A 144,179-nucleotide genomic window follows, 5' to 3' on the forward strand; every position below is an offset into this window, starting at 1 on the left:
TGGCATCATCTATCCGCCCTCAACCAGGAAAGTAACAAAAAAATACATTAAAATGTCTTTATAATATACAAAGGATCCCAGTGTTATTGATTTGAGACTGTAAATAGGTAAAAATACATTTTTGGTGCACAACTGAAAACAAATCAGTGCTCTCAGTCTGAGGTGGGTGATTGTAGTGTGGTGCTTTGACGTGCTGCTGCTCTAGAAAACAAGTTCACAGTTGATGTTTTTCAAATCTTTTTATTTTCAAATACCTTGCACATTCCCTGCTACCACCAGTGTGCGCTATTATGTGTTGAATAAAAGATGACCTGGTAGTCCACTCCACATGCACAGTTCATGTGTTACAAAAAGACACTGTAAAATGTGTTTGTGATTACAAAGTAGCAGACTGTTCTGTTAGGACAGTTGTTGTGAGGTGAGGCCATAGAGGCATGCAAAGTCCCTCCAGTTCAATAATACTTTATATATGCTAATACAAGTGTTTACATTCACATAGAAAATACAGCTAGGTTTGGTCCCATTCAACCAGGTATTCATAAAGGGTCAGGCACTATTTAGTACCAAAAATAATGATATAAAAACATTTCCTGCAGTAAAATAGAAATATTGGCCAACTGTAATACATGTAGAAGACACATTTTTACTAATGACTATTGTAACTTTACGTCCAAGTCTCAAAAGTTTTGTTACATCATAAAATATTAAATCAACACGCATTCCCAAACACAAGATTCTTTTTCTATACAAACACAAAGCCTTCTTTCAAAGTATGGTACATATATATATATATATATATTTATAACAATTGTTAGAAAACAAAATGTCATAAATGATGTAATTGCACATAATTAATGGTAAAGGTTTGAGCACAGAAACAATAAAATGGCTTTCATTAGTAAAATAAAAACAATAAAATTATACATATACATATACAATAAAAAAATAAGGAAATACATTTAAAATGGCCATAGTATAAACATTAAAATGGGTACAAAACATCTTAAAAAAGGTTCTTGCTTTTCTTTAAGTTCTTTTGTTTCCAGTTGGGCAGGGCGTTGAACTCCACTCGACTCATTCCCAAAAGCGTCTGAAACGTGTCAGTGAATCACAGTGACTAACACAGCCTTTAGACAGTTGTTTCTGAAGGGTTGAACGGGGAAAGTGTTTCTCACCTTAAAGTCCTCATCAGACAGGTAGTCCTCCAGGCGCATTGGGTCCACTCCCTCGGGTAAAGGCTTCTTGGTCAGCTCCTCTATGGAGTACTGCTCTTTACTCAACTTAGCCAGCGCCTCTTTCACAAGGATCACTTTGTTCTTACGGCTCTGATTCTGACAAACACAACATCAGCTCAATGTGTTAAAAGTCTAACACACACATGCAGAGGTTGTAAGAAAAAGAGACACAATAATTTATTCAAATGAAAGTAATTCATACCTTTGAGGCAATTTTCTCATCCTTCTCCCAATATGGGAAAATATTTGTGAATGTAAGGGGCTCACATCCTGCAAGGACTAGGTAGGCCAGAGGGGGGCGCCGGGGATTCTTTTCTGAAAATCGACACCAATCTCAAGTTATGAACTGGCGCATTTGATTTCAGTTTAATGATGAAGCATATGTGGCCCATGTCTGACCTTTGCAGTACTGCAGCACTGTCTCCATAGCGCACTTCCTCTCGTGGTCCCAACGGATTTTAGCAGAGCCTGTGCTCTCGGTGTCCTCCGGCTTCCAGCCTTGCCACAGATACACCTCCATACGATTGTCCAGCAGGAACAGGGCTATGGAGGTACAGATGAAGTACAGACAGGTCAACATATAGCAAACATACAAGCTTTATAAGCACACACTACCATGGCTGGCTGCAAAGGTGGGCTAGATTTCCTAACATGTGATGGGTAAGAAATCTACAGGAATCCATAAAGATAGTCAGATAGAGACAGATATTCCAAATATGGGTAATGGTGGCCACAAATCCATGATGGGAGGTTGTGTTCACTAGGAACAAGTATCAGCACAGGACGTGAAAACCCCAAACATATAGCACAACCTTATGAGGACCGAAGGGTCCCTGACTGCCTGCCTTTTTGTCACTGGACCTCAAGACAGCTGGTAGCACATGAATGAATCTAATCTAATTGTACCATAATTAAGAACAAGCCAGAGAACTGCTATCTGGCCATATTGTCTATGCTGTGGGCTAGGATCAAGGCTGTCAGCGACAGAGCCTATGCTCTTCCCTCCACTGTCTGTTTCTTAAAGGCAAACAGACACCCAGGCTGTCACTTTGTGGGACAGCTAAGAAGATTACACCAGAGACTGCAGAGAGAAGGCTCTGTGCTTCTCCCCCCATATGCCCTCTGAGCAAACACAGAGAAATGCTCAGAGCTACATGTAAGACATGTTCTGCCTGTTCAGCATGTGGTACAGAGAGCACATGAGGCAGGAGCGTACAGCTGAGAGGTCTGGGAGAGACTCCAGAGAACTGACCACTGCAGACATATCCAACCAGCTGGAGCAATTCTTTGGAGGATTATTCAACCATCACATTGCTAATGTTATAATTATTACGTTTTGTTCTTCCATGCTATATTTAGTCAGTGTTGTGCTTTCACTTTGCATTCAGTATTTTTGTATTTAATTTTGGATTTTGAAAACGCTGTTGTAGTTGTGATGATTTGCATTAATCAACCAAATAGTGGGAATGACAATTACATCTTTTACACACATGACAAAATGAAATTACACTAACACCAACTGGAGCTGGAGGTAGCCTTGGTGCTGCAGTGTAATTAAAAAGTTCCCTACATAGCACACAAATCTGAGCTATACCCCTATATATTGTTATGAAAAACTCAAAAATGTGAACATTTGACAGGTGGTATATTGTACCTCAGACCATAATTTCTAAGCAACAAATACTTTTTTTAACTATAGGTTTTAACATCTGTGCAAGATCAGTAATATGATTTGGTACCTGGCTGTTGTGCAGAATAGAGGTTCTCCTGGAGGAAAGGCATGGCCATGACACCTTCTGGCACCCGGGCCGGGTACAGCACCTCTTTGCCCTCGAATGCCCCAGAGCTGGCACTGAGCCGGAACAGACGTGGGGTGTAGTTATACTTCCCTGGGTCTGAAAAAAAGAACTCAATATAAATTCTATTATATTCAGGAGACAAGCACCTAATTAATTATTTACAATTATTATAAAATTGACTTAAATATACCTTGAAGCATGCAGTCATAGGCCTTCTTGTCTTGTGATCCAAGAGCTTTCCAAAAATCTGCTGGTTCACTACCTTCATCCACTTCTTCCACATTTAGACTGCTCACTCCTAATTCTGTTGGTTTTCTAGATTTAAAAATAAATAAATGGACATATGAAATCCACCTGGCTGGGCAGTGCAGTACAAGCATCGGTGCATGGCCCTTAGAGTTAGGAGAGCACTGTAAGATATTAAAAAAAAAAATCTTAAATTTAGTTAAAAGTTAGTTTTTGCTATTAATTAAATTCAGAATAAGTAATAATAAGTTCATAATTAATTAAATAAATAGTAGATGTTATTATTCGTGATCAATAAATATTTATTTATGCCAACTGAGGTACCAGAAAGTACCAATTTGCATAAAAATATGAATACTTTTCTCAAAAAAGGCAGCATTAAAATAAATAAAAAAAAAATGCATTGTTTATATTAAATTTGTGAATTTGCAAATGTTATTAATATTCATCATGCATACATTTTCTTTGCAATACTGGAAAGTTGTGATTCTTTTGTAGCAATATGATAAGATTTGAGCCATAGAAAGTTGAATTAACAACTTCTATGAGACACTACAGAAGCAAACTAAGTACTTACAGTTTCATTCTGCTCTTTATTTATTGCAGCTCAGGGTTATGCAACGATGATAAAGATTTTTAATAGTTTTTGTAAAAAATATGCTCTTGGGTTATTGGGCCAGTTGCATAAATCAGATTCATTATTATTGTTTATCATCTATATTTAATTCAGCAATACATCACACTTAAACATTTGTTATTGTGACAAACCAAGTTGTTATTATATATTTTTTTCTATGTATGCTTACCCCTGCACCAGCTTGTCTACTGCTCTCTTGGCCACGAGTCGGGCACAGCTATGAGCCTTACAGCCATGCCACAGATAGAGCTGCTTCTTCTGTCCACTGAGCAGGACCAGGCTGGCTCTGGACCTCAGACTGGACGGATGACAGGTGACCTCCAGCAAAGACGCCTCCGCCTCTGCCTCCCCGCGCACACAGAATAACTTCCACCCCTCTGGAGACAGGTGCAGATCAGATTAAGTATTAACATGTAAATCACTGTGAATAATTTAGTGTTAAATTATTAGATTATATTTCACCTGTACTTGCTGTGTCTCTGCTTCCTTTGTGGATGATCAAGCCTCCCTGAAACAGCTGAAGGAAGCAAGGTGGCTCTTTCCCCTGACTCACCAGCATCTACACAGAAAATACGGTTAGTTAATTAAATACGGGGCGGCAGTAGCTCAGTTGGTAGAGCATTTGCTCACTGATCTAAAGGTTGGCGGTTCAAATCCTGCTCTCAACATAAACATCACAGGTTGAGCAGTCAGATCCACTGACCCACAGGTTGGCTGGTGTGATTCCAGCTCCCACAGATGAATACTGTCGTTGTGTCCTTGGGCAAGACACTTAGCCCACCTTGCCCACAGTGTCTGCGTACACTGGTGTGTGAATGTGTGTGTGAATGGGTGAGTGGTTCCTTGTTGTAAAGCGCTTTGAGTGCCTTGAAGGTGGAAAAGCGCTATAGAAAAATGTGACCATTTACAAGCATCATTGAAAATATCAGGTAACCATAAAGATATATTAAATGTAAAGGTGAAATTGTAGGATGTCTGCATTTTCAGCCTAATACAGCTATAATTTATTTTTTATTTAACCTTTATTTAAATAGGAAAACACCCAAGGTCAAAATCAAGGTGTGACCCGGCCAAGAAGCATAACCTAGAGCAAACCTGGATTAACAAATATCCCGTTTATTTCTGAATTGATTAAAGTCCAATTGTGATTTGGATCTCCTTAATTTGTCTACTTAACTAACCCAACAACAACTTTGTGAACAAGTCTACTTTTTTAATTACATAAAAAAGAAAGAAAGGAAAAAAGATTAGTATTTTATTTCCCCAAATCTCTAAATGAAACTCACTTGAGCCCCCCTGTGGCTGCCGAGCTCCACTGTCATTAGCGCTGAGGTCCCTTTCTCGTTTGCGCTTGAGTGTCGTCCCTGCCAGAAGAAGCAGGCTGTCCTCTCTCTGCCGGGCATCCCAGCGGCGCTTAACTCCCCAGGCTTCTGCCGCTTCCCCACTGCCACAAAACAACCACAACAACAAACTCTTTTTCCAATATCCTGAGACAACTCTTCTCACAGTCGGATTTTAACACTCCAGCTGGGTAGAGTTTAAGGATGCACAATATATTGCAATCGAAACCGCAAAAGGCTGAAATTAGGTAAAAAATCCTCTGGAGAGACAAAACTATCCTCTATTTTTTAAATGGAAAAATATTGTGCCTCTAGTTTAGACCTTTAAAAGCAAATTGAGAAATGCATGGAATTTTTGTTTTAGTTTATAACTTCACACTTTAGTGTTCTCTCAAATGTTAATGCTCCTGGAATTGTTTACATTGTTTAAAAATGTTGCAAATCGAAATGTAACATCTGAGAGACAAAAATCAACTGAAAATAAAAATTGTGCAGTTCTTGCGGACATGAGACCCACCGAGTGTAGTGATTGAGTACTTCCAGCGGATGATATATGCATCCTCTTCATGTAACTGTCCCAAACTGTTTTCAGGCACCTCCTCCTCGCTGTGTTCTTTGATGTGCCAAGCCTCCACAGCCACAGTGGCCAGCTCCGCCTGTCTCCCGTCCTCCGTCCTCACGATGCCATGTCCCCTGTGGACGTCCACCGCCTCTAGGACAGTCTTCACTGGGTCGGGCTCGTTGTCCAGTAGGGCTTTGGCATCACACGGCTGCAGCTCAGTGTCAAACGTGGGACGAGCGCCGGAGTGGACTGGGCTCTAGAAGACAAATGCAGAATTAGCCTGGTTATCGTCAAGCTAGGCCCTTTGCGATGTTAATAAAGACTACAAGTTTTCAATGAATAACAAATCCCAAGATACAGTGGCAAATAAAAACAAATTTCATTAAGATTACTAAGAAACTACTTTTGACAGTCACTTAATTAGGAGCTAAATAATAGTAACTATAACTTTATTCACAACAGAGTACTCCAGCACTCTATGCATTATGAAACATCAGTAGGAGCAGCGGATTTAAGCAAGTGAATATTTTATTTTCAAAGATGAAACAAAAAAGCCAGAAAATGAGAAAGATTTTAGTTGGAGAGTATAATTGTGTTGGCCAAAAAATGCATGAGACCATCTTCAAAACAAGTTGTTTTTGGGGTAACTGGTCAGCCCTGGTTTATAGTTATCACACAGTAAGCCAGCGGCAGAAGGCACAAGGGGGGTTGATTAAAGAACATTTAAGGATTGAAAGTTAAAAATGCAGTTTCTGATGGAAATGAAAAACTCAATATATTGCAGCTGTGCTTGATGGTTTACCAATACCAGAAAATGTCTAACTGTAAAAAACTGTTGTACTGATCTTTACTTAAAACACTTTACCTTGATTTCCTCTGGTGGTGCAGTCTCTTCCTTTTTCTTTTCTGCCCAATCCAGGAACTTCTCTCTAAAAAGGGCTGTCTCATTGTGCTCCGAGAGGCGGCCAAACAGCGCCCAGCTAGGACGGCTATCCCCTTTCCTAATTATAACAGAGAGTAACAGAAAGCTAGAATCAATGCTGCTTGTTTAAGTGAGAGTTAAAAAAACCAAACAAAATGCACAATTTATAATAAACCTCTGAGTTATATTTATCTATAAAAAGTATGAATTCCATGTTGAATACTAAAACAGATTTTCTATTATATTCAATTTCCTGCTATAATACATAGTAATTGCAAGACATAACCACTAGGGGCTGCAATAACACTAGTCATTGGTCATACACAAGATGAGAGTGCATTTTCACTCACTGTGGTACATCCTTATTAGTACATGAAGCGTCCAGAGGGTTTACTCTGCAGTTGGAGTAATCGTAGCTGCCACTGTAAAGCTGTTTACCCAACTTCACGGCCACTTTCCTGTCTCCCAAGGACACGTCTTTCCCATGCCAGATGTACACTTCGCTCCCAAAATCAAACACCAAAACCTGTTTCGAGGAAAACATAAAAGAGTTACAGATGGGAGACTGATTTCCATGAATCATATAAGAATATGACTTTTGGCTTGATACAGAAGAGTGAATAGAATAAGCAAGATCCAAAAAGTGCTGTATGTAAAATGTACTTTTATGAGATTTTCACCAGGTTTGCACAGTACTCTTTCTTTGTGTTACCTCTTTAGAGTCGAGCAGTGAGACACTTGGGATGGAGGCCCAGGCATCTTCATGTGGCACCAGTTTGTCTCCCTGCAGTCTGTACACACCATTAGAGTCCACCACTCCACTCTCATACAGCTCGTCTTCCTCTGGCTCTCCTGCTCCTGAGATACACATATATACGATAGACAGTAAGCATCTTTTATACCAGGGAATACTGTTAAAATATGTCTATTAAATAAATAAAATAATTTACCTCTGTATTGCTCTTTCCCTCCCAGTAAAGTCCAGAACTCTTTGGCTGACCTGCCCTCCGTGTTGATGCCCTCCTCCAGCAGCGTCACCTGAGGGGCTTTACACCCTAGGTCCCTTTTGGCCTGAACGAAGGACGCCATCTCTGAGGCCTGGACAAACAACAGGATCATTAAGCCAATTTAATTAAATATGTTTAATTCTGGGTGCCCTATTTACTCTTTTCATTTACAATAATACTAAAAAAAAATATGAGTTAAAGTAAATGTTTGACAAGTAAGCTGTAAATAGGCTTAACACTGACAGAAGCACTGATTACTCTGAGAATAATAGTATTAGTGTAAAATTTCAAACTCAATTTGATGCTAACAAAAGGGCTTGATACTCTATACAAATTTTAATACCACAATGCTGTTTTTTCAAATACAAAAAGCAAGACTAAGTATTGTTCAAATTAGTATTTAGTTTTAATACCAGTTCAATATCAATTAGTATCTGATTCTAGATTATACTGACAACCCTAGAAGATAATTTGTTGTAAATGTCCCAGTCTCAGATAAATAAAATATACATAATAATGGTCACAAATAGAAACTAGAAGACAATAGAAACATTTTTATCATACCTTTGCTTTTTCAATGACATTTGCGAATTCTCCGCTCCACATGAAGCAGTGTTTTGGTGTGATCAGGAGGAAGCAGTCTCCACTGTTTAGAGAGCGGGCAGTAGGCTCCACCAAGCGCACCTGGACATGTCTCCGACCTGATCACATGTTCACACAGATAAACCAAGAATTACTTAACTTTTCAGTATGTTTTTGTTTAAGAGCATGGCTCTTCTGTCCTCACCTTTGATCCGAATGAGCATGAGTTTGTTAAAAGGCAATGCACTGTTGTTAGTCACCACTTCTGTAGATTTCACACTGCGCAGGCTCACTTTACGGAAGTTCTCTTTACTGGCAAGACCGGCCAAGGCAACATCGGACAGTTTGGAGTGTTTTGCCACTGAAATTAAAGTTACATCTTTATGAGCTCCTAATATAATAATTAAGGAACCAATAAAAACATATTTTCCCACACACATTACATCACAATATTGATGGTGTACTCAGTTCCTTTGGTTGAGAAGGTCAAAAGGTCATGTTGGAAAACAAATAAAGGAACTAAACCGACAGGCACATATCAATAAAATATAATATTATGAATATTTATATAATTTTAAATAATATTATGTACATATTTGAGTATGATAATTGTAAAAATATATTATTTTATCCTTGAAAATATGCTCACAAAATGTCCAAAAATCTTTTGAATCTAAACTGCCGTTAACATTTCCATGTACAAATGTGCAATCAATCACAATCACTTCAAAACACAGCAGTTTTTGTCTATACATACATTTGCAGTGTTAATTAAAAATACACCAGTTTTATCAAAAATATTGTATAAAGACCTACTCCTCTCAACTTGAATCCTTTTAGTCTCCACTGATGCCACGTTCAGCCTCTGCTCAGTGTAGCCCTGTCGGATGTCATTACGAGCAGCCAATGTCTTCAGAGGGTTCCTAGAGCCCTTTTTCCTTCTGTTGGGTCTTACAGCGCGCTTATGTTCAGCCACAGATGAAGTCAGCCTGAAATTTAAAATATATGAAAATGCTTTCCAATTATGTAACAAAATAACACTTGATTTTTCATCTTTTATTCTCACGTGGGTGTGTCGGCTGTGATCTCGCTGAATGCCTCCTCTGTCACTGTGATTGTGGATTCTTGCAGAGATGTGGGAGACATGGGTTTGTAGAAGCTTCCAAAAGTCTCGTCATCATCCAGAGTCATAATTTCTTTCTCGGTCTCAGCTGTAACTTCAATGGTGGAGGTCTTGCTTTTGCTCACACCTGCTCCACACAGACAAAAAGGATTTGAACTAAGCAAAGTGCATTATGAAGCTTTTCAGTAGGGGGGTCTGTTATCTTCTTGTCTCCATGGAGAAGTTATTGCTTTGACTGGAATGATCCACAGTATGGCATTAAGCTTATCTATTTTGCATTTACTCGATTACTTATGTTTTTATTGCTCAAAAATATCTGACCTGTGTTGCCTCTCAGCTGACTAGCAACTTTGCCTGGTGGGGTCAGCTGCTTGTTACCATGGAGATAGAGATTTAACACTATACTGTGGAACATTATAGGTAAAACAGTAACATCTCAACAGAGATAACAGGTGGCAAAGTTACATAGTATCTTTAAAACTGCACCTATAGATCAGTAACATGGCTAAACCTGTAGACTATACCTTTGTTATGGAGTTTATCAAGGAAGGATTCTAGTTTGTCAAGTCGCTTGTCTCCTTCGACCTTAATGTCACTTCTGGTTGAGATTTCTAAACAAGAAGTATGACCATAGTAATAGTTGTTCATTTTAAAATATTATTATTATGTAACTGAGTAGACGATGTCCAACCTTCAAGTGGTTTCACAGGTGTGGCATTGGACTTTTTCAGAGAAATTAGAGGTGATTCTTCTTTACCTGTATCTGTCACCAAACCTGGAATAAACAATGATAATATTAAGTTATTATAAGTTTGATTTAGGCATGGAATGCTTGACATAAAATGCAGTAAAAAGTAGTAGTACCTTTCTTGGCCATGCGCCCCGCCACAGTGAACTGTACAGAGTCATTGGCTGCTCCTTTCCCTTTATTTTTCCACTGCTCCTCTTTTTCTTTCAGGATCTTCATTCTTTCTGCCAGGGACATCTTTGGCTCCATATCTGTGTTTGACTTCTGTTATAACAATGAAATCACATTAAAACTATTAATTAACAGCTATTCACCAATATATCGTTTAAATGAGCCCTTTGCAAATAAACTGAAGTGTACGTATATACTGATGGATGCAGTTTTCCAAGATCCAGTACTCATTCATGATCTGAGCTGTATGTCTCACAAATGCAGATGAAACCCCAGCTAAAAGCCAAGATGACTTTATTGAAAAAGTAAAAACAAAAAGTTGAAAATGTGGGAAAAAACAGCAAGCATTGTGTGTGAGAGCGGACTTTGCAGACTCACTCTAAAAACAAACAAATGACTAGGTCTGTACAATCAGTCACATTGATGGAGGGACTTTTCTAACTTTTCTAATCAGGAGCATGACTCAAACACTCACAGATGTTGGCAGCTTTGAAGACAAAAAGGATTTCGAGTTGAAGTGTGAACTGTCAGCAAGGATTTACGGTAGACACACTTAAATCTTTTGAAAACTTTGCAGCTTTTTAGCAGCTGGTTACTTCAAAACTAAAATCTTGAGTCTTTGTGACTAGAGTGTCCAAGTTTATTGACAAAATGAAAACAGAAGATTAGGTTTGATTCCTTGATTGAGTTTATAAACTCTACTGGAATTTCTGAAACACAAATAGGGCAAATTTGAGTTATTACTTCCAATAAGGAGGTGATGTTTTTGCCAACATTGGTTCAAAGTTGATTACATTTCTGAAAATGGTCAGTAATTGGGCCAACAGGGAATAAAGGCCAGACATTTATGCAGACCAAATGGTTTATTTAAATAATTTTGTAAGACACTGATACAAGGTTCATCCATGTAACATGCATATGTAATATTTGTAATTTTAGGATTTCAGTCAAACTTGATTTATAGGGGCCCTTTACAGAGCTCAGTGTGACCAAAATACTTTTCAATAAAATCCCAACACAAAATTAAAAAAAATCCAAAATATGAAACAATGAAACAAAACTAATAGTGTCAAGTGTCTATGCATTACTGAGTGTTGAAAGCCAGTCTGAATAGATACATGTAGTCTGGATTTAAGCAGGCCAAAGTCTGTGACAGTATGCATATCAGGGGATATGAAAAAAAGCCTGATCACCTCAGTGTTTGTGTTTGTCATGACTCAATGAACAGCACTGAGAATTTACCCCAGAACGGCAAGGTAAGTGCCAAGGTCAACTCCATTCACGGGTTTCAGACTGTAGCACTGTTACCATAGCAATTAACAACAAAATGAATTGTGATGATGATCTTTTGAATGGTAATGAGTGCCTAAAATGGCGCCTATAAACCGGAATCAAAATTAGCGGTAAGATTTTTTGGTGATTTAAATTCATGAAAAATTCTCAATTGTCCATTTATACTCTCAACTTACCACTCGCTCCCCACAGAAAATATGAGCTAACCCAACCTTGTTTTTCTGAAACCAAATTTGCCTGCCATGCACAAATATTAGGGCTGCACGAGACAAAAGCGCCGCATTGAATCACACTGACATATACAAACAGTTCAGTAAGCCTGGGCCTTTGAAGAGAGCTCTTGCTGGTTTCATAACACCATATTGCCATTCATTTTTCTTGACACACCAAGATGCTTAACTCCAGATATATGAGGTGGGTTTTGGGCATTTCTGCGTGAGGGGAAATACTTAAATACTCTGACCTGACAACACCCTAGGGAGAGTGGATCGGGGATAGGGGCTTCCAACACCCCCCATAGGAAGACATTTTTCTCAGCCCTGCCCTTCTCGCTGCAAAACCACTGACAGAGTTATCTACCAAATGTGGGCCAGGAGCTAACCGCACCGTACAGCTGGAGCAGGACTGTCGACAGCAACGATTTCTCAGCCAGCGGTAATACTCAGAGAGGACAGAGAAACTATCCAGGGTTTACAGAGAGGATAGAGGCAAATGCATTAAGAGGAAAAAACTTACCTGAAGGAATAGAGGAGGTAAGGAAGCAGGTAAAGAAATAAGGGAAGTCCGCAGGATAAGGACAAAGGAAACTAGGAAAGAGGAAAGGAAGGAAAGGAATCATTAAATGCAGGAAGAAACACAGAGGGTGAAAGTGGAAAGAAAGGTCAGCAGCTGGTCTAGGTTTAGATATGAGGGGGTAGGAAGTAGGAGACAGACAAGGTTCATTAAAAGTTTGGTATAGACAGAGGGAAATTATTGTTTACAAAGAGCACGATGAAAAGATTAGTATTTATTAGAGAGGTTTGTTAATTATAAAAAGAATGATTATTTTGGTATATTTTGAATTTAAAGGTGGACTACTTTGTTTGTGGGTCAGTCACTTGCTCTGTTGCTCTGCCTGGAATGATCCACAGTATGACAATAAACTGTTCGACTTTATATTTATTCAATTACAGTTTTATAGCTTGAAAATTCCAAGAAACACCATCATTCTGACTGTGAGTGGGGTTGCCTCTCCACACATCTGTCCTGTAACATTGTCTAATTTGGTCTTCACGAAAATAGAAAGAAAGGTTTAATACCATATTGTGAAACATCCCAGATAAAGCAATAACAGCTCCACAAGGAAAAGCATTTGACGTACCCTCTACTAGAAAAGTTTCGCAATGCACCTTTAACAGCTGCAATCAATAAGGTACAGCTATGAAGAAATGCAATGTCAAATGAAATGCAAGACAATGTCAGTGTATTTTCTCAGTTGTACAAGTAGGGTCCATGGCAAGAGAAAATTTAATTCTGTCAACAATACAAAAGGTTTTTTTTGCCACTCATCAGTAACTCATTCAGTCTTAGATCACTGCCTTAAATATCTATTTGAACTGAGGAGCAAACTATAAACAGTTGACAGCATAATTTTTTCCTGCTATCCTCGCTATCAGCATAGTGTTCAGAAATGTGGACAGTCAACCAGATGTTTATCTAAAACATGTGCTTTCTATCTTTTATTTTTATTGTTATTCAGTCTTTAAATGCCTTAGAATATTTTGAATTATACACAAAATGACAATGTTCGACACATGTACTCAACACATTTACAAGTAAAAATAATTTGTCCAAATGGAGTAGCAGTTATCTTGACACAGAGTAAACAACAATAATTTAGGATGTGACTTGCGAGTAGAGCTCCCCTGTCTTTTTTACAGGCCACTGGAGGTGTGGAGAAGAGCTTAGAGACTTTAGCAGGAAACATCTGGATGGGTTTGCAGCTGACCGTGATGTGGACCAAGTATGCTAACAGTCCCGTGGCCTCTGTGGCCTGGGTCTGGACTGCACCACGAGATAAAACAACAAACCCGTGGCTTCCATTTCCAAAAGGACGAGGAAGTGTAACAGGAAAAGTGATACCCATACAAAGCTAAATTTAACACAGACACTGGCTTTGGTTCATTTTCTTAACCATCTAATAAACAGACAACCACAGGTGATTTGACTGTCAATGTACTATCATTTGTGGGCTAAAATCTGCATTATACTAATAATAGGTAGAAACCAGAAAGACTCTAAAATTAAGTCTAAACCCACTTAAAACCACAAAAGTTATGATCATTATAATCAGGTCTACTAAAAAAAAAATTTAAAAAAATCATACAACCAGATAGAGGAGTATATATCAAATTATTGATACTATTGTGAATGCTGATTTGAAGATTTGCAAAATCTGAATACAGAGTATCCTTCACCATTTACTATTCTGCATAAAGAGCAAATTTAACATAAAAGCAAACTGTGATAATTGATCTGTCTTTGTAATTTATGCTGTTGAGATTTTTTCAGAAATTCTGTAATTTTACAGTCCTTTCATTTAACACATATGTTTTAAACCTTACATTTTACCCCATTTCTGTTAGGTTGTCAAAACTCCTATTGATTATTGTTATTGGTATACTCAATCAAATATTTGTGTGTGTATATATATATATATATATATATATATATATATATATATATATATATATAGTTGTTAATATTGCCCACCCGTATGACCAGCTGTACCCATACCAGACTTTGAGAATCCCGAGTCCGTTGTATGAGGTCATTTTCACTCTGCATTACAGAAGCAACCACAGTCACAATTACTTTTGGACAACTTTCAAACCTTGAGTTGAAGATGTTGAAGATGCACTTTTCCTGCTGGATGTAGCTAATCTTTATGGACTCTGTGTTGACTTATATTTACTTCAAAAGGCCACACAAATTTAAAATGATATCAATCAAAGACACTGCTCATTGCTTCTATTATGATTTTTCCAGACCAAGTTGGGTGAATCATAAGCTGCAAACCAGAAATTCCCAAACAGGCTCAGTGGGCAAATGATGGTCATAAACAAACATGTCATCAGTCTACATCCTGTCTTTCCATTCAACTTTTTAGGACTTTCAACCTTCAGACTGGGGCTGTGCAAATAATTTAAATTTAATAGTCAGTACAGTTCAATTAATTACAATAATGTGTTTTGAAAGACAAGGGCGCTCATTCTGTCCCATGAAAGCTCAGTTGACAGTCTACAGTGGCTTTTAAAAGTGCAAGTGTTTTTTTTGCTTTTTTCCCATATTGAAATATAACTTAACTATATAACTTTTTGGATGGGATTCGTTACCTGCTTGTTTCTATGGATATGTCATTGCTCTGCCTAGAATGTTCCACAGTATGACATTAAACAGCTCTACTTTATATTTATTCAATTGAAGGTGGTTTTATAGCTCAAAAATACCTAGCAAAACAGACATTCCAACTGTGAGCAGGGTTGCCTCTCCACAGATCTGACCTGTATCTTGCTCTGGTTTGGTTTCCATGAAGATAGAAAGGTTTAATACTATACTGAGAAACATTCCAGACAAAGCAATAACATTTCCACGGAGAAAAACTTTTGATGGACCATCCACCAGAAAAGTTATACAATGCACCTTTAACAGAACGAAAACAAAAAATAGACAAACAAAAACATCCCATCCCTCTCTCTACACTAAAACCATATACAAAACTACACAAAAAACACTGGGCAATCGAATATCAACTATCATTCAAGTCCAAACCTGTCAAAATGTTCAAAAAAGGTGAAGAATCTTTTCCAGAGTGCAGTAAGATAATAGTTAATAGTCTATCTATCTATCTACCTAATAAAGAATCAAGTCAGTAACAACACAAGTTATCATCAAGGTATCATAAATCTGTAATTGAGTAAATGCAAGTTTGCAAATTTAAATCCACACAGCCACACCGCCACACCTTCAACACTCCTATTCTTTCCCTTTTTCACGGTACATTAATATTTTGTTCGAATAATAGATCTGAATTATGACTCAGATATTCAGGACAGCTCTGTTAGTAAAAGTCAAGAGCGTGTGTAAAATTTCGCCATGTGAGGAAGCTGACGCAAGCACCGACCTTAATGTTTAGGTACAACTGATCGGTGGACAAGAACAATGAACCATTTTTAAGCAAGTCAAATCTAACAAAGCATGGCTGCATTAGGTCAGAATCCAGGATATGTTTGGTCATGGTGAGAGTTTGTTTTTCCAGAACAAAAAAAGCGTGACTATCCCTCTCTTTAAGCTCCGGATCACTTGCTTTGGCATTGCTGCCCAAATGAACTGTACCTTAAATCCAGCCTAACCTCTCCCCTCCTGGCAGCAGCTACGGGAAATAATCTGACTCCACACAGGAAGAATGTGTCCAAAGCCAAAATCTCTTTTCCCCCTCACTAAACCTTTACAGAGAAGCCTCAAAACCTGGGGCCATACTCTCATTATGGACATTTAAACCAAGAAATCCACTTTACCCATTTAAAACGCTCTTACCTTTTTCTTCCAGGCATTTTCAGCATCTTGAAGTTGGTTGAAGCGATCAGTCAGTGACGTCTGGATGACCTCAGATGGTCTATTCCTTCTAATTCTGGTCTTAGTTTCGTTCTCTCCCTTAAAGTCTGACAGCCTACAAGAGTAATAAGATAAGGTTCAGATAAGGATTTCAGTGGCTTTCAAACAACTGTGATGGTTAGGAAGAACAAGATAATCAATTTAACCACCACTGTTGCATTCTAAGATAAGGGCGCTTTTCATGTAAAGTAACACAGGCTTTTATGATTTAATATAAATGTCACTATGCCATGAAACCACTCACAAAAAGCCACGCTCTTAAAATACGCCTTTATGCACACCAAAAGATGTCCTACATGTCTTGGAATAAGCAACTAAAATACAAATATAAACACTTAACACACTATTTCAAGCTGTTATAAAGTAATAAGCCTGTGAAATAATGGACAAATGTAAAGATGCACTGTGTAACTTTTCTGGAGGTTTGCAACACATCTCCATGGAGATTATTGCAATGCCTGGAATGTTCCATAGTATGCCATTAAACTTTAGCTTGATTCATCAGCCGGTTTTACTTCGTTTCACTTCGTACAAACCGTCTGACCTCGCAGCCTTAGATTTTGTTCGCTCGATGGTAGGTGGGTGCTTTTTATCATTTAACCAATCGCTGCTATTTGGTCGTGACTCGTGACGTATGTAATGCGCCGCTAACGGGGCTAACTGGTATATTAAGCTTTTCCCAAATCCTGTAGGAAGAAGGGCAATAACGTATTTCCCCTTGATGAAATTCACCAAACATTCTCATTATTCTTGCTTTAAATCCTCGATCTCAGGAATTGTTGACAACACTGAATGTATGGCTCTTCACTGATTGGCTGGTGCCCAAACTTGCACTTCCGGGATTTTTATGAACCGTATTACCTTATTATTACCTCCGCCAAGGAGGTTATGTTTTTGCCGGCGTTTGTCTGTTTGTTTGTCTGTTAGCAACATAACTCAAAAAGTTATGGACCGATTTTTATGATCAGGATTTGTTGAAAATGTGAAAAGGAAGAACTGATTTCATTTTGGGGGTGATCTGGAAGAAATCCTGGATTCTGGATCACTTTGAAATTCTCAATATCTCGGTTAATTATTGACCAAACCCCATGAAATTTGACTCAGGGATGGACAATGGGATCCTCTTTCATATTCCAAAGGCTGATCCGGATCTGATCCAAAAGACTGATTTTATCGCAATTTATATAAAAAATGGGGGTAGTCCTTGGCGGAGGTCTGCGCTCTCTGAGTGCTTTTCTAGTTATAACCTGTATTTTGATTCCTGATCTAGTTGCTGGAGAGAAATTAAATTGAGCAGAGGCACTAGGTGGCACCAGTTTGGCTAATTAAACTTTTTTATCCTGCATGCAATTAGAGGTGTTAATTGCTAAAATTACCTAGAAATGCATGCATTCTTACTGTGAGCGGGCTAGCCTCTCCACAGATCTGACCTTTAACTTGACCTGATGGCATAACCTGCTTTTTTCATGAATATAGATTAATGATAAACTGCGGAACTTTCCAGGCAAAACAGTACCATTTCTTTCTCCACCAGAAAAGATATATATTGAAAGAAAGTATATGAATTGTATTTAGATGACTATATTTAAGTCGATACTCTTGATATTGTGCTCATGTGTTTGTAAGTCTATTGACCTCTGTTTGATTGTGGATCCCATGCTTCCGTCCATGCTGCTCTCCAGTTCGTCCACGTCCTCTGAGATGGACGAACTCTTCTCCAGGCTCTCGGGGGACGGGCTGCGCATCTCCTCAAAACTCCAGCCACTACTGCTGCTCCCTCGCTCCTGTCTGCTCATGCCTCCTCCATCCGTGGCATCATCAATAAGCGACTCCTCTTCGCCGTCCTCTTCGCCGTCCTCTTCGCTGTCCTCTTCGCCGTCCTCTTCGCCGTCCTCTTCGCCGTCCTCTTCGCCGTCCTCTTCGCCGTCCTCTTCTTCCTCGTTTGCGTCTTCCTCATACTCTTCTTCATCTTCCAACTCCTCTTCATCCACGTCTTCCTCACTTACAGTTTGGCTGAGGGCAATGCTGCTTTGCCGGGCCAGGGCTGGGTCTGTGGCAGAGGACTCGCTGTGATCTGATTCGACACTGGTGGAGCGGCTCTTCTTCAGGATGCCCTTAATGCTGCGCGTCTCTGAGTCCTGGCGTTGCAGAGAGGTGGGCTGAGGCGGCGGAGACGGGGAGGCAGGGGGAGAGATGGCTTGTGGGCTTTCGGTGGGTTCTAAAGAATGCTGTAAAAGGAAGCGAAAAATACAAATTAGTAGCACTACACAAGTTGAAAGAATCTTATTTGTGCATAAAAATAGGATTGTTTTCGGTGCTCATTTGAAACCCGTCAAGGACAAAATACTGAAATCTGAACTGTTAAACTTACAGGAATCCCATACATTTTAGAAGCAGAGGTCTAAAAACTACAGAGATAGCAGTTACTTTCAATAACAGGGTATTTTTTTGTAGTTTTTGCTATTTGATTGTTACAGAAATTCAAATTGCTATTACAATATTAATTTCATAAACTGTGCAAGCTTACTAAAGAGGTCATTTTGGAAACATACATTTTTTTTTTCTTGAACAATTTCAACACTCTGGGTTGTTAAAAATCAAAATGGCCTTTTTGAAGCTAATTGTTGTAGATTTTGCTTTAGGCTCAAAATTAATGTGATTTTCTTGGCACTATTTCACCAAACAGAATACTAGGTGAATTGGCCTCTTAATAGCCAACAGTAAAGACATGTGAAAGTGAATGGTAGTCTGTCAGAATGAGTGTTTATTGTTGGCCCTAGGACTAACTGGCCAAGTTGTATCCTGCCCTAAGACTATATCCTCATGATTGGTCTTGTAGTCGCTAAAACACTTGTTTACGCACACTTTAAAGTTTCCACATTAACATTAACTGCACTACACAACTTTAGTGCTAATCCCGAAGCTTACCTCAAACCCACTGTAACATCAATTATTATTTTTATTCCAAAACAATGGCATTCCCTAAAACTTGACAAAAATTATGCTTTTTTGAAGATATTTAGTATTAAACTACAACATATGTAGATCATTGTTTTATATTTAGTTCAAAAACTGCAATATTGATCTAAAATAGTTTTTTTTTTTTTTAAGAAATTGGTTCATTGACTAAAAACTACAAAAACTCAAACTACATCTTCAGTCTTCTGTAGCAAGCAGCTAATTTTCATTTAATTTTTTCTTGTTGCAACAGTTTTTAACCCTACATTTTAGACGCGGAGCCAGACTTTTTTCTGGATAAATTCAAGTAGTAGGTGAGAAGGTGTAGAAAGTGAGTAAGCCTCAAGCCTCAAACGCAGAACAATATATTATTACTCACGCCCCTGAATCAAAATACAACTTTGAGTAAACAAAGGATGAATGAACACTGCTGAGCATGCTTAATAGCTTATAAAAGTTACATAATTTGTCTCCTTTAAGACAAAGGTGCATTACGTCATATATTATTCTACACACACAAGGCAGACAGCCCATAATGACCAGTGTAACCAGAGCTGGCCGTCTGTGTTCAATATGTTCTTTCTTGTATGACACAGCTGCGCCTGGAACTCCGCCAAGCGCCTTACTGTCCGGTCAAAGGTCACGAGGGAGTGTCGATTTGAAAGGGAGATAAAGAGAAAGGTTCGAAAAGTGCAATGCTAACCAGCTGGTCAGACATAATGAAACCCAGCACTGTGGAAATCTTCTGTCAAAACTAAAACCATATAGTTCATGGAATAACATATTTTCTTGTTTTAAGTACAGATTTAGATGGTCGTACCTATGTGAAATGGAGTGTTTCCAGTACCCACAAGTGACATGAATTACCCTTTATAAAACAAAACGGAGTCACATCTGGGAAATGAGCCAAGGTTTTATTAGCTTTGGGATGATCCTTCATATATGGTCATAGCAGTAATCAATATTTATGTTAGTGTAATGCTGAATTATATAAAACACATGTAAGCACTTTGTACAGTAAGGGCCACTGACCTCTTCCTCCTCAGCTGTGGCCTCCTCATGCTGACTGTTCTCAGAGGGGTCTTCTTTGGTCTCACTTTCTTCCTCCATGGCTTTGCTTGAGTCCATCGCAAAGTCCCTATGATGTCATAATGAATACATTTATAACAGTGCTCAAGAGTAAATTCTATAGTTAAAATCACCTTCCATATTCTACTTACTAGGACAAAAGGACAAATAATATGGGATATGTATGCACTGATTAGGAATGCACTGATCCATTTTCTTCAGTTCCGATATCGATTCCAATATTAAGATAAGATAAGATAATCCTTTATTGTCTCCCATGGGAGAAATTTGTCTTGGGACAGGGGGCAACATGCTTTATCAAAAAACAGGACAATTATGGCTTTAAGTATCTGTGGATACATGATATCAACTGATACCAGGAACTAAAAATAGACTTTATTTTCCAAAAACCAAAAAGTATATAATTATATAATATATAATAATATAATATAATTATATAACCAAATGTTAGTTGCTGTAAATAGTCTTATTTAAAGCCCAACCAAGATATCGGCAGAACCAATATTTTGGAGAATTTTCTTGGACTGGCACCAATATTCGATACCAGTATCTGTGCATCCCTAGACTAATACAAAAATTTCAAATCAGTGCTTCTCAAACTGTCCTGTGCACTTTTTTTTGCTATCCATGTTATAGTTTAATTACAATTTACAATTGCTTAAGCCTTTTCTTGGCCTGTTATATTGTTGTTAGAGACCATGTAGATCTTGTGGTACATTGCAAGCCAAATATTCAATTAGTAGTAGAAACACTGATTTGATTAGCTTCAACTCACAATAAATTAAAAATAAACAGAACTGATAACTGAATTACTACTAATTCATGACTATATTATTTTTATATCAAACAAATGTGCAAGTGAATATTCAGTCCCCTTACACCAGTCTTAACAACAGTGTTTGGAGTTCATTTTATTGAGGAACTGAAAGGAAACCTCACCCATCCATCACCATTAACTAATTAGCCAGCATCAATCATTACTCTGACCTTTGGGCTAGTCGTCACCTCTTTTGTCTTTTCACATATTGTGTCTTTTAGTGTATTTATTTTTTGTACAACTGTATGATCTCCCTATCCGTTTCCTCTCAAATCCCAAATATATCCTCTGTATATATGTTATGTATACAACTTAACTCAGTCCTGATTGCCTTCTTTAGCATATTGCATTCACCATAGCTTAGATCTGTTTCATATTTCCATATATTTATGAACGGCTGGTGTGTCCAAACATGTGCACCACCGTGTGTGTGGCAAGCTCTGCAGGTTCATCTGGTTTATTTCTGGGGCTGTTTACATCATTAGGCAGACACTCATTTGAGCCGTAATTATGTCTACGCTGCTTTTTACTTCAAGAAAAAGCTAAGCTCTTAGTAAGGTTGTGTAAAAGGGAATGCCAAGTCTAAATGTGCTAATAAAACTACCATGCGAACTATAATAACATGGTGAGTTGCGTTTGAATTAGCTTAGAGGCAGTTTCAAAAAGTTAGCAGCTTTTTTTGGTCGATGTGTAGTATTTCCCACCTCGTAGAGTCCTCTTCTGTGCTGTCTCTGATGCGGTGGCGGTTCAGTTTGTCGCTGGTAACATCTTCAGTCTTGTCCTGGTCCTACAGTGAGAGGAAAACCAAAAGAAAACACAGTAAGCTCTCCCCGCTGTAAAAGTCATTGATGCATAAACAGAATCAAAGTAATAAACTCCTCCTCCCTTCTACCTGAGCAAAGCAGTTAACTCTTTCATAGACAACAATCAACATTAAGTATGATATATTGTATTGCATTACATCATGCACATGCACAGGCGTGTTCCTTGGAAATTGACGTGTTCCTTGGAAATGGACTTTTCCTGGAAAACTGAGTTTGTTTTTTCGTGTGTTTTTTGCAGGATCTGAAAGGTAAAAGTTGCACCTAGCATCCACTAATTCTGTAATGCAACTTTTAGTCAGTTTTAATCATTATGATTGCTTTTTATTTTATTCAGTCATTAAAAATAGGACAGACAAAAACTATGAAAAAATATCTGAGTCTACAAAATTAACACTGGCATTCTCATTGTGATATACATTTTCAAATTATGATTCAGATCTAGATTTTAAAATTAAAGGTGCATTGTAACTTATCTGGTGGAGGGTCCGTCAAATGCTTTTCTCCATGGAGATGTTATTGTTTTTTCTGGAATGTTTCGCAGTATGCTATTAAAAATTTCTATCTTCATAGGGACCAAAACAGATGCTGGCTGTGGAGAGGCGACCCTGCCCACAGTCAGAATGTCTGTTTTTCTAGGTATTTTTGAGTTATAAAATCACATGTAATTGAATAATGTAAAAGACAGCTGTTTAATGTCATACTGTGGAACATCCCAGGCAGTGCAATGATATCTAGAAACCAGCAGGTGACAGACCCCCACCCAAAAAGTTACATAGAGCACCTTTAAGATTCAGTTTACATTTCCAAAATTGTTTGTATGCCTATTTTGAACAACAGTGAAATAGCAATTTGGACTTAGGTGATAATTCTAACAACATATTGGCATTCTTATTTTTTTTTTCTTTGGTAAATTTCATTAGCTGTTTTCATGATATAATCCTCTCCTTTCTGAAGGCTTGGCACTGGCATAATATTACACTATAGCTGACATCTCCGAGAATCAAATGAATGACAGGTAGCTGGGGCTCACAGTTGAAGCTAATATACCATATCAAAACAGAATTCCTCATGAGTGCCAAATTCAAACATAAACTTTCCAGTCGTTCCAGTTTCAAACCAGCAGAACATTATATAAACATGGAGACCACTTTTTGTAAATATCTTTTCTCAAAGCCATACTAGAGAGACCTTCAGCGGTCAAACACAAATTGCACATTGCCACAAATTACACCATTACTTTCCACCTTAGTAATTGTAAAAGTGGTTAAAAGAGAGATGAATTTCCCATTTATAGCGATTATATACCTCAAGTGTACTATTTGTCTGTACATCTGGAAGTTAACTCATTCCAATGCAAATGCAAATTTATTGCTTTTTGGGGAGCAGACATGCTGTCATAAACTCACTCTAGCCTGACCCTCGGCAGGAGACAGTGGCTTTTATCAGACTCTGAGGAGGAGGAACAGCTGATAAGTGAATGCAACCACAGCAGATTGCAATACACTGCTTGGTACTTTTAAGTGGAACGCCTTCTAGACAAGAGTAGAGAGAAATACCAGGCTGGGCCCCAACAGCTCAAAAATGTGTAACTAATGTAACTGTATGATAGCATCTTTGTGGGAGCGCAATTTCCAGGAGGTCACTGTGACTTTCTGCCTTCTGGGTTCACTTGGTCAGGCTTCTAGTCAAAATTGGTTTGATTTCATTAATGAGCATAATTGTATCCAGAATTGTACCTGTTGTTATATTGTTTTACCTGTTATTAATGATAATGAAAAGCCAGGAAAAGGCCAAGGACAAGATTACATTTTCTGAACCAGGACAGCATTTGAAGACATTACAGACTACGGACTGATGTTTTTTGTAAATTCTTAAAAGGTCCCGCACCTCATTTTTCCCATGTGTTTGAGCCAAAATTCGTCCTTCTTCAATACTATAGTATTTTATTGTTCGGTAATTGGGAAGTGCGGCTTGGTAGTTCAAAGTTGAAAACGCTTACAAACTCATAATTAGGATGCTTGGAATGCATAACTTGAGTGAGGAATAACTCTGGAGTAATGCAAACCATTTAAAATGAACTAGTTCTGTTTTTCACATTTTGAACACTGTAAAAAACAAGTACAGCACCTGCAGATTTGTTACTATGGTGAGATACTTTAGTGGATCAATGGAAAAATAGACTTGTCATTGCATTTATAAAACAGCAGAAAAACATTGCCCACTTTATCCAAGCTTGGGACTGGCCCAGTTAAGTTCATATTAACTAATTTTACTCCTCTTATAAACTTTAACCTGATTTAGCCAACTGGACAATACTGTAGTTCACTCAGATATTCTCAAGACTATGCATTCCTGCTGCAACCTGAGCAGCCTGGGAAAGCTTTGTTTTAAGTGTGTATCTCCCAAAGGAACAGTGGGCGACAATATTATTTTCAATTCCCAAGAAGTGCTTCCTTGAGATGTCTCCTTTTCTCCATGGCCTTAAGACCTCAGAGTCTATGAAGTCATGGCTTTGGCTAAGTGTACAGCCAGGTGTGGATCAGCACAGCTCAATTTGTTATTAATAGGCCAATCTTACAAACAGAGATGAGACAAGAGCACCAGGTGCACACCAGTGGGAGAAAATTATTGGCCAAAATTCAGCAAAATATGTGGAATTCCATTTAGCGTCTATTGGGATGATGAGATTTGGCCGTAAATGTGAGACACTACAAACAGAAGACTGAATGCTTGACAAACTGGAACGCATCACTGCTCACTCCATAAGGTAAACAGCTAAAGCAGGCGATGTACCATACCTTAAAAAGAGAAGTCTTGGATATAACAGTCCTCTTGGCCACATCAGCTCCTATCTCATCTATTAAGAAGAACACACACACAAATAATACATTTAAACAAACAGGCAGGTAACTGTAAATACACTGTAAAGCATTGCATACTCAGTCCCTAGCCTGGCCAGTCAAGACTGCACACTTTCCCTATAGTATACTTTAGAAAGACGTATAGTCTTCTACACGGCCGTGATTCACTGGTGTATGAACCAATTAGGGAATCATGTCAAAACAATGATGGCAGGTTATGAGTAAGTAAAGATAAGTAACACACAGGACAAAGAGCTTAAGGACTCTGCAGAGTCATGGGTGAACCACTAAATGCAATTAATATGAGGTAATGTAAGATATATGCATTTCTGAATGGCACATGGATATTCAAAATCAAAATAAGGAAATGTCTTCAGCATTTGAGAAACGTTCACTATAAATAAACAGCTGTGTCAAAACATTGTATTGTATATTGTGTTCCTGGGCCCAGACCCTCAAAGGTTTGAACAGAGAGTACGTGGGGCTGGCTCGCCAGGCAATAAAGCTCCATGGAACTGTTCCATATAAAAACCTCCCAAGGCTAAACTGAAGTGGACAAACTCTTGACCAGTCAAGTGGATGTTTCCGTTTGGAATACAAAAGTGAATAGCAAAAAAGAAATTAAACCAAGCTGCTTTTTCAATAGTTATCCATTACTAGTGATTAATAATAGACATGGGTACAGATAAGAAAACATAGGAACATAATGTGCTAGAGGTTCATGAAAATCACATACAGCACTAAATATGAATATAGTTATAGTAAGCCAACATGTAGTGCACACATTAATATTGTCAGTGTCTTAGTTTTGCAGTTTCTTATTACCTCTGAAAGACAAGAGATTTTTTTTATTATTTTAATATATCACTCTCTTCTAACAATAATTACAATACTGTGATGACTTTTCTTGTTAAAAATTTAACTATCCCTTCATACTTCATACACAACCATAACCACTTAGATCAATCAACAGTCTAATTTAAATAATGAGCCTTTATTTAACATGTACTTTATAGACTAGAAATCTGTCATTTTGTGAGTGTGCTGTCTAAACAAAACCAGATTTAGAAACCTAATCATTTTATCAGAACAAAAAAGCAAACCATTAAATTTAACAGCACCTCCAAAGCGCCCTAAGTACTTAACTCATTCCTATTGTCTAAATCAGCCTTTATTGCCCCGATGATAAGATGACGAGTGAAGCCAAAACAGCCCCCCTTTAAGAAAACTAAAGAAAATTTAACTTTTAGTGACATGTCCCTGCTGTTCCCATGGTGATTTATGATTCAGCGCTCCCCTGCTGTAGCTCAAATGATGAAGTCCAGAGTACAAAGCCAAGTGATTCCACTCCACGGGACTTTTACACATTTGACTCTAGGCCAATTTTTTTTTTTTTTTTTTTAGATAATTACCAGTCTGGTGCCAAAATAGAAGACCAGTGACAGAAAATGAGAACAAAATAAGCACTGTTTAACTTTTCTGGTGGAGGGTCATGCTATTTCTTTGTAGAGAATGTTCCACAGTATGGCATTAAACTTTTCAATCTTCATGTTGACAAGCACATTTAAAAATGCCAGAAATGCAAGAATCAAGAAAATTTACACAGTAGACCTTTAAGTTACCTATTTTTTAGAAGATATCTCTATACTAAATAAAAGGAATACATAGAAAGCAAAAATCAATAACAATTCTAAGGATTTAAGAAGAATTTTTATCCCAGTGAAGATTTAAGTGATAATAGTTTTGGCATTTACCCCAGGACTATAAAATCACCAGTTTTACAAATGGGGGACAGGGCAGCATTTTATTTGTTCCGTATAATTCGACATTCCCACCAAGGAACAGGCAATATTCCTTAATGGTTTTGATTGCGACACTTGGAAACCTGGCAAGAATATGGCCATGCTAAGTGTCCTGAAGTTGGAAAATAAATAGCACGATAGCAGGACTGCCACTGCCAAGTCTGTAAACGGTCTTTCTTACAATCTTAATGAGGCATAAGCATAAAGTACATGAGTAATGGGAGTGATGTCATCTAACCCACAGTGCCTGGACATGCCATTTGACAAAAGCTTCTTCTTTAAACTCAACAAAGTACCTCTACTTGTGAGGCTAGATACAAAACTCCTGCAGGCAAATGAGAGTGTTCACTATAGTACATCAGTGTTTATGCTTGTAAGATAATGGAGGAACTATACAACCAGAGAGGCCTAAAGCAGCTACCACTTATCTAGCACAGGCAGGAAGGACCATGTGAATCCACGGTATTATAAATGATGCCCAATGTGAATAATGTTTTGGTTCATATCTAAATGAAGATTAAGCTGTGCAGTGCGGTCCCTCAAGCTTTATTTGGCATTGATACTTTAATGTTATCTTTATAGCACAGAGCCCCTAGCTGCATGTGATAGCAATGGAATATAGAGTATGTTACAATTATGGGCTTGACAGTGCAACCAACAGACTGCTGGGGAAAAAATGGCTGTACATTGGAACACCTACTACATATTTCCCAATAATAAATGACTCAAACAGATAGAGCAGAGATAAATAGTGTCTCCATGCCTACAAAGGTAATTCACTCCTTCAGTAATTTCTAATGGTTGAATTTTGTATTATAACAGTGTCATTAAGTATAACTATTGATTTAAAAGCACTTGTTTTCATGGTTTGGGTGGTCCTGCGACTTATACTCCGGTGTGACTTATATATTAAAATTTTCAGACTGACAGCTGCAAGAGTGCGCTCTAAGCTCGTATGTCATTATCTAGTACTACTATTACTCCTGTACCACTGTCACTTCTCACTCTACTGCGCATGTCTCCTGTAAAAATGGCCGGTGTCTTGCTGCAAATAGTAAAATATTTAGCTGAAAACATTAATTAAGCAGCAGAAAGAAAGTTTGGAGTGAGCGAGAAACTTGTGAGAGACTAGAGGAAAGCGGGAATAGAGAACACAGCTTCACGGCAACCAGACGAGTGCGCCATGAAAGTTTCCTAGAAGTCACTGGATGAATTGACAAAGCCTGAACTTCACTGACAATCGAAACCATCCTGTTGGGATTCAGAAAGGCCGAATAATTCTAACTGGAACTGATGCTTAGTCTGACGACAACTATGCAGAAGAGGAAGCGGCGCTCTGTTTACCTCTATGGTTTATCTCCGGAGGTCACGCAGAAGTGACACCGAGAATGAAGAATTCAATGGATTTAGTGATTTAGAGTGAGATCGTGAGTTTGGTAAACTTATGTTATGTTGTTTATGCTTCAATTATCTGAATAACTGTAACCTATTCAGCCTGTTGTTCTCTATTATGTTGTTATTACTATAACCTGCCATTCAAGATGAAATGTCAGTTCCTGGTCTCTGATTTTACAAAATACATTTCCCCAGAAAGTGCGACTTATAGTCCAGTGCAATTTATATATGTTTTTTTCTTCTTCATTGCGCATTTTTTGGCTTGTGCAACTTATACTCTGGAGCGACTTATACCAGAAAAAATGATAATCAAACAAAAAGCTACTTAAGCTAACATCATATCAAATTTTGTGAGGCATTCAGTTCAAAAGCGCATTAGTGTAACCTCAAATTCCCCATATTTTAAGTGTATGATTCTCAAATGTGTATGAGCTCATTAAAAATGTTAGAGTGAGGTACAATATTGAGTTCAGTTTGTGACTAACACAGCATTATGATGATATGAGCTGCGTTATAAACTCAGGCTAATGATCTTGAGACAGGAAGGCAGCGCTACACCAGACTGTGATACAGACTGTGACACAGACTGGGCTCAGGTGGCACAGGAAGACATCCACATTAATTGGGTTATTATTTTCTCTTACCAGCGCGAGGTTCAATGATCACATACAAATTTGGCCTTATAAACACAAACTGAACTACAATAAATATCATATTAGTCTTATTTTGAAGGAAGCTTAGTGGTAATATCTAGCAAAACAAACAAGTAAATGGCTAATAAACTTTCTTTTCTTTATGCCAAGGGTCACTCACAAATCATTGCATCTAGCTACACTGACCTGTGAAGTTATAGCTTTTAATTTGAATTAGAAATCGGATTAAAACCGAACTTCCAATATGCAGCCTCACTTGCCACAGCGAGCAAAACAACACAACAAAATACAAACATACAAGTCAAGACCATGAGTAATAGAAAATCCCTTGTCTATAAAACTGATAGGTGTTCTGACCTCACCAATGAGCTCAGCGGATTTTAACACTGAGTAACCCAACAGAGCAGTGGGGATCAAACAGAAAGTGTAGACAGAGAAGAGAAAGTGTTGATTTTAAACGTACCCTTTGGCTGTTCGTCTGAGTCCTCCTCTTCTCGTAGCCTGCAACAGAGACACATGAGGTCATCTTTCAAAATACTCTTGGCATCAAATCATAATGCACTTAAGGCTTGCAAATAATACATTATCGGATAAGCCCTACCACATTTCAGCACGTCTCTCCTCCTCTGCCATGCTGCTAACTATGAAATAACAAACCAAAGTGCAGCCTGCTCATGTCAATGTAATGGTCGCTCAATATGGATGGGGAGAGCAGCTGCCCGTGGGGTAGAGCGGGTGATGTAATGGGAAGAGGAGGAGAGAGAGAGGGAGAGACGCTGATTTTCATACAATGGAGCATCACGGTGGACAGCTGGGAGGGGTCAAAGGTCAGGGGAGAAGGGGACGCGGTTTCAAGCTTGACAAAAATTTGAAATAATAATGAATAAACAGAATATATTTGTGTTCTTTGCTTGCCCCTTAATAAAGATTGTTCATCTGCTTTGAATTCAAACAAAAACTGTAGGTGTTATCACTGGGAAGGCAGATCGCAATGTCACAACTCAATGTATGATATTTATCTCTTTATGATGATATACCTTAAAGACATGCACTCTGAAACTTTTTGGGTTGAGGGTCTGCCACCTGCTTGTCTCCATGATATTGCTTTGCCAGTAATATTTCATATTCAAATTTGGGTATTTTTTAGGTTCAAAAACATGTATTTTTACTGTGAGTGGGCTCCCCTCTCTGCAAATCTGACTTGACCTGCTTGCCTCCATGGAGATTTTATGCAAGATTTTATGGTGGAACATTCCGTTTCACTTCGTGGAAACCGTCTGACCTCACAGCATTAGGATTCATTTGCATGACGGTAGGTGGGTATTTTTTTTTATTTTAATCGCTGCTATTTGGTCGTGACATATGTAACGGGGCTAACTGGTATATTAAGCTTTTTCCCAAATCCTGTAGGAAAAAGGGCAAAAACACCTTTCCCCTTGACAAAATTCACCAAACATTCTCTTTGTTCCGGCTTTAAATCCTTGATCTCACGAATCGCTGCCAACTTGCGCTTCCGGGGTTCTTGCAAACTGTCTAGTGTATTTCGATTCCTGACCTAGTTGCTGGAGAGAAATGAAGCCGAGGTACTAGATGGCGCCAGCCTGGCTCGAACAATCAAGGCAAAGTGATAAAATCTCCATGGAGACAACCAGGTGGTAGAGACACACCACAAAGTTACATAGTGCACCAATTTAACTTACCTTAAATGGGAAGAATAACAGTCTTATTTGTTTCTAGGCTGGACTTTGTGCTTAGAAACAGCAATTTTCAAGCAATATCTTTTCTTTCTTGGGTTTGGTCACTGTGAACTGTTTAGTCTGTTTTGGTCATATCGACTCTCTAACCTTTCTAACACAGTGGTGGTAAATGCCACAAGTCATAAAATCTTAGACAAAATATTTATTGAGTGTGAATAGCCTTTATCCTGAGAACAGTGTGTGGTTTGTTTTGATGGAAAATCCCAATTTAACTGAAGGAGCAATATAAGAATGACAGTTATGTAACACACAGGACTTGAACCACATGTGCTGGGCTAGCCATTGTTCTGCCTGGCATCAAAATCAAAGAATGTTTTTTGGCACTCTCATCCAACAGTGCCACCTAGTTTTCATTTCGAAACACCACAATGGCCTGTTTAGGAAACCACATGGCTCAGGGACACTTCATCAAACTCCACCCACCTCATGACAAAGGCAGAGCTATAGGGCTGTGTGCTGCTATAAAACACATAGCAGAGGAGTTCACCAAGAGAGCAAAGGCTAATAAATGAAAAGAGCATGCTGTACTGTACTCCAGAAACGCCAATTACATGAGAGAATAAACTTCCTTTTTCATACGGAAATTATGTATTGTGCAAATGAGCTTAGGAAATACAGTGAACACAGGCAGAGCAGACAGGATGTAGTCATGTCTTATGTGTGGTTACAAGATTAAAAACGTGCTACCTCTAATTTGAGATCTTAACACAGGGCTTTGTATGGCAGCAGTATGAATTTGTGACTCTGAGCCATGTAAACAGTAATTACTAAACCCTACCTTTTGAACCCGAATCCAAGTCATTTCTTGACACCAAAGGTACAAATAACAAATGTCAAGAAGATGAGTAGGATCATAATTCTACTGTGTAATTGTAAGTGTCAGAGGGTAGAATCTTTTTAACTTTTTTTTTTTACATTCTATAGGCCAATGATGTTTAATACAGCTAAATTAATACAGTTAAAATGCTGACTTTTGTTGTAATACAGTGAGTTCTGGGGTTTAGTCACTAATAAAAATGATGAAGTTCAACATTTGTGAATTTACCTTTTGAATATTTCATAACATAGTACAATACTATTAATAGGAAAAACTGACTCTTGCGCCCCATCAATACATTCTATAACCTGAAAATCAGCAATACCGTGGGAAAACCTAAATATTCTGTCAACATTAATATAACCATAACCATATAAACTTATACACTAATTCCTTCTAGCTTGGCTCATATCAATATCCAAGCTCTAATCAATACTAAAACTAATAATGATATCAACATTTTAACTACTGATGAAACAACAAAGAAAGTAACTTCAGAATAGTTTTAGGATCACATAGTAAAATACAAAAAAAATGTACTGCTTTCTGAGTTAGACATTCTATTTCTAGTTTCTTTATTCCCATTGAGTTTGAAATGTTAGTATCGTGACAACACTAGCTTACAATGGATCATCCTTGATGTGTGTTGTGGGTTCATGTAGACTACGTATAAGCACAGTGTTAGGAATGTCGCTATTCAACAGTCACTGAGAATAAAGAGGAAAACTCCCGCCTGCTGCTTCATACAGCTTAACCTCTTGATTGACAGTTTTCATTATCACAGACACCACTGTGTTTCCTTATTCTATTTTGGTTACAAGAACACCCACAGAGATGACATGAAGAAAGCCACTCAATATATTTTGTAAATTGTTTGAAAATGTGCTTAGCTCTCATAAAATCATTTTGGATTCTTGGTTTACTTTTGTGATGGCATGGCAGGACAGTGACGCAAAGCAATCATCTGGCACTACTGACAAGATTAGAGGCTATCATAACAAGCATTCCAGACAGTGCATCAACTTGACAGCCTGCTTTCTGCATGCACAGGTGACTTTCCTACAATGGCTCCTTTAATTAAGATAAAGATTAAGTAAAATACATTTTAGAAGAAGACTGGCTTGGATCTGTAACAACAAAAATAACAACTTATAAGTCAATAGAATAGCTGTCTGTATAAGTTAGTGATATCTACAAAGCCATCTATTGCCCTTAATTTCACTGAACACCTGGTATGAAGTTCTGGCAGATTTCAAATATCTTGCAATGTTTTTAACACTATGTTATCCTCATTGCTACACCATTCTTTCCCTTAGGCTTGTTTGTCAAGAACAGGCATGTCTGGCAATGTCCAAAAAAAGAGAGCGCAAAAAAGGATGGTTATGAAACAAATCAATGTAACATACAATGTAAAGAAGTAGAAAATTATTTTATATTATTATATTAATTATTATTTTAAAAAAAGCAAGTCACCCTCTTAGAGTTAAGTATTGACTCTGGCTGAACGAAAACAGCTTGCATGTTATCACAACACAGCATATCTTCAGGGCAAAATAAATGGGACTTGCACACATGGCCAATTTAGGGAATGTCAGAGGTAGTGTTTACAGCAAACTGTGAAAAAAGTCAGTAAATGTCGCCTAAATGAGCAGGCAGGCAGCCAGCAATTCGAGCTAGCTGTCATTATAAAGTGCGCACCAGCAGAGGCATCTGCTACTTTTTGAAGTGAAAATGGGCAGTTATGAAAACTTCAAAATGTGCTAAAACATACATTTATGACACATCATCTGCTTGTGTTTTGTACATTATGTAACAAGTCCAGGATGTATTCTGGCAAAGACCCCTAGTTACAACAGGTCTCCCAGTATTCCCATTCCTCACATCCATTTCATTCTTTAATGTTCCACGCAGTAGCATTTAACATATCCATGTTTCATAAATTCAATTAAAGTGTTTTTATATAAAGTTTGCCAATGGCAGCACAGCCTAGAGACTAATGTCACTGTGGTTTCATGTTACCTCCACCCATCCAAATTCCTGTTAGATGTTTACCTGAGTATCTTAAGTGCTTCAAGTCTGGGCAGGTTTACTCTGCTTCTCAGAATGACTCATTGTTCATGTTACACAATGAACATGAGTGGTCTTTTGTGTTAAATGCACAGCACAGTGGAAGAACTCACCTTGAAGACACCTTTATAGATGAGGAACATACAACTTCTGTGTTCTTGTCCACATGATCAGTTGGCTCCTCATCATCTTTTGCCATGGACTCCGCAGCTCTATTTGCTCTTCTGCTGTAGGTTTGCTCTGTTACATCATCATTGTGACTTTCCTTTTTAGCTGTTTCTGTTGAATCACCTATCTTCTTGTCCCTCCGCACATATTTAGATGTGAACTCTTCTGTGTTGCCATAGCGTTTGGCCAGTTCCCTCCTCCTCTCCTCCTTGTAGCGGGCAATTCGTTCAGCCTTGGTCTCCAGGGCAGAGCTCGATAAGGTGTCTATTCCATCCATTTATGCAGCACAAAGTTCAGCGTCTTAAAACAAACTCGTAGATCTTCCCTGACAGCGGTGTCTCACTCCATCCAAGTCATTCCAGCTCTGCAAATCAAAGCAAAGATATGGTTAGTCAGTCACATTTGGAGAGTTCAAGTTTCAAAATGACAGCCTGCCAGAAATGCTTTGGATCTTCTGGGTCTCGTACTTTTACTCTACTTTTCCACAGTGAAATCACCATTTTTCCAAACGATTACTGTCAAAATGAACCTTTAGGGAAAGTATAGACCTAAAATATTTTATTAGTATTTTTTATGATTGGTTCGGGAAAAAAACTTGAGAAAATCAGAAAAATTCCAGATTTTGAGGGGCAGAATGAGCACAATGAATAGAAGGTAACTACTGTAACTGTATTTTTGCAGTTTGATAGAGTAATTAAAAATACAATTACAAATCTCATTAATTGCACAGCTCCATATAAACTTCAACAACAAAATGTTTCAGTAGTTATAGGGACATCTCTTCTAAGAAAGAAGCTATCAATTGTGTCCAGATGAGGGATTTCACAGACTTTAGTCCAATCTCCGACTCCAATTTATGTTGATGTTCTATGTTATGCAAAATTGATTCCTGTGAGGCATGTTATAATGCTGTTACCTCATCAAAGTGGATGAGGTAACGATGGAATGAAGCAGTATTTTAAGCAGTAACATTTTACTTTTAGTTCCAGAGCTGGAATTATCCTCCATCCAAATAAATTTAGTGAAGATGTATGGTGTTTAAAAACACAATGGAGCAGCACAACATGACAACAAAAGGCAGAACAGAGTGTTTTCTGTTTGAGAGAAGAACGCAGACTAAATATGCAGGATTTGTTTGGTAAACATGTGTGAATGAAACAAAACACGACTCCAGTTTCTGATGAGGAAACAACATTATAACAGATCAGAAAATAACGTAACATGGGTCCTTGAAAGAAATTCTTCAATATTTGACAGTTGAATTATTACTTCAGTACATTCTACCACTTCTCTCCAACTCGTATGCTCACAGCACCATCCAAAGCCAAGCCCCTGTCCTGCCCCAGTGACACCTCCCTCCACTCCCCACCCCCTAGTGAGTATGACATCATCAGACCACCGCGCGGAGACTCTCAAATAACCTCCAGTCCATCACTCAGGGCCAGCTGGGAACTAGGAGGACAATGAGTGAGAATGTGAGAAAGGCAAATGAAAACATGGCCTAATCCAACTTTATTCGTCTCCTAACAGGCTTTGTGAGCGAGATTATAACCCCTAAAACATCTCCTGTCGACAAAATGACTCATGATCTGCTAGACAATGCAGGGAAAACTCACAATTGTACATCAAATCAAGGTGAAATGTTGTGGTTTAGTCAGCCATGCATGCTATGAGTAAAACACCTGTTAAAATAAGCTCACACAATGGGTAGTGAATGACTGACTATAACAGCAATGAGTGGTTAATTGTAGAAGACAACTGGGTGTTTTGTTGCGATAGAAAGAAACCGCACAAGTTGCTCTGGTTTACTTCAGTTGTTCTTCTCACTCTTTGACAAAGCCTGTGGGGCATATGTAGTACCAGCATCGTGATTTGAAAACCACTGGTATAAATTAGCTGACATCTGCAATAAAAGCTTTGGATAAGAATGGAAAAACTCCCTGTGCTTGCTTAGCCAAAGACTTTTCTCATAGTAGAAAAATCCCTATGGGCAAAAAGCTGAGGAGGAATTCTTGCAGTCTGAAAGTGAATATCAAATGACTTGAATTAAGATTTTATAATAGTTTAGTAGTCTTTTCTAAAGGTACCGAATGTAATTCTCTGGAGGTTTCATGTCACATGCATGATGCATGGAAACCGCGCTTGAGAATATTCTCAATGGAGCTATACAGTGGAAGATGATAGAAAAAAGAACATTTCCAAGGAAGCAAGCAGGCCCTCCTTATATAGGCCAAATAAGAGTCAGGTTTGTGGAGATGCAAGCCTGCTCAGCACATGTTTTAGTGCAATCACAAAAACCAAAAAGAAAACAAACAAAAAAATAATCAAAGAAAATAATGCCTTATTGCTTTTATTTTAGTGTACTCTATTTTCTGGCAAAATGTTACACAGAGCTTTAATTTGTATACAAAAAGTCCTGAACAGTCAACAGCAACAATATCGTCCCCAAAGTTCTATCAAAATACAACAAAAATATTTAGTAATAAAAAATATTAAATAAGTATCTTTACACAGTTAACCTTTAGTGTGTGTACATATTTATGACAGGGAAAGTGTGTCTGGAGAATAGATGAAAGAGGGGGTCAAGGCAAAGTTTAGACACACTGGTCAATAGGTGTAAAAATAAGCTGACTTTCTTTGTAATGACGACAAGCTTGAACAAATCTCCAACGATCCCCTGACCCCTGACCACCTGCCAGGCTGGAAAATCCGGCGCCATATTGACAACACTCCTGGCCTGTGTAAAAAGCACATTTGAAATATAACGCAGGAAATCGGTGCAAAGTCTGTCTTCACCTTGACCGCTTCCACCTAAATCAACAGAGCAGGGAGTAACTCAAAGGGAGCCAAGACAATCCCCTGAGGAACTTTTAACGGAAAAGGTGTAAACTCCACTGGACAGTTGCATATAATCTGTGGTGTCCCAGTTCCCCGTCTGTTTTCAAAGATAACAAATCAGCACAGATCATTTCATGCTCAAAAAGGTTTCATACACTCTTTAATCATCTCCAGGAAGTCATAGTTTATAATATTACGATATGTTCAAACTAAAGCAACCAGGAAGTTGGATAATATCCACTTGAATGTTATGAGTTCAAATTTCAGGGTGTTTCATCTAAATTAACTGAATTATAGCTAATGTCCAACCATAACTAACAACATTAACTAACAGTGCTTTGAATGCCTCTATTATGTTACAAAACAGAACATTGTCAAATTTAACCTAATTTATGTGCTGACTAAGATGTGAGTCTGATCACTGTTGAATCTCACAGTTTTCAAATGGGCGTGAGTGACACATGGATTAGCCAATAAGGGACCGCCTGTAAAATATCACAGGGAACTGAAAAATAACACTGATTTATGCAGAATGAGTGAGCGAAGAACAACATTAATCTAAGATTAGATCAATTAGATTTTATTTTGTAAATGATATGGGAGCAATGAGCTCCTTCGCTTCACATGCGTCACTGAAAAAAACAAATCTGATCACACAATCATGTTTAGCTGGGGCTCAAACTCGGCAGAGGGTCTGGAGACCAGACTGATAATGATCTGTATAAAAAAATACAAAGATATCATTCTGAATTTCCAGGCAAGTGAGAGTCCCTTTGTCTCTGAAAAGTGAGTTACCAATAACACCTTAAGTAGGCCTGGTTATAAATGTTTTAAGGATAATGTCTCCACTCTATCCAATATAGGCACTTCAGCAAATTAAAGTCAGTGATTCAACTAAATGTGGTTATTTATAAAAATGCATTTAAAGCTAACCATGAAAACCCAGGGATCAAAATAATTATTTGAACTACTTCACTACATCACTGTCACAATTTTCAATGTTATGGCCATTAGGATATGCTTCAAGGTTAATATTTATCATTTCCAGTCACAGTTATTTTGTCTCTGAGCCAGATTGATATGATGTACAAGTACAGACTCTCTTACTTTCATAACAAGAACAAACATGATTTTGTCCCTTTGAAATATTTCCTTATTGAGGCAAAAGACCCCAGAAGTTAAAACATGTTGACTTCAGGACTTGCATAATTCACCTACCTATAAAAGGAGAGCTCCAATGAACACTGAAACTGGCCCATGCTGCACCAGAACATTCAAGCTGTTTTGTTTGGAAACTGTATTATGTTATTTTAAGCAACCAAAAAAAGGGGGTGATGTGAGTCATAGGTTAGACATCATCACTGCTATCAGCAAAGTGAACTCATACATGAATATTGTTTACTGACCAGTGTGGATTTACCTATTTAAGGCCATTTCTGCACCAAAGAATCGAAGGAAATGTAAAACTCCAACACAGCCATTTCAATGAGATGATTGTTTTCTAGATAAAACTTCAGAATTCCCAACCAACAATTAAACTCTTTTGTCAGTACGAAGCTCTGTTGACAGAAGAGTAGGTGGTAGTGTTATCACAAAAACAAAACTTCAAACTCGAGAATACACATTCCGATAATACAAAAAAAAACAAAAAAAACTTATATGTGTGTCAGTCATCTCAGGTATGTCGTCCAGGTATGTTCAGCAGTGGTTCATGGGCGTATTGTGGTCTGCTTGTTCCAGATATACTTGTTCATTCTAAAGTCATTCAGGAAAGCTTAATCATTTCTATGCTGTGAATGTCTAGTATCAATACCAGCTTAAATGAGTATCTAGTTTCGATACTAGTTTTAATATCTAATAGTATCTAATGTTCGATGTGGAGGTGACAAAGGGAAAGCGACATTCAGCTAATTGTTGTTCTTGTGAAGTCAAAAAACTACTTTTTATGCAAGTCACTTCTGGACCTGGCATAAAAATCAGCAACTTCGTGCTGTACACTGTAAACAATAATACAGTGGATGGCTATTAAAAGCCTACTGTTGCTTATAATAGCTGAATATTAGGGCCAACATTTTCCACAGTTGCAGTTGCATGACTATGGGGATACCCTGAAAATCCTGTATTTAGTCCCGCTCTATTATGCCACATTTCCAGTCCCGCTGGCTTTATTCCTTACACGATATCTGCTCCTTCAGGGCTTGTAAACACACCGCGTCCTCCATTTCCAGTTGCCAGAGTCACTTCCCTGACCTCTGAGTGTCCGTGGGGAGATGTCGTTGGCCGTGAGAGGAAAATCTGTCTCAACAAAAGCCAACTGTGTGGCTTCCGCACTGTGACCCATATCCTCTGCCCATAGAGTTTTATCAGGAAATCTTAACTATCTATGTGTAGCTAATGCCCAAACTTCCTTCAGATAAAAGCAGGGAACATTTACATAGGTTTAATGAGCGTACATCCTCATAATTCCAACTTGTTAGTGCATTCAAGAAGAGGGGAATTACACTACTATCTAAAATATGCCACCGCATACATATTACCATGCAGGTATGTTCGAGACTAAACCAAAAGAATCCAGGTAAGTCTAGTGCACACAAACATTATGTAAAGATAAGTGCTAGACAGAAGTCTCCATGAACTTTGTCAAGTCAGTGAGTAAAATGGTTTTACATGTTCACACAAGGAGTACAGACGAAGAATGCAGACTACACCCTGCTAGTAAAACCCAATGGACTTAAATGGGATATCAGACCTCTTAACTCCCTGTAGCTACACCAGATGATCAAAAGTTTAAAAGGTTAAAGAATAAGCCATGCTGGAAATGAGAAAGCAAACATTGGATTTATAGAGAGTTAAATTTAGTAATAAAGCCATAATTCATTATATGACATTAAATCCACACTAATATATCATATTTACAATTACTCACTCTTGCAGGATAATTACAGAATGGAGAATTATTATGTGTACATCAATTAGCCATGACAACTGCTTTGCAATGTACAAATCATAGGAAAATAGAGGGGAGGCACCAATCTGATACTGGTGTCAGATGCCAGCACCGATTCTGAAAAATTAGCTGAATCATATATCAGCTTCCAAATATCTTTTTTATAGAGCTGTACAGTAGCTACTTAAAAGATAAAGAACAGCCCCAGAACTCATTTGGACCAATTCTGTCTTTAGTTGAAAGGAAATAAATACTGTTATCAGTCTCTGCTTTGGTATCGGTTAATATCAGGTATCAGGTGATATTTAAAGCCACAGTATTGGAATTGGTAATGCAAATGAAGAAGCTGGATAACTGCATCCATAGAAAATATTCAGCATTACTGTGAGAGTGATAGAAAACTGGCAAAAACCAAAATGAATTTGGTATTCATTTTAATGTGCCCTGATTTTAATAACCGAAGGCGACACCATTGTTTTGAAGTCTCCCAGACTAAAACACATTGTCTGTTTACAGGAAGAGGTGCATTTGAAAGATCCTGGGACATCTTGTTTTCACTAGGCACACCAAATTAGAACCACACTCCTAATAGAACCTAAACTGGCTCCCGATGTGGCAAAGGTTTGGTACTAAATTCCTGACTAATCCAACAATCCTTGAACTAAAATGTTTTTGAATGTGACAAACCAAGATTTATGCACCAGACATCCAAGCTCATATTCATTGCTCACAGAGCATTTCAAATAACATGCCATGACAGGAAATATTTTCTAGTAAAGCTTTCCTATGGGATGTCAAATCAGTGTAGAAAGTTCAGTTATGTTTTATTAGGATTGAAAATGGGTTTTACAGCAAATTCCCATGCTAATCTTTACATTTGTATGCCCCTAAGAAGACAGGAGGTATGGTTCAAAATGACACACATTCTTCCCCAGAGAAAAGGGTGGAGAGTGGAAAATTTGCTTCACGGAGAGACCCAGGTGCCAGGGCATGGGAGGCAGAGGCACAAGCAAAACAAACCCACTACACTATTTTTACGTAGAGCTGCATTGGAAGAGAACTACTGTTTCACATACAGTGCACAGCAGTTGTTATGCGCTAGAGATGTCCGGAAAAAACTGTACCTACATACGAACCAATACTTAAACTAGAATTGACAAAAGAATCGAAAATCAGATACTAATTGATACGAAAAAACATTACTGGTAATAGATGCTCAATTTAATAAGTATTAACAGTTTTTTCTTCATCACTGTGATAGCAAAATTGGTATCAAGAATCAAGTCTTTTCCTTAGTATCAAAAGTTCGAAATTTTTGTATTTTGACAACTTCAACTAGTAAAAAAGATCAAAAGGGACCGATTTCATGAATATTTTTAGAATGGTCTTGATTTAAAGCAGACAGATTCTGTTGTCTATTATGAAGTTGGAGCTTTTTCCTTAGTATCAAAGTTTTGGTATAGAGACAAAAAAACAATACTGAAATTACATCAAATTACCCTTGAAGGATATTCTGTTCTTGTTTATAATAGTGTTTTCAATTTAGGCTTTTTTCAGACTGATTTGACATAAGTTTTAAATCAGATGCCCTTCTTCCTAAAAAGTTAACTTGAATGTGTCCATTGTGTCTCTGAATTGCCTGCATTACAATATTCACCATAATTGTTATATACATTTTATGTGTTTTTCTAGAACCGTATGTGGCAAAGTAAACATATTTCTGATTGAAAGTTGCTGCTCCAATTTCAAATACGCAATCATTAATCACTTCAGTACGTTCACTTCATACCACACTGAGCACTGCTTTTAATTAGCAAACTACTGGCTCTCACTTTCAACCTCTGTTATCCATATATAACAAGTTCAAGTATATTTGACAGTGCCCAGATCATGTGACAGGCAGTGGGAGCAGATACTAGCGAAGTTCACAACCCCCAGCCTAATCCAATAACTCCATCACAGTGTTCATTAAGCGCAAGTCTCTCCAAATGGTCTTTTACTCCAACAAACGCAAGGAAAGGAAGAGAGGGAGGGGGTCAACATTATGGTAGTTAAGCCTCCCTTATACACAACAATCAACCACATACTGAGCAGCCAATGTGTGTCTCATTAAAAAGCAATCTCTGTGCTGCTCAGGCGATTTAGGGGCCATGTCTGTGAAAAATGTCAGAATGAAGCTTTAATCGAAATTGTAAGATCGGAGTCCAGATCTTGTTGAAACGGGCCCTCTTCTAATAGTAAGCTTCAAAGTCAAACGATTGTGACGGGAGTGTTTGTCTAACATGGAGAGAGCACTTTAACTCACATGACTACAGACTTTGATGTTACGGCTTTGATGGAGAAGTAAGTGATGACAGAATAAAGCTTAAACGGATCAATGTGGAGCTTATTAGCACAGTCCTATGTCCTATGGAAGTTATTAGTTGAATTTAGGCCTGTCACAATAACACAGTTTGAAGCACAATATATTGGTACACATACTGCAATAATATTTTTACACTATAACAATATGCAAGATAATCCCAATCATAAATTTTAAACAGACAGTATGCATTAAAGTATTAAAGGTGCACAGTGTAACTTTTCTCTTTGTAACTTTTCTCTTTTCTCTTCGTGTAGAGACAGACCCTCCACCAGTGCATCTTTAAGCGGCATGAGCTGCCACATATAAACAACCAAACTAACAATCATTGGTTAATAATTAGCTGTACAAGTTGCTTATTCAGACTTTTGTGGCTCTAATTTGATTGTATTACAGCAAAAATACCCCATATCTCCACAATTTTACAAAGAAAATGTACACCCTATAAATATTGAGCCTCAAAATTTATTGTTCCAGCTTTCACATATTAAATAAGTCAATATAGTGATAATATTGACAGGCCTAGTTGTATTTTGTCCCCTTTTATCTAATCCTACATGGATAATCAACAAAAGGGCAGTCGTTTCAACCATTAACCATTCATAAATGCTGAGCAAATAGGGGGTGCTGATATTGGCAAAAATAAACACCTTCACATTTTTTACTTCCATAAATATAAATCATATTTTTGCAATCAACCACAAAGGTGCAAAAGCATGCCCATAAATGTCTTGCCTGAGGGTAGAGCACTGAACAAACTGCAAGATTAAACATGAAAGAATCATTTGTAATGATCACTTTGTATTCTTGCCTGAAAGATATGGCAAATTTTCTTTTCTTTTTAAAAAAAAAATGTTCTCTAATTTTGTTTTGATACATACACACATTTACTACCCACCTGAGCAACTTGATGACTTAGGGGTGTAACGATATCCAAGTCTCACGATACAATATTGTCACATTATGAACCACATGGTATGATATTTACTGCGATATCATGGGAAAGCTCACGATATGGTGGGGAGGTTCACGATTAGGAATGTAACAATATCCAAATCTCTCGGTACAATATTTATTGTGATATTTTGTGGAGGCTAAGCAGCTAAAACTGTTAATATGCTACTTTTTCCTCTTAAAATGCCTCGACAAGACTTAATCCAAAGAACTAGGACTTAAAAGTACTTAGAACTGTTATTTCTCCATGTAGTCTACACTGAAATGGAGCAAAGGATCATGGTCTATGTAGTTCCCTCTGTGTTTTTTTTTGGTTTTTTTTATAGCTATTGCTGCACCATAACTCTTAATTTAAGCAAAGAGACTTGTAATTCGATATATTGTGATGGTCCGTGATATTATTGCGAGAACTCTGACTATACAATATCACGATATTTCAGTTACTATTACATCCATGTTATATATATAGATATATTGTGATATTGATACTTTGCAGCTCACATTATCAACTTTCCCTGGGGGTGTGATGCTAACTGAAAGCACTGCTCTGTCTAAGGCTTGCCAATCTGTTCTCTGCATACTATAGACGGAATAAATGTGTGTTTCATCATTGGTTTGTTGGAAAATATATTTCAAACAAAAGATAAAAATCTAAATGTTTCTATAATAAAAAGTAACTATCCTTTTTGAAAAGTGAAAAAGAGGGAGGATGGGTGGATTGAAATGGGGGAAATGTGTCTCTACAAAAGGAGACTTGAGGAAGATATGCATAGGTCAATGGGGAAGAAAGAGGGGAGCTGACTGAAGAACAGTGTCCTTTGTTGGGATGGAAGTGGTGGCTTTGTGGGGCATGTGTCTCCAGGGTGCCAGGGGGGCCCGGCCTGGTGGTACAGGGAAGGGAGGGGCTAATCCACCTCCTCTCTGCCCCAGACATAGACTCACCCAAATCCCTTTTTACCAGAAGTCCTGCTGACTCCAACCACTCACCCGTAATGCAGTTGACACAAAGGCCCCCGGGTGCTCAAGCCCACAGTCTGCTCTGCCTTAGTAACCTACACTGTAAAAGCTGAACAGACCAGCTCAGGGAGGGGCCAACCATTGTAGTAATTCCATACAACTTCCTTTTACACCAACCTCAAAACTCAATCAGGATTTAACACAGCGAAGCATGTCAATGTTTTCTATTTTTTGTCCAACCTACAGGCCACTCTTTGTCTGGCCCTTCCTGCTTTCTGTTTGCAGAATTCAAAAGGGGCCATTAAATATGACGTACATACAGGGAATGCAAACAAGCAAATATACGACTGAAAGGGCTTGTGATCAGAAATGCTGTGTTCCATGGAGTGTAAAGAGTGTAAATGGGAAGGGTGAAGGAAAAGGGTTTTTATCTCACTCCCCGATCATATGTACACAAGAGCAGCCCTTTAACAGGCTAATGCAGGCCAATAACAAACACACAGTCTCTTTTATTGGACAGATGTGCAGTGGTAGCTACAGTTAAAGCACCTCAACTCACACCAATTACCACCCTCTGCAACAGTATGGGTCCCAACAAAGCATCGGCTCATTACAGCAGCACTTCAAGTCCAAAAAAAATCAAAGCATACTGTATACAAGCAGGTAATGGAAAACTGCTGTTCAATTTCAAGATTTTCTATTTATGTTCAGATTTCAGATGCACAACAGGTAAAATCCAACAACTATCTAGTCCTACTTGATACCACAATGTAAAAAACTAAACTGTTTTTACACCAAAATATTACTAGCTTCGTAAATATTTGTTTACTTGACTATAGTTTTTCTATGCTTTTGTTTGTGTATTGATTTTTTACTAGTACACCCCTATGTGACAGCAATCAAAGTGGTGCAAATATGGAACAAAATCATGACTTAAACATCAAATTAGTATTACATCTACATAAATTAAACATAACAAGTATGCTTTGAATTGTGAGAAAACATCTGGCAGTGGTTTAAATAAGACGACTGCGTGTCTTCTCTTAATAAGCATCAAGTTGTAAGTTGTTGAAAGCATTCTTCAGTTGCACACTAAACACTATGACTTGTATTTCCAATCTCAGTGTGATTTTCTGCCTGTCAACCACAACATATAGTGAGCTATAAGCAGAACGACGATGTGCAGAGCTTTCATTGGGGTTTTCCTCCCTGTTGGATCTGAGAGGTCCAGTATGCAGGGCAGACACCATCTGGACATCTGGAATGCTACAGGGCACAGGGGGTTGAATATGGAGGGGGAGGGTTATGGCTCTGTGATGGAGAGTTACTGATAGATAGTAGTAAACACCAGACTTCCAAAAACACTAGAGGAAATGGCTGAAAATGCATTAGCAGTTAGCAGCAAAGGAGAAGCACTGCATTCAGTAAGTTAGTCATAAATTTAACAGCCTTTTGTAAAGCACTGGTAAATCTGTCCATTAGGGTTTTTTATGCACTTTAAATTAATCAGCAAATCAGCATCATTACACTGTGCCAACAATTTAAATTTATGTATTTTCATTTTTAATAAAGTTTTCATTTTTCAATTAGGTGCATTGTGTGATTTTTATGGTGGGTTGTCCATCAGATACTTATTTCCTTGGAGATGTTACTACTTTGTCTGAAATGCTTCACTGTATGGTATTAAACCTTTATATCTTCATGGAGACCAAATCAGACCAAGTTACAAATCAGACCTGTGGAGACGCCTCCCTTCTCAGTCAGAATACCTGTTTTTCTAAGTATTTTTGAGCTCTAAAACCTAAATAAAAATGAACTGAATTGTAATTGAGTAAATGTAAGGTAAAACTGTTTAATATCTTACTGTGAAACATTCCAGGCAGAGCAATCACATATCCTTAGGAGGTGACAGACCTGCAACCGAAAAGTGCACCCTTAAGCTCTTTAAGTGGTAAAAACTGTTGAATTTCACCAGCAAGTAGTAGTAATGGCCCTCTGCAATGGTATGGAATCCTGTATAAAAAAATCCAATACCACCTCAATAAATGATTTTAACATTTAATTTCCATTCAGTCATTTATCCTGTACTCAAATGCATTTAAAATATGGCCATACTAACCATATGTATTTTTTTTTTCATTGAATTGTGTGCTTACTATTGGAATATTGTCAAACCATATTTCGCAATGGCACAAAACTGAAGTTAAATGTAGAATGGAGAGGGAGTTTAGGACTGCTGCTCCACATGGAAATTCTCATGCTTAGTGCAAATCATAGAAAAGTCCCAAGTAGAACCATATGCTGACGTGCCATATTTCACTGGTGAAAGTTGTCATTACAGTTTGGCTGTATAGAGACAGTGACCATATCCAGCCAGTGTGTTGGTGTCGAATCTGGTAAGGGCTCCACTCTAACCGCTATTTGTGTTTATAAATATGTCCTCGTGGAGATAGGTCTGAGTGCTCATCCCTGGGGACTTACTATTGCACACTTTGTCATATTCGCTTGACTTAAGATAAATATTTGAACTAGGAGACTCCTTGGCTGTGCAATGGACACCAGGCCTGACAGAGAACTGCATTTGACCTCCTCCACTTCAGGCACAATTTTTGTGGCTCAAATGTAAATAGTGGAGTAGTGTTTATGTAGCTCTTCCTCAGTTTAGTATATTACAGTATTTGGGCCAAGCTTTAATAATTTCCTTTGTGAATAGGTTAGCTATTAAAAGGTTTTGCGGTAGAGCCATGTGAGACTTCACATGCAATAGTCTCAATGAATTTTGTTAACATTCATCTTATTTTCATTTATAATAGTTATACTGGTTTTCTTTATCAGTATATCAAGGAGGCCATTAAAATCAGAAAATGAGGCACAGACACAATCAGCTGTGAGGAAGGAGCATTCTTTCTTCCACACAACTGGGATACCCTTCTCCACAGACCAGGCGTGGTCAATCTGAGAGTCCTGCCAGGTCCATCAGGCAGACCATGTTTCAGGAAGTAACAACAGCTGATATACGACATGTCACCACCAGTGCTGGTGACAGTTCTGAAGACGCATGCTAAGGTAAACACATATCACTTTTTCCAAGTAAAACATTTAGTATGATTTTTGGTGACTGTACATCAGAATAAGACCAGTGATTCTTATTTAAAGGAGGCAGCCAAATTGTACTGCACAGTAAAGCACATTAAAATAATAATAGTAGTTAAGCTTAGCTTAAGACATCAATTTATTTGTGATTTACACTAATACTATAATGCACTGTGGTATCTTGCGGTACAAGATCCAACCTACATAATTAAAAAGCATGTTGAGAAACCACTTTCTCTTTTGTAGCTGTTCACTCGATATATCTGTCCTACAAACCTTAGCTATAAGAGCCAAATGGACACATTCTACTGAACCTAACCTCAAGTCATCTATATGCACATGACACATTGACAAGTTGATTTAGAGTAATAAATGAATTTGAGTTGATGCATGCTTCAAAACAAGCCTCTGCAGCAGCCACAGCCTAACCTGTGGGTACTGTTGGGTAACCAGATCTTGCAGGGACAATTCTACACCATGCCCCGACTGGAGGTGTTCAGGTGAATTCTACATTCAACAAATGACTCAAATTAGTGTGTCTTTTTATTTGCCATTTATGTAATCCCAAAAACAGTTATTGGGCAAAAAGGAAGAAAAAACAAGTCATGGGCCACTCCCTGTTAAGACAGCGTGCAGATTCACCATGCTCCACGTATTGGTTTTGGGTGAGTGGCTATTTTTGTCTATCAAATTCATCTGGGAACAAAATAAAGTTCTACTGAATGTTATCATACACAATGCCCTCATGCAAATGTACTGAACATGTGCTTTCCTGTTGAGCTGTTGACAAACGGACAGACATAGTGGCGATTACTTATCAAGGCCTGTTGTAACACAGACCAGGAAGATGCCTCAAATTGGGAAAATAACAATCTGGCAACAAGCCTGAATATTATAGCCGTTGGATATGAATAGCTCAATTCAATGCAATACAAGTGCTGTAGAAATTTAATATGGAGTCTGTTTTATGACTAGGCAAAGTAATCCAGACTGCGCCCTAAAAATATAAAATCAATGTAGTGAAAATGTTAGAACAAAAGAAAAGATATTTCAGCAAAAATATACAACCAGCTTTTGATCAGTGAGCCTTAAACCTTGAAACCATGTAATTCTCTTCTAAACAATCATTTGCTAGGCTTAGTTGCTTTTTACACATTGCTCTATTGTAGCTCTCAATGGCCTAAGAGAGTATTGTTGTAATGTCAATTGCTGTAAATCGCAAAGCTAAGTTCAGTGTACTATTACCTCCAAGTATTTGCATAGCAGGGACAGTCTGGCACAGGCAAACATGACTTTGATTCCACACTATGTCACCTCCAGGTTTGACCCACTTTTCTGCTTCACCAAATGTTACCAACAGAACGTACAGTAACAGCCAATTCAGCAGATGTGTTTTTCTATGCGTTTCTCACAATTTTGTTTTCACAGGTGGTTTTCACACCGGGCTATCCCAGCTGCTCCTCTCCTGTCACTGTTTACAGAAAGTTTGTGGTTAGCATTGCTTGTTGAAATAGGCGAAGTCTATATTATATTCCAGTTTGTCAAGCGCTATGAAATAATATGAACACTAAACTTGCAACACAATATGATATTATAGTTCTAATACTGCAAAATCAGCATTATCTGTTGGTTAACTAAGGAAATTTCACAAGTTTACGCAATAAAGTTTCGACACTATTCATTACACACGCCCTTTGCATTTGTCTTACGCTTTACCGGTACAACAGGTGACCATTTTCGTGCTCTGAAACCTGTGTTTACTGAAGAGACTTGAAGCTATTCAAATGTATTACGCTGTCATTACGCACTCACTAACACTTAGTAAGTTAATACGTTAAGGCTTACCTGTGATCCTTGTGAAGATGCTTTCTCAAGTCTTGCAAAAGATCGAATAGGGCAACGTTTTGGCAATGCTGTTGAGAATTAAGGCGATTATGAAAGAAGAAGCTTTTCAAAGTTTGCGGTTATGCTAACGTGACTGCAGAAGCTAAAGTCAGGGGTGTGTGCGTAAAGCTGTTATTATCGATAGAAAAAAGCAAATGTAAAACACTACAATGATCTAATGCCTTGCCAAACGCCCTGCCTGCAGTCCTGGTGGTCCGATGAGGCTTCGGAGAGGCACGGGGCTGTGTTTTGCCCGGGTACAGCAGCAGCAGGCGGACTGTAGGCTGATCCAGGATCTTCAAACTTAAAAAGCCCCTCCGCTTCTGATTGGTCCGGACTGGAAACGAGAAGCGCTGATGCTGCTTTCATGTGCGTCTAGTAAAGTGTGTTTTGGGGTCAAAGACTGCGGAAGCTTAGACGGGTTTAATGTAATTATTTTAGAATGATCATATCATCAAGGCCTCACCCGTCTTTTACTTTGGGAGGAATATGCCAATGTCCATATGAAGCTACTGCAATGTTGTTTTACATAGCTAATTGGATGTGTAATAATACCGGTAACAAACACTGAATAGATGAATAGTGATGAATACTTTATGTATACTTGGTTTAATTTTGTTGCAAATGTCAGCATTCTCGCTTGCCTTTTGTGACGTATGGGTCTAGTAACCCGCTCCAATATTACAAAGCTTAATTTCTTCTGATCACACCAAACCATTCAGGCTAATTTTGTAGCATTATATTTTAATCTCTGACGCCCCCTAGAGGGCAATATTTTTCATTACAAACTGTTAAAACGCTTTGAGTGCCTTGAAGGTGGAAAAGCGCTATAGAGAAATGTGACCATTTACCATAAAGAAGAAAACATTACCGGCGGTGAGCGGTGAGATAGTTGATATGTCACATTTTCTGGACCATTAATGCATTGAAAAATTTGACTGTATCCAAAATGAGTGCTTATCGTGAGCGTCGATCTTCATTACGAGAGGATGGCCAAAACACCGGTGGAAAAGCCCAATTTGAGGGATCCTGGTTTTAAAGGCTGAAACAAAGCAAAATGGTCCCATATCTTAGGAATTACAAACAAGTTGTGCTCAGCATAATACTCTAAAACAATTCAAAATAACAAAATCAATCAATTGCTTTAATAACTGAATAACTTTTGAGCGAACCTTTGCTGTAAGTGCTTTGGTCTGTCCCCAGAGTTCAATGTTTGCGGATTGGAAAATAACCTAAAAACATATATATTTTCATAAATACATAATGAACTGTTTATAATGAGCTCACCAGATGCAAACTGCAGTCAACCGCCTACGACATATGCCGGTTAAAAGACGTGCTGTAGAATTTTGAAGACATGTAGAAATAAAAGTATGGATCACCTGCTCCAAATTACTAAAAGATAAAACCGATTTGAGTCTGGATTAAAACCGCAGGTGGTAAAAACAAAAAAAACAAAAAAAAAACAAAAACTGGTACATTTTATTTTATTTTAAAATCACCTATTTTTGTATCGTAGAAGCAGATATATCACACATGAGCAGATATATGTTACTTTTACTTAATTGTTTGTCCTCATTTTCTATATTTTATAGTTCAGTAAATTAGGGGAAAGTGCAGTTTTAGTAGCTCAGTTGAGAGTTTAAAGAATTTTGCAATAGCTGTTTTTATTTTCAACATTATACTTTGCATCGGGGTTCCCAGAATTAGTATCAAAACCAGATACTCATCGATAGTAAAAATACCCCTGGATATATAATAATATACCTGGAGTTATGTTTAGTTTCGTTCACACGTTTAAGGCACAAGTACTTCATATTAAGGCTTCTTAGTTCTTCTTTCAAACTCGGTTCCACCTTGTGATGTCATGTGGTAATATAGGAAGTGCTCCACTGTGCTTTTAAACTCCATGCACCTTCATTAGAATAATTTTGGATGATTTCAGTCCTGGAATCTCAATCTCTAATGTGGATCTCTACTGAACAAAAGGTTAAAAAAAAAAAAATGTAGCTGTTTACTTGAAAACTACCGCTTCATGACATCACAAGGTGGAACAGAGCATTTTGAGTTTTGGAGATGTAAACAAAGTAATAATAAAGTGTTCCTCAAACAGGACATCTGGAGTAAACATCAGGAGTATAGTGTAACCCAGAACTAAACCAAACCTGATCTAACCCAGAACTAAAGCAGGACTAAATTAGGTCTTACTTTGAACTAAACCAGGACTAAACCACGGTTTACCCAGAACTAAACCAGGACTGAACCACGTTAAACCAGAAGTAAACCAAGGCTTAACCAGGTCTTATCCAGAACTAAACCAGGACTGAATCAAGTCTAACCCAGAACTACACCAGGTCTAACCCAGAACTAAAGCAAGGCTGGACCAGGTCTAACCCAGAACTAAACCAGGTCTAAACTAGGTCTTACTTTGAACTAAACCAGGACTAAACCAGGGCTTACCCAGAACTAAACCAGGATTGAACCAGGTCTATTACAGAACTAAAGCAGGACTGAAAATGTATATTATGTTAATGCAATTGTGACTGTATGTAAATCTAATATAAAGTCTCTCTTCAGAGTGAAGGCCAATGCCCCCCCACTGCTGGACACTGAACAGGGGTCTACAAGGAAGAATTCAAAGTATATGACAAAAACAGGCTACAGTCCAACACAGAGCAGGATGTACTGACAACTGAAGGACTTGAGAAGAAAACAGGTCCACAGTAGAAGAATGCAGAAGGTTGTTTCAGTCAGTTGTTCATGTGCTGGAGGTATATTCTGTATGTAGCTCATGTTTGTTTCTGATTCTGCAGATGCCTGCAGAGCAATGTGGAAGCAGTGAGACAGACCAGTGCACCCTCTACTGGACACACTCTCAAAGTGTACTAGTTTCCAGCCCACGCAAAAGTCTACAGATGTGTAACAAATAAACACACACTTTGAAGAAGATTCAAATGCTCTTGTGTATACACTTTGGCAAGAAATACAACAGGAGACACACTGTTTCCTTCAACCTACCAAGCACTGATGAAGATGAGGTTGACAAACTTGCCCTCTCAGAATGAAAAGTTTTAAATATTTTCTAACAAAGCACCAGTATTTCTCTTTTTCTCTTAAGGAACAGTACCCTCTTTCAGTTATATGGCTACAATCAGCTCCCTGTTTTTGTACTCTTGGTCTTAAATCTTTATTTTATAACAGTTCTTATGAAAGCATCGGTTCAATCAGTCTTTATTTAAAAAAATGCATTCTGATATTATAATAGACTGAGGTTATTACAAATATTTAGTTCACTGGGGGCCTGAAAATTCACCAAGTGAGGGGGTAATGTGTAAAATGGAGATAAATAAATGTAGACGACTAAATTACAGAAATAAGAGAATAAGAAGAATCAAGATCACATGTAAATATTGTGTTCACACTCCTCAGTTTCTGTTAGCAATTTATTTGAAAGGCTTGATATTGAGACCTCTTGTTTTTAAGGTTTGTTAGTAGATGTGTTTATGTTGACAGAGTCGAACTAAACCTCATATTAAACACTAATGAGCCTTACAGAACATGCTGTGTTGCACATCTGCGGAACTACCATCATGTTAAACATCCACTGCCTTTTTTCAGAAATCAAAAGTGGTTCTTCAATCAAGGCCCTCACGTGGTTGCTCCAAAAACGTTCAAGGGATAGCTATTTTGTTTGTTTTTTGTCTTGTTTTGCTCCTAAGAAGATTTATAAGTATTAGTGAAAAATAATGCTTAACTCATTAATGTACAATAAATATTTTCATGTCATCATATGATATAGCATAATCATTCAATTAACATTAAACATTTAACAATCAAACAAATTAGAGGATAAGATTTACCCTCAGATTTACCCCACATCATGTGATCACATTGTGCAAAATCCATGGATGGAAACTCAAATATTGTAATATTTAATGCCACCTGCAGCTTAAACTAAGAAAATGCACAAAATAAAAACATTTCTTTGTACAGAGTGGACCCCTACAGAAAAAAAGCAAGACAAGCGGCTGTAAGAAATTTAAGAATGTTAGAAATGTAATTTAAGTGAATGGATGCATATTGCTTATCATGGGGGAGTATGTGAAAGAATGATTAATGACCTTCTTCTAATTAGATTTATGCGAAGACTCTAATTTGCCATTGGGGATAGATAAGTGAATATGGGACTCAGTACTGTAATGTGTATGTACTACTATGACCAAATGTCAAACAATAATGAAACAATAATGTTGCCTAAAATAACTAACCCACACAAATAAACACAATAACAACAGTATGACTTGGTTTAGTTGTCATGGTATCACAAACAATTCATCTCTGTCACAACAAACCCTCACTGAATTACTGGCACAAAAATGATAAATTGTCAGTGCATACAGTTTTATTTCTGTAATCTATTTGGTGGTTTCAACTTCAATTTGGCTCTGCATTGTTTGTAATAAAAGTTATATATCCTCTGCTATGACAGGCAATCTCTTCTTTTCAAGGGCAGATTAGCTGGCTAATACAAACCCCACCTGTAAATTATAAATACAGTTTAGGCTGTAAAAATGGGCTTAGATAAGAAAAAATATATATTCTTAAATGTGTTGCTTACCTTGTCTGGATTTATGGTTGGACATTGCCAGTTGTACAGGTAGAAGTTAAGACTATTACTACTTATGTTGAATTTGAGTTTTTCCAAAAAGCTCTTGTTGTCCATGACGTCTAAGGCCCTGAAGATGTCAAAACCTTTCTGTTGGTTAGAGGTAAAATAGAAGAACACTGTTACAGTCACTTGTGGCACAGAATTGAATGTTTATGTTTATGATGACATTGTCTTGAGCTGTGGTTGTCAAAGTGGGGTCCAAGGCCCCAGAAGATATCAGAGGCATTGCAGGGAACCCCCCAAATGTTGTCAATACAACAAACATAAAGGACAATTGAGTTTTGAATTAAATAACATATTTGTTTTCATTTACTACTTTATATTAGTAGTAAGCCTGCATGTATAATTATATCATTTTTACATGTATTTCTACAATGCTCATGAGTTTGTTTAATATATTTTGCTTTGAGTACACCTTCCCTTTGCTCTAAAATTCACTGAATATATTTGGCTAGTTCTAACAGTGTTCATTCTCACAAGGGACCAAGAAGATTATGACTTACAATGTAACTCATCTATTACTATAAAGTAGAGCAGACCAAAAATCCTATTTAAAAGTTGAAACAAGTTTATGAATAATAACCTAGTGCTATATCATATTAATACACAGTGAACCCAACTACTTCATCTGTCAGTGAACCAGTGTCAAACCTTGGGCTAACTTATAATGATTACAAATTTAACTTAGAGACTAGGGTGACAACCTCAAACTGTAGAAGAATTGTTAAATGTGGGGGGACGTGAGAGGACAAACTCTGGAAATTTAAGCTCATAGAAAATAGCTTCAACACCACATCATTTTTTTGTTTCCATCTATCATAACGCACAGAGAGATTGGAATAGCAATAGATTTCTGCATGTTACAACTCTCAGTACCACGCACCTAAAAAGTCCTGATTAAAAATATTTAAATTCACATGGCATCAATGAAAAAGTGGGACATTCTCTAGTAAGTGGGGCGAGCATAGTCTGTATAAAGAAGTCGACTAAGGGACTGTGACGTCACCCATAGCATTCAGCTCCAGTCAAATGAATCTCACAAGGCTTGCAGTTAAAGGAGCAAATTTGGAGCCGAGTTCTGTATTAGGAATATGAATTTATTTATGGACAAAATAGCAGGTCCAGGATCACATAGAGCAGGTTAATATGAACATTTTATGACCTAATTGACGAGGGTAACTATAATTACAGTGAGAGGGGTGATGTTTTTCAGTGTAAAGTCAATTGGAGCCTGAGTCAGCAGAGTCCATGATTACTTCCTATTTGGAACGGGGTGGCTAGTGGGTTAGGTATGTCCATTTATATATACAGTCCATAGGGGATAGAAGTTGCTGTGTTCGACAACCAAAAGAGGGACAGGTGATCACCCTAATAGGGACTCGCTTACCTTTTTAGCCAGGATCAGTGCATCTTGCATTAACTCCACTGGGTCTGCTGAGGAACATATACAGAACAGGAGCTGGGCCTCTCTCAGCTCTGTGTGCAGGAAGTGATTCAGAACCTTAGAGCTGAGACCATAGAAACTAAACGCACCTGTCAGACCTCCATCTTCACCCTTAGAACAAAAGATATATGTGACAATAGATTTTTCACTCTCTTTGCCCTGTGCTCTAGGGGTGCGTTATCACTGACCTGGATTACATAAGAGTAGACCAGGTTCTCTCTAGGAAGCAGCCAGTGTTCTACTTCCTCAACAGAGAAGCTGGTGCTGAGGTCAAACATAGACTTGTTAGACTGGAGCAGGGAGTGAACAGCTGCAATGTCATCTGTGGTCATCGGACGCAGGCCTTGTGTCTTTATGACCTGGGAAATATAAGAATGACAAAATGTTTACAATGTTGTTAAAGATATAAGGTATGAAGAATTTGTATTTAAAATTTCATAAACATGACCAATCTCTGACAATATTAAAAACAGGTTTTACTGATAACAATACTAATGTGGATTTATTCTTAGTTGCAAAACATTTTACATAATGGTTAAATTTTGTTATTCACTTGGGTTGGCAGGTCCTGTAATAAATTCCAGTTAGTTTACACCTAAAGGGGCTCTGTTTGATCTGAATCCTCACTATCTAAACCCCAGCGTCTACAGCCAATCATTAATCAGAGCTAGTGCAGCCTCTTTAGTCCAATGAGTACAGATAAGACCCACTGATTTTTAAGTAAAGTTTTTGCAACGTAACTCTGTCCTGTCATTACTGGTTGTCCCTGTAGGTGGCAGTAGCAGCTTACATCTGGCAGCTTGTTGATTTTGACAGCTGTCTGCACCCCGATGTTCTGTTTCACTCCAGAATAGTTCAAGTCCATGAGCTTTCGAGGGTTCAGGGGACGATGCCAGTACCTTTACACACAGGAGCAAAAAACAGTATGAAACAAACTCAACAAAATATTAAAGGGGCACAGTGTAACTTTCCTCGTGTAGGGCCCAACACCAGCGTGTTTCCATGGAAATAGTATTGCTTTTCCAAGAATGTTTCAGATAATGAGAGTCAACATATTTATTCCTAAGGAGACAAATAGACAATGTTACCTGGTCAGTTTTGGTGGCATATCTACAAAGAGGCAAGCCACATGCTAGTAAATATGCATGTTTTTCAGCATATGGTTTGTATTTGAATCAATGTAAGATATGTTTAATGCCACTGTGGGACCATTTAGGCAAAGTAATAATAATAATCTCCTAATAATAATCTCCATGGAGACAAGCAGGTGGTGAAGCCTCTAGACAAAAGTTACAGAGTGTACCTTAAACATGATAGAAAGACTCCATGATGATGATGTGATAAGTGCTACTGACTTGCAGGTGCTCAGAGGAGTGGGCAGCACTATGTCAGCTGTGTAGAGCGCCTGAAGGGTGCCCTGCTGATTCACCCGTCGGGTGAGCTCTCGGATCAGGACTGGAGTCATCCTCTTCAGCCGCAGCTTTTTATGGACACACAAGAGTCGCACCTGCACCATCTTTATCTCCCTGAAAGAAAACACACACACATGCTGGCTTTCCAAGCTTTTTAGGGACATTAATGAGTTACATTCATTTCCTGAAGACTGATTTAAACCTTAATTACTATAACCTCAATACTAACCTATTTTAGCCCTTTTCTGAACTTTAAATAATGTTGTTGATCTTTACCCAACTTGACTTTTGTCTCATAAGACAGGCAGAGAGTCTACAGATTTTATACCCACCCATGCAAACACGTCAGACTATTAGTTGGTGGGATCCAGTGGGCAACATTTTTAATTCAAAGTGGATGTGAAACAGGAAGGTTGAAAGAAACACATTGTGACAGTGGACTGGATCAGACTATATAAAAAAGTGCAGTTCTTGTAAGGTGTTCTCGGTCAGCAGTCCTTGGTATCTAACATCAAAGATAGTCCTGATCAAAGCCCTGTGACTGCTCTGACCCAGTAGAGAACTCCTCTAGCACCCACAGGTAAATGTTAAAGGTGCTCTAACTTTTCTCACGGGGGTCCATTGTATCCATGGAGATGTTAGTGCTTTGTCTAGAATGATACAAGTATAGTATTAAACACCACCAAGTTACTGGTCAGATCTACAGCAAACAGAATACATGTTTTTAAAGGTGCTGTACCTGATTTTTACTTAAAACAGTGGTTCATTGTAAACAGTTCGCAGTGGTTCAAAGTTATTCCTCACTGAACTTATGTATTCCAAGCATCCTAATTATTCACTGTGATGAGTTTATAACTGCTTATCATAAATTCCAGATGCCAGACTAAAGTTTTGCTATGTCATAGTAATGCTATCATTAACTAGCATGCTAATAAGGCACATCCTGATTATCAGACAATATAACACTATAAATACATGCAAACAGTACACAGTTGACTTATTCTGACCTGCTGTATTTTCTGTGGCTCAAATAGGAATGTTGTATATGTTCTTGTGTGCCATTTCGGTGGTCATAATAATACGGCTGATTGTGGTCATATACTCACTTGTCATAAACTTTTACATCTGCAGGAACAGCAGCAATGAAGCCCACCAGTTTCTTATTAGAATGTACCCTGACTCCACAGTGCCACTGGGGCAGCCACTGCGGGCACTGCAAAGCCCTTTGAACAGAAAAAATAAAATAAAAATGCAAGTGCACAACAATTTCAGTCTAGATGCTATTACATTCTGAGAACATGTTATGAAGTCTTTTCTTTTTTTTGCTACATAATAATTCACTGATATCTTTCTAAGGCAAATGATTACAGGGCCCATGTTCCCCATTCAATTCAGATGAAGATACATTTACAGAAGTGACAAAGATTTACCATTTGAGATACTCCTCAGAGAAGCCCAATCTGATTGTATTGTCATCATCCTGTGTGAAGTTCTCGCTCAGAAGTGTGCAGAGTTCTTTCAGCTAAAAACAGAACTGGATAAGGCTTCCAATGATTTGTATTTCTGTTTTGCTCTATAAAGCATTTTCACAAAGCCAGTCTAAAACCGAAGGAGCCTGGAGCTACAATGAAATGGCCAAATTATCCCGAGAAAGACTTTGATAGATGCGGGTTTATGCCTTACCACTGCAGCGCTGGAGAGGTTCAGAGTGTCCCATGAAAAGCCTTGGGGCAAAGAATAGGGTTCTGTCCGCACACTGCGCTCTTCTACAGCTATTGGACCGTGACTTGTAACAGCGCCATCTACAGACACAGAAAAACAAGAAAAAAGGGTATTATAAGGATTATTTAGTGTCATTAAAGGCAAGGGTGGAAAGTAACTAATTGCAAATACTGATAATACTGTAAATGATAAGTTTTGGGGTAATTGCATATCTTTGAATACATTTTTTGAGTATATTTATAAATGTAGCCATGTGATTGCAATATTACATGGCTATATTTAAAATCTTCCTATAATAACTACAGCTCTGAGCTCTGAAAATAACATATTGTGGTTAAAAAACAACAACATATGTTTTGTGTAAAAGACTGATCTAAAATGTAATTAAAATGACATAAAAGATAACTAGAAACTAATACTTGAGCAGTATTTTACTATGTATACTTGATACTTTTACTTAAGTATAAACAGTGAGTATATTTTCAGTACTCTAACAGCAACTGATTAAAGGTAAAACCAGACATTTTGAACTTATACGAAGTAGTTTTACCAAGTTTGGGGACAGGCTGTGTGTCCCAGAAGCGGTATTGATGTTTCTTTGCTTGCTCTAGCGTTCTGGGTAGAGTTGGACCCAAATTAAAGAGGTGCAATGCCCTTTGGAGTTCTTGCTGCTTCTCTTCTGGCAATTCATTCAGCTGTTGGCGTAGAAATATAGTTAAAAGTGTGCTATAACATAAACAGAGAAAGCTCCATTTAAAACACCCACCATGGCAAATGGGTCTCGGGGGCCTTGGGGTCTCCAGTTATCCTCTCTCTTCTTGTGTTTCTTGGTCTTTTTAGCGGCGCTGCTCTCATCTTGTGTCTGCTGCTTTTCACTGTGAAACATCAATCACACAGACACAGAAAATAGACCTTTATTGGTGGAGTTAAGAGACAAGTGCACTTACTCTTTGGAGGCCATCATTGTTCAGAGCTTGTAGATGGACTGGCTTATTTTGTGATACAGTTGTGGTGACTGCTTGCTCCTTATCTGTTGTTGGGCAGCAGAGGGAGGAGACAGTCACCAAACCCAAGTCCCGCCCTGTCAAAGCAGCAGATAACCTTCTCAAACACAGGGCAAATCATTAAAAAATATATTGTCTTTTCTTTTTGTCCGGAGAGCTAGCTTGGAAAAGAGAGCTATGTGCTAGGTTCACTAATCCAACTCTTATGAATTTAATGGCTGCTGTTATAAAAACTTATGTTTGTTGTTATTTTTATATGGAGTAGTATAGAGATATATGAATAAATGTATAAATGTTTAATGGTATAATATAATTGCTGGAGCTATAAAGATATACAGTACTTGTTGGGCAATTGAACCTTTAAACAGTAGCAAATACACTGTGAGTCAAAACCTTGGGCTCACCGTCTCATTTAAAGGTCCAAAATTGACTCTTGTGAGCTTTTAACCATGTTATGATGTTGTTGCCTCATCAAAAATATACCTGGAGTTGTGTTTTGCTTCATTCACACGTTTGAGTAAACCTGCATTAGTAGTCTGTCTGCATCTCCAAAGCTCAAAATATGCTGTTCCACCTAGTGATGTCATGAAGTGGTAGTTTTAATGGTACCTTTTACCTTTTATGTAGTAGAGACTGGAAATCACAGACCTGCAATTATCCAAATGATTCTAGTGAAGGTATATGGAGTTTAAAAACACAGAAGAGGACTTCCTGTATTACCATATGACATCACGAGGGGGAACAGACTATTTTTCCTAAATATGCAGGGTTTGTGAGTCAAACATGTATGAATGAAACAAAACACAACTCTGGGTATATTGTGATAAGGTAAGGAAATATGTAATATGGGCCCTTTCATGTTTAATGTTGTGATTATTGCTTTTTGCTCCAAACCCTTGGCTTTATCCCAGTGAGCTCCACGATGAAGTCTCCTGAAATGGTTTTCACTTCACAGGTGGGGTCTTGTCAGGGTTCATTAGTGTTCATTAGAGTATGCAAAGCAGTGATCAAAGCAAATGGTGGCTCTTTAGAAGAATCTGAAGACAATCTAAAACAGGAGTGTCAAACTCAAATTCACAGAGGGCCAAAATTAAAAACTGGGACCAATTCGTGGGCCAAACTAAATATTTACTGAAAACTTTCAACAACATCTACATATTTTCCTCTTCTTTCAGGATATGTAATGTTAAACCCTTTCTTATTAAAATAAATGTTTAATAATAGTTTTGCTTAAACACTGAATCCAGAACAAATCTTATATAAAATAATAACAAAAATTTTAATAAATAATGTCTCTATAGTCTATCTGTAGCCAGCGGGCAGCTCTAATACATACAAATATAATTATATTGCGGGCCAAATTTGGCCCCCGGGCCTGAGTTTGACATGTCTGATCTAAAGCATGCTTTGAGTATTAGAGATTGACTGAAATGTTTTTTTCATGGCCGATGTCGATAACGATTGTTTAGAATCAACAGCAACCAATGTCTGATTAGCTCTGCCAATATTTTTAAGGCCAATATGTTGGACTGATTTTGATTATTTTCCCCAAATTATGTCATTTAAACTGACTACAAACTCACCCACAGAACTTTTTTTTTTTTTTTTTTACCACAAATCTGTAAGAGAGCAGTGCTGTCATATTTTGTGCAGCTTTCTCTTTGTATTAATGTAACTTAAACTGTAACTTTTTCTGTATTTTTAGGCAGCAGACTGACCAAAACAAAATATCAGTCTATCTCTACTGAGTATTACACGCTTTATTGTTTGCTACATTCTATATGTGTTCATTCATACTTATGGGTCTTTTAGTGAGAATCTACAATGTAAATATGAAACTCAAGAAAAACATTATATGAAAAATGTGTCCAAACATTTGACTGGTAGTGCATGTGTGTCCTATTTGCAAAATGTGAAGAACAAAAGAACAAAATATGAAATTACAACATATTTACCACAATGTATCTATCATCAAATTGTCAGCCAACACTGGTCAAAGCAGAAAATGTAAAATTACAAAATGGCCTTTTGTATTTTGGCAGCACCTGCTTTTCTATTTGAGTTATTTCTGTGTTATTTTCCCGAACGCATCATTGCTTATACTAGTTTTCTAATTCAGTGCTTTGGAAAATAAAAAGTCAAAGAATAAATGGACTCCAGTCATTTTACTAAAACACTTTTGTGGTTTAGTGCCCCCCACACCACATTCAACTCTGCCAGATGCTTTAATGACCTAAGGGTTTTAACTATATTTCACTTATAGTTTTATAGTAAGCCAAAACTTTCTTCATTTGTAGGCCGTAAAGTTGACAAAAACATCAACAACTTTATATAAACAACTATTTTATAACACAATGACAACCTGACCATGTATTCCTCCTTACATATAAGCTATTTTTTTCCCTCTTCTTTTTATATCTTACCTGTGACATCTCCTACATTGTGCATCCCCTTGTGAATAACTAGGAGAAGGTTGTCTGTTTTCCCAGTGGACTTGAACGCAACTAAACCCAGTGAAGAGATGCTGAACTAATACATCTGTGCCAGCTAAAAATGGCCTGCTGTGCTTTGATCTGTGCGTTTATAAATGAGAAATACATGTAAAATAGTGGTCTATGTTTGGGAGATTTAACATTAAGCCTGCAGCTATTTTGGTGACGTTGTTAAGCCAGTGCGCCGCTGCCACCAAAAACTAACAGAAAGAGAACGAAGAGAGAGGGAGGGAAAAAGAGTGAAAAGACGGCAAGATGAAGACAGGAGAGACGTGTTTGTTACCGAGCGGGCTAATTGGTCAATGTCAGATGTATGTAACGGGCCCCAAGGGAATGGTATGAAAAAAATAAATAAAAAAGTACATTAAAAAAGTAGCAAAGTCAACATCAAGGTTACCAGGCAGCAAGAAAGTCACTGGTTTGATATCACAGTCCATACATTTAGATCTGGACTATATTACATTATTTTCAGATTTTTAATGTTGTTTCCTCATCAAAAACATACCTGGAGTTCTGTTTTGTTTCATTTGCACCTGTTTAACATACAAACCCTACATATTTAGGCAGCATTTGTTCTTCTCTGAAACTAAAAACACTTTCCACCTTGTGATGTCATGTGGTATATTGTCAACACAGAGCCATATAACAGGAAGCTGAAACCCATGAATAGGTTGCAATCAGTGTGTCACAGTGTCAGATGAGAGGGCAGGGGCCTATAGAATTCTATAGGAGATTCACTGTTTTTGAATTGGATTGGCTCCATTAACATGCAGCATGCATGTTGGAAGATTACATGTGAACACATTTTATTGCTGGGTTTCAGATCACATCACAACATTCTATGGGCCAGTAACATTCAATACAGACAGGGAGCAGCTCAACAGAATATTGTTAAAATGCTGTTAATGCATGAAATTTATGTAGCTTGTCTTCCATCTGTGAGTATAACCTCATTACACTCTAGAATCTGAAAAACACAAAGTGGTTATACTTTACCAACATATAGGTTAGCCTGGCTAGCCAAACCCTTGGGGTTTTGGTGTATTTTTTCCCCTCCCTAGTCCATAGTGGCAGTAACATCTGTTTTTGAACAATTCTGCAAAGCTAATTTAAAGCCAGTGCTGTATTTAAAATTATTGCAGGAGACCTCATATTATCAGAGCTGAAAATATGCCTATAGGTTTGAGAGTGGCCTCAGGTGCACTGTGATACACTTGACTATATTCCCCATCAGTTACAATGTGGTTGTGACAGGAATGACATCTGACTTCACAGGGCACCAGTATCTGTGACAGGGGAATTGTTTTCACTGTGAGCCACTTATAGAAACATATTTGTAGTGGACAGCTGCAGACAGGTGGTCAGTACAGTGAAACTTTCAGATAGATGCATTTTACACAAGTTTAAAAGAGCCACAACACTTCTAAGACTTTAAAAAGTCTTAGATCACTAATTTCAGATCTGTATCCCAATGTAATGAGATGTTATTGAGGTTGCACTGATAGTGATACTTGCATTTGAAGTAAAAAGTGCTGCATAGGATCATTTGGGCCAATTCAGCAGGATCCCTGAGGACCAACAAAAACTGGTCTGGTGGCCGTATTTGGTCCCAAGGCCACAGTTTGGATACCTCTGATCTATGAGTAGGAATTTATTTTTAGTCCACACAGATCCACGCTGCAATTCTAAAATGGTAATGCCAATTATAATGAGAACTATACATTCTATGCCAGATGTGTGAAGTACATTGTTGTAATTGGTCTATCTCTTCTCTCTTTACCGCATGCTTTCAATTTCACATCTACAATTACCCAAAAGTAAATTAGCGCCTGATTGGTGCTCACCATAGAAACAAGTGTCATCTGTTTAGATCAGGCCTCTTTGTGTTCATTGTGGCCAAATCCAATTATGTGGAGTAGAAAATGCAGCGCAGCCTCCATTACCACCAACCTAATCAGGCTTTGGGCGGGAATCTGTCATTAAAACACATGCGTAATTGTTCATCGTGGGATTCACAGGTGGTGAACAAGGTGGAGAGACACAGGCTACATTTGTTCTGCTACATTATGGTTTACTTTACATAACTTCACTTTATCTTTTTGTTTAGAGCTTCTGCCTTGAGGATGTAACAATGTCAGAATCTCATGGTATGATATTGTCATGATATGAATCCCTCAGTAGGATATTTATTGTGATGTAGAAATTTGTAGATATACTTGGGGCAAATTATAACAGTCAAAAAGACATACAATTTAAAACTTCAGTTATTTCTTCATGTAGTTTGCAGTGAATTGGAGCAAAGAATCATGATCTATGCAGCTCCTAAAACAAAAGGTCCTATATTACACAAAATGTACTGTTTTAAGCCATGTTAAACTGCTGTTACCTCGTCAAAAACATATCTCGTGGTGTGTTTTGTTTCATTCACACACGTATGAGTCTACATCTCCGTCGCTAAAAATGCTCTGTTCCACGTTATGATGTCATGTAGGGGTGTTTTCAAGTTAACATCTACCAATTTTCTGTTTAGGGAAAGAACAAAGTAGCGTAATATTTAAGCAAAGGAGCTGGTAATTTGATGTACTGAAAGCCCACAATATTGTTATGAAGCTTAAATATTAATATTAACACACAAAATAATATCAAAATAAAGTAAATGACCCGTGCAGAAACCTACAACTTAATTAACTTTTAAGTGTTACCTGATTTGGGTGCTTGCTGAGATCTTCGACTAGATTTTGATTGGAGAACTTAAGCACCAAAACAGTCAGAAATACAAGCATAAAATAAACCGTGTACGCTCACTATTAACGTTCAATATTACACGTGCACGTTTCTTCAAAGCCTGACGCATGACTCTGAGTTGCAGGACTACATTTATTTCTACCAGTAGATGGCGCACACGCTCCTACCGTGACCCCAGGCGTGTGATGATGGCGCAAAAACAGGCTCCGTGGTAAAAGGCAAACTCTGACACTGCGCGCTTCATGTCCGGGGCATGTGAGGATAAAACCGTGAAAAGTACGACAGGAGAAGAGACATTTCTTTTCTGTAAATAGATGTGCAGCTTAATGCTCTGCCATGCTTTCAAAGTGAATAAGATCTCCCTGGTTCTACTTGTCTCCCGTGATCTCTGTTGTTTGAGAATTGGATGAATGCGCTCCGTATCTCCTCGTGTTGCTGAGTGTCGTGTTCTGTTTCAGACTCGCTGTCTCGTCTCATCCCCGGTGCTTTTATCTCCTTCAATTCTTCAGTCAGAGAAGAGCCACTGTCAAGTAAGATCTCCCAATCTACTGTATAGTCTTCTACATTTTTAAAGAACACAGGGGATTTATTAGATTGTTAGAGCTTATCTTATGTGTTCAGTCTCATAGCTACAGGAGTCATTTAAAGTAAGTGAGGGAAACCTTGGATCCATTCTCACACTAAGGAGTTTACATTTCAAAAAGACAAGATTAGGAAGCTTATTGCAGCAGGTTTGGTCATGAACCCAAACTCCACTGTTTAAAATCAATGCCAGGTATGTCTAATTGCAAAACATCACCAACTGTAGTAGGTTATGTATATTTTTGGCATGATGGATGAGTGGTTATAGGACTCTAGGTTCTAGGTTTCTCCTCCAATCTGGGTGGGAGTCGAGATCTGGAGATGGGTCCCTGGGTGCTGCGCTGTGGTGCCTACTAGGGGTGTAACGATATCCAAGTCTCATGATATGATATCGCCACGGTATGAATCTCGCGGTATGATATTTATTTCGATATCGTGGGAAAGCTCATGATATGGTGGGGAGGTTCACGATTAGGGATGTAACAAAATCCAACTCTCTTGGCACGATATTTTCACGATATACATTTCACGGTATGATATTTATTGTGATATTTTGTGGAGGTGAACAAAACTGTTAATATGCGACTTTTTCGTCTTAAAATGTTTTGACAAGACTTAATCCAAAGACTTAAAAGTGCTTAGAATTGTTTTTTCTTCATGTAGTCTGCACTGAAATGGAGCAAAGGATCATGGTCTATGTAGTTCCCTCTGTCTTTTTTTTTTTTTTAGCTATTGCTGCACCTTAACTCATGGTATCTTCGATATTTTGTTATGGTCCACGACGTTATTGTGAGAACTTTGACGATACGATATCACAATATTTTGGTTATTGTTGCATCCCTAGTGCCTACTACTCCTGACTGGTTGCCCCAGCGGTATAGAAAAATGCGTCAAATGCAGAGGACAGTTTCCCTACGGGGAAAATAAAGTATCCAGAATTAGCTGACTTGACTCCATCAAAAATTAAGGTTAAATAGTTATGCAAAATCAACTTTTTGGAGCTTTCCACCATATTATAAGGTTCCCTGATGCCTGAAGAGTTTTTAAAGGCCATCCATGCATTTTTTAGTATTCTGAGATCTCTTCGGGGCCTTATCCAAACCCCCTTACGGTTAAGATTCTGTCCAGTGCTCATAAATATACAAAAGCATGATACAAAACTGTACATAAGAACTTGACAAACCTGATGTGATGTGCAGTAAAAATTAAAATGAAACATCTAAATCCCTTGTTTTCTGCAAATTTAGCATTTTCAAAACAATAAAAGTTAATATAAATGAGCTAAATCTGGCATGTTTTTGCAATTAAAACCCTATAAAAATATAATACTCCGTCTTTTGAAAATGAAGAACAACTTTCTCATTCTCATCTATCCAATCTACTCACTGGCAGTGTAGTTCATCTCACATAACAATGAAGACACAACTTTATATCAAACTTTTCTTTTAAAGGTTTATTTTTCCAATGTTTTCATGGCTACACAATGGCTGACAGTTCGTCTTTGTTCCCACCATAACACTCTTTTTAGCAGTCGGGATGCTTCACCAACTTTTAAATTAAACAACAACAAGCGCGCATCCTGACACCTCCTACATTAAAAGCATTAGAGAGTCCATCTTTTGCACTTTCTGGCAGTGAGAAGAGTTCTTGTTGACATTTTGCCCATAACATTAAGAGTGTGGACCAGCCTGAGTCACAACCTGTCCAGAATTAGATGCAAAAACACAGCCACGGATCTTATTCAGAGGCTAGATTGATGAGAGCACTGGGCACATAGCGTTTGTTCATCTGGTTGAATTATCCAGCCTGGAGTTTTCACCGAGATAATCAACATCTTTTCACCGTATCCAGGAAGTGGCTTTGATGTTGCCAACAAAGTGGTAACAAAAAAGCGTGTGTGATTTCTGATTGGATCACGCTTCCCATAATAATGCAAGAGTGTTCATTGTAACGGAGTAAACAAAAATCTGTGTTGAACCCTAGTGGAAAATATTTAGTGTCAGACTTCTATTGGAAAATTGAAAATGAACATTATGGGGCTTGAGAAGGTGACTGTCGGGATGTAAACAGTAGGGGTGTAACAATAACCAAAATATCTTGATATCGTATCGTCAAAAGTCTCTCAATAATATCGTGGGCCTTCACAATATATGGAATCACAAGTTATGGTGCAGCAATAGCTAAAAAAACAGAGGGAAATACATCGCCCATGATCCTTTGCTCCGTTTTGATATTAACTACATGAAGAAATAACACTTCTAAGCACTTTTAAATCTTAGTTCTTTGGATTAAGTCTTGTCAAGGCATTTTAAGAGGAAAAAGTAGCATATTCACAATTTTGTAAGCCTCCACAAAATATTGCAATAAATATCGTACCGTGAAATGTATATCGTGAAAATATCTTGCCGTGAGATTTGGATATCGCTACATCCTTAGTAAACAGATTTGGCTACAAAGACATGACATTAAAGGCACTGTACCAGATTTAAAAAGAAAAGTGTATAAGCTATTTCACAATTTTCAGAGACCAGAGCAGTATCACGGTATAGCAAATCTATTTTATCTGTAGAGACAAATTTTTGCACATACATGAAAAAAAATAATCAAACTTGTTTCAGGAGATGTGTGCTCTTTTTTTAAAGGTGCACTCCGTGACTTTTCTGGTAGGAATGCAACCTTCTTGACGCCGTGAAGTTGTTAGTGCATTGCCTGGAACGTTCCACAGGAGGGTTTTGAACTTCTCCATCTCCCCGAAGACAAACAGAGAGAAGTTACACACAAGGTCAAGTTTTCAGCTATGCCTTTTCACTTTAAGGATGCTTGTGATAAAGTATTGAAACATTTGTAATTGAATAGACACAAGATACACCCTTAATGAGATACTGTGAAAATCTCCAAACAAATCCATAACAAGACGAGACACACACATAAAGGGACCAAATTACATTATTTTCTGATCTATGTTCTAATGTTTTCTCATCAAAAACATACATAGAGTTGTGTCTTGTTTCATTCACACATACAAACTGATTTCTTCTCTCAAACCACCTTGTGATATCATGTGGTAATACGGGAAGAGCCCCACTGTGTTTTTAAACCCCATACTCCTTCACTAGAATCATTTGGATTATTTAAGACCGGGAATTGCCAATGTCTACAGAATTAAAGTTAAAAGGTAGTTGTTAACTCCAAAACTACAACTACATGACATCACTAGGTGGAAGAGAGCATTTTGAGCTTTAGAGATGGAGACAGACTAATAATAAAGGGCTGCTCAAACATGTATGAATGAAAGAAAACACAACTCTAAGTATATTTTTGATGAGGTAACATTATAACTTGGCTTACAGCTCACAAGAGTTTATTTCGTGTAATGTAGGAGCTTTAAACTCCAAAAAATGGATATAGTGCACATTTAAAACAATAGCAACCTTATTAAATTCTTATTCACCAGTCAAAACTAACTTGTATGCTGGTATAATGCGTTCAGTCCATCAACATTTCTTCTGAGTTTCAGGTACCAGGAACAGTGGCCATAGTTGATTATACGTTGACTTTTTGTGACTTTGCAATAAAAGTATGCAAATCATGAAAACATCTGCTCAAAGTTAACAAGCAAAGTTCGAGTCTTGTTCAAGGACCTTTAGGAAAGAGGGAGAAATCTGAAACAGTGATTGTGCAATATAGTCACATCTATAGCAGCCTCAATCTACAGTTGTATTTGAAGTGAGAATGAATTTATTTTGGCAAACAATACAAAATGAATACAAATCACAGAGAGTAAACAGAAATTTCGTGATTTGTAAGAAATAATATTAGAAAGTAGAAAATTATAAGAATAATTTAACAGAAAATTAGACATAAATATTTAACATGAAGTTTGTAATTGTAAATATTTTAAAACTTTGTTTGAGAAATGGGGTGATTTACTTATAATGGTTAGGTAAGCTACTGTGCACAAAAATACGCACTGTACATAGAAGCGTCAGTTTCAAGATAATGTAATAGGGATGATAACTGCCAAATATGGAAATTACTGTCCCAAAATATTATAATGGCGTTCCGTTGGCAAATCAAGTAATTTCACTGGCCAGCTCATTCGACCACTTGGTGAACAGTTTTTATAAGCAACCAGTGGTGGAAGAAATACTCCATTTTGTGAAGTAAAAGTGCAGATACTGGAGCTAAGAAATACAAGTATAAAAGTAGCACATGAAAAGTCAAAGTCAAGTAAAAGTATCTGTTTAAACATGTACTTCAAGAGTAAGATTTTTAGGCTTCAAATATAGTGATGTTGATAAAGTTTTGTGCTTAATATTGTTCAACAGAAACAACTGAATTGATATTATTTTCCTAGCTGTCTTTATTTGTATATTTTGTTTGCTCAAACTACTCTTACCCTTTTCAGCAGGTCTTAAAAAATACTTTTACTTTTCAGTTCAGTTACAAAAATGTAGAGTAAAAAGAACAGATAGTACCTGCTCTCAAATGTAGTGAGGTAAAAAAAAAAGTATACACTTTAAAATGTACTTAAGAAAAGTACAGATACGTACATTTTATACTTAAGTACAGTACATTACTACTTTTACATTCCACCACTGTAAGCAACCATACATACATTTCACCATATGGCCCTATACATTTGCATTTACTATCCAGAAGAATGCAGGATAATGCTACATTAGCTTGCAATTGCAAATGGAGCCAATTTAGTGGAAAAAATATCTGTAGTTAACAAAATGTAGTGCGATTCTAGAGCATCCAGCAGCCGAGCAGTGCAGAATATTCATCAGGCTTAAATTACCCACCGTTAATCAGCTCCAATCTGGCTCTGCGTTCGGAGTCTGCATTTCTACGCTGCTATACATTACACTGGTTCTTAGTGAAACGCATAGGCCTTTGATGCATGCAGAAGCTTTGGAGTAGAGATGATCTGATATGTCTTATTTCAACCAACTGATAGTTTGCAACTGATGTCATCAACATGCTCTGGGGGTGTGAAGCTAACAGAAAGCACTACTCTGTCAGAAGCTTTCTTAGGAAATTAGACTTTAATCTGAGCTTTATTTGAGCACAGTCAAACCAGAAAGAGTCAGAGGCTAGCTGGCATTAGGTAACAGTTTTTCAGTTAATCACTCTCACCCATAGAACTATTATAAAATCTGGAAGATGAATCCAAAATGGTGGCATATAGTTTTCAGTGGTCTGTGCTCAATCGTGCATGTGCCCCAAACAAATTTTCTCTTCTGCATTTACTTCCACCTGTGCCTCCCACCCGTGTGACGTTTGTATCGTGCACAGTGTGGAGCTTTTGGATAAATCAGAGTGAGAGCGGCTAGAACGGAGCTAGTGCAGGCTCAGAGCGGGGCGAAGTTAAAGGTTGTATAGAGGATTTTCCAAGGAACGAGAAATCCAGCGACTGTTTGTCCTTTTTCAAATGTTGCGCATGCGTGAAACCACCCCCCCTCTCCTACAGATCCCTACGTAGAAACGCCTCCTCCTGCCTCCTCCTTACACCAGAAACAGGTTTGTTTACAGCCGGTGCGCTGCACGTGACTTGTAAACAACTAACTACAGTGTTGGTTAGGCAAGACGGAGAAGTGAGGAGCGGGGGGAGCGGGTGCGTGGACATTTCGTGTGCGGATGAGAAGTGAGGAGCAGGGAGAAGAGCGGAGCAGGGAGAGAGGAGAGGGGAGCGGTGCGCGGAGATTCCGTGCCCGGAGAAGTGAGGAGCAGGGGGAAGAGCGGAACGGCAGCGGTGAGAGGAGCAGGAAAGGGGTGCAGAGAAGGTTGCGTGGAGATTCAGTGCGAATGAACTAGCTACAACACGCAGCAGCAAGCGGACTCTTTCTTTGCCTTGAAAATTACGTTTTCAGACATAGGATATCGCTTTCGTGTCCTGAAAAACGTTTGTCTAGCTCTTGGAAATAAAGTACGTTTTCATAATAAGCAGAAGTGACCTGTCCAGGAGTAATTTGGCGACCAGTGCGTCAGTCTTTAGACCCTGCCTCTGCTTCAGTCGCGCCATCGCTGGAATGAATCTTCAAGAATCACCTTAGTTTGGCTTCGCTGCTTTTCCCCTTGTCTTCTTCGTTCAGCGACCTCAAAAACGGACTTTCTTTTGCGGCTAACTGCTCCTGGATTCTTGTCGCCATTGCAACAAACTTTGTGCTAACTGCGAGGAAGATATAGGTCAAAAAAAGCTGTTAAGAACTGTTGCGTTGGTGGAGTAAACAGCGTCTGTGCGGCTTGCGTCTGTGGACTGCGTGACAGGCGTACGTAAACCACGTACCGGCGGCGCAGGCAAGTCAGTTACGCTAGAAACGTAGGGAGATTGATTGTCAGCCTGTCAGCTAACAGATAACGAGGCAGTGTCGTTATCTATTGGCAAATGTTTAGCCCCACCACATCCAGAGTTGATGAATTTTTATTCTCTTTTTTTTGGTCATCATAATTACAAGGCTACTGCATCTCTATAGTGCTATCATTGACAATTTGAAACAAAAAAAATCCACAACACACACTCCATACAACCTTTAAGTCTTACAATTACTAAGTTAACTTTTACTAACTTATATTTTAAAAAGTTTGTGTTATGAAAATAGAAAAAAAATCCCTACAAAATCCAACCTTTGTGAAAGTTGTAGATGCCCTGTTAGCCAAATATGGGAGGTTTAACTTCCCCAAAAATGCATAGCTCTTCTACGGGAGAATTCTTTCTGGGCCCAAGCTCCTGGGAGCTGCAGTACCTGGAACGGCCACTAGTCGGTCTCAAGCTGAGACAGAGGGAGAGTGCCTTCTCCAGTTTTTATTATAGATCCATGCACTCATCTTTTTGTTGAAAATCAAACACCTAAAGAGGACCATGAATGCTCATATTGATCACAGGCTCCTGAAAATCTTAAAACTTTTTTGTCGCCTCATGTGCATTGTGTCACCATGGAAACTGCTACATGTATCTCTAATGGTGGAATATTTAGAACTCCCCCTGCATGATGTCATTGCAAAGTAGATAGGCCTACTTTAAAATCAGAATGTTCAAAATGGAGGCAAGTGGAAGCAAAATAAAGCCGACATAATACATTTTCAATGAATAACTGATCAACAGATCTAAATGCTAATGGGTTTAACTATTTTGAATTTCTAGAGTACAAATGCTGTTTTCTTTCTTTTAAGAAGGAAGGAAAAACTACTTTAGTCTCAAAATTGCGTTTGAGTCCTGAAAGTATAATTTATGGTGAAACATGTAATATGTCTGTAAATGAAGTAACAAAGTGAAGTAGTGAAGTATTTATCTAGTAAAACTAAACAATCATGATTTTTCTTTGTCAAAAATGCTTAGTGCATAATCTCCTGTTAAAGTTTGTATGGAGGATTTTTTTGGTTTCAGTTGTCAATGAAAGTATAAAATAGCATTATAGAGATGCCGCAGCCTTGTAATAAAAAAACAAATAAAAGATTGAAAATCCATCAGCGGTGGACTTGGTGGGGCCAATAGATAACAAGGCTACCTCGTTATCTATTGGCTGTTAGGTTGTCAATTAAACTCCTTACGTTTCTAGCATAATTGATTTGCCAGCGTGCTGGCCTTATGTAATTTATGTACACCTCTCACACATTCCACATATTCAAGACACTGTTTACTCGACCAATGTAGCTGTAATCATTGGCTTTTTTGAACTGTAGTTTCCTTGCAGTTAGCACAAAGTTTATTGCAATGGCACACAAGAATCCACAACCAGTATAACCACAAAAAAAATCTGTTTTTGAGATTGCTGAAAGAAGAAGAGAAGGGGGAAAAGGAGCTAAGCCAAACTAAGGTGATTCTTGGAGATTCCTTCCAGCGATGGTGCACTGAAGCAGACGAAGGGTCTAAAGACTGATGCATTGGTCGCTAAATTACCTCTGGACAGCAATTCTGAACGCGCACCGGCTCTAAACAAGCATGATTTCTAGCGCAAGGAGGAGGCGGCGTTTCTACTTAGTGAGGTGTGGAAGAGAGAGGTGGTGGTGTCACGCATGCCCAACATTTGAAAAGGGACAAACAGTCGCTGTATTTCACTTTCCTTGGAAAAACCTCTGTACAACTTTTAAATATACCAGGCTCTGATATCACATGTATTTGAGTGGTTTTCATTTGCCAAACCCTCAAAAATATTACAAAACAACCACATAAATAAATAATGGACAATCTATTTTCGTGATATTTTGAGGTTAATCCCAGTTTCATGTATTTCTTGTAAACATTAAAACAGATTTTGCTCACATAATATAGCTGGAAATAAAAAACAAAATTTGTAGAAAAATATTTGCCTAATATACTGGCAAATTTGACTTAGATATGAAACTATGACCTGATATAAGCACCGATATACTGCCCTTCCTACTTTGTAATCTGTCGTGTTTTAATAATACTTAAATGCTGTTATTATCTGAGTGGCCAAACTAATATAGTGCTTTAAGTAAATGCCCATATGCTGGTCTGGGCTAATGCCAAATGTGAACCGCTGATAACCGCAATCTACAATCACTGTCATTGTAGTTTATTTTAACTGGGTTACACAAAGCATTATTATACAAACAGAAATCTGCCCAGAACAGCTGTCACCTCCTCTCCATGTCTTTGTTCTACTATCTGTCATATTTTGTTTGTCCCTTACCTGTGTTTAAACTCCTCTGTTCTCTAGCAAAAAGACAAATGTGTTTAAAAGGTGCGTTTGATTTGAGTAATATTAAAATCAGTTGGTGACCTAGCTCCGTGGCACTTTTGTGTAGAACTACAAAAGGGAGGAGTTGAAGGCAGTTGTCAGTCTCACAGCAGCCCTAGGGTCAGACACAGAAACCTGCTCAAGTTCAGGAAATGCTTGCTATCATTTGGGACACGATTTCAGCAAAATTTCATCACAAAAAACAAGACCAAGGAAAGCTATAGCGCTCCCACATAACCTTTATAGGCCATTATTACAATTTCTATGGATCTTATCATAAAGTTCAGCGCAAATGGTTCAAAATTTGTTTCATATAGACCAAAAAACATGTTTTTGAGAATGCCATTTCTGAAAATGTGGTCTTTGAACTTTTGGTGCATTTACTGTTATCAAGGAAAAGGCAGCACATTTTCTGTGAGATGTAGGATCAGTTCTATCTAACAATACCCTCAGAAAGTATTCACAAGTATATTTTAGAAAGAAAAAGTACAAAAAGTGGGTCATCTTATTTCAAGAACATTTTATAGACAGATTTACATTGATACTCTAAACCACGGGTGTCATTCTTAAATTCACAGAGGGCCAAAATTACTAACTAAGTCATGGGCCAAACTAAATATTTATTGAAATATTTCAACAACATATGCATGTTTTCTCTTCTTTCGAGGTATGTCATGTTAAACCTGTTTAATAACAGTTTTGCTTAAACATTGAATCCAGAACAAGCATAATATAAAATAATAACAACATTTTTAATAAATAATGTCTCTATAGTCTATCTGTAGCCGGCAGGCCAGCTCTATTACATATTTGATATGATCTCGCGGACCAAATATAATTATATTGTGGGCCAAATTTGGCCCCCGGGCCCGAGTCTGACATGTCTGCTCTAAACGCAAAAGTACTATAAGTTTAACAATTGTATTGTTGTATTGTATTTAGTACCGATACTAGTATATATATGTTCACTAGTAAACCTGGTAGTATTGATATTCTGCAGCTGCATCACACTGGGGGTGTTCTACATGTATATATGAGGTGGAATGATCAGTTACCATGATGATAGAATGCACACATTAACAAACACTGACAAAAAGTTTAACGAAAAAATACAATCAACCCTTTCTCAGGAACCTGTGACTGATACAAGTGCTCATGGTTCTGTTTCATTGTTTTGATTTTCAACAAAAAATGCTGTTTAACTTTAGGTTGTGTTCTGAAAAGGGACTTATTTAACATTATGAATCAGCTGACCTGTTGTAGATCCAGCTTCTTTCTGGTTAAGTTGCGTAACAATGCGTCAGACAGAGCAGAGCCTTCAGTTAGAATCACATCCCTATGGAATTTGACGATATCACCAGTAAAGTATCATCAATAGTCAACGTTTTTTGGCAACATTAGCTGAAACCTCGAACCACAGCAAACTTTTCCTCAACTCGTCATGTCATAACTGAACTTCATGCATCAAAAATCATGCCAAGTTGTTATTGTTTTACCCGTTTACCAAAACAGATTTCTTATTTCCATGTTTTTAATCATAGTTTTGGTCAATCCCTGTGTCTTGTCAGATTTGAACTCCATAGACAATATCTTCTCTCTCACAGGTGCGTCCCTCTTGCTTGTGCTCCTGCCTGATCCTGGTTTGATTTGGTTGTGATTGCCGTGCTCCTACGGTTGGAGCCCGGGCACAAATGAGCACAGCAGAAGGCAGGATAGGTAGATGAGCTAAATAACAGGACCTGAGGCTTGGATAGAGCGGGGAAATTGGTAAAAAGTGGAGTCTTGTTATTGGGAGTGTCAGTGACTAAGCCCTGTGAGCAGAGAGTGGGAAACAATTAGATTTTCCATTATTCATCTCTTTCATTTTTCTCATTCTGTGCAGTCTAAAAGGTGCATTGTGTAACTTTTCTGGTGGAGGGCCCATCAGATTCGTAGAGATGTTATTGCCTTCTCTGGAATGTTTCACATTGTGGGGTTAAACCTTTCTAACTTCACGGAGACCAAACCAGACCAAGTTACAGGTCAGATCTGTCTGGAGGCAAGCCCACTCACAGTAAGAATGCCTGTTTTTCTAGGTATTTTTGAGCTATAAAACCTCCTGTAATTTAATACGTTTAAAGTAGAGTTGTTTAATGTCATACTGTGGAACGTTCCAGGCAATGACATCTCCACAGAAACAAGCAGGTGACAGACCCCCAACCAAGTTACACAGACCAACAACACAGACACAACAGGTGACAGACCCCCAACCAAAAAGTTACACAGTGCACCTTTAATGCAATGCACGGTCTATGTGACATTCCTAAGCCCCAAAATGTAGAGGGTCAGGTTGGGCATCTCGTGTAAAACCTGTATATGTAATGTAAGGTTGTCAAAAGTATAGAAAATCAGATACTAATCAATACAAAAAACAGTATTAAAACTAGATACTCATTTGAGCAGGCACTGATACTAAAATAATCACACTCACAGGGCAGACATTTTTCCTGAATAGCTTTATGGTAAGTGAACACATTTTTATAGAACGCTTTTCCACCCTCAGGGCACTCGAAGCGCTTTACATCGAGGAACAACTCACCCACTCACACACACTACTACTACTACTCATGTACGCAGGTGAGGTGGGTTAAGTGTCTTGCCCAAGGACACACAACACCAGCATTCATCTGTGGGAATCACATCGCCAACCTGTGGATCAGTGGACCGCTCAGCCACTCTAGTTTTAGTATGATCTTGAGCTGCATCAGAACGAGTATTACGCACGTATCACATAGATTAGAATACACCCATGGACCACTATGGAACATACCTGGTTTACACAGATAAACCACATCACAATATAGAAGAAAGTACGCTGATTTAATGTTGAAAATCACTGTTTCTCGCTCATTCTATTGATAAAAGAGTGTTTATTATCATGGTATCAGAATCAGTATTGAGTATCGAGTCTTTTCCTTAGTACTGAAATTGAGTTCTTATTAACTTATCACAACACTAGTGTAATGTATTGCACACTCTAGGAGGTTTTTAGATGGGGACCGCTTTTGTTCTCTTTCTAATTAACAGTTGGATATAAATGTTTTGTTCCATGCATGAGTTGTAAATTGCACAATTAGCCCAGCTCCTTGTATGAACATGCAAACAACTGCCATGCTGCGCCCAAACCAATTTAAACTGAAACTATAGCACCAGCCGAGCTCTACCTAGACTGTGGCCCTTTCACTCACAGTAAACATAATATAACACACAGAAAACATGAGCACACTCCCTACTTGCTTGTCTCCATGGAGATGTTATTGCTTTTCTTGTAATATTCCGCTGTATCGCATTAAACTTGACTATCTTCCTGGAGACAAGCAGATGATGCCGCCAAGCCAAGTTACTGATACTTTGCAAGTGGCATCATCCTGGGGGTGTTCTACATGTATCTGTATGGCTTAATGTTTGCAAGTTCCCATGGTGATACAATGCAGACATTAGTAAAAACTGCCAAAAACATTTTAAGATCATCTGAAATACTAAATGGATTTAATCAGCACATTTTCAGGAGCTTGTGATCAATATGAGCATTCATGGTCCTGTTTAAGGGTTGGATTTTCAACAAAAGGGTCAAAGTGACAAACTGAAAAACTGTTGGTTACTGGTAGCTAGCTTGTGGCTGCAATGTTATTTGAGAGGGACTTGTTTAACAACATAAGTCAGCTCTCCTGTTGTAGTTCCAACTCAGTTCTTCCTGTCAGACTGTGTTAAAATAAAGTTCAGATTAAAGTTTAACTACACTAAAAGTTTCAGACAGCACAGTGCCTCCATGAGCATCACACCCCCTAAGAATGCTGATGATATCATGCTGAATAACATTACGTTTACATTGAAACAAATCACTGTATCACCGTATCGGAAACGATCTGCGTCCACACACGTCGTTTTTGTGTCTGCAATCCTTCCTTATCCACACAGCTTTGAGCATATTTGTTTATGTTTTACAGAAACAAAACTTAAAACTGCATGGCTAATTTGCATAAACTAAGCGCTCAGCTTCTGTCAGACTAAAGGACACGGCTCAGTGGATTATATGTGTTCTTTCTGTGACAGAGGCGTGAGTCTGTTTTGTGCTTCTGTCGTGTTGTAGATGGTTCATGTTAAACTTTTCAGAGATTATACAGTCTGCACACGATCATACGCATTGACCGTTTGTATGAATGGACATATATTCTAGCTTCTTAGCGTTTTGGCGCTGAATTAGCCTACTTTGCGGACCATAGATCTACATCAGCGGATCAGCGTTTCCAGACGTCCACACGTTGCCGGATCAGATCCTGAAATGAATTCGTTGGAGCTGGTGGCACCAGATCGTTCCGTCTCTGGAGCAGTTTTCACTCGGATTAGTGTGGATGAACACTGCATCCACAACGAGAATGACTCGAATATGTACTAGTGTGGATGGGGCCTAAGTCAGATCTGTGAAGAGGCAACTCAATGCATAGTTGTTTAATTTTTTAATTTATTTATTTTTTTTAAAGATCGACTAAAGAGCTGTCTCTCTAATGTGACCATGTATCCAAACTGCACTCACAAGACTATAACAGTGTGTGATTTCATGCTAATAGGGAAAAAAAAACATCCCAAATCTTCAACTATTACTCATACATACTTGCTTTTGGAGCTACACCAAATAAATCCTAAAAATCTAAATAAAAGCTCACTAATGAAACATTTGGCTGGCAGACAAACCATCAACATAGAAACCATCAAGGACTACAGCTCTAAAATGCATTATCAAAAGTTTCAAACAAAACAAAACACATAAATCTTCATATCGTCCTCTCTTCTGACTACATAAAAGACTTGCTGCGGCGGAGACACACTTTAATGAGTGGTGCTTGGCGTATGTGTGAGCATCATACCGATTAGCCCTGATCCTTTTCATAAACCACAAATCAATATGGCTGTCAGGCGGCCAGACAGACAGTTCCGCTCCAAAACACCCCCGCATCTCTGCATTCTCTCCACACAGCTCCGCGCTAGGTAACATACGCCAAAGGTTTAAGTGTCAGAAGATGTGTAAGACGGACAGGTAGATGTGGACGGACAAAACTCAGCTTCATTCACCAAACGAACAATAAAAATATGAGATGACAACGCAACACTGTTACTTCCATGGCCAGACGCGCTACAGAAAACCATTGTTGACGAGAGACACAAAAGAAGCAAAGCACAGAAGACGAAGGTCACAACTGGGAAGCCATGCAATCAGAGTCAAATCAAGCTCAACTACTCAAGCGTCACAGAAAGTCTATTCATTAGTTTATTGTGGATAATTGTTAGCCACTGGGGGCAAAACTCTGAGCACTGACACATTTGGATGTTGGAGTAAACTTGTGGTATGAGCAGAGGTGGAAAAAGGACTGGAAATTTGTGCTCAAGTGAAAGTACAGTTAATTGTAATAATGTAATCAATTATAAGTACAAGTACTACTGCCAAAATTATACTTAAAAGTAAAAAGTATGCTTGGAAAATACTACTCAGAATACTAGTTTATTTTAGAAGGACAGTAACTTCTAATATTTAAAATGTCAATGATTGCAATTACATGGCTAGAATTATACTCAATTAAAAGTACACAATTTGATATTAATAGAGACCTATTTTTTTTTTCCAAATCTATTAACCATGTTATAGTTGTTTCCCCTTCTCGTTTACCTTCTCAAAGTTGTATTTGGCATGTTTTGTGCATGTTTGATGTGCATCTTTTATCACTTATTTTCAGGATGTCATATTGCTGATCAACTCCTTTTTTCACCACCATTGGCATACACCCACTTCATTTACTTTTTTTTCCCAATTTTATTTTCTTTATCAGTGATACACATAGTATTCAGCAGCATCACATAGCCATTTTAGATAAATAGTGTGATTTAAAATGTGCAAATTATAACATAATGATCCATTATGTTCATATTTTCAACAATTTGTGTTGGTAGTTTCCAAAGTAAGGTTTGGGGCCCATTGAAACAATAGTTAAAGCTAAAAAATACTAGATCTATTTTGACACATGCAGTCTTTTGACTTTTTATTGTTGGAGCTTTTGATATAACAGTATGCTCCACCATAGCATACTTGTATTGCCATTGTTCATGAATGATGACTATATGACATTAACAGTGACATGGGGATTTTTTTCTTTTCCTGTGAAGAGTGCAGCTGAATGGTTTCTTCTGTGTTATCTTCTTTTGCTCCTTTAATGGTAGCAAATTGTCTCTCTTACTCCAACTGTGAAAAAATACATATATAAAATCATAATTATATGCACATGGAATGGGTGGGGTAAGGTGTAAGTAAACTATCAAATGTACAAGGTCCTCCCTAACCTCCTGCAGCAATATTAGAGAATGCATAAACAAACTATAAAGTTAAACAACATTATGATAACAAACGCGCATAAAATCAACATTTGTGACATTTTAAATCTTTTACCAGTTTGCATACAAATGGATAAAAATACACCACTGTGTTATATTTATCCTAACAGGCTTGCATTTGGTTTGTTTACTTCTTTCACCAGCCACTATTAGCCAAATCACAGCTTCTCTCAGAATAAGAGAGCTAGTGTTTACAAATGCTTTCCCTGATGTATAGAACAAATGTTGTTTTGGGCTGAAAACTGTAATTATCAAGCAAACTTCCCGTGGTAAAAGAATGCCAAGTCTTCGTTAAGAGGAAACATGCAACTTAATGAGTGGAGGTCTGGATTGAAAAGTGTTGGGGTTGGCGAGTAGTAGAAACACCGTTAAATGTAACATCTTTAATTTTGTCCAATTAAAAATAATGTGTTCTGTGACAACATAACAACTATATTTTATTTAAAAAACTGCCAATGCTTCAAGCATGGATTTCATTTATCCTGCAATTAAGCACTGAGACTTGGACTTGGACAGGAAATAGTGTAATTCTAAATAATTTCATGAGCAGAAGTAAGGGTAGTTTTAAGTTTGAGTGTTCATTCTCTCAGGTCAGAGATGAATGCTACTGTTGTTGTGTCCCTGTGCAAGACACCCTTAACTCAACAGGCGACAGTTGCTCAGTAGGTAAGGTGTTTGTCCACTGATCTGAAAGTTGGCGGTTTGAGTCCTACTCTTGAATTAAAACATCACTGGTTGAGCAGTCATGTCCACTGACCCACAGGTTGGAGGTGCAATTCCAGATTCCACAGATGAATGCTGCAGTTGTGTCCTTGGGCAAGACACTTAGTCCACCTCACCCCCAGTGTATGAATCTGCATGTGAATGGGTGAGTGATTCCTTGATGTAAAGCACTTTGAGTGACTATTTGTTATCTCCCATTTAAATATAAAGTACTTGGAGTGCCTTGGAGGTATGCTGGTACCGTCTAATGAATCAAGTATATTTGTTTACACAGTTTTTGTATGGTCAAGAACGATCAACTACAACGTTATCAATCTCCTTGTTTGCTTGAAGCTATGGTATTTTGTTCCCCACACAAAAGCATCTTCACAGTGCAAGTGGGGGATTGTGGGTAGCCTTGAGTTTGTGGAAGATTTGCTGCGGCCGGAACATTCAGTAGCAGATTATACAGAGGAGCAGGACAACAGGATGAGACAGCATGTGGCTCTGTAAGCTCCACACACAGCAAAAATGCACAGTTTATTCACAGCGAAGACGTCAGAGGAGCCAGCCCCTCCTGTCTGCTCATAACACATGCAATAAATCAGTAGAGAAAAAGACTGAAATATAAGGAGTCAGTCCTTACATTTCAGTCTTTTAGTGCTGTTGTCAGCGCACTAAAACAGTTTATCACAATGTGATAAAATTTGTTAAATTAACATTAGTTAGTGGGATAAAACTTAATGACCTGTATGCATTAATGCCGGTGAGTGCATAAATGACAAGAAAAAATGTCTCAGACTTCAGTAGCCGGACATCCACTCATATCTGATCGATACAACTAGCCTCGCCCCTGAGAGAGCCTGAAATCTGCTGAAATCCTGCAAGACACTGAAATGATACAGACAGGACAGCAGCTCTTTCTGCAGGAGACATGCACAGTAGAGCACGGGGAGAGGCGGGGGTGCAAGAGTAAGACAGACGGGTGGAAGAGATGATGTGCTGAGTTTGATTGTGTTTTGAACAGTTATTTTGTGCTTTATGCACACACCCTCCTTATGGAAAACACACAAAGAAATGCAGATGATGAAGCTTTTAATGCAAAAAGATGACAAAAGCTTTCAGAGGCACTAAAACCAAATGGTCCGAACTTGAAAATGTTCTTGAAGATGTGGACACCTGCAGCTTACAGATAAGTGCAGCCTGTATATGTACAATTTTAATTTCTTTTAAATTTTAGTTGATGTGTCTTATATTCTGGTGCGCTCAATGGTCGGGAAATTACGGTACTAATCCTGAATACATTTTTTTCACGGTGAATTGTAAGTATTTGTTTTATTTGCTTTATCAAGGCTAATTAAGGTGTAATATAAAGTGGCACTGAGTAACTTGTGTAATTGTATAATCTGTTCTGTTGTTGTTTAATGTCCATTCATTGTTGTCCAAGTGTCAGTTCACCACACAGTATAGCTAGGAAATAAAAAATCAATACAAGTATTATTACTTGAAACTTTTTACTTCTACTTGAGTAAAACAGTAAGGAAAGTATACTCACATAAACTTTATGCTGATCAGCTAATCTCCTGTACTTACATTTTTGGTTGTCTACTTTTTACTTTTTTACTTTCACCTTATATAAATAAATAAATAAATATAAATAAATATATATATATATATATATATATATATATATATATATATATATATATATATATATATATATATATATCCTTTCAGCTAAAGTGAGCCTGTCCCCGGTACAATAGAACAACTGGGGTGACCTGCTTGCTAATGGCTCTCTATGGGCAGATTAAAATGCATAAGTTAATTTGCCTCTATTGAGACACTAAACCCTGTGTCCAGTGCCAAAGACATATTCACTGCACTGCACACATTATATGGTGTACAACAGCTATTGCCAAAGTGTTCTGTGCCACGGCCCCTTATCAATGCAGAGATCACACCCTAAATAATAATTTACACTGCATTTAATATAATCTGAAATGTTTTTTTTTCCCTAAGATTTGCATGCTGAACAATAGAGAATTATGCCCGTAGGCTTAATAAAGCAATACATTTAAACTAATATATGAGTTTAGATGACTTTCTGAAATGCCAGTTAGTGTAAGAAAGCTCTACTGAACACCCAAATGAACTTTATTTCAATTGCTAAACTGACAATTATATAGTTCACTTGAGTTAACAGAAGATTTTCCTCTGCTCTTCAAAATGGACTATAAGGTGCCTACTAGTGATTGGTGTTTGATTGATTAATGTTTAGTTGTTTTGATAAGGGGGATTTTTGTTTTGTTTAGAGAGGTAGGGTAGTGAAGAGAAGGGGGATGGAGGGTGTACGAGGATGGGGAGATCGTCCTAGGGTGTATCTAGTTGAGGTAGATTACATCACCTGGTGCATCACCGAAACAAAAGCGGAATCCAGCCTTGGCACTTTTCTTCTTTTTTCTTTATTCTTTATCTGGTCTGGTATTTCAGCATAGAACTGAACACTTGGTTTGGTGTCTTCTGGCTCAGATTTTGGTGGTTCCTCTTTGACCACATTGGGCCTGGTGTTGTGGGACTGTTGATGGATGAGGAGAGCTTGCAACCTCAAAGTTTGTTTACTACTCCTGCCATAGGTTTTCTTTTCAGAGTTTGTGTGTCTGCAATGAGACTTATACGACGTCCGTTTTTGGCAGCATTGTCAGAACCCTGTTAATTTTCAATCAGGCAGATGGAAGGAATGACAGTCTCATTGTTTAGTGTTGGGACCAAGGTTGAATGAGGTGTCTGAACATTGGGTGCTGGGTAAACATTTTCTGTTATGGTCTCACGATCTCCTGTCCTTCTTAGGAGATGTCTGAGTGGTCTCTGTTCTTTTGGTGGGTCAGAAGGATACACGCCACTAACCTCAGGCTTTGGAGCTGGTTTGCCTTCTCCACATTGTGCTGGAGTGTGGTGGTCACCTGCCCTTCTTGGAAGTTGCCTGGGTGGTCTCTGTTCTTTTGTGTTCATGAAGGAAACATCTTGACCATTTCAGGCTTTGATGCAGGGGCCTGGACATTTTGTGACTGACAAGTTTGTTTACTTTTGGAAGCTGGTTTCTCTTCCCTGTTTTCAATTGTCTTACAGTCACCTGCCTTTCTTGGAAGATGACTCGGTGGTCTTTGTTCTTTTGGTGAGCTCTGAGGATGCACTTCAATTGGCTGAGCAGGGTTACACCAGTTTTGTCATCATTTATAACCTCAGCGGCCTGCCTGGGTGGACTGTCCTCCAGTGTTTTATTTTATTTTATTTTTTTTTTTGTTTTCTTAAACCAGGCATTTTCTGTGGGTGTAGGAGCCAGCAGAAACTTAGGCTTTTCTTTCTCCTGTGAAGCTTGTGTTGCGTCAGTCTGTGCCTTGTTGCATTTTTGTCACTCCCGATCTGGTCAATTATTTTTTCCAGTTTTTGAAAGTGAGAGAGTTGTCTCTATGTAGGTTTTGTTTGGACAACTCAGTCTGCCATCATCAGCTCTTCTCTCTGTTGCCTGTCCAGTATTAAAAGGTCTCCTTCCTCCTCTTGGAACAGAGTTTTTAGGTGCTGAAGACATCTCTGCTCCATTGTTCTGATGCCAGGATTTCTTGGCAAATATTTGGTGGTCAGTATTGGGGTTGTTGGCAGCAGCTTCCTCTCTCCAGTTAGGATGTGGGTACCACTATCTCCTCTCAGTGTTTTTCTGGTTCTGGTTTTCAGGTTTGGGTCTATACCTGTCTTATCCACGTACATTTTTGGGCCTTTGGTTAGATGAAGGTCCCCGGGGAGCTGTAGCTGCCTGGGCTGGTTCAGCATTCTCAAGTCTTTTCTTGTTGGATCTCCTTTCTTGGGAGTTTCCCATCCCTCATCTTTGGCTTCATTGTCCACATTTGGACTCATGTCAACAACCTGTGGAGACTGGGTCTCCTCAACAGTGACAGGACAAAAGTAGATTTCAGGTTCAGGAACCTGAAATCGAGACTTGTCTAGATACACAGAATCTAGACTTGTCTGAAGTCCTTCCTCCATTATTTTAGGACAATGGCCTAAAGCAGTCTCAACAAGCTGTTTGGGTGTATGGTTCTAAGTGATCACCATAACACTAGATCTTTTCTTGTTCTTTCTTCTTCCTATTGTGTTAAGTCTGATATTATCAATAATCTTGGCAATCAGTCACAAGGGTGTCAACTGTGATGATGTCATTGCCATGACAAGTGGATTTACTATTTTGTTTGTTAGCAATAATAATTATTATAATTGTTAAGATTTTGATTATAAATGATAGTGCTATTATTGTAGTGAACTAAAGTGGTTTCTGGACCAGTATTTAGCCACCTGGTCCAAATGCAGTCATTCCCAAAGTGCTCTGTGCCACGGCCCCCCTATCAGTGTGAAGATCACACAGGGTACAAAGAGAATACCGTTAATAAAATATGTAATGTTATATTTCACCTTAGATTTACATGTTAAACAATACAGAATTATGCATAGGCTTAATACTAATATAAAGCAAGGCATCGGATGTAAGGTTTATTTCGAACTTAATTTTCTTTTTAGTTTTGTGAACAACCTTTGGGGCCTCCCTGCAATGCCTCTGAGGCCACTCAGGGGGCCCCACATCCCACTTTGGGAACCTCTGCTGTATAAAATATTTTACTATATGTATGCCAACTGCTGCAGAAATTGTTCATACACAAATCCTTGACTTTTAATGGGCCCATATTACACCATTTTCTGATCTGTTATAATGTTGTTTCCTCATCAGAAACATACCTGGAATTGTTTTTTGTCATTCAACCATATTTCACGCTCAAATTCTGCGCATATAGGCTGAGTTCTTCTCTAAAATGGAAATATCCCAGCTTGGGATGTCATGTGGTAATACAGGAAGCACTCCACTGTGTTTTTAAACTCGCCTTCACTAGAATCATTTGGATAATGTCAGCCTAGCAATTGCCAATATCTACTGAAATAAAGGTAAAAGATAGAGATCACAATGTGGAACAGAGCATTATAACCTTTAGAGATGTTGATAGACTAATATGAATGAAACAAAACACATCTTCAGTCAATTTTGTGTAATATAGGATCTTTGATTAAAACACAAAGTAGATGCTTTATAATGTTTTCTACAAATAGATAAAGACAAAAAATAAACAAAAAAACATCTTTCAACACATTAATTTGTGTTGAGTGCTAGAAATTATTTTTTTTATATTGAAAACATGTTACATTTCGAGACTAATTGAACACAAACCATAACAGCAGAGTGGTTGTAACTTGTAGATTTCGTTTTTCTCTCTACCCACTGGAGAAAGCTTTTTCACTAAACTGTGTGTTAAAGTGAGCTGTCCCGCTAAAATAAAATATGTGAATGACTCAAACTTGAGGTCATGAATTTCAAATGCAAGAGTGCGGCTGTTGGTGCAGAAAAGGCAGCCAGGCACAGCTCCTTTTTGCTCTCTTTAGTCCTTCCAACTCACACTCTCCAAAAATGTCCATGTTTGTATCCATGCTTAGAAAGAGGCTGTTGATGCAACACTTGAGCGATGAGGCTGTAGCTTTATACACATGCGGTGTTGATGGGTAAAGTATTAAAGTGCATAAGACAGAGTAGACTACTCATTTTACTAAAACATCATTATATTGTATTTCCCCCCAAAAATTCATTTTTAAAAAAATAGTTCTTACTTTTTGATGAAGTTTATTTACATTTCAATTTTACATCCTGGTTGGAAATGAGCAGCAGAAACTACATATGTATAGTAATTCTGGTTCTCTTACCTAGCGACCACAAGGTAAATGAGGGCTATAATGTCTCTAAATTACACCATATTTATGATTAGACAAACAAAAATAGATGACAACAATTTTAATTTGAGTTTAAATTGAGTTTTCTGTGTTGATGACATGGAGGTATTCAGATTTAGAACTCACTGCTATGAGTTTTTGAAGCCTTTTTCCTCACCAACTGCACTTAACTGATGCAAAACTATGATGAATTTTTATTTACCACAGGTACTATATCACCAAACCAAATGAGAATTAGAAACACATGAAAACCTAGTCACATGCGCTTAAAGTTAGTAAATACTTAAAATTCATATTGAAGTGAAATGTGCACTCTTTTATATTATTGTATGTACTGAGTGTAAAAAAGTATAAATAATGATTGGTATTGGTATTTTTGGTTTTGTTCTGTTAGGGCTGGCTTGTCTGTTGGACAAATGTAGAAAATTATTATTATCAGGAAAATATTATTCGAAATCATTTGTTTCTACCATTTTTCTCCCCAGGTATGACAGCTGTTATTGAAGTATTACACATTGATGTTTTAACAATAATTATTATAGCAGCCACAAAAGAATTTACAAAATGAAAACACTGTGTGGAAAACTTGAACATTTGAAGACTTTTATTTCAAGTCTCAAGAATGAAAATAAATAACAATTACTATGAAATTGAAAGCAGAAAAAATGATTGACGGCTCACAAATCTTTATCTGGATTTATTTGTACTAATAATAAACCTGTAATATTTTTACAACATTTAAAGGCATCTTTTGGTTTTCCTTTGATATCCACTATTCAAATAGTTGTCAGTAAATACACGGGCCTTTAAAAGCGGTTTACCTGTGTGCAGTATTCTCAGCAGTGATGTGGCCATTCTGCCCCAGGACCACTCAAATGGACATGCTGATTGAAAATAAATAAAAGAGAATGTCCTCCTGAGGCACCTGTCTGAAAGAGCCAAAAGGACAAGTTTAACTTTGTTTGGTGTTTTTCTTCTAATATGCATTAGATGATGATGACTTAAAAGTCCTGTAACTGATTTTTGTCCATGTATTTTAACAAACATGTCCCCAATACAGATATATTGTATAAGCAGTTCATGCAAGTTGTTGTTAACATTACAGTGATGGTAAGACTTCCATCATATTTTTGAAAGTTGTGAAAATTGCTTATAAAAATTATGGTGCTTGTAATGAAGTGAGGAATAAATTTGACCCACTGCAAAAGGGTTAAAGTGAACTCGTTCTGCCCGGTATCTTCCACAGCATGGCATTAAACTTGCATTTGTTCAATAACAGTCATTTTTATTGCTCAAAAATATTCTTGAATAATGCATGCTACTGTTACTGGGCCTGCCTCTCCAAAGATCTGACCAGTAACTGCCTAGTGCTGTAGTGTTTCCATGGAGAGAGATATACAGATAACTTTAATGCCATACTGTGTAAGATTAAACCTAGCACGCCTTTAAGTTGTAAATAAAGTTGATATCAAACTCTATTTTTGTTTATGCTAATGTTGTGGTTGGAGGTGGTCTTTTTGGTTAACAATGACTTCTTTTTTGTAATTGTGCTCAAGTTATAACAGCTTTTCACTGTGTTCTCTTGCTATTCACTTGAGTTTTTGCTTTAGAAAATGGTTAGTGTGTGTCATTTGGCCAGGATATAGCAGACAGATGGAAAGATCTAGATACAAGTGGGAAGCACTCTTTCCTCTCTGCCAGCCACATTTACTGGTCCTTAAGCTGAGCATTTAACCCTATTTACCCAGCATGCACTTGTGTCCATGAGTACTTTAGTGTTTTTGAATGGGAATGTCATGGCTGTCGGGCACTATAGGACATACACTTATATCTCAATTGGAGTTGCATTTGCTGAATATTCTGTCTCTGTGTGACAATTTTCTTTTTACGAACAGAACCAAATGTTTTGAACAAAATGGCTGCCTGAGATTATTATTATTTTTTTTTATGTTACAATATTTTGACACAGCAAGCAAGAGAAAACCCCCCCAATAAATAAATCGTGAGTTTATAATATCATTTGTTTGAAAATTTAAACAAACAACATCTCCAATCAGCAATAAAACCAACCAAGTACAGATGGCAGATATCACTTCTGTATTAGGTACAACAGCCTTTCCCAAAGTGTTCTGTGCCATGGCCCCCTATCAACGCAAAAATCACACGGGCCCCAAATAATAATTTACACTACAATTAATTCTTCAGTGCTGGGACCTGGGTTGAATGAAGTGTTTGAACATTGGGTGATGGACAAACATTTTCTGTTGTGGTCTCATGATCTCCTGTCCTTCTCGGAACATGTCTTGGTGGTCTCTGTTCTTTTGGTGGGTCAGTAGGATACACCTCAGTAACCTCAAGTTTTAGACTTGGTTTCGCTTCTACACTTTCCCCTGGAGTGTGGTGGTCACCTGCCTTTCTTGGAAGACACTTAGGTGGTCTCTGTCCTTTTGGTGGTTCTGAAGGAAACACCTTGATGACCTCAGGCTTTGGTGTGGGGGCCTGGACATTTGGTGACTGACAAGCAACACCAGTGTTTTTTTTCTTAAACCAGGCATTTTCTTTGGGCATAGGTGCTTTCACAAACTTAGGCTTTTCTTTCTCCTGTGAAGCTTGTGTTGCTTCAGTCTGTGCCTTGTTGTGTTTTGGTCCCTCCCTATCTGGTCGGGGTCCATTGCCACTCTTTTCTGTGAGTTTTGTTTGGACAACTAGGTCTGTCATCCCTGGCTCCACTCTCTGTGCCTGTCCAGTATTAAAAGGTCTCCGTCCGCCTCTTGGGACAGAGTTTTTAGGTGTTAGAGATTTCTCTGCTCCATTGCTCTGATGCCAGGTTTTCTTGACATGTCAGCATAAGGGTTAGAGACAGCAGCCTCCTCTCTCCAATTTGGACATGGGTACTCCTGTCTCTTCGCAGTGTTTTCCTGGTTCTGGTTTCCAGGATTGGATCTAGACCTGCACTGTTTCATGGGGACAGAACCACATGCATTCTTGAGCCTGTTGCCTGTTTTTGTATAAGCACAACAAAAACCTGATTTATGGAAGTCTAGATTCATATGAAAGAGTGACAGTAACAGTATTGTTGTTGTAGTGGAGTAATGTGGTTGACTATTGGCCAAATACTGGTCCAGTAGTTTGATGTAATGCAATATTTTTTTTAGACTAATACCATCTAATGGCCAAATTATTAAAGAGGGGTTTTATATACAAAATCATTTTCCCCCATCACATTATAACATTGTTCACTTTTCAAAAACAAGCCTGAAGAGGTTTTTGATGCCATCAATAAATATACAAAAGAATGATACAAAACTGTATACAACAACTTGACAAACCTGATGCTATGTGCAGTAGTTTCATTAGTGAGCTGCACTGATTGTGTTATGTGTAGTGCTAGCAGTTACTACCCCATAGAAGTAAAAAAAACAACAAAAAACTGTATTTCTGCTGAGTGTGACCTTTACATTAATAAAGCCTTAATTTCAGTTCTAAGACAATGCTCTTCTCAGTCAAATGACTGAAAGTAGGCCTTGCTGATGCTAGAACATCTTTATTTTTTGTACCAAGGGACATAGCGCCTTTCTAATATTACACCTATATAGCGCACAAGAACATTTCAAATTGCTTAGCACGGCCCTGTCTTATCAAGCCACTCCACTTCCCCATAGCTACTTCTAGTCTATATTGAAAAGTAATAATGTGCTCTATTGTACTGCTGTGAGGCCAGAGCTTGCTAATCACTTTTTCTTTTATCTTTAAGGTGCGCCGGGCTGTCTGTCAAACCTACAATGGCCACACTGGGGATGGTCCGTAATAGCATGTACAAAAAGGGCTCTTTCTGTAACAGCTTCTCTACGTCTTATTGTTGCGTCTTCTCTTGTAATTGTGGATTTTAAACATGAGTGGTCACATCTCACCTAACTTACTGGTGTCTTACTAGCAATAGGTGACTCACAGCAAGGCAAATTTGTGTTTTGCTCTACAACACAACAACAGTCTGGCCTCAAGGAGCTGAAATTGAACCGCTAACTTTTGAGTCAGCCAGAATTATTTTTGTATGGCTGTAAAGTCTGTGCTTGTTCAGCTGAGATTAAGCTCAGGAAGAGAATCTAGTTTTAAAATATCATACAAAATAATATACAATTTTCCAGAAAATATGGCACTTACTCAGATGCTACTCACTGTCAATGGGCCGTTGCTGTTTAGTGGAGTCAGTTGGTGGGCTTGTCACATGATCAGCGGAGCGGTCATGTGATCTGTCGAGTCAAAGGAGGAGAGGAGAGATGATTGACAGATGGAGTCGGGAGTCGCTCCAGTCCATTAGGACGCTACTGTGAGAGGAGGAGAATACAGAGCTAATTATCCGCTTGGTCTGCTCAACATTTAAGAGGGACAAGAAGAAGAGTATATACATATAGGGAAAATTTAAGATTGTAGCGTGAGGGGTTTAGTAACTTCAACAAACAAAACATGACCTTATTGACAGGAGGAAGTAACTAATTACAAATACTATTACTTGCGCTAGTAATCGAGTATAATTCTAGCTTTGTTGTAATTAGCTACACTTAATCACTGTCTCTGCTCCTTTCTGTTCACCCTAATCCAGAAGTTGTCGTGGGCACCACTGTCGTTACTGGGGCTGTATATTATTTTACATGGAAAATGTGTTCTATCTGGACAACAAAGCCGTTTTGAAGCCTCTCAGAGAATAGGTGCAGTGAACATTTATACAAATAAACCTACTTTATTTCATACTTTAACAGCAAAACTTTTCCCAAATTTTCAATAGAAATGATGACGTGACCACATCAATGATGTGATTCTTGCTTAACCAGAAGTGCCACCACAAAAAAGTGCATGTTTCTGTATTTATTCTTCAAATAAGTTCAAATTTGGCACCACTACTTGTAATTCAGTACATTTTGATTCATGTACCTACACTTACTATACTTAATTTTCAGTCCCCTCCCCACCTCTGCATAATGTGTACGTTAGCACCTGCTGAGTCGTGATGCACTGATTTAAATGAATACATTTAAACCAAATTGGCCAGACTTCATTCTTTCCATGTTTATCAGCTGTCAATTCACTGTTTCCTCATTGGACCCACAAGAGGTTTGGTTTTGGAGACTTACCACATCAATCTGTCTCCAGGCACTTTTAAAAGCTTGTCAATTTTAAAATGACAAACTGTGTGCCTTTATAAAAACATTCCATACCAAGTACCACCTTGCACCTTTTTCTGGTGGAAGGGTCTGCCACCTGCTCATCTCCACGGAGATGTTATTGCTTTGGCTATAATGTTCCACTGTATCTTGATAAATTTGTTGTAATTAAAGACAAGCACTTGATGCCACCAGACCAAGTTACAGTGGTCAGATCTATGGAAAGATGAGCCCACTTACAGTAAAAATGCATGTTTTTGACCATTATTATTAACAGACTAAACTAGATGTAAACCATGTCTGAACTCAGACAAGAAACTATTATGCACTGTTGCAATGAACAGTATATAAGAGAGCCACCAGAGAAGCCCACCCATGTATCAACAAAGAGACACGCTCCACAGTATTCAGTGTACCTGTCACTAATTACAGTGTTTGCTAATGTGCTAATGACTTTAAAAGGCACATATTTTTCACATGATTAGATACTGTCACATACACCATCTGTTAATAAGGTATGCAATATTCAGTGTTTTTATCTCATTTCAAAGCGTTCCCACAGCCACAGACCCTGTACATTTCTGTTTCACACTGTACTGCCAAACACGACCACCTGGTGAGAGCAGGCAGGGTTTTACACAATGGGTATTTTTGTGTGTATTTTGGCCTTCTGCTGTACAAGTGCAAATGTCTCCGATCAAACAAAATGTGCGAATTCAAAAACGTCTTTCAGTTTGTGGATCTCAGACGCCTTCCCTATAAGCACACTGGGGTATTGAAGTTCAAGCAGCCATGAGATAATGGTTTGCTCTGAAACGAGAAGGAAAAGCAAATCTAAATTTACAGCTTAAAAGATGTTTTAATGCTAAATATGTCCTGTAATATGTCTTACTTAAAGGGCCCGTATTACGCAATTTTCTGATCCATGTTATAATATTGTTTCCTCATCAAATACATGCCTGCAATTGTGTTTTGTTTCATTCACACAAACCCTGCATATTTCAACCCAGCTGAGTTCGTCTCTCAAGGTGCACTATGTAGGTTAACCAATCTGGTGGAGAATTTGGCATCTACTTGTCTTCATAGTATGTTATTGCCTTTCTTAAAATGTTCCAAAATATTCATTCTCCATAGAGACTGGTAGGGTAGGTGACACCTCTAGACCAACTTCTAGGTTTGATCTGTGGACAGGTCACAGTTTAGAATTTTCAAGAGATTTGTGAGCAAGAAAAACACCTGAATGAATGAATGAATGAATGAATGAAAGACTTAATGCCATACTGTGGAACATTCCAAGCAAAGCAATAATAACCAACATCCAAGGAGAGAAACAGATCACAGCTTCTCCACCAAGTTATCCTGTGCACCTTTACAAAAAAGTGTACTTTATGGTTTGTTAAAATATTTTTTTCTTAATTTGATTGATGGCCTGCTGCGAAGATATTTAATATAATTTTTTGGAGAGTCCGATCCAGAGCTGATACTTGGCTTGGCATTAGATTGAAGTCCTCAGGAGCAGTGATCCATCTACGGGTCCTCATTCTGGAAAACACAGAGTGGTATCTATCAGTAATTTGGTCTGAGTACTCCCGATACCGATACCTGAAATATGTGTGGTATCAGAGCTTTGGTCAGTACAAGTTTTGGAACAACCTTATTTAAATTGACATTGACAGATGATTGGACTTGTAGGATCAATCCACATATGTATGACAGTCATATAATATGTACAAAAGTGCACATTTGGACACTGTGAATAGCTCAGTCCAACAATATGGTAATAGTGTGGTCAATGACAGGCAGTCTTTACATAGATGAGAGCACTGTGGGAGATCCTTTATTCGACAGAGTCAAACTGTTCATTTGTGGAAGTGGCCCCTGGGAGTCTATGGGGCTAAAGTGTGCACAGAGCACAGACTGTGTGTGACTGCAGAGGGGAAGGGCTCTGTGAAGGGCACCCACAAAGAGGCCCTTTGGGGGGTGTCACTCATGTGTCACTGAGTAGGACTTGAGAGAGGGAGGGGCTAAGACTGCAGGCAATCAGAGCAGTTAGACTGATGAGATTTTTACAACAAAAAGAGGAAAATGTCTCATGGTCAAAATACACAGTGCCAACAAGAATAATTTTTCAGTCCTGCAACTTTTCTGGTGGGGGTTTACCATCTGCTTGTCTCCATGTAGGTGTTGCTTTGACACATTATAGCATTAAACTTAACTATGTTCACATTTTGGTAGATCAGATATCAGCTTCCAAGATATCGGTTCAGCCGATATCCCATTCTGATTTGCAAAATGACTCATAATATTTATCTTATTTTTCAAAGCTGTTCTGTAATTACAAAATGGATATGGATATTTTTACCTTCTATCTGTAACTATCAACATTAGTTTTGGGACAGAAAAGCCTGGATTGGTGCATCCCTAAATGCATGTATTCAATTACAGTTGTTTTAAAAGATGCATTTAAAAAAAAAAAAAAAAAACATGCATTCTTACTACGAGCAGAGTCGCCTTATGCACCATCACCCCTTGTGTCTACACAGACAAATAAATTAGAAAGTTAGAAATTTTACTTATAATACAGAAAAGCAATATAGCAATAGCAAACACTAAATTAAATTATTATGCACTTATGTCGAAATTGTGTTGGAGCCAACTCAGTGAGCCATATATACATGCCATGTTAGATCTGATCCAAGAAACACAAAATGCATCCATACTGTGCACCAAATTAAAGTAGAAATTCACCAATCAACCAAGAAACTGTAGGCTGTACTGTACACTACGGCTATTTATTTTGAAACCACTTTCCAAACAAAAAAATCAAAACAACAACAATAAAACATTTATTCATAAAGTTATAGCGATGAATAAATAGTGATAGACTCCACTGCAATAGTCTGAGCGGAGCCATTTAGATGTGACATAAGTATTTTAGCAGGAAAGGATTAGAAAATGAGCTAGGTCCCAGTGTGTCTAACCTGTAGATCTATTCACGACCTCACTTATAAATATATGGAGATCCGACCAGAGGGGCCCCCAGGTGGAACGATCATCTAAATATTAAATGTTGCATATTAAGTTTAAACTCGGCGGAAATCAGTAATTCAGCCAAGAGAACTCCAGGCTGTTAACATATCTGAGTTTCATTGCGTAATATACTATCTTACATTATCACTAAGCCTATTTATAATGGAGGATGAGAAATTTCTTATTGCTTAAATACAACAATTATTGCTTCATGTTTAAACAAGGTGCATGTTGGGGTGAGATCGGGGATTAGGTGGGCTTTCAATGAGGTCTTTGGTTTCCCTATCTGACCTAAAATATATGTACAATAGAATATTCCGACAGTTACGGGTGGATATTTTGAGTGTTGAGTGGTGTTTTATTTATTTTGAGCCAGTACAATATCTGCTACTTGCCTTCCTGCTGTGGCCGATATCTGATATTTGTCTATACCAATTTTAAGATTTTCAAATCCACAGCAATCTCTGTTCTGTCTCCACTGAACAAAAGGTAGCTGTTAACTTGAAAACTACCACTGCATGACATTTCAGAGTGGAAAAGAGCATTTTGAGATTTGGAGATGTAGACAGACTAATAAAACAGGATTACTCAAAAATGTGTGAATGAAACAAAACCAAATTCCAGGATATTTTTGATGAGAAGCTCACAATAATAAATTTTCTGTAATATAGGACCTTTTTAAATAAAGTTTTCAAATAAACTTAAAATTTTTGTAAACACAATAATACAATGTATTTATATAGCATGATTGTGTAGACAAAGACAGACCTGATAGATTAGAAAAAATAATGGGTGTCAAATACTGGCCAAATTTTCAATCAAACAGTTGGGAAAACCCTCCAATATTACAGATACCAGTACTAGAACTGATATATCGCACGCCTCTATTTCCAGCTTGGTATTCATCATAATAATTGTGTATTAAAGATGACCTATTGTGCTTCAGCCAATATTCTTCTAAAACAACTTAATAAAAGAAACAAATCTGACTTCTGCGTTAGAAAAATGGAACCATGGGAGCTAGCGTCCGCATAAACATGATTGCAACAAAGAGTCAGCATCTCCAATGAATAGCTGCAGATTACACTAGTGAACAGCTTTTCATTTGTACTAAAATGACTATGTGACTCTGTCAAATCCTTTATGTATTATGGATTAAGAAAATAAAAATGGAGAATGCAGTAAATACAGAGCAGTGGGTGTATGCCGGTGGTGATGAAGATTGGGATTCATCAGCATTTTGGTGTCTTAATATGTGATTAGTAGGGATGTAACAATAACCGAAATATTGTGATATCATATCGTCAAAGTTTTCACAATAATATCGTGGACCATCACAATATATCGAATTACAAGTCTCTTTACTTAAATTAAGAGTTATGGTACAGCAATAGAAAAAGACAAAGGGAACTACATAGACCATGATCCTTTGCTCCATTTCATTGTAGACTACATCAGGGGTCTCAGACTCGCGGCCCGGGGGCCAACTGCGGCCCGCGGAAGGATTTTTTGCGGCCCTACACTTGATTTCAAAGAATAATGTCAGTGCGGCCCGCGGTAGATGTACGCACAATCCCACCCCCCGACCGCGGGCCGCACTGACAGATGAAGCTGCAATCGGTGCCAATGCAGATTCACAACAGATTATTAACGCAGTTTACATCCCAAAACTCAATTTACAGCAGTTGTGAAGCAACGAGTCTAAGTGGATCTGTTAATACAAGTACACGTGCACATACGGCGTCACCGAAGAACCAAAACAAACCACACATGGTGGTACACGTGTGCGCACTTCACTTTATGCTCCCACAACCACAGCATCAGAGCGCAGAGGAGGCGCTGACACAATTCCCCTGTTCATAAGTATGGGACCTTTATTGGAGGGGCTAATAAGAAATAAAAAGACATTGACAGTCTGTTTACCTGTTCAACACTCGGTGCTTTACTTGCTGGCAACCCGATGACCAGGCTCCACCTCTGCGTCGCCGAAATCCACACGCAGTCAGCGGCAAACACAGCTGTCCCATCAATATGCAAGCACCACAAAACTGCAGTGATCTATTCCAGAGGCTTGGCGACATGTTAGCAAAAAGTACGAGGCAAAAACAAGCGTCTTCCATCCATGTTTGACATACGAGAAGCAGATACACTCCAGTGTGGTGCTTTCACACCGGCAAACGAACCAAAACTGGTCCGATTAACGAGCCTCTGTATCCTGGTAGAACAGTGATATCTCCAGTAACCAATACTGATGTTTCCTGTTAATACCGCGGTCGTCCTCATCTTATCACCATGAACTCATAAAACAGCAACGTAGAACTTTCTACAAACTCACCGCATCAGTTCTGAGTTCGGGTAACAGCAGCAGCCAACAGCGTTCACAGTAGCGCGCAGGTCCTCAGGACGGCGCTGGAGTCTGGTCCTTGGTCTTCTGTCGTCCTACAAGCGCATTGGTCAGATGGTCCGGAGGCTCTGTCCTCCATGTGCTGGTTCCAGACGGTGGCGAGCAAGACCAGTGCGCAATGACTGGGTCTGAGCGGGTACGTTCCGCCGTCTGCGCGCTGGTTCCGTGTTCCGTGCGGGGAAAGTGAGAATGCGCTGTGTACTACCTACAGGTCTGTGCTGCTCCTGTCCTCCGCGCTCAAGAACCGCGGCTGGTTCCGAGGTGGTGCAAAGCATCCGGACAGAACGTGAATCCAGTTTAGTTGGTGTCCGCATTTGGTTCTTCCCGGGAAAAGCGCTTTTCACTCCCCGCTCCACGTCATCTGAGCCCGGACAGAACCGGAGCTGCTCCTGCTGGTTCGGGACTCTGGTTTGGATCTAGTCCGACTGTCTCACACTAGGCTAAAAGCAGGACATTTTTTAAAGGTGAATCAATTGAAAGGGCGATTGCCTATTGCCATAAAATAGCATTTTAGTCTGTAGTAGGCCAAAGCATGATAAGAGCAGTCCCCCATTTTGTATAGGACAAAGCTAATGCAAAATCATAATTGCAGCTACTCTAAACCTTCACGTTTATACATTATGACTTCCCCTCTGCTAACATTAGCTCTATACCCTTAATGCTTTTTGATTGACTTGTTAAAGGTCATGATTGGACCTGTAATGAGTTGATGCTATCTTTATCTCCTGCCACCTCAGCACATGCAAACAGATGAGGCCACACTGTTAAAAGCATCTGATGAAATGCAATAAAACAGACCCAATTGTAAATGCGTGGGTGTGTGAAATCTATTATTCGTTATTATCTATGACGAGCAGACACTGACCTCCTGACACATAAAACTGGAGGAAAAAATGGGGTTAAGTACATTCTAAGGGCAAACTGCAGTGTCCCCATACAACACAGTGTGAGTTATGTGTGTTTGTAGCTATGCATCACCACATCGCACCATACACTGTAATTAGCTGTCACATGTGAAGCTAATATAGTAAAAGATGGCCTTGGCTAGCCCATTATTCCTGATCTGACAACATTTATATGAGAATTACGTTTAGTGCTGACATTAAGGCAGCGGGAGAGGAGGATTTTTTCTGTAAAAACTTAAACAGATGAAATGTTACGAGAGGATCAGAGAAGTGATTTACCTGATAATGTGTTTATTATGAAAACCAATGGGAGGCCTAGTTAACTAAGGCTTGATTCACTTTGTCCCATGCTGTCTTTGAAATATAGAAGATATTGGTGTTAATATTGTTAATACATCACAAAATGATTCAATTCAAAATGTGCCCTTCAGTTTTAGCTGAATTTTCATGAATTGCTGTAACACAAACCAGATATATGTAGTAAATAGATATTGTTACACGTCACAATTAAGATTTCACAATTGAAATTTACACCCTCATAAATCAAACATTGCCCAAGGGCCGAGCCAATGGCAAAATGTATAAACACTCTTTACAATCGAAAGTTCAGTTTGAGGGAACTGAAACTGCCATCCAGCCGCCAGGAGGGACAGGCGCAGCACTTTATTTTAGCTGAATTTTCATGAAGGCAAAACACGGTTCCCTATGAGCAGAGGTGGGGACTTGCAACTCGTGAGTTGGACTCGAGTCAGACTTGAGTCAATATTTTTAGGACCTGAGACTTGATTTGATAAAATTGACTAAAACTTGGGACTTGACTTGAACCTGAAGGTCACTGACTTGGGACTTGACTTGTACTTCAGCCCTGTGACTTGAGAAGACTTCATGCTTCTCCAAAAAAATATGTTTTTAGAAAATACTTTTCTCTTTACAGTTGATAAATGTGGTGCTGTGACATGGTATCATCAAATGTACTACAGTAATACACAGTACAGTAATATATAGTACAATACAGTAAAACAGAGGGAACTACAGAGAACTATATGACAAAATATCTGTTATTTAGCACTTTTGACCATAATGATTTAGACTAAGATTTTGTCAAGACATTTAAAAAGGAAAAAAAAAAAATGCATTTCTACAACTCATAAGTAAACATACCACTTTTAAAGTACAGTTTTGTTTAAAATTCATATAAACTGCAAAGCTATATTTGTTTTAAACACTTGAAATAATTTGAAACTCGAAGCAGACGACTTGGACTTGACTTGGGCTTGACTTGGACTTATGGGCTAATGACTCGAGACTTGACTTGGACTTGCCTGTATTTGACTTGGGACTTGACTCGGACTTAAGGTCAAAGACTTGAAACTTACTTTAGACTTGCAAAACAACGACTTGGTCCCACCTCTGCCTGTGAGGATAGATGGTAATGCAGAACATGTGGAAGCTTAAAATATATTTGAATGACCATAGTTTTTGAATTTATTTATTTTATCTATTTTAAAAGCCCTGTGATTTTTATGCTTTTTTCTGATCTATGTTAAAATGTTTCATCATCAAAAACATTCAAGGAGTTACGTTTTGTTTCACATGTTTTACACAAACCTTGCATATTGAGTTGAAACTCTGTTCCAACTTGTGATGTCAGGTAGTAATCCAGGAAGTGCTCCACTGTGTTTTTAAACTCTATACACTTTCACTAGAATCATTTAGCTGATTTCCTTGAGGATAAAAAGTAGCTGTTAACTTGAAAAATATTGCTTCATTATAAGGTGGATCATCCGTTTTAAACAAATGCATCATAAAACAAGACAAAATCATTAACATGGCAGACTTCGGAGTGAATAATTCATTTCAATTAGATCATATTTGTTCCTGGATGGATATATCTAAATACTCACTGGGGTTTCTACTGTTAGAAAATACCGTCAAAAACATTCTCTCTGTGAATAGGGTCGCGTTTCCATCTGTAAGTTTGCTTGCTTATACTCATGGTGATAGATAAGTAAAATGCCAGACTGGATAACATATCAGAAAAAGAAATGGCATCTCCATGGAGGTATACATGAAACAAGATATACATGAAAAGTTACTTGTCACTAGGCCTGTAATGATAATCAATGAATCAATGAATCGTACGATAACTTTTAACGTGCTCGATAACTTTTCCGGCTGCGATAAATTCTATTTGCACGTTTGTTTGTTTTCCTCGCTCTCTCTCGCTAGAAGCTTCTATCGCTCTCCGACTCCTCTCGTTTAACAAATGTAATGACGCTTGAACCAACGTGTGCTGAGTTTATCAACACAGAGGATGCGCGCGTAGTCTGAGTGCAGAAAGCGCCGCAGTCTGTGCGCTAACATGAAGCACGAGCTAGCGCCGCTGTCAGAACCAAAACAGTTCATCGCCGAGTGGCAAAACAAGCCACGATGCCGAATCAACACTGGTGAGCGGGACACGTCTCAACAGCCACATGCGTCAAAAGCAGCGAGCGAGCAAATGGTGAGAAGAAATGTCTCAAACCCCAACAGCCGACATAAACCCAAACCCGAGCGACACAGCTAGCCTAGCCCCCCGGACGACCAACACGACACCAGACAGAACAGAGGCTCCCTCATAGCGAAACAGCATCCTGTGTCACGGGAACACTTCAAGTCCAAAATGATGAGGCTCACAGCAGCAGCCACAGAGAGATAAGACACAATATACCAATGTAAGTCAGTGACTAAAATAACCCTATTTTGTTACAGAGACTTAATAATTCATTTTATTTAATGCTTTGGTTGTATTTGGTTCAACAGTGGTTTATTCAAGTGCAATTTTGTTAACAGGTCCTTGCTGTGAGCCAGACACATTAGGCTAGTCCTATGTTAACAAGTCTGTTTTATTTAAGCCTATTGTTTTTGGTTGTCGTACAGTTCCTATGTAAATGTTCTTTAGAAAGTAAGGTTTATTGATCTTTAAAAGGGTGTATTTGCATTTTTATTCCATGGTCATTATATTAGTTGAAATTGGGTCTCAAAATTTCAAAATTGATCATTTATTGCAATAAATTCTTGGTCAATTAATCGTCCAGCAAAATCTGTTATCGTTACAGGCCTACTTGTCACCAGCTTTTGACTATTTTTTTTTTCAGTTTAATTAAAAAGTACAAAAATCTCACTTCAAAATTCATGACAGGAATGCATCAGAAGAATTTCCGACCTGACATTGCAAGAATTAATTACATACACATAGAAAATGCAGACATTTTGGTTAAAAGGACCTAGTGAGGAGTGAGTGGTATTTAAAAAAATAATTGTATTCAACCCAGAGATGCAATAGACTAGACATTAATTTAATTTCAGTTTTAAAAGTCTACATAGCAAACAAAAGTATTTTCTGTCCAGTTCAGTTTCCCATTCTCAGTAAGATACGTGAGTCCTATCTGTAATACTGTCCTGGCATTGACCACTACTACTATCACATCTACTGTCAAACTGTGAAAGGCTTTATGTCAGTGTGTCCAGATAACAGCGAGTATCTCCTCTGCACATCAGATTGCTGTCCTCACCTCCTCTCTAATTGATTTCCATTCGTTCTATTCATTTCTCCAATCCTCTGTGTATCAAGTAACAACTGACGGCAACAAATCCTTTATATGACTGAACTAACCTCTGACTACTCGTAATAGGCTTGGGAAATCAGATAGTCAATACCTCAGGGAACATCTGTGTTATGTGAAACCCACTCACTTACTTAGACTTTATTATTGTTAGATAGAATTATTGTTGAGACTATTGTGACATGAATCAATAAACAGCATATATGTCAACCTTTATTATCAAGACTAACTGCATAAACAGAGATAGGCTGCTTTGTATTCTTTCAAAGTCGCTTCTACAAAATTCAGATTTCATTACATATTCATTGAGACTGCTTTAATTTTTAAAAAAAATTGTTTCTATCCAACTTGCTGATACACTGCTCCCTCTGTTGGCAGGTGGTGGTACTACGCCTCTCAGTCACTTGGCATTTGGTAGAGGTCAAATATGAACATGAGGTTATGAACATTGATGACCTCATGAGCACTGGTGTGGAAACTGTGCTGAATGAGTGTGAGCAGCCTCTTAAAGTCACTGTATCAAATCTTTTAAGGTTCATTGTGTAGCTTTTCTGATGGAGGGTCCGTCAGATGTTTGTATCCATGGAGATGTTATTGCTTTGTCTGGAATGTATCGCAATATGGCATTATACCTTTCTATCTTCATGAAGACCATACCAGATCATTTTACAGGTCAGATCTGTGGAGAAGCAACCCCGCTCACAGTCAGAATGCCTGTTATTCTAGGTATTTTTGAGTCCTTAAACCACCTGTAATTGAATAAATGTAGAGTTGTGTGAAGAATCCCTCAGTCGTCCAGGTAGAATCCATGTCGAGGAGAAAATTTTATTTGTCGACTGGACAAATATTTGTTTGGTTGAAGACGTTTCGCAGCTCATCCAAGCTGCTTCTTCAGTTCTGGTCCAAATGCTGGTGGACACTTCCTTATATCTGCAGGGAAGAACTAACTAACTGAAACTAACACACCTACTTGTTTACAGTTTCTGTTTGTTAGTTTGGCCTGTTGACCTGTACAGGGTGTGGGGTCTAATTAGCATAACAAATCATGACTATAATGGAGCTTCCACACCTCTGGACCTGACCTGGCTACACCTGTTGTTCTCTTGTTTGTTTTGATTTAGGTATGTGGATGGAGCTGTAAATAGGAGATAGATTAGGGTGACCAAACGTCCGTTTTCCCCCGGACATGTCCATATTTTGGGTCCTGTCTGGGGCGTCCGGGTTTTTTTTTATAAAGTGATGCAAATGTCCGGGTTTTCAGTACCGTTCATTAAACTGAGTGTCTCTCGTAGCTCACCGTCGGGACGGGCTTGGAGATGACCACAGGAGAAAGGACAGGATCGGCTCAGCTCCGCACCTCACGGAGGGAAACGCGGCAATTGCCCGATCTCGCTTTGTGGACAAACTGCACGGCGTTCTCTCTCTTAAGTCCAAGATTAGTCCTGGTTTAGACCTGGTTTAGCCCTGACTCACACGTGTGTAATTACTACCAGTCTGTAAAACACAATACGCGTTCATACACTGTAAAAAAAAAAAAAATATATATATATATATAAAATCCGCGAAACGGTGACCCCGAGAGAAACCCTCTCCAACCAATTCTTTTCTCTGGCTAAAATCTGTACCTTGCTGTCCTCAAATGAGTGGCCCGTGGCTTTTAAGTGGAGATGTAGGGCAAACTGAGGTCCACTGCTGCTCTCTTGTCTGTGTTGGTACATCCTCTTGTGAAGTAGCTGTTTAGTTTCTCCAATGTAGCATTCACTGCAGTCTTCACTGCACTGATTGGAGTAGATCACATTGCTTTGTTTGTGGCTCGGTGTTTTGTCCTTTGGGTGGACCAGTCTCTGTCTTTAAGTGTTTGTGGGTTTGAAATAGACCAGGATCTCATGTTGTCTGAAAATCCTCTGTAGTTTTTCAGAAACACCAGCCATGTAAGGAATAGTTACCCCCTTTCTCCTGGGTTCTGATTCTCTGTTGTCTTGTTTTTTAGTTTTCTTGGTTTTGTTGAAGGCCCATTTTGGATATCCGCAAACAAAGAGGGCTTTCTGCACATGTTGGTCTCGACATAAATGTAGAGTTGTTTAATGTCATTCTGTGGAACATTCTAGACAGAGTAATGACATATCCAAAGAAATAAGCAGGTGATGGACCAAAAACTAAAAAGTTACATTGTGCAAATGTCTAAAAAAAAAAAAAAAAAAAAAAGAACATCATAACTAGTTCATTTTAAATAGTTTTAAATGGTCAGTGCTCCAAAGTTATTCCTCACTCATATTATTATATGTATTCCTATTGATATGTATATGTATTCCTAGCCAGACTGGCGCCTCCTGGTACCTCTGCTCAATTTAATTTCTCTCCAGCGACTAGTTCAGGAATTGGAATACACTAGACGGTTTGCAAGAACCCTGGAAGTTGTAGACCGTGCACCGACCAGTCAGCAAAGAGCTGTCAAACTCAATTTTCTGTCTGAGTCACTTTTGTGGTACAGCTCAACAGTAAACAAAGCGGTCGAGATGGATGTAGACGACGCCATACATTCTGTGTGGCAACGATTCCTGAGATAGAGGATTTAAAGCTGGAACAAAGAGAACGTTTGGTGAATTTTATCAAGGGGAAAGACATTATTGCTCTTCTTCCTATGGGATTTGGCGCATTACATACATCACGACCAAATAGCAGCGATTGATTAAATAAAAAAAGTACCCGCCTACTGTCGAGCGGAGGAATCCTAATGCTGTGAGGTCAGATGGTTTCCACGAAGTGAAACCGGTTGGTGAATCAGGCTAATGTATTCCAAGCATTGGTAATGAGTTTATAAGTGCTGTAGTAGTGTTTTGCCATCACAGTATAACTAGCATGCTAACCACTCTCTTCCTGAATATTGGACAATAAAACAATTCACAATTAGATGCAGACAGTCCACACCAGACCTTTTTTGACCTTAAAAGTTGCTATACAAGATGTTTTGCTCAAATACATGGGGGGAAATCGTGTACAGCACAGGGCCTTTAATGGGAAAAGTTAGAAAACAGAAAAAACTTAACAAATGTGTAGGACCTGGCCTTGTACTTTGCAGCTGACCCAATTTGAACTTGATTGTGAAGACAAGAGACATGAACTTCAAAGCAATAGCTCAGAATGTGTAAGCAGTAGTGCAGTTCAAGTCCCTACACGGCTACTTTGAAATTGTGCCTATGTGCAGTGAAGCTATTGGGTCTAGTTGAGAATGTTGCATGCATCAACTGTTATCTCACTGTGCATGGGTTCTCTCTGGTGTAGATGCATAAAATATTCACTTATAGGTTATGGCGTTGTATAACCTCCACACAAAGCAATCAGGATTCTGCTGCGAAATAGTCAAAAGTAGAGATCTGATTCAGCAGGTTATACGACTAAATGCGCACAGTTTGCCCCCCATATAGAATAAAGCCATCTGCCATTACTCTGAAAGGCTACCTCTGACCAACTTTAATAAATAGTTTGGAACTCTTAAAGTGAGTTTCCATATCACGCTGCACAAGGTCAAGATGAGTCTCCGAAGTGAAATTCCGACCGAGCGGTGGACGTGGTTCTGAGGCTGGGCAGCAGTTCAAAGTCTGCTTTAAAAGTGATCAATAGCATTTTGAAATGAATCTTAAACCACAGGCTGGAGTCGCCCAGTGGTACCCCGCGCTGTAACTTCTCATCAAGAGTGTTATGAACCCAGTGAACAGAGACAGCGTGACCATTAAGATGCAGGGGATAGATTATGACATTAAGTTAGCTCAACTTTCAGCTGGTAATAAACACAATAGTTTTGGGGTACTTTTGGATGATTTATTTAAAGGTGCACTGTGTAACTTTTTGGTTGGGGGTCCGTCACCTGTTTGTTTTTTTTATGTCATTGCTCTGCATGTAATGTTCCACAGTATGACATTAAACAGCTCTACCTTACATTTATTCAATTACAGACAGCTCAAAAATACCTTGAAAAACAGACATTCTGACTGTGAGCAGCGTTGCCTCTCCACAGATCTGACCTGTAACTTGGCTTGGTTTGGTCTCCATAAAGATAGAAACTTTAATGCCACACTGTGATACATTCCAAAGCAATACGTTACACAGAGCACCTTTAAAAACAATATATAATTTGTTTTTGAGCAGTTATCCTGACTCCAGCCACCTGGGGTCAGTCATCTTTTTTTTCCATCAAAGTGCATTTCAATTATACGGTTTGCATGATTTTAATCTAGTCAATTAGCATGTTTATTCTCTCATAAATTTCCAACTTTTTCCAAGCAGTTTAGCATTTTCCAGATCTCATTAATTTTCATGTTTATTTTGAGCTAATTTGGTACTTCGGTGGTCCATACTACGCTGTTTCTCTGTTATGTTATTTCCTCATCACAGACATACCCAGAGTTGTGTTTTGTTTCATTCACACAAATATTGCATATTTAGGCCTAAGTTCTTCTCTCAAACAGAAAACACTGTTCCACCTCGTGATGTCATGTGGTAATACAGGAAGTGCCCCACTGTGTTTTTAAAATCCATACACCTTCACTAGAATCATTTGGATGATTTCAGCCCTGGAGCTGCCAATCTCTACTCAGCTAAAGATATTAACTAGCTGTTAACTTGAAAACTATTGCTCACTGGGTTTTCTTTCAGCTAACTACTCTACTACTCTATTCTACTTTGTTATTAATGTGCTGGGTATCCATTCCCTCAAAAATGACAAATTATAAAAAACAAACAAACAAACAAACAAACAAACAAAAACTATTGCTTCATGACATCACAAGGTGGAACAGAGCATTTTGAGTTTTGGAGATGTAAACAGCCCAATAATCCAGGATTATCCAAACATGTGTGAATGAAACAAAACACAACTCCAGGTATGTTTCTGAGGTGGTAACAAGATTCTACCAGGACTAAAAGCTTCAAATTTTGCATAAATATGTTGATTTATCCTGTAAACTGGAAGATTAAGCATTTATTTTGATCTTAATTTAGTGAGGATACAAAAACAAAAAAAGCAAAAATAACACTGGCTCCCTATATGTAATTATAAAACCTAAAAGCATGCCTAAAAATGTTTGAAGACTATTTAAATATCCACGTATGATTTTGTGCATAGCTCCCCTTTGATAATTGCTGTAATGTTTTGTTTTGCTTGGTAATCTCTTAAAAAAAAAAAAAACTTGTAGAAAATCAAAGCACATAATTACCAGCTCAGAAGTTTTCCCTGTTCCCCGGTTGTGTAGTGCCTGGATGCTCTGGGCCTCGCTAGATTCTTTCTTTTGGCTGAACTTTAATTAAGACAACATGGATTTAGCCTCCTCTTGTGACAGCACCCATGGGACCAATTCTACCTCATCTGCCTCCCGCGGATCTTCACAACCAAATCAAACGTGCCCCAATCAGGTTCGGCTCTGGGATTTGAATAAATTGGCCATAGCCTATTGATTTGAACCCAGACCCTGTGGAGGACAATGCGTTGCTCAAACCAATTTGTGTTGCATTTTGGTGAGACACAATACTCCAGCTGTTCTTCCTTTGCAACTTTTGTCACAACTTAAACAAAGCTATATGATTTTTAGAGCAATTTTTACTGCACAAAATTTACTTTTGACGCTTGTTATAATGTTGTAATGTTGTTGGCCTTGTCAAAAACATACCCAGAGTTGTGTTTTGTTTCATTCACACATGTTTGAGTAATCCAGTATTAATACTGTCTACATCTCCAAAGCTCAAAATACTTTATTCTACTCTTGTGATGCTATGAAGTGGTAGTTTAACAGCTCCTTTTACCTTTAGTTCATTAGAGATGGATTGGTAATTCCAGGTCTGAAACATCAGACAGATTATTCTAGTGAAGGTGCATGGGGTTTAAAACTGCAAATATACTGGGATCAAGCAGGTGAAGCTCCTAAGAAGAGGAGGGGATATTAATAAGCTGCTCCTACAAAGAGAAAGTTCTTATATTTATTCCTTAAAAACACTGGTCTCTAGTGGCCAGGCTGGCGCCACCTAGTGCCTCCACTCAATTTCATTCCTCTCCAGCAACGAGGTCAAGAATAGGAATACACTAGATGGTTTGCAAGAACCCCGGAAGTTGTAGACCACCAGACAATTAGCGAAGAGCTGAACCAACCTGAGTTGCGATAGCAGACTGCTTACGCTATCCTCTTTTGGACTTCCTTTGTCAAATACAAACTTTGCATTTTTTATTGCACCTTTAATTCTCAAGTTCACCTCTCAGAAACAACAATGTTCGTTGACAAACATGTTCACTCTCTGCTTTGTTTGCTGTTGTGCCGGCAATTACTTGGACACCATTGAGCGTTCCGGCGCATTACATACGTCACGACCAAATAGCAGCGATTGGTTAAATAAAAAAGTATCCGCCTACCGTCAAGCAAACAAATCCTAATGCAAGACAGTTTCTACTAAGTGAAACCGGCTGATGAATCAGGCGAGGTCTCTAGTGGTTTGAATCAGTAATCCAAAATGAAACACTCCTTATAATGTCATATTTATTTCTGATGTATATTTACTTGCCAGAACGATGATTCATGGACTTGGGTAATGGCTAAATGTTATATGAAGTACAGTTTTAATATAAACATGTGACTCACTCTTGGATTGACCAACCAATCAAACATATCAAACAAACACCTGAAGAAGCTCTACTGATTGAAATGTTGTCATTCATTAAATGCCGTTTGGGAGTAAGTGTGCAGGCGTTGTCTCTATGTTCACTGTAGTAGCCGTTTTATGGGAAACAACATTAAAACATAGATCAGAAAATAATGTAATATGAGCCCTTTTAATAATACAAAATCTTAGGATTAATTGAATACATTAGGTTGGTGAAGCAAGAGACACATTATGACAAGAAAACTCAGCTCCGAGCCTGTCTTTGATGGTAACTTGGTGCTTCAAAGCTACAGAAAGCAAAATTAATTTAAGAAAGCTTCTAAAGACACCAGTCAAAGTGTTACCTGGGCTGACCTGTGCTCTCCACACATACACTCGAAGTGGATATTCTTTTAACCACACAAGATGGACGAGTTTATGTTATTGGAAAAACAAGCCAATTAGGGCAATGGAGGCGGGAGAAAGGGAAAAAAATCAGGTTGTGGAAAATGGGAATGAGGACAGCACGAGATTCAGCTGGAAAACACAAACAAATACACATCTGCTCTGGAGCCATTCAGGCCTTTGAAGGAAACAGAATTTATTTATTTGAAGTGCTAACATCGCAAAACAAGGACAAGAAGAGTTCAACATTCTCCCAGTTTCAAAAGAGATATTATAAAATAATATCATACCTTAAAGGTGCATTGTGTAACATTTCTGCTGGAGGGTCCATCTTCATGGAGATGTCATTGTGTTGTCTAGAATGTTTCACAGTATGATATTAAACCTTTATATCTGTATAGAGACCAAACCAGGCCAAGTTACAGGTCAGATCTATGGAGAGGTAACCCCGCTCACAGTCAGATCTGCCTGTTTTTCTAGGTATTTATGAGTGTGTATGGCAGAGCTGTTTAATGTCATAGTGTGGAACATTCCAGGCAGAGCAATGACATAAACTCATAGAATCAAGCAGGTGATGGACCATCAACCAAAAAGTTACATAGTGCACCTTTAAGAAAGAAAGAGAAAAATGGGGAAATGTCTATATGAGTAGGTTTAAGGGTCCACAGTATCTAAAGTTTTTTTTGTGTCCTTTAGCAAGACACTTAATCAAAAATAAAAATAAAAAAATCCTCAAAAAAGGGTTATTTTTCAATTAGAAAGATGTAAAGGGTAAACATGGGCATGAGCCAGGCCGCCTCTTCCACAAGGATAAATCTTAAATCAGTATTACATTACATTTCACACAGAATCTATGAATCTAATTAATTATATTTTAAATCCCTTGATATTTTAAATTGATCAATGAGGCAAGTTCATAACATTTTCATCTATTTTAAAATTTTCTTCTAGATTGAAAAAAAAAAAAAAGTTGCATCACATAATCCCATACTTGCACTAACCTTAAAGATGCACTATGAAACTTTTCTTGTCTCCATGGAGTTATTATTGCTTTGCATGGAATGTTCCACAGTATGGTATTAAATATAACTATAGCATTTTTTTTTTATTATTACAGATATTTGTGGTGCCAAAAATACCTTGAAAAATATGCATTCTTACCTCCGATGTACACTGACTGCAGGTGTGGTGCGCTTTGGGTTCGGTGTGGTTTTACTGCGACTTGTACGCCTCACTGACTGCGTTCTCTGCTCCTGTGTGGTCGCAGCGAGCTGTGGGCAGAGTGTGGAAACTGCACTCCAGAGACAATGTGTTGGAGTGGATTCATGCTCCGGTCAGGAGTTCATGCGAAAGATTAGGATGTACAAAAAGTCTTGGAGCACTGCACACTACGACCACTTTTTCGAGCCTTTAGGTACCACTTTAACGTGATTTTGGATACAGTGGCTATCTACAATGGGTAAGTACATTTAAGAAGTACCAGAAGTGTGCATGGATATTTTATTCTGAATATACACTGAATCTATCAGTTCTGCACGTTTGATTTTGTTTGTCTGTTTTACTCATGTGATTTTGTCAATTTGACGTCAGAGACCTCTGCGGTGTCAGTCAAAACAGACTTCTTACGGATTCTTTCCAGAGGCCCGCGCCCCACCCGCACCCACACCGCACCCACACCACACCCACACCGCACCGAGGTCAGTGTGGCATAGTACAACTGATTTGAATGACTTTCTAAGGCTATGTTCAGACTGCAGGGCTTAATGCTCAATTTGGATTTTTTTGTGAAATCTGATTTTTTTGTGAGGTTGTTCACATTTCCAATTAAATGTGACTTGTATGTGATCTCCAGTGTGAACTTTAAATGCCCCAGAAGTGTCCCACATGCAAATCGGAGGACACGATGACGTCACGTGCAGCGAGCATGCTCAGTGTTTATGAAAGTAGCCTTAACAAAATACGGTCCAGTTGTTGTAAAATGGACAGGTTACATGTCCACGGCCGCTTCATTTGTTTACCCTCCTTGTATTTGGCTCGTAGGCTCTTTATTTTTTGTTGATATTGGAGCCAGGGTCGCCTGTAGCCACGCTCAGCCATTTCTTTGGTAATCATTTCAAAAACCACCCAGTTCCGCTAAGATCCCTCCAATTTGGCCTGAATACAGCGATCCCCCCAAATATTAATTAACTTGCTAACCTTGCTTTCCCTCCATTGACAAGACTCCAAGCCTGACGTGTAGGTGGGATGAATGTGACCTGGGCATTCAGACTGAAGTCGCATGTCAACAGATCAGACATGTATCGGTTTTAGGAGCACATATCCAAAATCAGATCTGTGTTGTTCAGACTGTCATTAAAAGATCAGATACAGGTCACATAGGGGCCAAAAAATCAGATTTAGGTCACTTCAGGCTGCAGTCTGAATGTAGCCTGATTTACTGTTACTGTTAGTGGCTCAAGTCTCCACAGATCTGTTTTGACTGCTGTTATCACCAGCTTTTCTCAATGGAGATATAGATAACTTTCATGCCATACCGTGGAGCATTCCAAGCTTCATGGAGGCAAGCCGGTTGTGGATGCTCTATCAGAAAAGTTCCATAGTACACCTTTAACCATCAGACCTCTCATGGGCCTACTTTGCAGGCAGTTCATCCCTTCACAGCTCTTAATGATGGCCACACAATGAACCATCTCACACTGTCTCACTCTCCAACAAATAAACTCCTCTAGGGAACTTTTAACACTGGCCTCTTCTGTTATGTGAGACAGCAGCTGGAAGTGAACGGGGTTCCTCTGGGAGCGTACAGTAGCAGTGTCAGCGTCATGTGGTGAGCCAGTCTATCTGTCAAACGTGACAATGCAATCATCTCTACCTGCTTCCAGACAAACACTATAGGGCTATTCTTATTCTAGATAGGCTAAAATAGACAAATATGTAATCGCTACAGAAAATTATTTGATTTGTGTTGTGTAGGTACCAAATTACTGGGCTAGAATGTGCCAAAAAAGTAATACCAAAATCCAATAAGGTGAAGGTGTCTCAAATGATGATTTAAAAGGTCTAGACCAAGTAGAAACTAAGGCAGACACACCATGATTGGTGTTGGATTAGCCCACGACTAAACTAGATGAAATTTCCCTGTCAGCCAGAACCACAAACTTTGAGAAAACTTTACAAAGACGAGTGGATCTGGAACTGTATCCTCTGTCCCTGATTTCACAGGGTGTGATTGACAGGTGGTTTAACCAATTAGAGAGACACATGTTACATTTGCATTAAAAGCATGGCTGGTTACACATAAAAAGGGAGAAAATACAACATAAAGGACAGAATCTACTAAACTATTACTTATCTCAGCTAAAAAAAAAGTTATATGTTTTGTTGTGAATGACAAGAGAATTTTCAAGAGGAGATGTCTTCCACATTTGAGTGACACATGCTACAAATTAGCAGCCACGCTGGCGCCACCTAGTGCCAGTAAGAAATTTCATTTTTCTCCAGCGACTAGGTCAGGAATCGGAATACACTAGACGGTTTGCAAGAAGCCTGGAAGTTGCAGACCATGCACCGGCCAATCAACAAAGAGCTGTAAAGCCATGACTGGGTCCCTTTTGTGATACAGCACAACAGTAAACAACACGGTTGAGATGGATGTAGACAATACAAACTTTATAGCAGCGATTAGTTAAATAAAAAAGTCAGGCTAACAAATTAGCAGCTACAGTTGGACAGTCTCAAGTTAGTTTGAAGGTTTTTCACGCTTTATGGTCAAATTCCAGACCCTTTTGGATCTGAACAAAATATAGAAGGTTCTGGCTGCCTGGTCAGTCAAGAACTAAACTGGGACCAAACTCTACATTAAGACGAAACCAACCAGGACAAAACCAGGACAAGTATGAACCCTCCTTCACATAAAATCTGGGCTAAAGGTGAACTAAACATAATTTAAAGAATAATTCCAGAATGGATAAAGTCTTTTACTTGTAAATGTCTTGAGTATAAATAATTGTACTCACACCACATTTTGAGGAGCACAACTGCCCTTTATAATATCTGCTCTTCCCTCTGCAATAATCAGTCTTGTACCAGCTGGCCTTATAACTCTCATTTCCAAATGTGTGTTTGGTTTGGTGCGTTGTTTTTATGCACAAGACAATGAGGTGCTCTGAATGTGGATGCCCTTTCGCCCAGGCCTTTTTAGCTGAGAGGAGAGAACTGGAGAACCTGAAAAATGGCTGACCTTTTTGGATGAGTGCTTGTGACGTACAGTGCTGTTTTATTAGTTGACCAATAACTGCCAAAAGAAGTGGAGTCGGTATTAAGGAAGGTCCAAAATGAACATTGGAGGTGTTCAGGGGCTCTATAAATAAGTGAGACCTCTCGCTGGGTGGCCTTTGAATAATTGGAAGTTTTATCTATGAACAGCTCAGACTTTTCCATTAAAATAAATAAGAAAATTATACCAAAAATAACGAACTTAATATACCATCTCTTAAACCTCAAATCAGTGCACCAATGTATAATAATAATGCTCTAGTTTTAAATAGCGCTTTTCCTATAGACCATTTACAGTTGCGTGCATTATTCATTCATTCCATTCCTTAAGATATGGCTGAGGTCATAGCTGCTCTAGGATAGACAGATGGAGAAATAATTGGTTCCAGTGTAGGTACTCACATATAATATGCGGTGTATTTTCTACACTATCACTTACACAGGCCATCTTGGACCACTGAGGCTGTTTGAAGTTAGTTTCTTTGCTCACACAAATCAGGTTTAACTTGTGTCAGATCTGGGAAGAACTCACCACACGGGCCCTTCAAAATTACAACAATCAAAAACAATCAGGAGTGTTCAGTGTTGGCGTTCAATATCATAACCATTAAACCATTAGAGCTCGGGCAAGTCTTACTCTTGACACAATAAATCATTATATATCAGCTCACACAATATGTGTCCTCAGTGAAGTACACAGGCTGCGGAGTTAAAAAAACAAACAAAAACAAAAAACAGTTCTGCTGTGAAAAGTTCTAGTTAAAAAATGTGAAAGGAGTGAATTATAGCAAATATTTAAAAAGGTTACTACAGCTTAAAAAGTTAAAGTTAACAATAAATGTTTTTTGTTTTAATAAAGCTTAAAGAGTAAATAGTGGATTAAAAGTGTGAGTAAGAGACATTTTGGCTCCATCTGCTTTATAATTGTATACTTTGGAGCAGCAAAATAAGGTTTCCTCTAGAGGGAGTTTTTACATTGTGGTCTAGGGTAAAATGTTTGGTTTCATTTAATCAATAGTTGACAGCTGAACACTCTTTTAAGTTTTTATAACGTAATAAGATACTACAAAGGCATATTACGATATACAGAGGTTTAGGTCATGAGACACTATTCACTATTCTTTGTTTTATGTTGCACCACACCACCAGAGCAAGTTCCTACTTTGTGAATTGTGCTCACTGACAATGGTAGTAAAACATCTACACTGCCACTATCCCAGTGTCAAGGAGGTGTCAGGGAGTTGGCATCACAAGGCTGTATTGTATGCTATGGTAACAATGTGACCATATTATTAAAGGAAATATATTGGCCTCATACAGGGACATTAAGTATGACTTATTAAGGCCTTGTTACTTCATGAAAATTACACAAGGAACATATATCACTGTCAGAGCTCAAGTGTTCTGGACAACAACTTGTGAAGTTTATCTGAGAGGCCCTGACACATCATGAAAGTGAAAATGTCAACACTGTCTCAGGACATGAATCTGGGTCAGCCACAGAGTACAACTACTCCTGCCCCTCTGCTACAAGTCCTTCTTCTTAAGCACACACCAAGATTTTGTCATTTAACCTGAAAAGCGTATCCATCATTCAGGCTACACTACTTAAAACATCTTGCATTAGTATTAGCAGTATCGTAAAACAATGTATTAGTATATTCGAAAGAGTTATAGTTAAAGCGCTGACAAAGAAATTATAACTGTTGTTCAAATTGATTTGAAAAACTAAAAAAAAAAACTAGGTGAGCTGCATGGATTACAACTTGTAGAGTACAATGTGTACAAATGAATTCAAAGAAACTTGCCTTTGCTGTGCAGAAATGAGCATTGGTACAGACTAGAGCAGACTGCCTGAGCTAACCATCCATGTCCCAGAGCTGACACGTGTCCATGTTTACAGAGGTAACAGTCCTCTGGGGCCCACACTGGGGCCACTCTGTCACAGGACACATATTCATGCTTTGGGAGGCAATGTCCACACACGTCATTCACAAAACAGACACAAGCACATGGAAACTGTACTGAAGTCCATCTCCAAATCATTATTTATTTATTTTTTCATTCTAAATACCCACTTTGTAAGCCAGGAGGTATGTCTGGCTGTAAAGGTTTGTTGTTGTTCTCTGGTAAAACAATCCAGTTCCAATTAAACAAATCAGTCAATGAATAATAAATGTTCATTGCATGTTGAAAAGCAGAGTGCTGTGACCAAACTAACAGGAAAGGCCCTGACAAAGCAGTCCTCCCCATCACTGGTTATTTGTTATTTGTTGAAGCATTTGGCTTCAACAGTGGGTAAAGAAGCTAAGAATTATACTAAAGTAAGAGCACTGTTACTGTTGAGTAATATTACTCAAGTAGAAATACAAAGCCAGGGTCAGAGGTGACAGTAAACTCCCATAGGTGAACATCCTTCTCCCAAAATGCCCTGTCCTATCAAGGAGTAAAATTTTGGAAATTAAGTGAAACCCTGTTTTTTTTTAGTTTTTTTTTTAGCAATATCTAAAATAGTGTCTTAAAGACCTGCAAACATGTGATCATGTGTAAGATACATTTTTTAAAAGCTGGACAGTTGCAATATTCATTTTATTGACTCAAACTCCTGCTAAAAATCCAGAAGGAATCAGTGCACGAGAGCAAAGTGCAATGAAACAATATGAATCGGTGCAATATAAGGATGGTGTGATGAGTGACAAAGAGCAAAGGGAGGGGGCACTCACTGCGCCAAAAATGAAACAGAGAAACATGTAAATGTGTTGTTTTCGCTACATTTTCAAAATAACAAAAGGTACCATGGTAACATGTGATGTGTTAGCAGTTGTGTCTGAAACAAAGAGAAATTTAAACTGAGAACTACAATTACTCCATACTTTTACCGGTACTGTACTATATACTCTGTAATACTGTAAAATGCTGCAGTAAGTAAAAATACAATGTGTCAATTTTTTTTCATGTTGAGGAAAAAATAAAAATGAAAAAAACTAAATCTTACCAGATCCGTGACACTTACACTAAAGGGGCCTCCACCACATTATATATTTCCCGTCATGGTCCATTTTCCACTTTGCTCATAGGTCAGGTGGCGTAATCTCATCTAGTGCCCTTTGAAAGGCCAACAGCAGAGGGGTCAAAGTTCAAGCTGACCGAGCACCACGTGGAGTGTGAGCCTCACGCCTGAGTGCAGCTCTATCTTCACTGCAAATCTCAACCAGAAGCCGGTCTTTAACAGGAGGTCTAAGCATTTGTTATAGAGGTAATCCAACATGGCGACAACTCTATTAAATCTGAGCATTTTACCTCAGTGGAAGAGTAGGCAGCAGTAGGTCTAATAGAAGCAGTAGTAATGGTGGTACTGGTGACTGCATATTCCATTGATTTAAAAGTAGATGGAATAATTAAAATTTTGAAGTTAAATGTTACTAAAATAATCAATTTGAATATTTTATATGTTACACATAGCCTTGATAAACAATAAACAAATCATCTATTATGAATGACTCAGGCTTAGTAACTCCATAATTAAGTGGTGAGAGTATTAAAAGCAGGCCTACTGTGTTTGTGTCTGTTACATAGCTATAATCAGTGACACTTGTGGATCATTATGTTATAACTTAGACATTTTAAATTGCAATATTGATCTAAAATGACTTAATAAAAGAAACAAGTGCATTGACTTCTGCAAAAACTGCAGTGACCAAAGGGAGCTGATGTCACTGTAACTGTCATTACAACAAGAGTCACACCTCTGATGGATAGCTGTGGATCACACCAGCAAGCAATGGATTTTTTTTTCATTTGTCCCACAAATGAAGAAAATAAAATTGAAGAATGAAGTACAGGGCAATGGCTGCATGCTGGTGGCGGTGAAAAGAGTGGTTGATCAGGATTATAGCGTCTTGAAAGACTACTCAAACATGCACAGCCCCTGAATAAGGGGGATAAAACTTGAGTAAATAAAAAGTGGTCTTTCAGGCCTCAAGTCAGTGGTTTTAATGACAAATATTAATTATAATATAACTTTTATACACACTTGATACACCAAAAGCACATAATTACCTGAAAAAGGGGGATAAAACTTGAGTAAATAAAAGAGCGGTTGTTCAGGTCTCAAGTCAGTGGTTTTAATAACCCGAGACCGAACCGGAGCTCCCCCTGCTGTTCACCAGACCAGATGTGCATCATAAAAAACCCAAAACTTTCCATAACACCAGAAAACAGTATAATATAATATAATCATGTAATACAAGTAATAATCATGTACCAGTAACATGACATTACTTTTTAAAATAAATCCTATTATGAATGCTATATTTAACAGTAGTAATATTGTATTATAAATGTATATACTTTTTAAATTGTCTTTTTTAAAAACCATTACACACAAATCACTCCAAATACAACTTTGGATGAGTAAATGGTGAGAGGAAACAAGTATTACATGGTTAAAAGCTCTTAATACTGTTTCTACATTATGAATCAAGTCCTTGCTCATGCTTTATTAAGGCTAATTAAAATGTAGTTATTATGAAGTACTACCGTAGCATTGATAGTATTAATGGTAATACTGGTGGCTGCTTACTCCTTTGATATAAAAGTAGTTGGAATATTTTGCACATCAGGTAATATGTGTGGTTAAAGTAAAGATTGCAATTACCCTTTGAATAAAAAATCTAAGAGTGAAAACAGATGAGATTTCTGTAAAGCCGTAGGTTTAAGTGTTTCAGCTCCTTATATTAGACATGCTGCTGGTGCGCTCAATACAACCAAGGACACACTGAGCACGACTGCAAATACAGGCCACAGTGGTCACAGTTACCCACCAGGCCCTGAGTCAATTTTACACTTACTTAGCCCCATAATGAGGAGTCATGTTGACAACCCACCATGCACCTCTGCTTATCAGGGAGGGGGTCGAGAATCACAAACAGGGGTGGGGTAAAGATACAGGGAATAGGGAACACTCTGGGGATTCTGGTTGAAATGAATATGTGTCACAATATGAGTTTGTCAGTATATTTTTGAATGTTCATTTTATGTTTAATTTGAGCATAATTTTAGTTGCACGTGGTCACTGTTGGGCAAGTTACTTTAAAACTGTAATGTGTTATTTTGTATATTACTTTTACTGTAATTTCAAAGTAATGTGTTACATTACAGTATTACTGCATTGAAAATGTAAGACATTACAGGACTATTGCAGCACTTTACGTTACTCTCACCAAAATAACTGTGAAGATGCTGAACTTTTGCACTGTATATGGACTGAACCAGGACTAAACCACAACTGAACCAGAGCTGAACCCAGACTGAATCAGGAGTAAACCACAACTAAACCAGGTCTAACCAGAACTAAACCAGAACTGAACCAGGAATAAACCAGAGCTAAACCAGGACTAAACCAGAGCTAAACCAGGACTAAACCAGAGCTAAACCAGGACTAAACCAGGACTAAACCAGAGACTAAACCAGGTCTAAACCAGAACTAAACCAGGACTAAACCAGGTCTAAACCAGACTAAAACAGGACTAAACCAGGTCTAAACCAGGACTAAACCAGAGCTAAACCAGGACTAAACCAGCACTAAACCAGAGCTAAACCAGGACTAAACCAGGTCTAAACCAGAACTAAACCAGGACTAAACCAGAGCTAAACCAGGACTAAACCAGGACTAAACCAGAGCTAAACCAGGACTAAACCAGCACTAAACTAGGACTAAACCAGAACTAATCTTGGACTAGAATTTGGAATCTAGGACCATCCCTGAGAGAACCCCGAGCCCATGGAACAGGATGTCTGCAAGACGCGATCGCGGGCTCATCTTTGGCGTTTCACTGTTGCTAATGTCGTGGTGATTTTAGCAAATTTGTATAAAGAAAAACCAACCACTTCTATCCAGGTTAAAAAAGCATTGTAACACATGTTTCTGACATTTGTACCAAGTAAAATATCACAATTTTCCCCCTGTAATGCCTTACATTTGTGCATTACAGCAAAAAGCAATGCAGTACAGTAATTTGTTACTTTTATAACGTGTTACTCCCAACACTGCACATGGTAAATTATGAAAAAAGAGAAGTATTTGAAGTAATATTAAAGTCTGCTTTGTTCCTATGAATGCTGGTTAATCGTCTTGTCTGTTACTGATTCGGTACCGGTTTGATATTTGATATTTGATAGTTGTAGATTTATGTTTGCTGCTTTTCTGAATTCAAGATATACAAAAATAAGTAGAATCAAAACTGCATGCAACAGCAAAATCTCATGTGACGAAACTGATTTCATTCTCAGATGAATTAAATCGGATTTCGCTGATAGCATCTCATTTATAACTAAATCTAAAAAAGTCCAACAATCAGTTGATAATCAGGTTTGCGATGCTTGTAAACACAGCCGCTGCTTTATCTTGCTTTTAGCTTCTTGGTTCAGCTGTGGTGTCGGATCCATTTACTGTTGGAAGTATGCACATATAAAAGAACACAGGCTGTCAGTAGCTCTCAGTAATGGAGGGTCTAATTGAGGCTTGGTGTCAGTGTGCTGTTGTTAGCGTCCCATCACTGCGCATACAGTTCATTAAAGCTTACATCCTGGTCCTTCTTTAAACAGGTCAGACAGGGCTCTCAGGCAGCACGCCCGACAGGTGTCCGCCCGTGGAAAGGGAGCAGGTATAAGGAAAGATAAGCAACATTACACATTGCATAATAAATCAAACAACTGATAAAAATAAGTGCAATCTCGTGAATAAAAAGTTAACTGATGCTCTAAATTAAGACAGTTCTGTAATTGGATTCCACATATTTGTAACAGTGTCACCCATACAAATAAGAAATGTGATTTTGTCCATCCAGTAAGGACATTGTGGAAATCCTTAAAGTTCAGGCTCTTGAGAGACAGATTCAACAACCAGAGATGTGTAGTACTCAGTAACTTCAGTAACAAAACATTTACTTTTATAGTAGCCTACTGTCATGCCTGAGTAATATTTTATTGAATTAACACTTACTTGAATAAAGGTTTTGGTTTCTCTTCCCACTGCGAGTAAGTCTACAAGTGACAAAAGCTTTATGTTGACAATATTAAACAATTTGACCATAAGTGTTTTTTTGCATTGCTTCCTTAGATATAATGTAATTTTAAATTTTATTTTGTATATCCTTTGAAAATAGCATTTTTTTCCGCATTGTTGAAGAGGATTTAATTACATTCTCTTCTACCTATAAATCAGATGTTGAGTAGTACTTTTCCCATATACTTTTTTTACTCTTACTTTCCAGTTCTATTCAGTATTGTAGTAGGGATTTTTTTTTTAAGTGAGGTACGCGATTCATGATATCATTGGTGACATCCCCACTCATTTCCGAATTGGATATTATTCCAACAATGTCCAATATAGAAAATGTAATACATGAAGATCAGAGCAAGTACCAGTTTGCTAACATGTCTTTCCACAGTAAGTGCATACTTTAGGTTGAACAGCGGGACCTGCACACTCAGAGAGTTCCCAGTGTTCCCCGTTGTTCACGTAGCAACCAGCATTTGTTATTTTAGACTATTAATTAACCAAATAATTTTATGGCAATAGGCAATAGCCTATTCAACTGATTCAACTTCAAAAATGCCCAGCTTTCAGCCTAGTGTGAGAAATGCTATAGTCAGACTAGATACAAACCAGACTCCTGAACCAGTAGGAGCAGCTCTGGTTCAGGCCGGGCTCAGATGAGCTGGAGCGAGGAGTGGTGTTAGGTGTCTCAGCCCTAAATGGGATTTGCGCTTCTGTTCAGATGCTTTTTGAGAGCGAGAGAGAGAACCATGAGCCCATGCAGCAGGGTGTCCACAAATCGGCTGTGCTGAGCCCTGTGGGGCATGGAGCTCTGAGTTGGTCCTTCCACCTGCGGTCAGCCGAATATGTGGGTGAACCTCCGGGCCCGTCCAGACACTCAGTCCTGGTTCAGTCCTGGTTTAGTCCTGGTCTAGTTCTGGTCCTCCCATGAGCCTGTGCAGGTTGTTTTCACCATTGCCAATAGCTCTGCTCACTTTGAAGTAATGTGAATTTGGCTACTCTACCCACATTTGTCAACAACTATTTTCACTAAAACATTATTAACAATCATGTACATTTTACCACAGTTTTTATCCCACAAGGAAAACCGCATTCAGCCACTATCCTTGTTAAATATACTTTTTAATATTTGTTCACAGACCTATTTTAAAGAAGCAACTTTAACAACATGATCTGGACTCAAACTGTACAACAAAAGGTCATAGCACGAATAACGTCTCTGCACACCACTTTGATAAACTTCTGCAAAACGGGGCTCCAACCAATAGGCTCCACGCCAGCTGTGCCTAATAAACTGGCCTGTCAGTGTACATTGTGTGTCGTGCAGTGTAGCGGCAGTATTTTAGTCCTTTTTCCCGACTTCATCATTTGTCTGGAACCAGCTCCCTCCCAAAAGAACAGTGGAGTGTGGAGCTACTTTGAACATAACTACTACACATTTGTCAAACGGCCCAGCGATGCTAACGTCACTAAGCGCTCTCTACAGGTACACTGCTCCCTACTGCTGTTGACAACAAATATAAAAGCACAAAGCATATACTACTTCTTAAGATAGCTCTGCACGGAAAGTTTAACCAAGATTGTCACGCTGTGGTGTTAATGTGTGCATATGTATGACTAAAGCATGTTTGAAAAGATGAGGAGGAAGAGGAGAGATAGCGGCACAGTGAACAGTGGATATCAAAAGACCTGCTGAAGCTGCCCCGAGCTCTATTTTAGCAGAACAAAATGTGGCGGATGGATACGGCTGCTCGCTTCAACTTGTGGCTTTCCAAATAGTATACGGCTTTGACCTTGCACCGTAACGAAGGGTTCAGAAGAAATAGTGCAGGGTGATAATGGCCTCAAAGAAAAGCATTATTGTCCACTGCTGTCTGTGGTGAATATATAAGAAGAAAAAGAAAGAAAATATTCATCTTGATTTTATTTGTTTTTCATTGCAGTGCAGATCCGCAGGAATACACTAACCTTTAGTAGATTCTTTTAAAAAAAATTGTGTGGGCTACTGTGCAATATGGATACTGATAGTGCACAAAGGACACTTCCAGAAGTTTGGACTTGCAAGTTGTGACTTGAACTCGAGTCAGACTTGAGTTACAATTTTTAGGACTTGAGACTTGACTTGATAAAATGGACTAAGACTTGGGACTCAACTTGGACTTGAAGGTCACTGACTTGGGACTTGACTCAGACTTGAGCCCTGTGACTTGACAAGACTTGATGCTTCTCCTAAAAAAAATACATGCTTTTAGAAAGTGCTTTTTTCTTTTCAGTTGATACATGTGGTGCTGAATTTTACTGGAACAAACTAGAGCATGTCCCTCCCACATCTCTGTTTGTTACTTTGGATGTAACTGAATACTGTGATATGGTATCCTCAAATGTACTCCAGAAATATACACTACAACACAGTAAAAAAAAAAACACACTAGAGAACTACATGACAAAATATGTGTTATTTAGCACTTTTAAATCTGAATTCTTTCTATTCTGACTGTAATGATCATCGTAAGATATTTAAAAAGGAAAAATTTGCATTTCTACAACTCAAATATAAATATACCATGACTTTTTAAGTACAATTTAGTTTAAAATTTATATAAATTGCAAAAATCGAAACTATATTTGGTACTTCGGTTTAAAGACTTGAAATGACTTGAAGCTGAAAGCAGACAACTTGGACCTGACTTGGACTTATGGGCCAATGATTCGAGACTTTCCTGTCTTTGACTTGGGACTTAGCTCAGACTTTAGCTCAAAGACTTGAGACTTACTTGAGACTTCCAAAACAATGATTTGGTCCCACCTCTAGCACTTAGAATATAAGAAATACATTGGGAATTGTAGAATTGCAATGCCAACCCCAATTGTTAGTAGAGTTGTGGGTTAAGTGTCTTGCCCAGGGACATGACAGTATTCTTCTGTGGGAGCTGGAATTGCACCACCAACCTGTGAGTCTGTGAACCTGACCATTCTACCAATGACGTTTATGTTAAGAGTAGGACTTGTGCCACCAACCATCGGAGCAGTGGATAAGCACAGCTACTGTGGCCCTACTGTGGGTTTATTTTTAATTTTTTTTAATTATACCTGTGAGTGAAATTTTAGAAATACATGCATTTTAACTATGTGGGTGTCATCTCTCCACAGATTTTATAATAATTTGGCCTGGCATTCTGTCATCCTCTTGTGTCCATGGAGATAGAGAGGTTTAATGTCATACTGTGGAACATTGCAAGCAAAGCAATTACACCTCCCCCTGAAAAGTTCTAATGCACCTTTAAATGACTTCAAATCTGTCGCACAATCACCCCAAGCTAAATGTGTGGAGAATAATCATAAACCGAAGTGTTGACTTGTATTGATTTCTGTTTGTATCTGACACATCTTCCTCATAAAAGAGACAGCACTTTTAGAGACATTTCCCGCCCACAGAAGACAAGCCTGGGTTCCATGTTTTGGCACAGCTCTATTTGTTTCGACTTGATTCTCAGAGTTTTTGCCGAGCATCAAAGTGAACATAAGATCAAACACAGATCTGTGTCATTACCATGTGTCAATCACTGGCTCAGCTTTTAGGTCGCACTTTGACTGTAAATATGAGAAATTCACCATCTCCATCGCTGTAGCAGCTGTGCACAACAACAATGTTGACCTCCATTCCCCTGTACCACAGAAAAAAAAACAAAACAAAAAAAAAAAAAACAAAAAACTTGAGGCTGGATGAAAACAGGATGCAATAATCTGGAACCACCTGTTAAAGCAACATAAGAGGAATTGAACATAAAGTAAAAAGGCACAAACACATTGAACTGAAAAGTAGTATTTGATGTTCACTGTAGATAAATAAGACATGATGATTTTTGTTCTAGAAATTAGCATTAAAGGTGCACTGTGTAACTTTTCAGGTGGAGGGTCTATCACCTGCTTGCTTCCATGGTGATGTTATTATTTTGTCTGGAATGTCCCGGTAAGGCATTAAAAATATCCATCTTGCATCTCCTTTATAATGTGAGTTCTTAGTTACCTAAAATCTTGTATTCTTACTGTGAGTAGGCTTGCTGCTTCACTGACTTGACATGTAAATTTGGTGTCATCTGCTGTCTCTGTAGAGATAAACAAGTGTAATGCCATACTGTGGAACATTCCAGGCAATATCTCCATGGAGAGAAGCAGGTAACGGACCCTACATGCATGTAGATATACATAGGTAATTATTTAGCATTTTGTTCATTGTAAACTGGTCAAGAAATTGCTTTGTAATAGAAGTTGGATCTACTGACTTTTTATTAATAAAAATATATATATGAAATGTTATAAACTCCAACTCTTCATAGCTGCACATCTCATAGTCTTGTTTTTGAAAAATGTCTGCACAACATCTTTGAATCTTATCTGTATGAACTAGAAACTAAAATTTTTGTAATCGCAAGTTAGAATAGATAGGTGACTATAAGGCAGTGTTTCCCAAAGACTGGGTCGCAACCCTCAGGTGGCTTGCAAGAGATTTTTTTTGGGTTGCATGATTTACTGCTGCGCTTTCCTCCTGCACCCCAGACTGGAATGCACTGCAAAAAAGATAGACAGGCCCACCTATCTCATTAGAAATGTTGAAATGTTAAGACATGCTTTGTATAATTTCTAATCTTTTTGTAATTATTTTATTGAGAATTTTGTTCTAATATTGCTGGTTGAATTGAATGTTGAAAAGAAAATGAAATGGGCTACATTTAACCTTTACTCCACCTTTACTTTGTGATTTACGAATAATGTCTTGACTTGGGTCGCGAAGGTTTGAGATTTTTAAAATATGGGTCCCCAGAAACAAAATTGGGGGAACTCTGGTATAGGGTGAAAGAAAGTAGGTGAAAGTCTTAAGACAGAATTAAACAAGCATGAATGAACTGAAGTAAACTTTAAATAAGCTAATGATGAAAGAGCACCGTTATGAAATGGCCAAAAACTCATGCAAGTTTATTTAGTATAATATGTCCTCTTTAATGATTGATCAAAAAGACTTTCACAATCCATTATCATTTGTGCCACTCTCTACAAAGTAACAAACGACAAGTCCATTTAATACAGATAAATAGCAGTGCAGACTCTTGCAATTAATTTGGTTTAATTTTATTATCGCCAGGGCAACTTTAATTGTGATTAAGTTTTAGAAGAAATTTTGGATGAAAAATTGTATTCCATTACTCCCCTATCAAGGTCTTTTTCATCCATTGAGGGCATAAAGTTTGGTATTAGCACAAAAACTTTGTAGCTGTAACTGCATAAAAATGACTAACATACATAATAGATAAGCCGCAATCTTGCCCCAAGTTTCTTGCCCCAAGCAGTTGAATGCCTGCCCTTACATGATTGGGGTGCTCTATAATAAGAATTGCAAGTATAACTGGAGTTGTGTTTATGTGATTGAATCATTTACAGAAAAATTTAAAATCCTCTTTACGTTCGACTGAGCCAGAAATTCTGTATTCAAGGTAGGGCTGGCACATTATTATATCGACTTCAATACCTATGGTCATGAGCTCTGGGTAATGACTAAAAGGACAAGATCGCAGATACAAGCAGCTGAAATTAGTTTCCTCCACAAGGTGGCTGGGCGCTTAGAGATAGGGTGAGGAGTTCAGTCGCATGGGAGGAGCTTAGAGTAGAGCCGCTGCTCCTCCACATTGAGAGAAGCAGCTAAGGTGGCTTGGGCTTCTGTTCTGGGTGCCTCTCTTGGAGGTGTTCCGGACATGTCCTACCAGAAGGAGACCCTGGGGAAGAGACAGGACACGCTGGAGGGACTGTGTCTCTAGGTGGGCCTGGGAATGCCTTGGGGTTCCCCAGAAGAGCTGGAGGAAGTGCTGGAGGAAATAAAAATCCAAACTTAAATTATCCACCCACATTCACATTCATAATACACACTCACTAAGACAGGGAGGCAACGCCAGGTGAGTTACGCCACGATCTGCCAATGGATCGTGAATGCCTGGGCTAAGGTTTCAGTCTCAAGTGTCGTCTGTTTGTTTCACTTAATGCGCCTTATAATCCGATGCGCCTCATGTATGAAAATAGACGAGAAAATACAACATTATTGATATTGCCCCTTATAATCCAGTGTGCCTTATAGTCCGAAAAATACAGTATATAAAAGATGGAACAGTATATTTTGGAGCTCAGTATTCATCGTGTTTACATTTTCTTTGCATTAGTGCTGAGATTTTGGTTATTTTAGTTGTAATACGATAAGATTTAAGCTATAGAGAGTTGAATACGTAATTTCTTTTGGTACAGTCTGCTATTTATTTGTTGCAGCTCAGGTCTTTAATGATACTGTCAGTTTAAATAATGGTGTACTGGAATTATCATGTTTTATTGTTATTGTGTAGTGTCAGTCAATCACCACCATTAACCAAAAATAATCTCTCTCTCTGTCTCTCTCTCTCTCTCCTCTTCATCACCTTATGTTCCCTATAGCATCAGAACCCCCGCCCACTTCAGCAGCTCCATCACCACCTCAATCAGTGTTCAGCACCCAAGGGAGATTTGCTCACACATATATTTCATACATACATCAATGACGTCTCTACTCACTGAAATCTAGTACCATTCAAGGGACGAATAATTGTACCCACAACCTTGCAGGGACCTCACCCGCCTTGGTTAGATTGGCACCCACTTTTCTGTTGGTCAGGCATGGGGCAGCTGTGGCTATAGTTGACCACCAACGTCTTAAAAGTCCCATATTACGCAAAATTGACTCTTGTCAGCTTTAGCTCATGTTATAATGCTCTTACCTCGTGAAAACAAACCTGGAGTTGTGTTTTGTTTCATTCACACAGCTTTGAGTAATCCTTTATTATTAGTCTACATCTCTAAAGCTCAAAATGCTCTGTTCCACCTTGTGATGTCATGATGCATTAGTCTTCAAGTTAACAGCTACATATTAACTTTAGTTCAGCAGATATTGGAAATTTTAAGGCTAAAATCATCTAAATGATTCTTGTGAAGGTACATGAAATTTAAAACACAGTGGAGCACTTCCTGTATTACCGCATGACATCACAAGATGGAGCAGAGTGTTTTCAGCTTGAGAAAAAAACTCTAAAATAAGAAAGGTTTGTGTGTTAAACATTGTGAATGAAACAAAACACAACTTCATGTATGTTTGTGATGAGGAAACAACATTATAAGATAGAAAATATAATGTAATTTGGGTCCTCTAAAGTGGACAAATGTTTTCTTGTAGTTTTAATTCACTCTATTAAATATGCTTTTGGAAAACACAGTGTTTGAAAATTACACCTGTTTTCCAAAGGCATATTAGTTGGATTGCCCTCTCCGCAATTAACAATGAACAAATAAATAAACCTGAAATTACAGTTTGAATGACATGTACACAATTTAACTGCAGAACAAGTTCGGTGATGGTTTGTGAACTTAAAAATAGAAGACAGAGAAATCAGATTTTTTTTTTTTTTTTTTAACCAGTAATGTAACAATTTGAGAGAAATTTAAAAGATCATTTTAGTCTTCCTTTATACTTTAGCTTCTTGGGTTCTTCTGTTTTGCCTTTCAAAAGAACCCAAGAAGCTAAACTGGATTATAAATAATGAAATAAACAATGAAGTAAAACACAACTCCAGGTCCGTTTATGTCAAGGGAACAACAATATAACACGATTAAAAGCTCAGATAAGTCAATTTCGCTTGACACTTTTTCTTTAAAGCGACCTTGACTGACAGCGCACAATGACACCAGCACATACTTCAAGTTGTTCATCTAGTTCAAATCAATGACGATGCAATTCCTGATTCCTATTTCTGAACATTTGTGTTGATGTTGTTGATGAGTGTAACAAGCTGATACTATAAACAGACAATGCCTTCACACTGAGAAGGAAACGTTGACGTCGGACCTCCTGATGGGCCCGTTTGATCTGTAATTATTCACACAATTAGACAAGGACAAAGACAACCGGCAGACTACAGAGCTGTCCTTCACTCGGAACGGAAAAAACACAAAAGCCCTGTACGTTGGTTGAATAACTGCCTCTGATGATTGCGTTAAAGCCACTGTTTGGTTACAATAGGAGACAAATGACTTGATTGCCATTGACTTTCACCATCACAGGGAGGAGGCTGCTGAAACCTTTATTACATTCAACGTGGTAAACGGTGTGGTGTGAAAGTTACATTTGAAGCTGATTTTAGCTTTCAACTGCTCATAATTAGAGCTTTAAAGGTCATATATTACACAAACTGACTCTTGTGAGCTTTAAGCCATGTTATAATGCTGTTACCTCATCAAAAAACCTTTATTATTAGTTTGTCTATATCTCCAAAGCTCAAAATGCTCTATTCCCATTTGTGATGTCATGAAGTTTTCAAGTTAACAGCTGCCCTATAGATTTAGTTCAGTAGAGATTGGCAATTCCACTTCTGAAATGATTCTAGTGAAGTTGTATGGAGTTCAAAATCACAATGGAGCACTTAAATGACATCTTCCGTTTGAGCGCAGAACTCAAAACTCTGCCTAAACCTGCAGAGCTTGTGTGAATGAAACAAAACACAACTCCAAGTACAGTATTTTTCGGAATATAAGTTGGTCCTGCGACTTATACTCCAGTGTGACTTAAATATTAAAATTTTCAGATTGACAGCCGCGAGAGGGCGCTCTAAGGCTTGTCACTTGCCACTGCCACTTTGCATTCTACTGCGCATGCCTCCTGTAGAAAAAGCTGTTGTTCTGCTGCAAATAGTGAAATATTCAGCTGAAAATGGTAATCGAGCAGCAGAAAGAAAGTTTGGAGTGAGCGAGAAACTTGTGAGGGACTAGCAGATAGCGGGGATGGAGAACACAGCTTCACAGCAACCAGGCGAGTGCGCCATGCAACTTTCCTGAAAGTCACTGGACAAAGCCTGAACTTCAGTGACAACTGAAACCATCCTGTCGGGATTCAGAAAGGCCAGAATAATTGTAACTGGAACTGATGCTGCATCTGACAACAGCTATGCAGAAGAGGAAGTGGCGCTCTGTTTACCTCATCGATCTATGGTTTATTTCCGGAGGTCGTGCAGTAGTGACACCGAGGATGAAGAATTCAATGTATTTAGTTTGGTAAACTTATGTTCTGTTGTTTATGCTACAATTATCTAATATCTAATATAACTGTTAATATGTTACATTAACATATTAACACCTGTTCAGCCTGTTGTTCTCTGTTCTGTTGTTATTACTATAATTTGCCTTTCAAGATGAAATGTCTGTTCCTGATCTCTGATTTTATAAAATACATTTCCCCAAAAAGTGCGACTTATAGTCTGGTGCCATTTATATATGTTTTTTTCTTCTTCATTGTGCATTTTTTGATTGGTGCAACTTATACTCTGGAGCGACTTATAGTCCAGAAAATATGGTATGTTTGTGATGAGGAAACATTATAACATAAATAATAAAATATATAAAAATATACACAGGTCCTTTAAAGCAAGTTGGAAATGCAGTGTACCATAGCAACTGGTTCGGGGCACTCTTGAAAGCAAAGACTTTAGTCCTTTTATTTCCTGCTAAGATAATGTGTTTGACCTGGCTTTGTGTCTGGCCGGCAAATGATTAAATATTTGAGGTGTGGATTTATAAAAGGAACAAATGAAATAGTTCTGTAACCGGAGTCAAGGATAAAAGGCAATAAGGAGGTCGACAGAAATCAGTGGGAGTCCAAGTAAGGCTTTAGGAAGTTTTGCAGCAATTTTGGTTGAACTTAATAGGGGAAAATCTTCTTAAAATTATACTTTTATCACAAGATGATCTTTTTAATAAATATAACTACATATTCAATACAAAATTCATTTATAAGTACAGTTTGAGAAAAGGTCTCAGGAAAAGAATAATGTGGTATTCAACAGTAGTGGAGGAAGTACTCAATTTTGCCATTTAAAGGTATATTGTGTAACTTTTTGGTTGGGGGCTTGTCACCTGTTTGTTTCCATGGATATGTCATTACTTTGCCTGGAATGTTCCACAGTATGACATTAAACAACTCTACCATACATTTATTTAATTACAGATGGTTTATAGCTCAAATACATAGAAAACATATATTCTGACTGAGTGGGATTGCATCTCCACAGATCTGACCTGTAACGTTGGTCTGATTTGGTCTCCGTGGAGATAGAAAGGTTTATTACCATACTGTGAAACATTTCAGACAAAGCAATAATATTTCCATGGAGAAAAGTATTTGATGGGCCCTCCACCTGAAAATTTACACAATGCACCTCTAAGTAAAAGTAAAGATACAGAGATAAATATATAATATCAAAATAAAAGTATCACTTGAAAACATCTACTTAAGTAAAATCTACTTTCACATATTTCAAGTGTTGTTGTTTTCTTTTTTGTTTTTTTTTTTTTTTGTTAAAATGTAGTTGTACTGGTTAAAAAGTTATCCAGATTTTGGTTAACAGTTGAAATCAATTTCTTATTTTTTCTTAATTTTATGTATTTATTTTTGTTTGCTCAACCAATCTTCAAATTTCTTCAAACCAGTTTATAACAATTTTGCACAGTACCAAGACTCATACAAACAGAACTGTAATTAAGAAATTGTTGTTGTTATAAAAATGATTTAATGCCCACAAGCCTTCATTTTCTATTCAAAGAAACATCAGAGCAAATATAACAAAAGTTGTCAATTTTGTGCATTTTGGCATCACCGATTTTCAAAGCCATGTCTCATTCACTTTAAACTCTGGATTGGTAATATATTGTTACAAGGTGAAAGAAATAGACTGGGCCCAATTATGTTTATATAATTATCAAGAAGCAAAACTTGTTCAGTGTCGTTACACCAGTAAGGATGCCTACATTACAGCCAATTTGAAATCATCATCATAATTTTTTCACTTTAACTTGTGCAGCCTTTCATCCTCAGCTCAAAGATATTTTTCCAACAGATAAATGTCTAAACGTCTCTGAGCAGATAAGCTCCATGTGACAAATGGTCTTCAGCACATTTGACAAAGAGAAATGGAGCTAGGCTTTGGGCCGGCTTTTCACGCTGTTTGATCACTGCTTTATTATGATCTGAATAAGGCTTTAATAAGAGGAGGAGGATGGAATACCATTTCTGTTCAAGTTTGGTCTTTGATCAATTTATTATGAGTTTTTAAATGCAAATCACTCGACATGGTTCATGGTACATTTTCAATGTAACTAAATCAATCTGAGCAAGCCTGTCAATCTCACGCTCCATCCTTCCCTCGCTTGTCAACAAGACTCAGAGATACATGAACTCCTCCAGTTTTACTGGATTGTTGTAGTGAAGAAGAAGCTCAGTCAAAAGGCAAAACTCTCGATTTCCCGGTCAATCTACATTTCTCACCTATAGGAGTAATAACCGAAAGGACAAGATCACAGATACAAGAGATTGAAATGAGTTTCCTGCTGGGTTTCCAGGGCTCAGAGATAGGGTGAGGGGCTCAGACACGCGGGAGGAGCTCAGGGTAGAACTGCTGCTCCTCCACATGAAGAGCGGCCTGCTGAAGTGGCCCGGGCATCTGTTTCTAGCTTTCACTTTGTAGATTCAAACTGAAGCAAGATAGAATTATGTAACCAAGATTTTAAAAAGTTAAATAACTATAGTTTATATTTTCACAGTTTTCACAGGTGGACCTTTGTCAGGGTTCATTAGTGGAATGTGCAAATGATCAGAGCAAATGGTGCTCATTTCTAAGACTCTAAAATATAAAACATGTTTTGAGTTGGTAACTACATTCCATGAGTGTTTATTCATAGTTTTGGTGTGACTCTACAATGTAAGTTTGACTACTATTGTATCACCAACTTTAAACTGCCACTGCTATGTAACCAAATTAACTATCATCAGTGCAAAAAATATTTAACTTTTTAAATTAGATGATTTTATTTATTTATTTTATTTTTACATAGACACCCTATCACAACCTTTTTTGAAATCAAACTTTTATGACATTGTGAACTTTTCTTTTTGATAGACTTCCAGTGTCCCTATAAGAAATGGCCCCTGCCCAGACATTGTGACTGAAACTCCTCTATTTTGCCAGAACTGGTGAGGGGTGAAGGTCAGAGCCACCTTTACCTGGCCTGCTCCACCAGCGAGCCACTCAAAAAAAAAAAAAAAAAAAGAGACAAATTTGAGAAGATTTTGGCAGACAGTGTCCACTCTCATCCAAAATACATACTGTAAATTCAGCGGGTTTCTCAAGGGCATTCGGGCTGGGGTGGCGTACTTTTGATGTGCTCTGGGAGATTGGATGTAACCTTACTGTAATGGGATGGGCTCACTAACAGCTAATCTGCTCTGCCACCTGAGAGAAGAAAGGAATGTATGGACAGAGATATATGATGGGGAGAAAGGGCTGGAAATAGTGGTTGAGCGAGGAGACGAGTAGGGGGAGAGAAAGCATGATAATAGCAGCGGCAGAGACAAAGTGTGAGTGATGGTGAGCAGACAGTAAATACAAACTAAAGGAGAGAGAGACGGAGTGACAGATGGAGATGGATGAGGGGAGAAAAAGGGGAACGCACAAGTGAAAAGTAACAACCAACGTCACCTTTAACACAAGGTAAGGTAAGGTATTCTTGTTGTTTGCTTTTGCTGGAGTAGAATTTAGAATGAAAATGTTACAGTCTGAAGTGGAACTAAATCAGTTTTTTTTTTCTTTTACACACTATATATGGTGTTTTTAGTCCTTTTTGGTCTTTTTAGTGCAATTTGAAGGGTCAAAACTGAGTCTGTGATGAAATTTTAAGCACTATGTGACATCACGCAAGACTGCCCCGATTACAACCCAGTGTTTCTGATTACAAAAACTTAGCTGAAGGGTCGGAGTTTTGAAGTGTGGATACCTGTTCGACCAATCACAGTGTTTTTATACCTCCAGACCACGCCCCTCCTCCACCTCTTAATGCTCCAGGTGTTGCCCAAGTTAACTAGCCTTATTCATCGGCTGGTTTCACTTCGTAGAAACCATCTGAACTCGCAGCATTAGTATTCATTCGCTCGACGATAGGTGGGTACTTTTTTTATTTAACCAATCGCTGCTATTTAGTTGTGACATATGTAATGCACCTCTAACAGGGCTAACTGGTATATTAAGCTTTTCTCAAATCCAGTAGGAAGAAGGCCAATAATGTTTTTCCCCTTGATAAAATTCACCAAACATTCTCTTTGTTCCTGTTTTAAATAACCAATCTCAGAAATCATTTCCAACACAGAATGTATGGCTCTCCGCTGATTGGCTGGTGCCTGAACTCACACTCCTGGGGTTTTTGCGAACCATCTATTGTATTCTGATTCCTGACCTAGTCGCTGGAGAGAAATAAAATTGAGTGGAGGCACTAGGTGGTGCCAGCCTGACTACAAGTTAACAGCTCTATTTGAAATGCACTTGTGAAAGAGTTTAGGTGTTTATTCCCACCTTAAAAGTATTAGTAAAAGTATGAACAGCAGGGTGACACAGAGGGATGCATGGTCTAATTAGCTAGGCGAATGGCAGTACCTATTTGTATTCATTATCTTAAATATATTGAATAATTGATATAGTGCATTATGCTTGAAAACACTGTATGACTACTACACCTTAAATACACTTTAAAAAGCATGAATAAAATCTTTATTTATAACAAACAATGTTTATTATTTATTAATTATGACTTAGGCTTAACTGCTTAATTTATACCCACCCCCTGACTCCTAGCCCTAGTAGTTACAATAGCTTTGTAAATAATTGTGTAGTTATAATTAAGTGTTAACTTTTTAAACGATTTATTGTATTGCTTATAAATCTGTGTATATGTGCAAATGAGTAACTGTGAGTTAAGTAATTCTCCTTGTGGATCAATAGTTTAAGTGGCAGTAGCAGCAGAAGTAGTAAAAGTCTAAGCGAAATTTGTAGTTGTTTCTTGTAGCAGTGATGGTAATAGTCATGAGTATCAGACATGCAGCATTTGTAATAAAAGATAGCAACAACAAAAAAAAGCTGGATGTAAGCTTGGTAACAGTTGTAGCAGCAATGCAAGGAGTGTTTTCATAGTGAATTTTGGCACTGGTGATGCCTCAAAGCTTCTAGAAGGTCCTGGGTTCAGTTCCCGTTTCCCTTTTCATATAGTATCCATTTTCTCCCTGTGACTGGCCAGGCCTAAATAAGTAAAACAATAAAGTACTTTCCCACTTTACCAGATGAGTGTTTTAATGCAGTTTGATTGATATGTCCTTTAGATTAGGATAGAATTAGAGTTTTAACATACACTGAAATGCCAATCCGATTATATGAGGCTGGATAAATAAACAACACTTAAAAGGTCACTTTCAGTCTGCAGCGTGACCTCCCCTGTCTACAAACGCTCGCCGGTGATTGGTCGAACATGTCCGGCGCAGAGGGGGCGGAGCTTCTGTATATGCTTGTGTGGGTGTAGAGGTGACTGCTGAACTGCGTAACCCTTAATTCCATCAATGACAGATTCAGGTGTCCTTCCATTTTCCCTTCCTCTCCCTCTCCGTCTCACTTAGTGCCAGCGCTGTCACACTAGCTCATTAGTCAGTGTGGCAGGCTGGACTGACAACAGCGGAGAGAGAGAGGACAGAATCAGCAACACAGGCAGAGAATGTGGATGTGTGAAAGGAAAAGGGGGATTAGGAACAAGCAGAGCACAAATGAGAAGGCTGTAAGACTGTGTAGAGGTGGATAGAGGGTAATCTATAGTCTCAGGTGTGCATTACTGGTGCCTATAGTGTATGTAAATAAAACCGCAGTAGCTCCAAGTAGGGATGGACTGATCCAGCTTCTTTAGTTACATTATATATATACTTTGGCTATAAGTGCCTGACAATGCCCGATGTAGGGACTGAAAATGTTTATTTCCTTAAAACACAGAACATTTATTACACAGGAGATCCAAGAATGTAACTCTTTTTTATCCTTCACATACTGAACAGCTTTGTGTGAATAATAGTTCAAACATGTAACTAGTCATCCAATAAAAGGTCCACCCACACACCAGATACAGCTACTTTTTCAGTATTGGCGTTGATATTCTGTACCAGTAGTGGTATCGATGCATCCCTAATGTAGTGGACCAAACAGAAAGGCAAAGACAAGGTATAAAAATAAGTTTAAATTTAATAAAGTAAAAAAAAAAGAAAAAAAGATGTAATTTAACAAAGACTGCCATTCCATTCTATTTTCTTCCGCTTTATCCGGGGCCGAGTCGCGGAGGCAGCAGTCTAAGCAGGGACTCCCAGACTTGCCTTTCCACGGACACTTCCTCCAGCTTTTCTAAACTAACCCCACCAGACAAAAGAACAGGGGGGTACTTGAGGACCAACTAAAACTGAACACAAGAGGGAGGAATTACATTAAATAATTAACTAAATCTATAAGTATAATACAAAAAATAATAAGTGATAATAAAGTGATTTAAACAAACTAGACAAACTAACTTAGTAAAACAAAATAAATAGTGCTCCCCCTTTGTTGATTCATGGATGGTCTCTGCCAAGTGTCCTCCATCTGGCCACTCAAACAAAAAGAACAAGTGTGAGTAAATAATTCAGACTTATATTATTACTTACTTATATTATAACTAAAATATGTGCACCCAAATTAGAATATAAGTCTAAATAAAGGAATTAAATTATGTGTTGTAATTAACTTAATGTAAATGAAATGAAATGAAATAGTACTAACTAGGGTCCGGCCGATATGGATTTTGTTGTGGCCAATATGAAACCGATAAAATGGGAAATGGAGCTGCCGATAGCTGATATAATCGCCGATATATTTAGTAATGTAAAAATTCACTGTAAATCTTGAATTGTTTAAAAAACTTAGGCTCTAGTGAATTTTAAACTGGATTTATTTAGGCAACATTTATTGGTATTCAGACTCTGCCGCTGTCAAACTACCACGAGTCTGCACGTGGCGTGAAGAGAAAAAAGTGAGAAAGAAAAAACACGGTTCCCAATAAGGAGCAGGCTCCCATCGTTCGCTTCAAAGAGTTGGCTCTAGGAGCCACTTCGTTCGCCACCGACCCATCACTACTAGCTAGTAAAGAAACTACCGCTATTAGCCTTTAGCCGTAAATACGTGCACGTGATAATTAATTATATGTACAAATGTCATAATTCACACGTCTATTCACAGCTCATTTACATATCAATGCAGGTCCAATAACAAATATACGACCGTTATAGTCACTTTACAATAGACCAATAGAAAACAGCTTGTTTATGTGCGGGAGCTACAGCAGCTAACCAATAACAAATAACCAAAACTAGCTTCAAAGTCAGCATATTTCCAACACTCACTGCTCACACAGGCTCCTCCTCACATCACAAGTCTGCACTAATAAATGTCCTTTTAATCCAGACTCAAACTGATTGTCCGTAAATATAATATAATATATAATATAAAGTGTTTCACGTAGATCTATGTCTGTGGGTGTAAACAAGCGCACATGAGTGACCTGACATGAGTGACGTGTGTTCAGGGACAGTACGGACACACACACAGACAAATGACTCCGCAGATAAATACTGATGCAGAGCCACATATTAGGACATTTATCTGTTTGTAAATTGGATTAAATGAACATAATGTAGAGAGTCTAAGCTTTATAATGAGGTATAATATGCCCACGTGAAATATCGGCCCATATCAGCAAACATATCGGCCGATAGCCAATATGTCTCCAGGCGCCCATATTGGCCGATAATACTGGGCAACTGATAATATCGGCCAACCGATAATATCAGTCGGGCTCTAGTACTAACATTGTGGAGTGGTGGCAGAGGTATCCACCACACCTAGCCTCAAGTGAAATGTGGTAGGCATGTAATGCAGTGAAAGGTGCACCATCTCACCTTTCTGCCACTTCTATGGCATTAAACACATATAGTGTGGCCTTTCAAAGTAATAAAAAAGTGCTTATAGTATCGGTGAATAATTAGGATGTGTTTTAAGGTGAGATATAAGCTTAGATCACTGCAAATAGTTCTGTTACTCATGTTTTTAATTAAGTAAAGTAAAAATGATGTAACCTGCTGCTCCTTTAATCGACTCTATAGTAACATATGACCTGCGACAATAAGAAGTAGGCCTAGTAGAAGACAGATGAAGGAATTTCAATTACAGCTCAGAAAAGTGAGTTTTGCACTTCACAAAGATTTTCAAGGAGGTCAAGGTTTGTACTCTTTCACAATTACAGTCCAATAAATCCAAACTGTTGTGTGTGTGTGCGTGCATGTGCGTGTGTGTGTGTGTGTGTGTGTGTAGAGCTGTCAAAGAAATCAATACACGGATACCATCTATATTAATTTGGACAAGTTAGAGGGCAGAGTCGAACATTTCTTGAGTACTTTATAATGGTCTTGATCTATATTAGAACAAGTGTAAGAGCTAGGAGTTGTGTGTTGTTTCATTCACACATGTTTGGGTTATCGACATTATTAGGCTGTCTATATCTAAAAATGGTCTGTTCCACTTTGTAATGTCCTGAAGCAGTATTTTTAAGTTTTAAGTTACAGCTACCTTTTTACCTTTTCTTTGGAAGAGATTGTCAATTCCAGGGCTGAAACTATTCAAATGATTAATGAAGGTGTATGAAGTCGTGAGGATGTAACAAAATAAATAAATAAATCTACAGGTATGTTTGTGATGAGGAAACAACATTATAACTTTAGATCAGAAAATAGAGTACTGCAAATTCCGAAATATAAGCCGCTACTGTTTTCTCATGCTTTGAACCCTGCGGATAATAAAACGATGCGGTGAATATATAGACAGATTCTTTGTTTGACACATTGTCTGTTTATCGTCGTGCAATAAAATAAGTTATGATGCTATATTAACATAAGTGAGGGGGATACATCTTACCCCTGTGCATAAATGACGAAAAGACACGTCTCAAACTTCAGTAGCCGGACATCCACTCATACCTGATTGATAGAACTAACCCTGCCCCCGAGAGCCTGAAATCTACTGAAATCCTCCAAGACACTGACATGATACAGGCAGGACAGAGGCTCTTTCTGCAGGAGACATGCGCAGTAGAGACGGGGGTGATGTCCCGAGGAAGATGCTGTTTGATTGTATTTTGAACAGTTATTTCATACACACACCCTCCTCATGGAAAACACACGAAGAAATGCAGGTGATGCAGCTTTTAAGTTAACGGCGATTGATGTGACTGTCGAAGAAGGAAATAGAGCTGCAGCACGTGAGCTCGGCTTCAGTGAGTCAATGGTGAGATTTTGGCGGTGGCATCGTGACGAACTGACTCAGTGCAAAAAGACGATAAAAGCTTTCAGAGGTGATAAAAGCAGATAGCCCGAACTTAATAACGTTCTTGAAGACGTACAATTTTAGTATTTTGTTAAAATTTAATTGATGCGGCTTATATTGAGGTACGCTCAATAGCCCAGATTTTAATTGTGTAATTTAATATTACACTTGTGGACTATGTAACATTTCTGATTAATGTCTGCCACCTGCTTGTCCCTAAGGAGATGCTTTTCTTTTGGCTGGGATGTTCCACAATATGGCATTGAACATTTACACCATTGCATGTGTTTTTTAATGCTTAAAAAGTAATTTGTTAATTTCTTTGGACTGTGAGTGGGTTTGGGGGTGGTAGATAAGATAAGATCATACTTTTATGTAGTGTTAAAATGTGAGGCATTTTCCTTTCAAAATGATGCTCTATTGTGTAAGCATAAGGAGATACAAATTCCTCTTCTTCCTCCACATACCAGAGTGGAACTGTGGAACCAACTAGTCTGTACCAGAGGCATGCAGAAATAATTAGACCCATCTCCAGCTTTATGCCACATTCACATCACACAATAAGCATTACTAGGTCCTGCAGTGCAATAAAAACATCCAAAGTGAAAAAAGGCGTTTACTTTTGTTTATCCTTGGCTACAAAGTTACATTGGTGGGGTTTTAACCTTCTATTTTTTTTCCAGTTACAGTTGCTCTAACTTGAGAACTAGTTTCTCCAAGTACTTTCTTTTTAGTTTTCCTACCTACACTAGCAATGCAGTATTTGTATCTGCAGCTTCCATGCCACAGTCACATCACAAAATATGCATGATATCTGTCTACTCAAATGAAAAAGGTGCCATACTTCCAGATACAGGGACAAAAAAACAAAACAAAACAATTTATTACATTATACTCTGTCATTGTACTTTAGAATATCTGACAGGTAAATACATCAATCTGATCATTTATTATTATTTATTAGACTCAAGAACTCACTGTATGACAACAAAAAACTACATTTTGAAACTATTAATACTGTGTGAAATATTATTGGCCAAAAAAAAGTGTCATCTGAAACACAGCAAATATAAATAGCTCATAAAGAAAAAAACAAAAAACAAAACTGGCACATTTTTATACAGCAATTGTCCAGCTTCAAGGCACTTAAAGTACTTTACATCAAGGAACCACTCACTCATTCACACATACTGTACACCCACACACCAGTGTACGCAGGCACTGGAGTCAAAGTGACACTACGACAGCATTCATCTGTGCGTGCTGGAATCACGCTGCCAACTTCTTCCAGGATAATGGATCTGACCGCTCAACTAGGAAAGTTTTTTTTTTTTTTATGTTGAGAGCGGGATTCAAACCACCAACCTTCGGATCAGTGGGAAAGCATTACCAACTGAGCTACTGTCTCGATTCTACATGATATTGTACGTGTAAAGATTTTGCTTGTACATAGAGATAATTCAATTCCTGCATGATAACAACAAGGGGTCCAAAAGGGTTCCCGTAGACTGTAATAGTAAGTCCTTCTGACACGTATGTATGACAGTTCTGTTCTTTCATATGGTGATGTTCAGCAGAGGTCACAGCCAATAGTGGGAAAGGACACGGGGGCGCACATACCTCAGCTGTGAAATGGAAGAACTGCCTGTACCTGTCAATCAATTCAAACACATGACAAACCTTATCCGCTGAAAAGTGTCCAAAATGACTGTAAATCTGCACATTTTTCTCTGTGTTTTCAGGCGTGAGAAACAGGAGCTGTCACATGCACGCAGCCATATGACTAATCCGTACAGGAGGTGGGCTTTACATTTGCGTAAGTACTTCACAGAGTAGTTTTCACTCATCATACTGCTATTTAAGTATTTCTTTACTAAAGGATCAGTACTCTTACTTGAGTTAAAAAATCTTGCTGTGCCTGTGAGACAAACGAGACAAATTTATGATATATATGATTTTTTTTCTCTCATTTTGTAGTCTGATCTTTAATTTTGTGCAGTATTTATTGTTTTGTTCATACATTTATATTACAGATCACGTATTAACTGCTAACACATAACATATTTAACGTAATTTCCGCTACTTTTTTTCTCACACTTTGAACCCGGTGGTTTATAAAATGATGCAACTCATATATGGGCAGATTCTTTGTTTGGCACATTGTCCATTCATATATACAGTCTATGGTTTGGCAATACAGCAGATACATGCAGCCTGAGTGCAGAAAAGTGCGGGTAACACATGGATCTAGGGTTAACAATCCTACACTAGCTAGCAATGTTGTCAGCGTACTCAAATAATTTATCCCCGTGTGATAAAATAAGTTATGATACTAAATTAAGATCAGTGAGTGTGATACGTCTTACCCGTATGCATTAAATCAGTGAGTGTCTAAATGACAAGAAGAAACATCTCAAACTTTAGTAGCCAGACATCCACTCATATCTGATCAATACAACTAGCCCCCCCGGGAGAGCCTGAAATCTTCTGAAATCCTCCAAGACACTGACATGATACAGACAGTGTATGCGCCAAGGAAGCTCATTTGATTATGTTTTGAACAGTTAATTTCTGATTGATATGCACACCCTCCTTATGGAAAATACACGAAGAAATGCAAATGATGCAGCTTTTAAATTAAAGGCAATTGATGTAGATGTTGAAGAAGGAAATAGAGCTGCTACACGTATGCTTGGCATCAATTAGTCGATGGTGAGATTTTGGCGATGGCAGCGTGACAAACTGATTAGGGTGACCAAACGTCCGTTTTTCCCCAGACATGTCAGTTTTTTGCGTCCCGTCCTGGGCGTCCCGTTTTTTTTTTTTTAATGGATGGAAATGTCCGGGTTTTCAATACCGTTCATTGGGGCCATTAAATTGAGCGTCTCTCGTAGCGTCTGTGACTCAGAAGGAGCGAGCAGACACAGTTGGTCAGTCTGCAACATACCGAAGCACAAATGTGCATTCAACAATGACTTGTACAAGAAATTCTCTGTTTTCCGTCCCAGTCAGAACAAGTGGGAGGCCATGTGCAAAGGCCATGTGCACAGGTTGCAAGGTGATGTGTCTTATAATCAGTTGTGCTCAATAGTCCAGAAATTAAGATAGATGACCATGTGCATTTGATAGAATCTTACAGCTAACCGCAAGAAGGGTTATTGAAACCACATGGATGACATCTAAAACCTCTTCAGACATGTTTTGGATGAGGGAACAATGTTATAACACGGTAGAAAACTAACAAAAAGATTACCATCTCCATGGAAACAAGCAGGTGGAAGCCCTCCTTCCAGTCAGGTTTGTGGAGATGCAAGCTAGCTACTCTCTTTTACTGTGAGCCTGTCTATACTCTGTTTACCAATCATCATGCTCAGTGGAATGCAGGAGAGGAACAATGGAAAATGACATTTGCAGAGTTGCACTATAAAATATTAGGTCCCTCAGTTATGTCCCAAACAAAAACAAGACGTCATCTGACCTCTGTATTCAAGCCAAGTTTTTCAAGTTTTTTTTTTTTTTTTGCTTTTCTTTAACTAAGACAAATCAATCCATCTTCCTCCAGGACTATGGCGCAGCGAGCAGTTCTCTGAGCAGACTTATTCAGCTATAGTCCCAACCACACACTCAAGCCTCAGTGGAAACCAAATGAAGTGTGCGATAGTGTTGCATGTACACACCTTACTGCAAATAAGGTCAAAGAGATATTTAGAAGTACACAGTCATGGCGCATAGCACAAAAACAAAGAAAAATAAATTGAGAGAAATAGGCTTGTATTTTAGAAGAGCAAAGAGGTGCATTATCTAACTATTCTTGTGAGAAGTCCGTTAGTATGGCATCAATGTCTATGGTGAATTTACGTTGTTCATTGTACCTATTTATTTGATTCAGTTTGCAGTAGTCCAAGTTATTCATCATTTACTTTATGCACTTCCAGCATCCCAATTATTCATTATGATGACTTTATAAGTGCTTTTCACACATCCAGAGACCAAAGCAGAGTTTTGCCAACACAGTAATACTAACAACAAATAGCAAGTTAATCACACACTTCTTGCTGTTTGGACAATAAAGTTCTTTATAATCACTGGACATATTTTGACCTCAAGAGCTGCTTATACAATATGTCTGTACTGGGGCATGACAAAATGCTCAAATACATGTAAGAAAATCAGGTAAAAGGCCCTTTAAAAGTAGCCTGATTCTTCAGCCGGTTTCACTAAGTAGAAACTGTCTGACCTCGCAGCATTAGGATTAATTCGCTTGACTCGAGTACTTTTTTAATTTAAACTAATCGTTGCTATTTGGTCGTGACGTAATGCGCTGCTAACGGGGGTAACTGATATATTAAGCTTTTCCCAAATCCTGTAGAAAGAAGAGTAATAACATCTTTCCCCCCATGATAAAATTCACCAAACATTCTCTTTGTTCAGGCTTTAAATCCTCAATCTCAGGAATTGTTGTCAGCACAGAATGTATGGCTTGTTGCTGATTGGCTGGTGCCCAAACTCACACTTCCGAGGTTCTTGCAAACCGTCTAGTGTATTCCGATTCCTGACCTAGTCACTGGAGAGAAATAAAATTGAGTGGAGGCACTCAGTGGCACCAGCCTGGCTTCTTTAAAGGTGCACTACATAACTTTTCAGGTTATCAGTCCGCTACCATGGCTGCTATTGCTTTGCCTGTAATGTTCCACAATATGGTACGGAACTTATTTAAGATGCATTTATTGGATTATGGGTGATTTCATTGCTTAAAAATACCTTCAAAACATGTATTCTTTCTGTGAGTGGGATCACCCCTTCATAGATCTCACCTGTAAACTGCCCTGGTGGCATCTCCTACTTGTTTCTATGGAGACTGAAAAGTTCAATTCCATACTTTGGAATATTGGTGGTAAAGCAATAACATTTCCATGGAGACAAGTACAGTAACTGGCGGGCCCTCTATCAGAAAAGTTACACAGTGCACCTTTTATTGTTCATGATTTTTAGACTTTTAAAAATAGTTATCAAGGGCCCTGGGTTTATTCTCATATGGAAATCAGAAATTTCAGAGGCATTTGTTTCTTAGTTATACAAACTATTTTAATTTCCACATTAATTCGTGCCACAAAAATATGAAATACACCCACCAAATTCCCATAAATAAGTTTTCTTGTTTGTTTACAACTTGGTGTAGGTGGGAACCCTATAGGGCTTTATCTGTTTACAGCGTGCTGAGGTCAAACAGAAGCTCAGCAGATAACAGGAGAGACTACCTGTTGGCCATGATTACAAGTGAACACAAGGACAAGAGTGGGAGAGGGCCATAGGGGCTGGAGGAGGATTACTGCTACTGCACACAAATACAAATACACATGACTGGATTCAGTAACAAATATACAAGACCAAACAGTTACCAGTGGCATTATAATAAGGTCAATTGAAAGTATGAATAAAGATTCAAAGATAATGGAAATGTGTGTTATTTTTACATCCAGGACTTTGATTTGAACTGAATTGTTTTAAAATGTGATGGTGTTGCATAGTGAAAAATGGTGAAGCTATTAAGAACCAAAACTGTTTTATATTACTTTTAAATGAACCATGTGCAAAATGTTGATTTAATCTTACTTACAAAAAGATTGACTATAATGTTGTTTATGTTGTAATTTTGAATTTTGGTTCTCAAGACTTACCCAGTCAGAATGAGTGTCTTATTTAGGTTGCCAGTTTCAAAGTTTTATTATAAGGTTAAAGCACTCTTTAATGTGCCCATAATGACATTTATCCTCTGCATTTGATCTATCTAATGACAACAAAATATTTCAAAGCACAAAAGGTAAAATGTCACTGTTTTAAGGCATCATTTGACCATTTTAGTTGTATTACTTCATTGTTTGCTAATTGAAATAGCATATTTGAGGTCCATGTTTTAATACATTTAAAGGCCTCATAGTATAATATTTTCCGACATATTATTACGTTGTTTCCTCATCACAAATATACCTGTGTTTCATTTCATTCACATGTTTAACACACACGTCTTGCATATTTAGAATGAGTTCTTCTTTTAAAAGGACAGTCTGGAATTTTGGACAATGGCTCACTAGGAAATGAGGCTCTAAG

The 144,179-nt window shown here is 38.2% G+C and overlaps 2 protein-coding genes and 1 long non-coding RNA gene across 3 annotated transcripts; 1 reads left to right on the plus strand and 2 right to left on the minus strand.

Annotated features, from left to right (window-relative positions):
- Positions 1-220: 220 nt before the first annotated feature.
- svild (supervillin d) lies at positions 221-48,841 on the minus strand. Its single transcript, XM_055149904.1, has 29 exons — positions 48,523-48,841; positions 33,472-33,890; positions 29,181-29,218; positions 24,805-24,863; positions 21,887-21,969; positions 20,309-20,414; positions 17,954-18,546; positions 16,241-16,373; positions 10,318-10,465; positions 10,145-10,228; positions 9,978-10,064; positions 9,397-9,580; positions 9,147-9,319; positions 8,536-8,691; positions 8,313-8,449; positions 7,692-7,839; positions 7,454-7,599; positions 7,092-7,267; positions 6,685-6,820; positions 5,775-6,075; positions 5,204-5,361; positions 4,380-4,476; positions 4,087-4,294; positions 3,225-3,349; positions 2,975-3,130; positions 1,635-1,778; positions 1,438-1,550; positions 1,176-1,331; positions 221-1,090 (listed from the first exon to the last, which is right to left on the minus strand). Exons 2-29 carry the CDS (start codon positions 33,801-33,803, stop codon positions 1,004-1,006), a joined length of 4,464 nt encoding a protein of 1,487 aa, XP_055005879.1. The 5' UTR covers positions 33,804-33,890; positions 48,523-48,841; the 3' UTR covers positions 221-1,003.
- LOC129407809 (uncharacterized) lies at positions 48,800-52,228 on the plus strand. The gene is made up of 3 exons (XR_008631720.1): positions 48,800-48,930; positions 51,139-51,301; positions 51,375-52,228. It is a non-coding gene; the product is annotated as an uncharacterized LOC129407809 (long non-coding RNA).
- A 623-nt stretch (positions 52,229-52,851) lies between these two features.
- nmt1b (N-myristoyltransferase 1b) lies at positions 52,852-64,153 on the minus strand. The gene is made up of 13 exons (XM_020936729.2): positions 64,007-64,153; positions 58,756-58,889; positions 58,575-58,683; positions 58,359-58,503; positions 57,770-57,888; positions 57,517-57,608; positions 57,193-57,309; positions 56,030-56,200; positions 55,465-55,573; positions 54,863-55,033; positions 54,618-54,785; positions 53,180-53,317; positions 52,852-53,099 (listed from the first exon to the last, which is right to left on the minus strand). Exons 2-13 carry the CDS (start codon positions 58,770-58,772, stop codon positions 53,076-53,078), a joined length of 1,380 nt encoding a protein of 459 aa, XP_020792388.1. The 5' UTR covers positions 58,773-58,889; positions 64,007-64,153; the 3' UTR covers positions 52,852-53,075.
- Between the last annotated feature and the right edge of the window lie 80,026 nt (positions 64,154-144,179).

The sequence above is a fragment of the Boleophthalmus pectinirostris genome, unplaced genomic scaffold (genome assembly GCF_026225935.1).
Source record: "Boleophthalmus pectinirostris isolate CB_2022bp ecotype Guang Dong unplaced genomic scaffold, ASM2622593v1 HiC_scaffold_14, whole genome shotgun sequence".
NCBI classification, from domain to species: Eukaryota; Metazoa; Chordata; class Actinopteri; order Gobiiformes; family Gobiidae; genus Boleophthalmus; species Boleophthalmus pectinirostris.

Coding starts and splice junctions, on each gene's coding strand:
- svild (XM_055149904.1), bottom strand. CDS start 33,803: ATGGATGGAATAGACACCTTATCGAGCTCTGCCCTGGAGACCAAGGCT. Junction 18,547..20,308: donor CCACAGCTGAGGAGGAAGAG/GTCAGTGGCCCT, acceptor TTCCTTTTACAG/CATTCTTTAGAACCCACCGA. Junction 7,840..8,312: donor ATGTCATTGAAAAAGCAAAG/GTATGATAAAAA, acceptor TTGTTTGTCCAG/GCCTCAGAGATGGCGTCCTT.
- nmt1b (XM_020936729.2), bottom strand. Junction 58,504..58,574: donor CCCGAGACCCATTTGCCATG/GTGGGTGTTTTA, acceptor CTACGCCAACAG/CTGAATGAATTGCCAGAAGA. Junction 53,318..54,617: donor CACTGATCCTGGCTAAAAAG/GTAAGCGAGTCC, acceptor TCTAACCAACAG/AAAGGTTTTGACATCTTCAG.